Below are 110,684 nucleotides of genomic sequence, written 5' to 3'. Positions count from 1 at the left end.
AGGTGCTGTTTTTTGGAGGAGACGTTAAACTCAGGCCACGTCTGCTCTCTCAGGTGGACGTCAACAATCCTATGGCACTATTTTGAATAAGAGCAGGGGAGTTATCCCTGGTGTCCAAGCCAATGTGTTTATCCCTCAATCAACATAACAAAAAACATAGATTATCTGGTCATTATGAGACTGCTGTTTGTGGGAGCTTGCTGTGCGCTAATTGGCTGCTGTGTTTTCTACATTACAACAGTGACTACAATTCAAAAGTAGTTCATTGGCTATAAAGCACTTTGGGATGTCCGGTGGTGGTGAAAGGCGCTATATAAATGCAAGTCTTTCTTTCTTCACTGGTCTCACCAGCGACCTCTTCTGGCTGATTGACAGCTTGGCTCCGTGTCCAGCTCCGATGGATGGGTCACATCGTCCGCATACCCGACACGAGACTCCCAAAAACAAGCGCTGTACTCGGAGCTCCGGCACGGCAAGAGAGCCCCAGGTGGGCAGAGGAAACGCTTCAAGGACACCCTCAAGGCCTCCTTGAAAAAGTGCAACATCCCCACCGACACCTGGGAATCCCTGGCCCAAGACTGCACAAAGTGGAGGAGAAGCATCCGGGAAGGTGCCGAACACCTCGAGTCTCCTCGCCGGGAGCAAGCACAAACCAAGGACAAACAGCGCAAGGAGCGCACGTCAATCCAAGCACCCCACCCACCCGCCCCTTCAACCACCGTCTGCCCCACCTGTGACAGAGACTGTAGGTCCCGCATTGGACTCACATTGCTGCGGCTCAATCCACTCCGTTTGGCGTCCGCAGAGGTCCCGCCCGCCCGACTCTCAGATGTTAAGCTAATTGGCCTATAGTTTCCTGCTTTCTGTCTCCTTCCTTTCTTGAATATGGGCGTTACATATTCGGAGGTCGAACCGGTAGGAGGGGAGGCGGCCAGCGGACCGAGGGCGGGAAAAGCAGGCTCTGGAAGGTCGGACACCACGGGAGGCTCGGAGGTCAGGCCGGGTGGAAGGAGAGCCAGGGAGAAGCAGGCCCCGGAACGTCGGTACCACGGCGGCTGAAGATTGTCGGGCAGGAGTGCAGGAAGGGCGGAGCGAGGCGAGAGCGGACCCTATTGTGATGGCGCCGATGAAGATGGCTGCCGTCCTTGCGGGCTCCGTGCGTACCAGGCAGCTAAGTGTCCTTGCTGCTTGGTGCGCTCGGCTCATTAAGAAAAAAGCATTTCACTGACTGGATTTCACTTGTTGTATTTGGTTATGTGACAAATAAAATTGAAATTGAAATCAGTCACCTGAGAACTCATTGTTAGTGGCAGCGTCATCTTCGGTCCCCAGGGACTGACTGAGGAGGATTAACAGCCGAGAGTCCGCGCATGCGCACACGGAATGGTTTGGGCCGAGTCCGGCACAGCGACCCCTCCCGGTCACCAAGGGTAATAACCGCGCATGCCCAGAGGAGACCAACCCCCTCCCCACTCGGAGCTGCGCCTGCGCACTCGGATCCTGTTGGACGGAGTCGGCACGGGGCACTCCGGGGAAAGGCCTTGGTGTTGATTACAGAGTTGCGATCGGTGACTCAAAGTGAGTTTTCTCCGCTCCGATTGAGTGGAGAGTCGCGCGGGGTGGGGGGGAGGGGTGGATCGGGAGAGAATAAAGAGAAATAGAAAAACCTGAGAGTCCGCGAGGCCCCGGACCGAGCAGCGTCAGTTGGACGGTGCACGTGATCTCCTCGGGGACACGTGACCCGGGCCCACGGCCTGATTGACAGGAGCTTCCGACCAATAGGGAGCGAGCGGGGCGGGGCTGGAGGAGCGAGCCGGCGGCGGGTCCTCCAACCAATCGGGGAGCCCGAGGGGCGGGACTAGCACCGGCTGATTGTCTGAACCGCAGGGCAGCGAGTTTCTCCAGTCCCTTGTTCAGGGCCCGGGGCCAGGGGAGGCTGTGGGCCTTTATTCCCCTTATTGGACACAAGGTTCTTTGTCTCACAACATACTGGCTCAGATTTCGAGACTTTTTAAATTCATCAATAAAACAGATAAACCCCGTGCTTCTGTCGAACAATATTTAATATTTGGGAGTAAAAATACAAGTTTTTTCCCTCTTGGGAATTTATTATTAGTTTCAGGAAACAACAGCAACCACTTGTATTTATAAAGCGCCTTTACTGTAGTAAAACATCCGAAGGCCCTTCACAGGAGTGTTAGAAAAGGTCAAAGAGGTAGGTTTTAAGGAGCATCTTAAAGAAGGAGAGAGAGGTAGAGAGATGGAGAGGTTTAGGGAAGGAATTCCAGAGCTTAGGGCCCTGGCAGCTGAAGGCATGGCCGCCAATGGTGGAGCGATTAAAATCAGGGATGCTCAAGAGGGCAGAATTAGAGGAGCGCAGATATCTCGGAGGGTTGTCGGGCGAGGCCACGGAGGGATTTGAAAAGGCTGAGAATTTTAAGGATGAGACACTTAAGGAAAAGCTGGGAGTGGGGGAGGGTCAAGCCCTTATGGGACAGGGTCGTTAATTCTGTTCTGCGACAGTTACTGGGACAGACTGTAACACCCCCTCTCTTCCACACAGGGATTTGTGGTAGTTAAAGGGACAGTGATTCTCCTTCTTCTGTGAGATTGTAATTAAAGGGTCACTACTCTGAGATGGCTATGAATCTTTAATGCCGCCAGCCTTTCTAAAACATCTTCCTTTCTTTGAAGATCTGTGTGGACTTGCTGGTGACTCAGCAGGTTGGATGAACTCTGAAACCTCTTTACACAGTCAGAACATTTAAAGGGTCTCTCATCGGTTCTGGGGCAGGAGGGACCTGGTTAACAGTGATCACAATATCATTAGGTTTAAAGTAGTTATGGAAAGGGACAAAGAAAAATCAACGGTGAAAATACCCAGCTGGAAGAGAGCCAATTTCAGTGATTTGAGAAGGGATCGAGCACAGGTGGACTGGAAACAAAGATTGTCCAGGAAAACAGTGAATGACCAATGGCAGGCCTTCAAGGCTGAGATAGTTCGGGTACAAACCAAGCATATTCCCATAAGGAGGAAAGATGGAGCGTCCAAAGCTAGAGCTCCCTGGATGAGAAAGGATATCGAGGTTAGAATAAAACAGAAAAAGGAGGTTTACGACAAATGTCAGGTACAGAATACAGTCAAAAACCAGGAGATTAGAGTGTGCGGGGGAATGGAAACAGAATATAAGAAGGGCAAAGAGAGAATATGAGAAAAGATTAGCAGGTAACATAAAAGAGAACCCAAAAATCTTCTATAAACATATGAAAAGTAAAAGGATAGTTAAAGGAATGGTGGGGCTGATTAGGGACCAAATAGGAGCTCATCATACGGAGGCAGAGGGCGTGGCTGAGGTATTGAATGAGTACTTAGCATCTGTCTTCACAAAAGAAGAGGATGAAGTTAATGTCGCAGTGGAGGAGGGGGGAGTAGAGAAATTGGATAAAAATAGATCGAAAGGAGGTGCTAAATAGGTTGTCATCACTCAAAGTTAACAAGTCACCCGGTCCAGATGTGATGCATCCTAGATTGCCGAGGGAAGCTAGGGTGGAGATAGCAGAAGCTCTGACCACAATCTTTCAATCTCCCTCAGATATATGGGAGTGGTGCCAGAGGACTGGAGGATTGCAAATGTTACACCCTGTTTAAAAAAGGGGAGAGGGATAAACCTGGTAACTACAGGCCAATCAGTCAAATGTCAGTAATGGGTGAATGATTAGAGACCAGTGTCAAGGACAAAATTAATTCTCACTTGGAGAAGCATGGGTTAATAAGGGGCCGTCAGTATGGATTTGTTGAAGGTAAATCGTGTCTGCCATATGGCCGACTCCTGCTCCCATTTCTTATGTTCTTATGGACTTTCTAAAGGCATTTGATAAAGTACCACGTAAGAGACTTACTCGGGGAATAGAAGCACAGGGAATTAAAGGGCTGATGGTAATTTGGGTATATAATTGGCTAAGGGAGAGGAGACAGTGAGCAGTGCTGAGCAATGTTTTTCTGACTGGAGGGAAGTATGCAGTGGGTTCCCCCAGGGGTCGGGATTAGGACCATTGCTTTTCTTGTTATATATAACTGACCTGGACTTGGGTATAGGTGGACAAGTTTGAAGTTTACGGATGATACAAAACTTGGCAACGTAGTAAATAGTGAGCATAGTAGTAGCAGACTTCAGAAGGACAGAGAAAGACTGTGAAATGAGCAGACACAAGGCAGATGAAATTAAATGAGGATAAGTGTGAAGTGATGCACTTTGGGAGAAACAACAGGGAGAGGCCGTATAATCTAAATGGGACTATTTTGAGGGGGTGCAAGAGCAGAGGGACCTGGGGGGTCCATATTCACAAATCTTTGAAGTGCCACGGCAAGTTGGTGAGGCGGTTCAGAAAGCGCATGGGATACTTGGCTTTGTAAATAGGGCCATTGAATACAAAAACAAGGAAGTTACACTAAACCTTTACAAATCACTGCAGGAAACTTTCGATTTACCGACACCTAAATAACCGGAAATCTCGGTTAAACGGCAAAATTCAGGAGTAGGTTTTACTTCATATTGTATTTGCCTTCTTCCATCTATGCTATGCAAGGGTGTGGCTGCAGCTGTTGCTAAGCTACAGAGACGCTTGAAACTTGTGGCCATTGTTCTGCAGTTGTTGCTAAGCAACAGGGTTTGTTGCTTTATACGGAGCTGTCAGCTCTCCCTATCTTTTACTATAGCCTTCGGTTATCCGGAATTTTTGATGAACCGGCACCACGTCGGTCCCGTCCGTGCCGGATAAAAAACAGTTTCCTGTAGTTAGGAACATAGGACACGAGGAGGCCATTCAGCCCCTCGAGCCTGTTCCGCCATTCAATGAGATCATGGCTGATCTGTGACCGAACTCCATACACCCGCCTTTGGCCCATATCTCTTAATACCTTTGGTTAACAAAAACCTATCAATCTCAGATTTAAAATTAACAATTGATCTCGCATCAATGACCGTTTGCGGAAGAGAGTTCCAAACTTCTACCACCCTTTGTGTGTAGAGGTGTTTCCTAATTTCACTCCTGAAAGGTCTGGCTATAATTCTTAGACTATGCCCCAGTCCTAGAATCCCCATCCAGCGGAAATAGTTTCTCTCCATCTACCCACGGAGGGGGAGGGTGAACAGCCAGAGGTCGTGGTCCACATTGGTACCAACGACATAGGTAAAAAGAGGGATGAGGTCCTGCAGCAAGAATTTAGGGAGCTAGGTGAAGGATTAAAGAGCAGGACCTCAAGGGTTGTAATCTCTGGATTACTCCCGGTGCCACGTGCTAGTGAGTATAGGAATAGGAAGATAGAACAGATGAATGCGTGGCTAAAGGGATGGTGCAGGGGGGAGGGCTTTAGTTTCCTGGATCACTGGGTCTGCTTCTGGGAAAGGTGGGACTTGTACAAGTCGGACAGTTTACACCTGAACCAGAGGGGAACCAATATCCTTGCGGGGAGGTTTGCTAGCACTGCTGGGGGGGGTTTAAACTAACTTGGCAGGGGGATGGGGTACAGAGTGGAGCTATAGTAGGGGGTGATTTACAGCCAAATACAGAGGAAAAAACAAGTCAGCTGGGAAGGCAGAGCAAATATGTGAAGGCAAAAGGGAATATGGCAGGGCTGGAGGGCATTTATTTTAATGCAAGGTGTCTTGCAAATAAGGTGGATGAACTGAAGTTGTTGTTGAACACATGGAAGTACGATATTGTTGCTATCACGGAGACATGGTTGAGGGAGGGTCAGGACTGGCAGCTCAATATTCCGGGGTATAGAATCTTCAGGCGAGACAGAGGGGGGTGTAAAAGGGGAGGGGGTGTTGCAATATTAATTAAGGAGTCAATTACTGCTGTAAGGAGGGATGATATATTAGCGGGTTCCTCTAATGAGGCCATATGGGTAGAACTTAAAAACAAAAAGGGGGCAAGCACTTTGCTGGGAGTGTACTATAGGCCCCCAAACAGTCAGGGGGAGATAGAGGAACAGATATGTAGGCAAATCTCAGAAAAGTGCGAAAATAATAGGGTAATAATAGTGGGGGATTTCAACTTCCCCAATATAAATTGGGATAGTCAGAGTGTGAAAGGCTTAGAGGGTGCAGAATTCTTAAAGTGCATCCAGGAGAGCTTTTTGAGCCAACATGTAGAAAGTCCTACAAGAGAGGGGGCGGTACTGGACCTAATTCTGGGGAATGTAGCCGGGCAAGTGGTGGAAGTGTCAGTAGGAGAGCATTTTGGCGACAGTGACCATAATTCGGTGAGATTTAAGGTGGTCATGGAAAAAGACAAAGACGGCCCGGAAATAAGGGTTCTAAATTGGGGGAAGGCCGATTTTAATATGATAAGGCAGGATCCGGCCAAAGTGGACTGGGAGCAGCTACTTATAGGAAAATCCACATCAAGACAGTGGGAGACTTTCAGAAGGGAAATAGAGAGAGTACAACGCCAACATGTTCCTGTAAAGGTCAAGGGTGGGACCAACAAGCAAAGGGAACCTTGGATGACAAGGGATATACAAAAATGCATTAGAAATAAAAGGGGGGCTTTTGGCAGTTACAAAAGACTAAAGACGGAAGAAGCCCTAGAGGAGTATAAAAAGTGCAGGGACATACTTAAAAAAGAAATTAGGAGGGCGAGGAGGGGCCATGAAATAACACTGGCGAGCAAAATAAAGGAAAATCCTAAGATGTTTTATAAGTATACTAGCTGGGGAGCCCTGCGTTGCGAGGGCAATTTTGGGGCGCGAGGGCAATTTTGGGGCGTTTGGTCTCCCTGCCCCTGTGTGTCCCCCCTCTCCCTGTCATGTCCTCTCCCTGTCCTATCCCTCCCTCCCCTCTCTCCCTCCCCTCTCTCCCTCCCCTCCCCTGTCTCCCTCTCCCCCCCCCCCACGTCTCCCTCTCCCCCACACCCCTCTGTCCCTCTCTCCGGCCCCTCCCCCTGCCTAGCGCCTGAGGTCCGGTGCCGTTGCTGAGGTCCCCCGCGTATCGCGTGGCTGATGGACGGCCGCTGCGGGCGGGCGGGCAGCGCATGCGCGGTGAGTGTGGGCGGCGCATGCGCGGTGAGTGCGGGCGGCGCATGCGCGGTCAGTGCGAGCGGCCCGCGGGAGCCGGCAAGGCCGTTAGCGAGCGGGAAACTTCGGGCGGCGCGCCCGCGCTCCGTCCACGACACCTGAGAGGGGGAAGTAGAGAGAGACAGAGAGGGAAGAGGAGAAGGAGAGAGAGGGAAGAGGAGAGAGGGAAGAGGAGAAGGAGAGAGATGGAAGAGGAGAAGGAGAGAGAGAGAGGGAAGAAAGAGAGAGAGAGAGAGAGAAATGTTTTCAGCTTCAGGCCCCGAGTACCCCCTGCGCGAGGGTGAGGAGGAGGGGGGGGGGGTTGCTAAACACAATATAAAACTCAAATAAATTGTTAATTAATTGCCTAACACATAATTGAAATATTTACCTTAGTTCCCTAACACACAGAAAGTGTGGGGGAACAAATCGTGGAAAATCAAGATGGCGGCCACTCACCTCGGTTCAGAAGGATAAGGCCCGCCCACACACGCACCGATTGGTCGACCGGTCAGGTCACCGAAGCGTAGGATTGGTCAATCGTCGAGTCACTCGACACTCAACTGTAGGAAGACCTCGACGTCACACGGTCGCTAATGAGATGCAAATGAGCGGAACGAACGTTTTTGGGATACCGCGGGCGGGATTTTTGTCCGGCTGAAACGTAAATACGCCTATGACTGGTCCGGAATCGCAAGCTTTCTTTTGAGGCGACGCGCGCGTCGGTACGCTCTGTAACTTCCAAACGTATAGAGACCAGACAGACAGACAAAAGAGCCGCTTTATATATATAGATTAAGGGCAAGAGGATAACCAGGGAAAGGGTAGGGCCCATTAGGGACCAAAGTGGCAATCTGTGTGTAGAGCCAGATGATGTAGGCGGGGTTTTAAATGAATTTTTTGCATCTGTGTTCACTATGGAGAAAGACGATGCAGACATAGAAATCGGGCAAGAGGACTGTGACATACTTGAACATATTAGCATCGAGAGGGAGGAGGTGCTAGCGGTTTTAGCAGGCCAAAGTGGATAAATCCCCAGGCCCGGACAAGATGTATCCCAGGCTGCTGTGGGAGGCAAAGGAGGAGATTGCAGGGGCTCTGACACAAATTTTCAGAACCTCTCGGGCCACAGGGGATGTACCAGAGGACTGGAGAACAGCTAATGTAGTACCATTATACAAGAAGGGTAGCAGGGACAAACCAGGGAATTACAGGCCAGTGAGCCTAACATCTGTGGTAGGGAAATTGGAAAAAATTCTGAGGGACAAAATTAGTCTCCACTTGGAGAGGCAAGGATTAATCGGGGATAGTCAGCATGGCTTTGTCAAGGGTAAATCATGTCTGACAAATCTGATTGAATTTTTCGAGGGGGTGACTAGGGGGGTGGATGAGGGAAATGCTGTGGATGTGGTTTACATGGACTTCAGTAAAGCTTTTGACAAAGTCCCGCATAGGAGACTGGTCAAGAAGGTAAGAGCCCATGGGATCCAGGGTGCCTTGGCGCGTTGGATCCTAAACTGGCTGAGTGGCAGGAGGCAGAGGGTGATGGTCGAAGGTTGCTTTTGTGACTGGAAGCCTGTGTCCAGTGGGGTACCTCAGGGATCGGTGCTGGGTCCCTTGTTGTTTGTGATCTACATAAATGATTTGGATGAGAATGTTAAAGGTATGATCAGTAAGTTCGCAGATGACACGAAAATTGGTGGGGTGGTAAATTGCGAGGAGGAAAGCCTCAGGCTACAGGACGATATAAACGGGTTGGTCAGATGGGCGGAAAAGTGGCAAATGGAATTTAACCCTGAAAAGTGCGAGGTGATGCATTTTGGACGGACAAATAAGGCAAGGGAATACACAATGAGTGGTAGGACCCTAGGAAGTACAGAGGGTCAGAGGGACCTTGGTGTACATGTACATAGATCCCTGAAGGCAGCGGAACAGGTCGATAAGGTGGTTAAAAAGGCATATGGGATACTTGCCTTCATTAGCCGAGGCATAGAATATAAGAGCAGGGAGGTTATGATGGAGCTGTACAAAACGCTGGTGAGGCCACAGCTGGAGTACTGTGTGCAGTTCTGGGCGCCTCACTATAGGAAGGATGTGATTGCTTTGGAGAGGGTGCAGAGAAGATTCACCAGGATGTTACCTGGGATGGAGCGCCTCAGCTATGAAGAAAGACTAAACAGGCTGGGGTTGTTTTCCTTGGAGCAAAGAAGGCTGAGGGGGGACCTGATTGAGGTGTACAAAATGATGAGGGGCATAGATAGGGTAGATAAAGAGGAACTTTTCCCCTTAGTAGGGGGGTCAATAACAAGGGGGCATAGATTCAGGGTAAGGGGCAGGAGATTTAGAGGGGATTTGAGGAGGAACTTTTTCACCCAGAGGGTGGTTGGAATGTGGAACTCAATGCCTAAAAGGGTGGTAGAGGCAGGAACCCTCACAACATTCAAGAAGCATTTGGATGAGCACTTGAAATGCCATTGCATACAAGGCTATGGACCAAATGCTGGAAAATGGGATTAGACTGGACAGGGATGGATGGGCGGCGCAGACACGATGGGCCGAAGGGCCTCTTTCTGTGCTGTAAACCTCTATGACTCTATGACTCTAATCTGTTCCCCTTAATTTCCTGAAAAATTCGATCAGATCACACCTTAACCGTCTAAATTCTAGGGAATACAACCATAATTTGTGTAATCTCTCCCCGTAACTTAACCCTTGAAGTCCGGGTATCATTCTGGTAAACCTACGCTGCACTCCCTCCAAGGCCAATATATCCTTCCTAAGGTGTGGTGCCCAGAACTGCTCACAGTACTCCAGGTGTGGTCTAACCAGGGTTTTGTACAGCTGCAGGGTTTTGGCCTCAGCTGGAGTCTTGTGTACAGTTCTGGGCACCACACTTTAGGAAGGATGTCAAGGCCTTGGAGAGGGTACAGAGGAGGTTGACCAGGATGGTACCAAGGATGAGGGACTTCAGTTATGTGAAGAGATTGGAGAAGCTGGGATTGTTCCCCTTAGAGCAGAGAAGGTTAAGAGGAGACCTAATAGAGGTGTTCAAAATGATGAGGGGTTTTGATCAAGCAAGTAGGGAGAAACTGTTCACTCTGGCAAGTGGGTCGGTAACCAAAGGTCACAAATTTAAAATAGTTCCTAAAAGAACTAGAGGGAAATGAGGAGAATTGTTTTCACACAGAGGGTTGTTAAGATCTGGAATGCACCATCTGAAAGGATGCTGGAATCAGGTTCCACAGGAACTTTCAAACGGTAATTGGACATGTACTTGAAGAGGACTAGTGTGCAGAGTTCTGGGGATAAAGCTGGAGTTTGGGACTAAATTGAACAGCTCTTTCAAAGAGCCGGCACAGACACGATGGGCCGAATCACCTCCTTCTGTGCTGTTAGATTCCATGATCAGTGTGAACACGCTGATGTCTCTTAAGGATCTTAAGCTTTTAAAGCTCTTCCCACAGTCAGAACATTTAAAGGGTCTCTCGTCAGTGTGAACAAGCTGGTGTGACAGGAGGGTGGATGACAGAGTGAATCCCTTCCCACACTTGGAACAGGTGAACGACCTCTCCCCAGTGTGAACTTGCTGGTGTTGCTTGAGCTCCCGGGGGATTTTAAAACTCTTCCCACAGTCAGAACATTTAAAGGGTCTCTCGTTAATGTGAACTCGCTGGTGTCCCTTCAGTTCCCCGGGGCTTTTAAAGCTCTTCCCACAGTCAGAGCGTTGAAATGGTCTCTCGTCGGTGTGAACTCGCTGGTGTGTTTGCAGGTGGGATGAACAAACAAATCCCTTTCCAGACACGGAGCAGGTGAACGGACTGTCCCTGGTACGACTGCGCCATTGAACTTCTATTGCAGACAGGGAACTGAAGCCCTTCCCACCATCCCCACCTTTACCCGGTTTCTCCCCGGTGTGATGGTGCACGTGTCTCACCAGGTCAGGCAATCGGCTGAATCCGCGTCCACACAACGAACACGTGTGCGGTTTGTCATCGCTGCGATCGCTGCTTTCTCCTTCCGTGTGCAAAGGCCGATGATATTGAGGTCCAGATGAATCGAGCGACTCTGTCAGATCTTGACGTGATTTTGGTCTGAGCTTCCCGCCTGCAACTGCTCCACTTCTAGAAACCCTGTAAATTGAGATCAGAAAAGGATCAGAGGCAAACTGTTGTTTAATTTTCCCCTTTCCGACCCTAGGGGCAGTGAAGCTGATTTTCAGGCCCCAGCTGCTGCACAGGTTGGTTGAAAGGATCAGCAGTAATGGCGGCTGTAATACCCACAAGCCCCGGTGCTCCAGAAAGCACTCGGCTGCCTCCGAGTCCGGCGCATGTGCTCACGGCCCCCGCGCTCTCCCTCCTGCTACACAATCGCCCGTCCCGATCGGTCCGCAACGCACATGCTCAGCACACAAACCCCCGCGGTTGGAACACCGGACGCGCATGCGGAGCCGCAACATCTGGTACGCTTGCGCGGCTCAAGTGGGGGCGAGTCGGTGTTTCGCCTCAGCCGCCAGGGAGGTGCACATGCGCAGGACGACCCAACATTCTTCCCGTCAGCAATCACTCCCTCGTTTCTTTAATAGAAACAGAAAATGCTGGAAATACTCAGCAGGTCAGGCAGCATCTGTGGAGACAGAAACAGAGTTAACGTTTCAGGTCGATGACCTTTCGTCAGAATTGCTTGTTCTTTCGTGTCAGCCAGTGGCTCAGTTGGTAGCACTCTCGCCTCTGAGTCAGAAAGTTGTGGGTTCAAGTCCCAGCCCAGAGGCTTGAGCACAAAAATCTAGGCTGACACTCCAGTGCAGTGCTGAGGGAGTGCGGCACTGTCAGAGGTGCCGATTTTTGGAGTAGACATTAAACCGAGGCCCCGTCTCCTCTCTCAGGTGGACATCAAAGATCCTATGGCATATTTCAAAGAGGAAAAGCAAAGAGAGGGCATGAAAAAGTATTGGCAACGAAAACAAGTGGAGCCTATTAGGGACTATAAAGGTAACCTGTGTGTGGAAGCGGAAGACATGAATATGGTTCTTAATGAATACTTTGCGCCTGTTTTCACAAAAGAGAGGGACAATGCAGACATCGCAATCAGGGAGGAGGTGTGTTGCAGTGGGGAAAGAGTTAAACTGGCATCGCTGACAGTTTCACTGAATGGTGTAATAAAGACCATACTTTGCAGTAATAAGGGTTTTCTAAGTTGCTGAATTGGCATTTGAGATAACATAGCCGGACATGGAACCATAAGAGGCCGAGAGGATGTAAGTTCTGTTCTGGCAGGAAAGTAAAACAATGAGTTGGAAGTGAAAGAGGCCGAGAGAGGCAGGAAAGGAGGACAATGAGTACCCCATCTGGCATTAACACAGGTCAGAGGTTTTACACACTGCTTGACATATACTTTCCGATAATAAAGGCAGTACTTTAATGTAACGCGGCATAGGCAACCAATCAGTGAGGATGCATGTGGGCCAAGGTCCAATCGGGTGGCAGGAATGAATTGTGCATGAGATGGCCATGTGTATTGTAATGTATAAAAATGTAGTGTTTGCTGTACCAATTTGTAAAGGTCTGGCTAAGACAGAGCAGATTGTTTCCCCACCGGTGTAATAAAGACAACTTGACTATCGATCTAAAACCTTGTGTCGAGTGTTAGTTTAAAATACTCCACAACAATTGGCGTCACAAACAGGATTTGAACCTGTGTGGGGATAGACAGTATACATGGACCAGGGTGCCGCAGGGGTTCCACAATAGTCCAAATATATTCCACCGTGTACTGAGTCAAGCCTTAGACGGGTTAGACCTATCAAAGTACCAGAGCGCCCTACTCCAATATGTCGATGACATAATGATTGCATCAGAGGATGCCAAAGGACACATGGGAGCATTACCAGCCACCCTCCAGACACTTAAAGCTGGCTTTAAATTGAAACCCAAAAAGGCACAGGTTGGACTGTCCAAAGTAAAGTATCTAGGGCACGAAATGAGCCAGGGGTATAAGGCACTCCCGCAGGAACAAAAGGCAGCCATAAAAGACATGCCAAGGCCAGTGACCGTCCGGGGAGTGAGGAAAGTGTTGGGACTGTTTAACTACTGCAGGAATTTCATATCAGACTTTGCAGGGAAAGCAGAGCCGATTCAACGGTTAGTTAAAGGGGGGGGAGACCCACCACTGATAAGATAGAATGGGAATCGGAGCAGGACGAGGCTTATGCAAAATTAAAAGCAGCCCTGACGTCTGCACCCGCACTAGGATTGCTAAATATAGTCAAACCATTCCATATATACTATAGAGTATAGACAGGAACTTCTATAATGCTGTAGTCACCCAAGAGTACGGGGGAGATATGAGGCCAATTGCCTATTACTCCACCCAACAAACCCCCATGGCTAAAGGAATGGCGAGATGTGTGGCGGCCCTCGACTGCGCCGCATGGGCGGTGCGGATATGCGAGCCCGTCACTATGTCAGGACAGCTGATATTACACACGTAACACACAGTGTGGACCTGCTAAACACAGGCAAAATGAAGGCTGTATCAGACAGAAGGAGGGCAGCTTGGGAAGCAGTATTGATACCCAAGGACAGATCAGTCCAGATTATAAGGGAACATAGAGTCAACCCCGCAGAGGGAATGGCACACGAGTGTCAGTTAGTATTCGAAGAAGAGGTCAGAGGAACCGTATCAGAATCGCCACTTGAAAATCCCAAAAACACCTTATATGTAGACAGATCTCGCCGATATATAAATGGGGAGCCGCACACGGTTGGGCAGTAGTATCCGAGAACAGAGAAACAGTCGCAAAGGGAGGGCTTGAAGGAGGAACCTCAGCTCAAGTAGCAGAACTCGTGGCTCTCACGGAAGCATTGAAATTGACAAATGGAAAACGAGTAAATATATACACAGACAGTAGATATGCGTTTGGGGTAGTACATTATATGATAGCGTGGAATAGGAGAGGAAACATAGAAACATAGAAGATAGGAGCAGGAGTAGGCCATTCGGCCCCTCGAGCCTGCTCCGCCATTCAATGAGATCATGGCTGATCATCCAAATTCAGTATCCTGTCCCTGCTCTCTCCCCATATCCCTTGATCCCTTTAGCCTTAAGAAATATATCCAACTCCCTCTTGAATATATTTAATGAATTAGCCTCCACTGCCTTCTGTGGTAGAGAATTCCACAGGTTCACCACTCTCTGGGTGAAGAAATTCCTCCTCATCTCTGTCCTAAATGGCTTACCCCTTATCCTTAGACTGTGACCCCTGGTTCAGGACTCCCCGGCCATCGGGAACATCCTTCCTGCATCCAGTCTGTCCAGTCCTGTTAGAATTTTATAAGTTTCAATGAGATCCCCTCTCATTCTTCTAAACTCCAGCAAGTATAAGCTCAATTGACCCAATCTCTCCTCATACGTCATTCCTGCCATCCCACGTATCAGTCTGGTGAATCTTCGCTACACACCCTCCATGGCAAGAACATCCTTCCTCAGGTAAGGTGACCAAAACTACACACAATACTCAAGGTGTAGTCTCACCAAGGCCCTGTACAACTGCAGCAAGACATCCTTGTTCTTGTACTCGAACCCACTCGCTATGAAGGCCAACATACCATTTGCCTTCTTTACCGCCTGCTGCACCTGCATGCACAAGGACACCCAGGTCTCATTGCACTTCCCCTTCTCCCAATCTATTGCCGTTCAGATAATAATCTGCCTTCCTGTTTTTGCCACCAAAGTGGATAACCTTGCATTTATCCACATTATACTGCATCTGCCATGCTTCTGCCCAATCACCCAACCTGTCCAAATCATACTGGAGTTTCTCGGCATCCTCTTCACAGTACACACGCCCACCCAGCTTTGTGTCATCTGCAAACTTGGAGATATTACATCTAGTTCCCTCGTCTACATCATTTATATATATTGTGAATAGCTGGGGTCCTAGGACCGATCCCTGCGGTACCTCACTAGTCACTGCCTGCCACTCGGAAAAAGAGCCGTTTATTCCAACTCTTTGCTTCCTGTCTGCCAATCAGTTCTTTATCCAAGTTGGTACCTCGCCCCCAATCCCATGTGCCTTAACTTTACATGCTAATCTCTTATATGGGACCTTATCGAAAGCCTTCTGAAAATCCAAATACACCACATCCACTGGTTCTCCCTTATCTATTCTACCAGTTACATCCTCAAAAAATTCCAGTAGATTAGTCAAGCACGATTTACCTTTTGTAAATCCATGTTGACTTTGTGGATATGTAACCTCTGGAGGAGGACAAATACAGCATGAGGAGGTAGTGAGAGACCTAGTAGAAGCGGTAAAAGGAGCAGAAGAGGTAGCAGTGATTAAAATAAAGGCACACCGCAAGATAGTGAGCGAGCAACAAAAAGGAAATATGCTAGCTGATCAGGCAGCAAGAGCAGCAGGTAGAATAACAGCAGAGGAAGTGAACATTAAAAGAATCCAAGAGGAGACCGAAATGGAGGAGCAGGAGCAGTGGACAAAGAGAGGCGCAGCCAAAGGTAGAGATGGAATATGGAAAAAGGATCACGGGGTGACCGGACTGACACCATATGAACTCAGGCCTGGACGAGCAGTGTGTCTGCCGGAAGGAGTAGCATCTGGTAGCGAGGGACGAGGACCCTTAAAAGATAAAATTAGGAAATACGTACAAACATTGGATAATCAATTGAAGGAGCTCAAACAAGAAGTTAAAGAACAACAAGACATAAGAGGTAAAAATACACAAAAGCAGGGGGCCTCGGAGCCCCTGCCCAAGGTGGGCGAGCAGGTATTTGTTAAAATATTGCCAGAGAGATCAGGATTCTCACCTGGATGGACCGGACCATTTGAGGTTATGACCAGCGATACGTGCGCATGTATAGATATGAGGGGAAAGGGTAGATGGAAACATTGGACCCAATTAAAACGGTACAACAATAACCCATCTGATCTTAAATCCCACAGGAACAATGGAATAAACACCGGAGATAAACTAACCTCTGGTGACGACCAGGCTTCTGCTGAATTTACAGGGAAACTTCACCATGAAGGTGGGATTACTGCTGGGACATGAAATAAGCCATGGGACATCCCACATTACACAAGTACATGATGAAGAAGCACCATGTTTTAATGGAACAGTCACATTCGGAATCTCATCCACGGCTCCCAATACACAGAAAGAAGAGACAAGCAAACCGAGGATGCTACAATGTCCAGATATGAAACCTGGACCCATGAATGGACTAGTATTATTTACTGAGGGAGAACAATTGTATGATAACGTGAGACACGAAATTGTACCGGTGCTAATATTACAATGGCCAGGATATTGTGAAAGGTTTACTAAAACTAGAGAATTGTATGCATATATGATAAAGAATGTAATTAACCAAGCTGATGATCCGACAGGGGCTACTAATTTTAGGGGGCATGCTGCATTCCACCAAAGGATTAAGAGGAGCTTAGGATTTGGACAGGTTGGGTGATTGGGCAGAAACATGGCAAATGCACTATAATGTGGATAAATGTGAGGTTATCCACTTTGGTGGCAAAAAACAGGAAGGCAGATTATTATTTGAATGGTAATAGATTGGGAGAAGGGGAAGTGCAAAGAGACCTGGGTGTCCTTGTGCACCAGTCGCTGAAGATAAGCATGCAGGTGCAGCAGGCAGTTAAGAAGGCAAATGGTATGTTGGCCTTCGTAGTGAAAGGGTTCGAGTACAAGAACAAGGATGTCTTGCTACAGTTGTACAGGGCCTTGGTGAGACCACACCTTGAGTATTGTGTGCAGTTTTGGTCACCTTACCTGAGGAAGGACGTTCTTGCCATGGAGGGAGTGCAGCGAAGATTCACCAGGCTGATACCTGGGATGGCAGGAATGACGTACGAGGAGAGATTGTGTCGATTGGGCTTATACTCACTGGAGTTTAGAAGATTGAGAGGGGATCTCATCGAAACCTATAAAATTGTGTCAGGTCTGGACAGACTAGATGCAGAAAGGATGTTTCTGATGGCCAGGGAGTCCAGAACCAGGGGTCATAGTCTAAGGATAAGGGGTAAGCCATTTAGGACTGAAATGAGGAGGAATTTCTTCACCCAGGGAGTGGTGAACCTGTGGAATTCTCTGCCACAGAGGGAGGTGGAGGCCAGTTCATTAAATATATTCAAGAAAGAGTTGGATATATTTCTTGAGGCTAAAGGGATCAAGGGATATGGGGAGAAGGCAGGGACAGGATACTGAATTTGGATGATCAGCCATTATCTCATTGAATGGCGGAGCAGGCTCAAAGGGCCGAATGGCCTACTCCTGCTCCTATCTTCTATGTTTCTATGATATACTCACGGGAATAAACACGGGGACATCATTCATTAATGCCCTAGATATACAAGGAGTCCAAAGTAGTGTGGTGCAACTACAAAGGGTAATACAGCAGATTTTAGAGAAGGAAACTGGTTTGGTTCGACAAGGATCAGAGTTAGGAGGACATACGATAAGGAAATTACTCAAGGGAATCAAGGTTATAGAGGACCATGCTAGCATTATCAACAAACTAAACCAGAGATGAGGAACAGGCAAAAGACGGGGTAGGGAGAGGCTTGTGTCATGCCTATGGCCAATGGATCACCGGACAGTTAAAACACAATCTGGCACAGATACAGCGAGGCAAGGTACCAGACTGGATTAACAGCACACAGCTCTATGGCCTGAGCCATAATCCAGGCCTTCTGAGTGCTGGTACCCTCAAAGGGATGACCAGAGTATATCCAGTGATACAAAAATGTAAAGCAGAAGTGACAGCAATGATAGGCATGGTACTCCTGATACCAGTGGTGGGACTAGACATGACTCCATACCCACAGTACCAGGTAACAAACATAGACATAGTGAGGGGTGAGACATACCTCCAATACTATCCAATTGATACCTATGCCATCAGGAAGAATGGTACTATGAGAGGAGTCTCCCTAAACGGATGCCATGGGAAAGGCACGCTTACGATATGCCCACATCCGGAAGGAGAAGGCCCTAAGGATGAGTGCGGCTATAATAAGACTGAGGTGTGTGTGTTGGAATTATCACATGTTGATCACCATCACACCCGCTCGGGATATAGAGGCGAAGGGGAGTATTGTATAGCCACCACAGAGACTGAGTACCAATATAGTAACCTTGTATGTGCAATCACAATGCCTAACTTTTGCTTTACACCAAAGATCCCTGTGACAATTGGACACACCAGATTGGTGTATGTACATTCAAGGGAGGAGATAAAACTAAATGTGCCAGATAGTCTAAAGGACGAGTTGATTAATTATGAAGATCCCGTAGGGGCCCCAATACCCCGCCTGCAAAAGGATCTGCAAGAAATGAAAGAGGATTTAAGTAAGATGGTGAAACAATACATAGTGTTGCAAAGGAATCTTGGGGAATTAGAAAGGGACATAGAGGTAGAGCTGCAGGAAGTCCCGTGGTATGAGAAGCTGTGGGATTGGGGAGTGAATGTCAACATACACCCATGGATCTGCATAATTTCTCATATATTAGTGATAGTACAGTTAGTCATAGCTAGAGGATGGGGAACAGCAGCATGCACCACTTGTAAAATGATACGGACCAAACAAAGAGCTAAAGCGAGTCGGAAAACACAAGTTTGCTCTAAACATGATGGGTTTGCAGGGCCTCCCGAACCAGCGCCTGATCACCGCATGGGGCAGGAGGCACAGCGATGCTTATACATGTGGTTTAACTTGGGCAAGGGTCAAGTTCCAAAAGGGGGGATTGCAGTGGGGAAAGAGTTAAATTGACATCGCTGGCAGTTTCACTGAATGGTGTATTAAAGACAATAATTGTGGTGTATGTGCCTTGAAGAGCCCCCTGTGTACTGTAATGCCGGTAATGGCCACTCGGGCTATATAAGCCTGTGTGGTGTCTTGTATCTGTTAGTTCACCTCCAGACTTTGTTCAGTAAACACCTGTGAAACCAACTCCTGCATTCCGTGTCTCCATTAACACACGGATACAACAGTGGCGACGAATTGGAAACGGACTTACCTGCAATTCGGCAGCACCTCAAGGAGATCGATTCCTCAGACGAAAGTCGAAGAAAAACAAGAAAGGAAAAAAAAGCCAAAAAAACTGTGGTTTCACCAGCTAGCCGAGCTGGTGGCAGGTACTGCAATAATCCTTCCTGGGCGGCGGGCTGGGGCTCCATCGGCTGGCTCTGCAGCGGGGCCGAGCAGCGAAAGCGGAGGCAAACAGAGACAGGGGGAGAGCACTCGGGAGACGGCCGGCGCTGCAAAGCAGGTCGGCGTTCGGACCAAGCAGAGGGAGGGAAAAGTCCCAGAGTCCGGCGGGAACGAGTCTCCGCCTATTGAAAATACCTATGTAAATAAAAACCGCGGAGAACAGCGTTGTCAGCGGCGGGAAAGCGCGGGAAGCGCCATTTTTTTTCTGTGGGGAAGAAGGGAAAGCGCGGGAGGCGCCATTTTTTTTTCAGGATGCCTAAGGCTGGCAATATTAATGCTTTCGATAGCGATATAGAGGATTGGACCACATATGTGGAAAGAGTGGAGGTATATTGCACAGCAAATGAAATAGAGGATGTTAAAAGGCATCAGTACTTCTAAATCTAATGGGCGCAAGGACATACGGGCTGTTAGGAAACTTAATCACTCCAGCCAAACCGAAGGACAAGAATTTTAAGGAGATTGTTGATACCCTACAGGAGCACTTAAACCCAACACCGCTGCTGATAGCGGAATGATTCAAATTCTTCAAGAGGAATCAGCACAAGAATGAAAGTAACGCTGATTACCTCACCGAATTAAGGAAGCTGTCAAAGCACTGCCAATTTGGGGCAGGACTGGCAGATTCTCTTCGAGACAAATTCGTCTGCGGTCTCCTAAGTGAAGGAACACAGAAAAGGCTACTTTCTGAGAAAGATTTGACACTGGACAAGGCTTTCAGTGTGGCTGTATCATACAAAGCAGCCGCAAGAGGAGCTGCAGAGATACAGCAAAAGCCACAGGACTTCGGCACCCATGAAATGACACAGGGTTTCGAGAGATGTTATCGCTGCGGCAGATCCACCCATGACCAGAGGGACTGCTGGTTCAAGGACAAAGCATGCAGGCAATGCGGAAAGATTGGACACATTGCACGTGTATGCCGATCTGGAAACAAAAAATCCACAGACAGGAAAAAAATCAATAAGGAAAAGTACAGAAAGGTACAAATGATGACGGACAGTAACTCCGAAGACCAGAAGAGCGATAGCGACTCCGGAAACAAGAGACTAAGCTGTCTCAAATTACATAATGTAATTGCCAAAGAAGATTACCAGACCATTTGGGTTACCCTCACGATAGCAGGGTCCCCAGTTAAAATGGAGCTAGATACAGGATCAGCTCTGACCGTCATAAGTCGACGGGATTACGAGCGGCTATTTCCGCATATACCTTTGAAAGACACATCCATTATCTTGAAAACATATACGGGGCAGAAAGTATACCCCAAAGGGAAAATAAGGGTGCCTGTTGTGTACAACGGCAAGGAAATACAGAAGTTGTATTTATACGTTCTGCAAGATGGTGATCCACCGCTGTTGGGACGTGAATGGATCAGGAGGATACGTTTAGACTGGCACTCCATTCAGGCACTGACGGTGACCAGTCAGAAAAAAAACGATGATGACGTCATACCTGAACGATTAAAAGACATCTTGGCCAACGCCAAGGAAGTGTTTCAACAGGAACTAGGAACCCTGAAAGGCGTCACCGCCTCAATAAAAGTGGAAGATGCGGCAATTCCCAAGTTTTTTAAGGCAAGGCCGGTGCCATACGCAATTTGTCCAGCAGTCGAGGCAGAGCTGGAGAATTTGGAAAAGGCAGGCGTGTTATCCAAGATAGATTGGAGCGAGTGGGCAACACCCATCATCCCGGTCATGAAGAAAACGTTGAATAATGATAAATCTGAAGAACAGAGAAAAATTCACATCTGTGGGGACTTCAAGGTGACTGTAAACCCGGTCCTTCACACGGTACAGTATCCTCTTCCGAGGATAGAAGATATTTTCGCCTCACTATCCGGAGGGAAACGTTTCACCAAAATTGACTTGGCACAGGCATATCTACAGATGGAGGTTGAAGAGGCCTCTAAAAAGTATCTCACGATAAATACACACAAAGGCCTGTACCAGTACAATCGACTGGTTTTCGGAGTAGCATCAGCTCCAGCTATCTGGCAAAGAGCTATGGAGCAAGTCCTCCAAGGGATTCCGGGGACTCAATGCTACCTAGACGACATCCTTGTAACAGGAGAAAACGACAACGAGCACCTTGCCAATTTGGAGCAGGTGCTCACTAGGCTGAGAGAACGGGGCCTACGAGCAAATCGCCCGAAGTGCAAATTTTTCCAGAAAAAAATATCATATTGTGGCCACATAATTAACGAGGAAGGGTTGCATAAGTCACCTGAAAAAATTGAAGCGGTCATAAAAGCCCCAGCACCTGAAAATGTCTCACAATTAAGGTCGTTCCTAGGATTGATAAATTACTATCATAAATTTTTACCGAACTTGTCAACTCTTCTGCACCCTCTTAACGAACTGCTACAAACGGGAGTAATTTGGAAATGGAGCAAAGACTGTAAGCGTGCCTTCCATAAATGCAAAGGTTTGATCACGTCCAAGGAAGTTTTGGCTCATTGCAACCCATCACTGCCAATCAGACTGGCGTGCGATGCATCCCCTTACGGCGTAGGAGCGGTATTATCGCATAGATTTCCTGATGGCTCGGAGCGGCCGATAGCTTTTGCATCACGCTCATTGAACTCAGCTGAGCGTAACTATGCCCAGATCGACAGGGGAGCACTCAGCCTGGTATGGGGAGTGAAGAAATTCAACCATTACCTACACGGACAAAAATTTACCTTGTTGACTGACCATCAACCCCTCGTCTCCATATTCAACCCTAAAAAGGGTGTTCCCATTATGACAGCGCAAAGGCTACAGAGGTGGTCCCTTTTCCTAGGGGCACACCAATATGACATAGAATACAAAGGATCAAAACAGCATGGGAATGCTGACGGTTTATCGCGCCTGCTGTTGCCAACGGTAGAAGAGGCACCTACAGTGGACCCAGTGGAGATGTTCCACTCAATCATAGTGTATTGTCTACCAGTAACAAATTCTGCCATTGAAAAGGAAACGAGAAATGACCCGACTTTCTCATGAGTCTACGATTTAACGGTGAAGGGATGGCCAGCACATGGCGAACCACTGTTGCCAGCATTCTCGCAAAGAAGAGAACAGCTGTCAGTGTGCCGAGGAACCTTGATGTGTGCATCCAGAGTGGTGATTCCACTCAAACTCCAGGATAAAGTGCTAAAGGAGCTTCACGAGGGGCATCTGGGTGGAGTGAAAATGAAGAACCTAGCCAGAGCATTTGTGTGGTGGCCAGGTATCAATGGAGACATCGAAGAAATGACCAAGAGCTGCCTAGGATGCCAGAAAGTCCAAAACGCCCCACCACAAGCCCCTCTACATCCATGGGAGTGGCCCTCATCTCCATGGCAAAGGGTACACATCGACTTTGCTGGTCCATTTATGGACTCAATGTTCTTAATCGCAGTTGATGCACACTCCAAGTGGCCGGAGGTAATAAAGATGTCCTCCACCACCACGGGGAAAAACCATCACAGTATTAAGGACCATATTTGCAAGGAATGGGCTGCCTGAACAGATCTGTTCTGATAATGGACCGCAATTTGTGTCCGAAGAATTCAGGAAGTTCTTAAAAAACAATGGGGTTAAGCACTACACGTCCACCCCATACCATCCCGCCACCAATGGATTGGCTGAAAGGTTTGTCCAGACCTTCAAGAAGGCCATAAAGGCCATGGGTAATGAAGACATAAATCTACAGCATAAGGTAGATAACTTCTTGTTTGCGTACAGGAATGCAACACATGTGGTTACAAACCAAACTCCCGCCATGATGTTCTTCAATAGAAGCCTAAGATGCCGGCTGGATTTGATCAAGCCAAACATCAGAAGGGACGTGGAGAACCGGCAATTTCAAGGCATCAATGAAAGGCCAACTAGAACCTTCCAGATAGGTCAACAAGTTTTGGCCCGGGACTACCGTACCGAGAAATTGCAGCCTGGAACTATTTGCACACGACTAGGACCGCTGATGTATACCGTGGGCATTGGAGAAAGCATAATAAGGCGCCATGCTGACCAGATCATAGAGTCATCCGAAAAGGGACAACTTACACCACAACTCTATACGCCTAATGATGAAGCAGAGATACCCATAATATCTACCTCCGATCCGGTGATACTGGAACCAGATGAACCCGACACTGGCATTCAAGCTGAATCGACCTTGCCAAAAGAACCTACTACACCACCGAAAACTACTACACCACTGAGGCGTTATCCGGACCGAGTCAGGAAGCCCCCAGAGAGACTGACTTATAATTGATTAACTGCAGCAAATGTGTAGATTGTTGTTCTTGTAACGTGTTAATTAATGATTACTTAAAATGTTATGTACTGGTTGTCTAAAAGGGGAGGAATTGTGGTGTATGTGCCTTTAAGAGCCCCCTGTGTACTGTAATGCCGGTAATGGCCACTCGGGCTATATAAGCCTGTATAGTGTCTTGTATCTGTTAGTTCACCTCCAGACTTTGTTCAGTAAACACCTGTGAAACCAACTCCTGCATTCCGTTTCTCCATTAACACACGGATACAACAATAATCTAATGGGACTTTTGCAGTAGTAAGCTTTTTCTAAGTTGATAACATAGTCGGATGTGGAAACCATAAGAGACCTAAGAGGATGTACGTTCTGTTCTGGCAGGAAAGTAAAACAATGAAAGAGGCCTAGAGAGGCAGGAAAGGAGGACAATGAGTCAGAAGTACAATGTTGATGAGACCCATTTGGCATAAACAAAGGTCAAAGGTGCAACAACAGCTTGTGGGATAACGGCCGATAATAAAGGTCATGGTGTGGAGATGCCAGAGTTGGACTGGGGTGGACAAATGTAAGAAGTCACACAACACCAGGTTATAGTCCAACAGTTTTATTTGAAATCACAAGCTTTCGGAGTGCTGCTCCTTCGTCAGGTGACTTCAAATAAAGCTTGTGATTTCAAATAAAGCTGTTGCGATAATAAAGGCGGTACTTTAATGTAACGCAGCATAGGCAACCAATCAGTGAAGATGCATATGGGATCCAATCGGGTGGCAGGAATGAATTTTGATGTGTATTGTAATGTATAAAAATGTAGTGTTTGCTGTACCAATTTGGAAAGGTCTGGCTAAGACAGAGCAGACTGTTTCCCCACCGGTGCAATAAAGACAACTTGACTATCGATCTAAAACCTTGTGTCGAGTGTTGGTTTAAAATACTCCACAACAGTGTAGTCACGGACAAATTATTCTAAATAGCTTTTAAAAGCTACAAGATACAGGACTGAAGACGTTCCTCAAACGGAGGGGGAACAAATCCCAGGGACATGATGGTTTCCATCCGAGGATTCTGAGGGAAGCCAGGGGAAGGAATGACGGAGGGTCACCAAGTATAAATCGGCTGGCGCCTTTCCCTACATTACAACAGCGACAGCAATTCAAAATCAATGAATTGGCCGTGAAGCGCTTTGGGCATCCTGGGGTCGTGAAGGGCGGCGAATGAATGCACCCTCGCCTCTGAGTCAGAGGTTGTGGGTGTAGTGTATGTTCCTTTAAGAGGAACTATGTTTTTGAAGCCCCTGTATACTGTAGTACCAGTAGTGACCACTCGGGTATATAAGCCTGTGTAGCGTCTTGTGTTGTTAGTTCACCTCCAGACTTTGTTCAGTAAACACTTGTTAAATCAACTCCTGCATTCCGTGTCTCCATTAACACACGGATCTAACAGTGGCGACGAGTTAGCAACGAACTTACCTGCAATTCGGCAGCACCTCAAGGGGATCGATTCCTCAGACGATGGCCGAAGCCAGAAAAAAAAAATAACTCGAAGAAACTCGAAAACAAGGGCCAGGCTTAGTCTCCAGTCTGTGGCTTCCCCAGCTAAACGGGCTGGTGGCAGGTAGTGCACTGATCCTTCCTGGGCTGCGGTGGGCTACAGCTCGATCGGGTGGCTCTGCAACGGGGCCGGGCAGCGAGTCGGGAAGCAGAAGCAAGAGAGAGGGTGGAGCACTCAGGGCGCGGCCGGCGTTGGGACCGAGCAGAGGGAGGGGAAAGTCCCAGAGGGTCCGCTCCACGACGGGAACGGTTCTTCAATTACGGAGAGAATATTGAAGCGATATATTAAAAAAAAAAAAAATAGAAGTACCACGAAAAACTGCAGGTCGCAACGGGAACCGCGGAGAACAGCGTTGGCAGCAGCGGCAGCGGCGGGAAAGCGCGGGAGGCGCCATCTTAACTCGGCGGGGAAGAAAGAAAAGCACGGAAGCACCATTTTAGATTTTCAAGATGCCGAAGACTGGCAATATTATTGCTTTCGATAGTGATATAGAAGATTGGACCACATATGTGGAAAGAGTGGAGGTATATTGCAAGGTGAATGAGGTAGCGGATGATAAAAAGGCATCGGTACTTCTAAATCTGATGGGCGCAAGGACATACGGGCTGTTACGAAACTTGATCACTCCAGCCAAACCGATGGACAAGAATTTTAATGAGATTGTTGATACCTTACAGGAGCACTTAAACCCAACACCGCTGCTGATAGCGGAACGATTCAAATTCTTCAAGAGGAATCAGCACAAGAATGAAAGTAACGCTGATTACCTCACCGAATTAAGAAAGCTGTCAAAGCACTGCCAATTCAGGGCAGGACTGGCAGATTCTCTACGAGACAAATTCGTCTGCGGTCTCCTAAGCGAAGCAACACAGAAAAGACTACTTTCTGAGAAAGATTTGACACTGGACAAGGCTTTCAGTGTGGCTCTATCATACAAAGCAGCAGCAAGAGGAGCTGCAGAGGTACAGCAAAAGCCACAGGACTTCGGCACCCATGAAATGACACGGGGCTTCGAGAGATGTTATCGCTGCGGCAGATCCACCCATGACCAGAAGGACTGCTGGTTCAAGGACAAAGCATGCAGGCAATGCGGAAAGATGGGCCACATTGCACGTGCATGCATAGAAACATAGAAACATAGAGATAGGAACAGGAGTAGGCCATTCGGCCCTTCGAGCCTGCTCCGCCATTCAATGAGATCATGGCTGATCTTCGTCTGAGATCATAGCTGATCTTACCAGTTCAGTACCCCGTCCCCGCCTTTTCTCCGTAACCCTTAATCCCCTTAGCCTTCAGAAATATATCCAATTCTCTCTTGAAAATATTTATTGAATTAGCCTTCACAACCCTCTGTGGCAGGGAATTCCACAGGCTCACCACTCTTTGAGTGAAGAAATTCTTCCTCATCTCTGTTTTAAATGATTTGCCCGCTATTTTTAGACTGTGGCCCCTGGTTCTGTGCTCCCCTGCCATTGGAAACATTCTCTCTGAATTCAGCCTGTCCAGGCCTGCCATAATTTTATATGTTTCGATGAGATCCCCTCTCAATCTTCTAAACTCCAGTGAGTACAAGCCCAAACTATTCAATCTCTCCTCGTAGGTCATTCCCGCCATTCCAGGTATCAGCCTGGTGAATCGCCGCTGCACTCTTTCCATGGCAAGAACATCCTTCCGCAGATGGGGCGACCAAAACTGTACACAATACTCCAGATGCGGTCTCACCAGCACCTTGTACAGCTGTAGTAAGGTATCCCTATTCCTATACTCGAACCCCCTTGATATGAAGGCCAACATACCATTTGCCTTCTTAATCGCCTGTTGCACCTGCATGCTCTCCTTCAGTGACTGGTGCACAAGAACACCCAGGTCCCTCTGCACTTCCCCATCTCCCAATCTATTGCCATTTAGATAATAATCCACCCTCCTGTTTTTACCCCCAAAGTGGATAACCTCGCATTTATCCACATTATAGTGCATCTGCCACGTATCCGCCCATTCCCCCAACCTGTCCAAATCGCACTGTAGCCTCCTGACATCCTCATCAGAGCCCACCCCTCCTCCTAGTTTAGTGTCGTCAGCGAATTTGGAAATATTGCATCCAATTCCCTGATCCAGATCATTTATATATATTGTGAACAGCTGGGGTCCCAGGACAGATCCTTGCGGCACCCCGCTGGTCACTGCCTGCCACTCCGAAAACGAGCCGTTTATTCCAACTCTCTGTTTTCTATCCGCCAGCCAGTTCTCTATCCACGTTAATACTTTGCCCCCAATCCCATGAGCCTTAATTTTGCATGATAATCTTTTGTGTGGAACCTTATCGAAGGCTTTCTGGAAGTCAAGGTACACCACATCCACTGGCTCTCCCCCATCTATTTTACCAGTTACTTCCTGACAGTAAAAAGGTCAATAAGGAAAAGTACAGAAAGGTACAAATGATGATGGACAGTAGCTCCGAAGACCAGAAGAGCGACAGCAACTCCGGAAACAAGAGACTAAGCTGTCTCAAATTACATAATGTAATTGCCAAAGAAGATTACCAGACCATTTGGGTTACCCTCACGATAGCGGGGTCCCCAGTCAAAATGGAGCTAGATACAGGATCAGCTCTGACCGTCATGAGTCGACGGGATTACGAGCGGCTATTTCCGCATATACCTTTGAAAGACACATCCATTATCTTAAAGACATATACGGGGCAGAAAGTATACCCCAGAGGGAAAATAAGGGTGCCTGTTGTATACAACGGCAAGGAAATATAGAAGTTGTATTTATACGTTCTGCAAGATGGTGGTCCACCGTTGTTGGGACGTGAATGGATCAGAAAGATAAGTTTAGACTGGCACTCCATTCAGGCACTGACGGTGACCAGTAAGAAAAAAAACGATGATGACGTCATAACTGGACGATTAAAAGAAATCTTGGCTAACGCCAAAGAAGTGTTTCAACAGGAACTAGGAACCCTGAAAGGCGCCACCGCCTGAATAAAAGTGGAAGATGCGGCAATTCCCAAGTTTTTTTAAGGCAAGGTCGGTGCCATACGCAATTCGTCCAGCAGTCGAGGCAGAGCTGGAGAATTTGGAAAAAGCAGGCATGTTATCCAAGGTAGATTGGAGCGAGTGGGCAACACCCATCGTCCCGGTCATGAAGAAAACGTTGAATAATGATAAATATGAAGAACAGAGAAAAGTTCGCATCTGTGGGGACTTCAAGGTGACTGTAAACCCGGTTCTTCACATGGTACAGTATCCTCTTCCGAGGATAGAAGATATTTTCGCCTCACTATCCGGAGGGAAACGTTTCACCAAAATTGACTTAGCACAGGCATATCTACAGATGGAGGTTGAGGAGGCCTCTAAAAAGTATCTCACGATAAACACACACCAAGGTCTGTACCAGTACAATCGACTGGTTTTCGGAGTGGCATCAGCTCCGGCTATCTGGCAAAGAGCTATGGAGCAAGTCCTCCAAGGGATTCCGGGGACTCAATGCTACCTAGACGACATCCTTGTAACAGGATAAAACGACAGCGAGCACCTTGCCAACTTGGAGCAGGTGCTCATGAGGCTGAGAGAACGGGGCCGACGAGCAAATCGCCCCAAGTGCGAATTTTTCCAGAAACAAATATCATATTGTGGCCATGTCATTAACGAAGAAGGGTTGCATAAGTCACCTGAAAAAATTGAAGCGGTCGTAAAGGACCCAGCGACTGAAAATGTCTCACAATTAAGGTCGTTCCTGGGATTAGTAAATTACTATCAGAAATTTTTACCAAACTTGTCGACGGTTCTGCACCCGCTTAACGCACTGCTACAAACGGAAGTAGTTTGGAAATGGAGCGAAGACTGTAAACGTGCCTTCCATAAATGCAAAGGCTTGATCACGTCCAGGGAAGTGTTGGCTCATTACAACCCATCACTGCCAATCAGACTGGCGTGCGATGCATCCCCTTACGGCGTGGGAGCGGTATTATCGCATAGATTCGCTGATGGCTCGGAGCGACCGATAGCTTTTGCGTCACGCTCATTAAACTCAGCTGAGCGTAACCATGCCCAGATCGACAGGGAGGCACTCAGCCTGGTGTGGGGGGTGAAGAAATTCAACCATTACCTACACGGACAAAAATTTACCTTGTTGACTGACCATCAACCCCTCATCTCCATATTCAACCCTAAAAAGGGTGTTCCCATTATGACAGCGCAAAGGCTACAGAGGTGGTCCCTTTTTCTAGGGGCACACCAATACAACATAGAATACAAAGGATCAAAACAGCATGGGAATGCTGACGGTTTATCGCGCCTACTGTTGCCAACTGTAGAAGAGGCACCTACAGTGGACCCAGTGGAGATATTCCACTCGACCATAGTGGAATGTCTACCGGTGACAAATTCTACCATTGAAAAGGAAACGCGAAATGACCCGACTTTCTCACGAGTCTACGATTTAACGGTGAAGGGATGGCCAGCACATGGCGAACCACTGTTGCTAGCATTCTCGCAAAGAAGAGAACAGCTGTCAGTGTGCCGAGGAACCTTGATGTGTGGATCCAGAGTGGTGATTCCACCCAAACTCCAGGATAAAGTGCTAAAGGAGCTTCACGAGGGGCATCTGGGTGGAGTGAAAATGAAGAACTTAGCCAGAGCGTTTGTGTGGTGGCCAGGTATCGATGGAGACATCGAAGAAATGACCAAGAGCTGTCTAGGATGCCAGAAGGTCCAAAACGCCCCACCACAAGCCCCTCTACATCCATGGGAGTGGCCATCATCTCCATGGCAAAGGGTACATATCGACTTTGCTGGTCCATTTATGGACTCAATGTTCTTAATCGCGGTGGATGCACACTCCAAGTGGCCGGAGGTAATAAAGATGTCCTCCACCACCACGGAAAAAACCATCACAGTATTAAGGGCCATATTTGCCAGGAATGGGCTGCCTGAACAGATCTGTTCTGATAATGGACCGCAATTTGTATCCGAAGAATTCAGGAAGTTCTTAAAAAACAATGGGGTTAAGCACTACACGTCCACCCCATACCATCCCGCCACCAATGGATTGGCTGAAAGGTTTGTCCAGACCTTCAAGAAGGCCATAAAGGCCATGGGTAATGAAGACATAAATCTACAACATAAGGTAGATAACTTCTTGTTTGCGTACAGGAATGCAACACATGTGGTTACAAACCAAACCCCCGCCATGATGTTTTTCAATAGAAGACTAAGATGCCGGCTGGATTTGGTCAAGCCAAACGTCAGAAGGGACGTAGAGAACCGGCAATTTCAAAGCATGAATGAAAGGCCAACTAGAACCTTCCAGATAGGTCAACCAGTTTTGGCCCGGGACTGCCGTACTGAGAAATGGCAGCCTGGAACTATTTGCACACGACTAGGACCGCTGATGTATACCTTGGACATTGGAGAAAGCATAATAAGGCGCCATGCTGACCAGATCATAGAGTCATCTGAAAAAGGACAACCTACACCACAACTCTATATGCCTAGTGATGAAGCAGAGATACCCATAGTATCTACCTCCGATCCGGTGATACTGGAACCAGATGAACCCGACACTGGCATTGAAGCCGAATCGGCCTTGCCAAAAGAACCTACTACACCACCGAGGCGTTATCCGGACCGAGTCAGGAAGCCTCCAGAGAGACTGAATTTGTAATTGATTAACTTCAGCAAATGTGTATATTATTGTTCTTGTAAAAATGTTATTTAATGATTACTTAAAATGTTATGTACTATTTATCTAAAAGGGGAGGAATTGTATGTACCTTTAAGAGGAACTATGTTTTTGAAGCCCCTGTATATTGTAGTACCAGTAGTGACCACTCGGGTATATAAGCCTGTGTAGCGTCTTGTGTTGTTAGTTCACCTCCAGACTTTGTTCAGTAAACACTTGTTAAATCAACTCCTGCATTCCGTGTCTCCATTAACACACGGATCTAACAGTGGGTTCAAGTCCCACTCCAGAGACTTGAGCCCAAAAATCCAGGCTGACACTCCAGTGCAGTGCTGAGGGAGTGCTGCACTGTCGGAGGTGCCGTCTTTCAGATGAGACGTTAAACCGAGAACTTGTCTGCTCTCTCGGGTGGATGTAAATAATCCCAGGGCACTATTTCGAAGAAGATTAGGGGAATTATCCCCCGTGTCCTGGCCAATATCTATCCCTCAATCAACATCACTAAAAAAAAAGATTATCTAGTCATCATCACAATGCATAGAAACATAGAAAAATAGGAGCAGGAGTAGGCCATTCGGCCCTTCGAGCCTGCTCCGTTATTCAATATGATCATGGCTGATCCTCTATCTCAATACTATATTCCCGCTCTCTCCCCGTACCCCTTGATGCCTTTTGTGTCTAGACATAGATATAGAAGATAGGAGCAGGAGTAGGCCATTCGGCCCTTCGAGCCTGCTCCGCCATTCAATGAGATCATGGCTAATCATCCAAATTCAGTACCCTGTCCCTGCCTTCTCCGCATATCCCTTTAGCCTCAAGAAATATATCCAACTCTTTTTTGAATATATTTAATGAACTGGCCTCCACCGCCCTCTGTGGCAGAGAATTCCACAGGTTCACCACTCTCTGGGTGAAGAAATTCCTCCTCATTTCAGTCCTAAATGGCTTACCCCTTATCCTTAGACTATGACCCCTGGTTCTGGACTCCCCAGCCATCATAAACATCCTTCCTGCATCTAGTCTGTCCAGGCCTGACAGAATTTTATAGGTTTCAATGAGATCCCCTCTCAATCTTCTAAACTCCAGTGAGTATAATCCCCAATCGACACAATCTCTCCTCATACGTCATTCCTGCCATCACAGGTATCAGCCTGGTGAATCTTCGCTGCACTCCTTCCATGGCAAGAACGTCCTTCCTCAGGTAAGGCGACCAAAACTGCACACAATACTGAAGGTGCGGTCTCACCAAGGTCCTGTACAACTGTAGCAAGACATCCTTGTTCCTGTACTCGAACCCTCTTGTTCGAAGGCCAACATACCATTTGCCTTCTTAACCGCCTGCTGCACCTGCATGCTTACCTTCAGCGACTGGTGCACAAGAACACCCAGGTCTCTTTGCACTTCACCTTCTCCCAATCTATTGCCATTCAAATAATAATCTGCCTTCTAGTTTTTGCCACCAAAGTGGATAACCTCACATCTATCCAAATTATAGTGCATTTGCCATGTTTCTGCCCAATCACCCAATCTGTCCAAATCGTACTGGAGTTTCACGACATCCTCCTCACAGCTTACCCACCCACCCAGCTTTGTGTCGTCTGCAAATTTGGAGATATTACATCCAATTCCCTTGTCCAGATCATTAATATATATTGTGAACAGCTGGGGTCCTAGGACTGATCCTTGCGATTCCCCACTAGTCACTGCCTGCCACTCGGAAAACGACCCGTTTATTCCAACTCTTTGCTTTCTGTCCACCAACCAGTTCTCTATCCAAGTCAATACCTTGCCCCCAATCCCATGTGCCTTAATTTAGCACGCTAATCTCTTATGTGGGACCTTATCGAAAGCCTTCTGAATGTCCAAATACACCACATCCACTGGTTCTCCCTTATCTATTATACCAGTTACATCCTCAAAAAATTCCAGTAGATTAGTCAAGCATGATTTACCTTTTGTAAATCCATGTCGACTTTGTCCGATCCTGTCACTGCTTACCAAGTTCTCTGCTATTACATCATTTATAATAGATTCTAGCATTTTCCCCACTACCGATGTCAAGCTTACCGGTCTATAATTCCCCGCTTTTTCTCTACCACCTCTTTTGAATAGTGAGGAAACATTAGCTACCCTCCAATCCATGGGTACTGTTCCAGAGTCTATCGAGTTCTGGAAGATGACCAGCAATGCATCTACTATCTCTAGGGCCACTTCCTTAAGTACCCTGGGATGTAGATTATCAGGCCCTGGGGATTTATCGGCCTTTAGTCCCATCAATTTTCCTAACACCATTTCCCTACAAATACTGATTTCTTGCAGTTCCACCCTTTCGTCAGGCCCTATGTTCCCTGGCATCTCTGGGAGGTTATTTGTGTCCTCCTTTGTGAAGACAGAACCAAAGTATGAATTTAGTTGGTCTGCCATTTCTTTGTTTCCCATTAAAAGTTCCCCTGATTCTGACTGTAAGGGACCTACGCTTGACTTCACCAATCTTTTTCTCTTCACATATCTATAAAAGCTTTTACAGTCAGTTTTTATGTTCCCTGCAAGCTTACTCTCATATTCTATTTTCCCTTTCTTAATTAATCCCTTTGTCCTCCTTTGTTGAATCCTAAACTGCTCCCAATCCTCAGGATTATTGCTTTTTCTGGCCAATTTATATGTCGTCTCCTTGGATCTTATGCTATCCCTAATTTCCCTTGTTAGCCACGGTTGAGTCACCTTTTTTGTTTTATTTTTATGCCAAACTGGGATGAACAAATTCTGTAGCTCATCCATTCGGTCTTTGAATGTTTGCCATTGCCTATCCACCGTCAACCCTTTGAGTGCCATTCCCCAATCAATCATACCCAACTCGCTCCTCAGACCATCGTCGTTTCCTTTATTTAAATTGAGGACCCTAGTCTCTGAGTCAACCACTTCATTCTCCATCTTAATGAAGAATTCGATCATATTATGATCGCTCAGACCCAAGGGGCCTCGTACAACAAGATTGCTAATTAATCCTTTCTCGTTACATAATACCCAGTCTAAGATGGCCTGATCTCCAGTTGGTTCCTTGACATATTGGTCCAGGAAACCATCCCGTACACACTCCAGGAATTCCTCCTCCACAGTATTGTTACTAATTTGGTTGGCCCAATCTATATGTAGATTAAAGTCACCCATGATGACTGCTGTGCTCTTATTGCACGCTTCTTTAATTTCCCTTTTAATGCCATCCCCAACCTCCGCCTTACTGTTGGGAGGTCTATATACCACTCCCACGAATGTTTTTTTCCCCCTTAGTATTTCTCAATTCTACCCATACAGATTCCACATCATCAGAGCTAATATCCTTCATTACAATTGTATTAATCCCTTCTTTAACCAGTAATGCTACCCCACCTCCCTTTCCTTTTTGCCTATCTTTCCTGAATATCGGATGTTGAGTTCCCAGTCTTGGCCATCCTTGAGCCACGTTTCCGTAATCCCAACCAAATCATATTCGTTTACCACTATTTGCGCAGCCAATTCGTCCACCTTATTACAAATGCTCCTCGCATTAAGACACAAAGCCTTCAGGCTTGTTTTTTTAACGCTCTTAGACCTATTAGAATTATTATTTACTGTGGCCATGTTTGATTTAAACCGTTGATTTCTCTGACTGCCACTTTTGTTTTTCTCCTTCCTATCTTTTGCTTTTATCCCTGTTTCCCTTTCCTCTGTCTCCCTGCTCAGGTTCCCAACCCCCTGCCATTTTTGTTTAAACCCCCCCGAACAGTGCGAGCAAACCTCCCCGCAAGGATATTTGTCCCGCTCTGGTTCAGGTGCAACCCGTCCGACTTGTACAAGTCCCACCTTCCCCAGAAGCAGGCCCAGTGATCCAGGAAACTAAAGCCCTCCCTCCTGCACCAACTCTTTAGCCACGCATTCATCTGCTCTATCCTCCTATTCCTATATACTCACTAGCACGTGGCACCGGGAGTAATCCAGAGATTACAACCTTTGAGGTCCTGCTCTTTAATCTGCTATCTAGCTCCCTAAATTCTTGCTGCAGGACCTCATCCCTCTTCCTACCCATGTCATTGGTCCCAATGTGAACCACGACCTCTGACTGTTCACCCTCCCCCTTCAGAATGCCCTGCAGCCATTCAGTGACATCCTTGACCCTGGCACCAGGGAGGCAACAAACCATCCTGGAGTCACGTCTACGGCCACAGAAACGCCTATCTGTTTCCCTTACAATAGAATCCCCTACCACTATTGCTCTCCCACTCTTTTTCCTCCCTTCCTGAGCAGCAGAAGCACCCCTGTTGCTGGGAAGTTGGCTGCTGCTGCCTTCCTCTGGTAAGTCATCCCCCTCAACAGTATCCAAATCGGTATACCTGGAAGAAATTACAGGGATAGGGAGTGGCGAGGCCACGGAGGGATTTGAAAACAAGAATGAGAATTTTAAGAATGAGACACTTGAGGAAAAGCAGGGAGTGGGGAGGGTCAAGCCTCCCCACTCCCTGTAACGACAAAGGATTAATTAGCAATCTTGTTGTACGAGGCCCCTTGGGTCTGAGCGATCATAATATGATCGAATTCTTCATTAAGATGGAGAATGAAGTATTTGACTCAAAGACTACGGTCCTCAATTTAAATAAAGGAAACTACGATGGTCTGAGGAGCAAGTTGGGTAGGATTGATTGGGGAATGGCACTCAAAGGGTTGACGGTGGATAGGCAATGGCAAACATTCAAAGACCGAATGGATGAGCAACAGAATTTGTTCATCCCAGTTTGGCATAAAAATAAAACAAAAAAGGTGACTCAACCGTGGCTAACAAGGGAAATTAGGGATAGCATAAGATCCAAGGAGACGACATATAAATTGGCCAGAAAAAGCAATAATCCTGAGGATTGGGAGCAGTTTAGGATTCAACAAAGGAGGACAAAGGGATTAATTAAGAAAAGGAAAATAGAATATGAGAGTAAGCTTGCAGGGAACATAAAAACTGACTGTAAAAGCTTTTATAGATATGTGAAGAGAAAAAGATTGGTGAAGTCAAGCGTAGGTCCCTTACAGTCAGAATCAGGGGAATTTATAATGGGAAACAAAGAAATGGCAGACCAACTAAATTCATACTTTGGTTCTGTCTTCACAAAGGAGGACACAAATAACCTCCCAGAGATGCCAGGGAACATAGGGCCTGATGAAAGGGTGGAACTGAAAGAAATCAGTATTTGTAGGGAAATGGTGTTAGGAAAATTGATGGGACTAAAGGTCGATAAATCCCCAGGGCCTGATAATCTACATCCCAGGGTACTTAAGGAAGTGGCCCTGGAAATAGTAGATGCATTGCTGGTCATCTTCCAGAACTTGATAGACTCTGGAACAGTACCCATGGATTGGAGGGTAGCTAATGTTACCCCACTATTCAAAAAAGGTGGTCGAGAAAAAGCGGGGAATTATAGACCGGTAAGCCTGACATCGGTAGTGGGGAAAATGCTAGAATCTATTATAAAAGATGTAATAGCAGAGCACTTGGTAAGCAGTGACAGGATCGGACAAAGTCAACATGGATTTACAAAAGGTAAATCATGCTTGACTAATCTACTGGAATTTTTTGAGGATGTAACTGGTATAATAGATAAGGGAGAACCAGTGGATGTGGTGTATTTGGACTTTCAGAAGGCTTTCGATAAGGTCCCACATAAGAGATTAGCGTGCAAAATTAAGGCACATGGGATTGGGGGCAAGGTATTGACTTGGATAGAGAACTGGTTGGCGGACAGAAAGCAAAGAGTTGGAATAAACGAGTCGTTTTCCGAGTGGCAGGCAGTGACTAGTGGGGTACCGCAAGGATCGGTCCTAGGACCCCAGCTGTTCACAATATATATTAATGATCTGGACGAGGGAATTGGATGTAATATCTTCAAATTTGCAGACGACACAAAGCTGGGTGGGAGGGTAAGCTGTGAGGAGGATGTTGTGAAACTCCAGTACGATTTGGACAGATTGGGTGATTGGGCAGAAACATGGCAAATGCACTATAATGTGGATAAATGTGAGGTTATCCACTTTGGTGGCAAAAACAGGAAGGCAGATTATTATTTGAATGGCAATAGATTGGGAGAAGGTGAAGTGCAAAGCGACCTGGGTGTTCTTGTGCACCAGTCGCTGAAGGTAAGCATGCAGGTGCAGCAGGCGGTTAAGAAGGCAAATGGTATGTTGGCCTTCGTAGCAAGAGGGTTCGAGTACAGGAACAAGGATGTCTTGCTACAGTTGTACAGGGCCTTGGTGAGACCGCACCTTGAGTACTGTGTGCAGTTTTGGTCGCCTTAACTGAGGAAGGACGTTCTTGTCATGGAAGGAGTGCAGCGAAGATTCACTAGGCTGATACCTGGGATGGCAGGAATGACGTATGAGGAGAGATTGTGTCGATTGGGCTTATACTCACTGGAGTTTAGAAGATTGAGAGGGGATCTCATCGAAACTTATAAAAATTCTGTCAGGCCTGGACAGACTAGATGCAGGAAGGATGTTTATGATGGCCGGGGAGTCCAGAACCAGGGGTCATAGTCTAAGGATAAGGGGTAAGCCATTTAGGACTGAAATGAGGAGGAATTTCTTCACCCAGAGAGTGGTGAACCTGTGGAATTCTCTGCCACAGAGGGCGGTGGAGGCCAGTTCATTAAATATATTCAAAAAAGAGTTGGATATATTTCTTGAGGCTAAAGGGATCAAGGGATATGGGGAGAAGGCAGGGACAGGGTACTGAATTTGGATGATCAGCCATGATCTCATTGAATGGCGGAGCAGGCTCGAAGGGCCGAATGTCCTACTCCTGCTCCTATCTTCTATGTTTCCATGTTTTTAATTCTGTTCTGCGACAGTTACTGGGACAGACTGTATCTCCCCCTCTCCTCCACACTGGGATTTGTGGTAGTTAAAGGGACAGTGATTCTCCTTCTTCTGCGAGATTGTAATTAAAGGGTCACTACTCTGAGATGGCTGCGAACTTTTAGTGCCGCCAGCCTTTCTAAAACATCTTCCTTTCTTTGAAGATCTGTGTGAACTCGCTGGTGTCTCAGCAGGTTGGATGAACTCTGAAACCTCTTTACACAGTCAGAACATTTAAAGGGTCTCTCATCGGTTCTAGGGCAGGAGGGATCTGGTTAACAGTGGTCACAATATCATTGGGTTTAAAGTGGTTATGGAAAGCGACAAAGAAAAATCAACTGTGACAAGACCCAGCAGGAAGAGAGCCAATTTCAGTGATTTGAGAAGGGATCGAGCACAGGTGGACTGGAAACAAAGATTGTCCAGGAAAACAGTGAATGACCAATGGCAGGCCTTCAAGGCTGAGATAGTTCGGGTACAAACCAAGCATATTCCCAAAAGGAGGAAAGATGGAGCATCCAAAGCTAGGGCTCCCTGGATGAGAAAGGATATCGAGGTTAGAATAAAACAGAGAAAGGAGGTTTACAAATGTCAGGTACAGAATACAGTCAAAAACCAGGAGAATACAGAGAGTGCGGGGGAAAATGAAACAGGATATAAGGGCAAAGAGACAATTTTAGAAAAGATTAGCAGGTAACATAAAAGAGAACCCAAAAATCTTCTATAAATATATGAAAAATAAAAGGATAGTTAAAGGAATGGTGGGGCTGATTAGGGACCAAATAGGAGCTCATCATACAGAGGCAGAGGGTGTGGCTGAGGTACTGAATGAGTACTTGGCATCTGTCTTCACAAAAGAAGAGGATGAAGTTAATGTCGCAGTAGAGGAGGGGGGGTAGAGAAATTGGATAAAAATGGATAGAAAGGAGATGCTCAATAGGTTGTCATCACTCAAAGTTAACAAGTCACCCGGTCCAGATGCGATGCATCCTAGATTGCCGAGGGAAGCTAGGGTGGAGACAGCAGAAGCTCTGACCACAATCTTTCAATCTCCCTCAGATATATGGGAGTGGTGCCAGAAGACTGGAGAATTGCAAATGTTACACCCTGTTTAAAAAAGGGGAGAGGGATAAACCTGGTAACTACAGGCCAATCAGTCTAATGTCAGTGATGGGTGAATGACTAGAGACCATTGTCAAGGACAAAATTAATTCTCACTTGGAGAAACATGGGTTAATAAGGGGCAGCCAGTATGGATTTGTTGAAGGTAAATCGTGTCTGACTAAACTGATTGAGTTCTTTGATGAAGTAACAGAGGGTTGATGAAGGTAGTGCAGCAGATGTTGTATACATGGACTTTTAAAAGGCATTTGACAAAAAACCACATAAGAGACTTTCTCGGAAAATAGAAGTACAAGGAATTAAAGAGCTGATGGTAATTTGGGTATATAATTGGCTAAGGGAGAGGAGGCAGTGAGCAGTGCTGAGGGATGTTTTTCTGACTGGAGGGAAGTATGCAGTGGGTTCCCCCAGGGGTCGGGATTAGGACCACTGCTTTTCTTGTTATATATAACTGACCTGGACTTGGGTATAGGTGTACAATTTCAAAGTTTACGGATGATACAAAACTTGGCAATGTAGTAAATAGTGAGCATAGTAGTAGCAGACTTCAGAAGGACAGAGACAGACTGTGAAATGAGCAGACACAAGGCAGATGAAATTAAATGAGGATAAGTGTGAAGTGATGCACTTTGGGAGAAACAACAGGGAGAGGCCGTATAATCTAAATGGGACTATTTTGAGGGGGTGCAAGAGCAGAGGGACCTGGGGGTCCATATTCACAAATCTTTGAAAGTGCCACGGCAAGTTGGTGAGGCGGTTCAGAAAGCGTATGGGATACTTGGCTTTGTAAATAGGGCCATTGAATATAAAAACAAGGAAGTTACACTAAACCTTTACAAATCACTAGTGAGGAACATAGGACAGGAGGAGGCCATTCAGCCCCTCGAGCCTGTTCCGCCATTCAATGAGATCATGGCTGATCTGCGATCTAACTCCATACACCCGCCTTTGGCCCATATCCCTTAATACGTTTGGGTAACAAAAACCTATCAATCTCAGATTTAAAATTAACAATTGATCTCGCATCAATTGCCGTTTGCGGAAGAGAGTTCCAAACTTCTACCACCCTTTGTGTGTAGAAGTGTTTCCTAATTTCACTCCTGAAAGGTCTGGCTCTAATTTTTAGACTGTGTCCCCAGTGCTAGAATCCCCAACCAGCGGAAATAGTTTCTCTCTATCTACCCTATCTGTTCCCCTTAATATCCTGAAAACTTCGATCAGATCACACCTTAACCTTTTAAATTCCAGGGAATACAACCCTAATTTGCGTAATCTCTCCTCGTAACTTAACCCTTGAAGTCTGGGTATCATTCTGGTAAACCTACGCTGCACTCCCTCCAAGGCCAATGTATCCTTCCTAAGGTGTGATGCCCAGAACTGCTCACAGTACTCCAGGTGTGGTCTAACCAGGGTTTTGTACAGCTGCAGGGTTTTGGCCTCAGCTGGAGTCTTGTGTACAGTTCTGGGCACCACACTTTAGGAAGGATGTCAAGGCCTTGGAGAGGGTGCAGAGGAGGTTGACCAGGATGGTACCAGGGATGAGGGTCATCAGTTATGTGGAGAGATTGGAGAAGCTGGGATTGTTCCCCTTAGAGCAGAGAAGGTTAAGAGGAGACCTAATAGAGGTGTTCAAAATGATGAGGGGTTTTGATCGAGCAAGTAGGGAGAAACTGTTCACTCTGCCAAGTGGGTCGGTAACCAAAGGTCACAGATTTAAAATAGTTGCTAAATGAAATAGAGGGAAATGAAGAGAATTGTTTTCACACAGAGGGTTGTTAAGATCTGGAACGCACCATCTGAAAGGATGCTGGAATCAGGTTCCACAGGAACTTTCAAACAGTAATTGGACATGTACTTGAAGAGGACTAGTTTGCAGAGTTCTGGGGATAAAGCTGGGGTTTGGGACTAAATTGGACAGCTCTTTCAAAGAGCCGGCACAGACACGATGGGCCAAATCACCTCCTTCTGTGCTGTTAGATTCGATGATCAGTGTGAAGTCGCTGGTGTCTCTTAAGGTTCTTAGAGCTTTTAAAGCTCTTCCCACAGTCAGAACATTTAAAGAGTCTCTCGTCAGTGTGAACAAGCTGGTGTGACAGGAGGTGGGATGACTGAGTGAATCCCTTCCCACACACGGAGCAGGTGAACGGTTTCTCACCAGTGTGGAGGAGCCGGTGTCTCTTCAGCTCCCCGGAGCTTTTAAAGCTCTTCCCACAGTCAGAACATTGAAAGGGTCTCTCATCAGTGTGAGCTCGCTGGTGTTCCTTCAGTTCCCTGGGGCTTTTAAAGCTCTTCCCACAGTAAGGACACTGAAATGGTCTCTCTTCAGTGTGAACAAGCTGGTGTCGCTTTAGATCCCTGGAGCTTTTAAAGATCTTTTCACAGTCAGAACAGTTAAACGGTCTCTCAACAGTGTGAACAAGCTGATGTCCCTTCAGATCGCCGGCGCTTTTAAAGCTCTTCCCACAGTCAGAACATTTAAAGGAATTCTCTCCAGTGTGAACAAGCTGGTGTGCCAGCAGGTGGGATGACTCATTGAATCCCATCCCACACACAAAGCAGGTGAACGTCCTCTCATCAGTGTGAACTCGCTGGTGTCTCTTCAGCTCCCCGGAGCTTTTAAAGCTCTTCCCACAGTCAGAACAGTTAAAGGGTCTCTCGTCAGTGTGAACAAGCTGGTGTGACAGTAGGGTGGATGACTGAGTGAATCGCTTCCCACACACGGAGCAGGTGAACGGCCTCTCCCCAGTGTGTAGGTGCTGGTGTCTCTTCAGCTCCCCGGAGCTTTTAAAGCTCTTCCCACAGTCAGAACATTTAAAGGGTCTCTCTTCAGTGTGAACAAGCTGGTGTTTCTGCAGGTTGGATGGCCGAGCGAATCCCTTCCCACACACGGAGCAGGTGAATGGCCTCTCCCCAGTGTGAACTCGCTGGTGTTGCTTGAGCTCCCAGGGGCTTTTAAAGCTCTTCGCACACTCAGAACATTTAAAGGGTCTCTCGTTAGTGTGAACTCGCTGGTGTTGCTTCAGATCCCCAGAGCTTTTAAAGCTCATCCCACAGTCAGAACATTTAAGCGGTCTCTCATCAGTGTGAGCTCGCTGATGTTGCTTCAGATCCCCGGGGCTTTTAAAGCTCTTCCCACAGTCAGAACACTGAAATGGTCTCTCATCAGTGTGAACAAGCTGGTGTCCCTTCAGATCCCCGGCGCTTTTAAAGCTCTTCCCACACTCAGAACATTGAAATGGTCTCTCATCAGTGTGAACAAGCTGGTGTTTCTTCAGTTCCCCGGGGCTTTTAAAGCTCTTCCCACAGTCAGAACACTGAAATGGTCTCTCGTCAGCGTGAACTCGCTGGTGTGTTTGCAGGTGGGATGAACAAACAAATCCCTTTCCACACACGGAGCAGGTGAACGGACTGTCCCTGATGCGACTGCGCCATTGAACTTCCAATGCAGATGGGGAACTGAATCCCTTCCCGCCGTCCCCACCTTTACTCGGTTTCTCCCCGGTGTGACGGTGCATGTGTCTCACCAGGTCAGGCAATCGTCTGAATCCACGTCCACACACTGAACACGTGTGCCCTTTGTCATCGCTGCGATCACTGCTTTCTCCTTCCATGTGCAAAGGCCGATGATATTCAGGTCCTGATTAATCGAGCGACTCTGTCAGATCTTGGCGTGATGTTTGGTCTGAGCTTCCCGCCTGTAACTGTCCACTTCTATAACCCTGCAAATTGAGATCAGAAAAGGATCAGAGGCAAACTGTTGTTTAATTTTCCCCTTTCCGACCCTAGGGGCAGTGAAGCTGATTTTCAGGCCCCAGCTGCTGCACAGGTTGTTTGGAAGGATCAGCAGTAATGGCGGCTGTAATACCCACAAGCCCCCGCGCTCCAGAGAGCGCTCTGTTGACGCTGAGTCCCGCGCATGTGCTCATGGCCCCTGCGCTCTCCCTCCTGCTCCACAATCGCCCCTCCCGATTGGTCCACAACACGCATGCTCAGCACACAAAACCGCGTGGTTGGAACATCGGGCGCGCATGCGGAGCCGCAACATCTGGTACGCGTGCGCGGCTCAGGTGGGGGCGAGTCGGTGTTTCGCCTGAGCCACCAGGGAGGTGCACATGTACAGAACGACCCAACATTCTTCCTGTCAGCAATCACTCCCTCGTTTCTGTAATAAAAACAGAAAATGCTGGAAATACTCAGCAGGTCAGGCAGCATTTGTGGAGACAGAAATAGAGTTAACGTTTCAGGTTGATGACTCTTCGTCAGAACTGCTTGTTCTTTAGTGTCAGCTGTGACTCAGTGGGTAGCACTCTCGCCTCTGAGTCAGAAAGTTGTGGGTTCAAGTCCCACTCCAGAGACTTGAGTACAAAAATCTAGGCTGACACTCCAGTGCAGTGCTGAGGGAGTACGGCACTGTCGGAGGAGCCGTCTTTCGGATGAGACGTTAAACTGAGGCCCCGTCTGCTCTCTCAGGTGGATGTTGTTAGAATAAAATTTTGCTGGACAAGATTTTGCTGGAAAAGACACAAACAACAAATTCGCTGACTGGGACTAATTTAATCACTGCACAGTGAGACATGCCACGCTTACGCATGGCTGGAACAAAGTTCATCTCGTGTCCTGACTGGGACTAATTGGATCACTGAGGACTAACAAGGTTCACTGGTATCCTATCATCGAACGAATCACTTGTATCCTATTATCGAACTAATCACATTCCACCGGGGAACAAGACGGAACGAAGACCTGAAGAGGCAGAATTGGCAACACAAGTGTGTAAACTCCTGACTGGAGGAAAATAACGATATGCGCTAATAAACAAATTGATTGGATGAATGTAAATGATCTAAAACCAACTTCTTGGAATTGTATATAAGCTCGGCACGTACTACAATCGGGGAGAAGGTGCTCTCGCAGACCGCGTGGTTGCAGACGCTTCTCCCAGAGCTCTGTCATTTAATAAAGTTGTCTCTCTTACTCAAAGTCTAGTTTCCGAGGAATCATTTTTCCTACAACAAATTGGCGCTGCGAGCAGGGTGCCACGGAGCTGAACAGTCGTTCGAATCAGTGACCAGGGTGAGTAGTCAGATTTTTGACCGCCCATAAATCAGAGACACTCGACAAGGCGACTGAATGATGAAGCGGCACCAAAACGAATCTGGGACACAGACTGAGTGGGTAAGAGACACTACTTGATTTGTATGTGTGTATTTGTATTTGTGTAATAGTAACTAAGTAACTAAGAAAAACCTCGGACCAGGAGGACACTTGTCTCAGACACCTAGCCTCAGGCCGGTTGTTAAGAGGGCAAATGCCCCACGCGAAGGCCAGGACCATGAAGTAGGTGCCGAGACTCCAAGGTGTTCTAAAGTCGTGATACTAGTCGAGTACGGTTAACATTTTTCTGCATTATATCATGTTGCTAAGTGAACTAGGAGATTATTAGTGTCGGTGTTGTAGGACCCTGATCAGGTAAACAGACACTGGGGAGGGGTAGAAACCCCGTCCAACAAGCAAGCATTACACGTCCGGGCAGTTTTGAGAGAAAGACAAACCCGGACCTCTGAGAACGCTGGTATAGAGTGCGACAAGAAGCTCGGGTATTCTCGGAAGGAAAGAATAGGGGGGCTCTCTAAGGAACAGATCTCCAGACACGAAGGAACGATCGGTGAAGCAGCGGCGATGTCAGGTGAGGAAGTTAAGAGGGGACCTTCGGGCTCCCTCACATATTCTTATATGACAAACCGACAGTCGTTAATTAAGAAGATGCAGAAAGACGGGTGGGATGTGTCACAGACTTTAGAACTCCAGAGAAGCTGGTTGACTAAAAACAGACAAAGGATAAAACCAAGAAGGCAGGATTGTTATTAGTACACCAACTAGCAGGACTCATTGAACAAGTAAACGTAATAAAGAAAGTTGCACAAGACAAAGTACAGATGGTTACGGAACTAGAGACAAAGGCGAAATGTCAAGCAAAGATTATAAAGGAATTAGAGTGTAAGGTTGATGCGCTATCAACAACACCAAAGACTGTGAGATGGACTTATATGAAGTAGGCTTTTATTGACTAAGAACTGGAGCATGCCTCTGCTAGTGAATCCATCCTAAGAGCTCCCGGGGGAAGGGTGGTGAGTCACCTTTATACCCGGGCTTAGGGGTGGAGCCAGGGGTGGAGACATGCCCGGACTTGTACAGAGTTAACAGTGGTTTACCACACAGACATGTACAGGGTTAACAGTGGTTTACCACAAAGGTATACGAGGGGGGGCCAATGGGGACCTGTCCAGACACCACCTCCCTTCCCCCATATTACAGTGCAGAACCAACAGCCCCTGCAGGCGAGGGGGACGTTGAAATAGTCGAGATGGCTCCTGTGAGTCGGGGCGGGACATTGGCTAATCCCACCGCCAGTACCCAATAAAGGCGGAGGCCAGGAAGGCAGTCGTGGACATAGTGAAGGGGCTAGTAGAAAGGGGTATCCTGAGGGAAACCACGAGCACTACTAATTCCCCCACATGGCCAGTAGAGAAACCTGATGGGAGCTATAGGTTGACTATAGACTATACGGCCCTCAACAGGGTCACTCCTAAATTACACCCCATCGTTGCCAGCCCCTCAACAATTTTGAATGGGCTATCCCCTGAACAGAAGATATTCACCGTTTTAGACATAGCTAACGGATTCTGGGCACTCCCATTAGATCCGGAATCACAAGAGAAATTTGCATTCACAGTAGGGGATAAACAATATACGTGGACCCGATTGCCACAGGGATTCCATAATAGCCCAGCTATTTTTCACCGCGTCATGAGTGATATCCTAAAACAGATAGAAGTACCTAAAGGAAGCACTATTTTGCAGTACGTCGACGACATACTAATAGCCTCGGAAACAAAGGCAGACCATCTGGCAACCCTATATTTAGTACTAAGGGCCCTAGAGACGGCTGGCCTCAAGGTAAGCCCTAAAAAAGCACAGATAGGAAAAACTCAGGTCCTATACCTGGGACATCTAATCTCCCAAGGACTTAAAGAAATGTCACAGGACAGGAAACACGCTGTCCAGGGCATGCCGAGACCCGTAACAGTACGCGGAGTCAGGAAGGTACTGGGGCTCTTTAATTACAGTCGAAATGTTATCCCGGGGTTCGCTAAATTAGCAGAACCTATACAAAGATTAGTGAAAGGGGGTAAACCCGCGTTGGAACCGATAGATTGGGGACCGGAACAAGAGGAAGCTTATACTCAACTAAAGTCTGAGCTAGTATCAGCCCCAGGGCTAGGACTGCCAGATATGAGTAAGGACTGCCACATACATTGCAACAATGAAGAAGGGTTTTACACAGCAGTAGTTACACAGGATCATGGGGATAAAAGATGGCCCGTCGCCTACTATTCCACAGCGGTAGTCACAGGGCTCTCCCGGTGCATAGCTGCATTGGATTGTGCGGCTTGGGCAGTAAAGGTTAGTGAGTCGATAGTAATGACAGGAAACATTATATTGCACACTAAACACACTCTGGTAGAGATGCTGAATACCGGGAAATTAAGATCCGTCTCGAACATGAGACGTGCCAAGTGGGAGGCCGTCCTCCTCCCTCCGAGTAAAGCAGTAACCATTGTTAGAGACACAGGGGAGAACCCGGCAGAAGGAATACTGGGAACTGGGGAGCCCCACAACTGTGGGGACGTAGATATGAACCTGGAAGAAGATAGGATAAAAGACACCCCTTTAGCGACAGCGGAAGAGACGTTGTACGTAGATGGTTCACGCAAGTATATAGATGGGCTGCCCCGAACGGGGTGGGCGGTGGTTAATGGCGAATTAAAAACCGTAGAGTCAGGACGGATTGATGGAGGCCTATCGGCCCAAGTGGCAGAGCTAGTGGCTCTCACCAGGGCACTAGAGTTGTCAGAGAATAAAATCGTGAACATTTACACAGATAGTAGGTATGCCTTTGGGGTGGTCCACGATTATATGACTGCATGGGGTAGGAGGGGATTCATTACTACGGGAGGCAATCCCATAAAACACCAGCTGAGGATAGAAGCCCTCCTAGAAGCTAGCGACAAACCCCAACAGGTAGCAGTAATTAAGATTAAGGCACATCAGAGGGAACCGGACCGGACTAGCCCGGACTGGTTAAATCACCAGGGGAACCAGGCTGCGGACCAAGCAGCACAAAGGGCGCTAGAGCAAGAAAGGATCGAAGAAGTACCAATAGCCGCTGTGAGCAGCTCCGAGGACGAGATAAGTATTGACGAACTCCATGAGGACACCCCCGACGTCGAAAAAGGTACGTGGGAAGAACAAGGCGCAAAGCGGGGAAGCGATAATGTCTGGCGAAAGGATAACAGGGTAATGGCCCCCAAGTGCATTCAAAATACGCTATTAGAACTCCACCATGGGCTTGTACACTCAGGGAGAGAAGCGATGATGGGAAGCCTCAGCAAAGAATGGTGGTGGAAGGGGATGGGAAGAGATATCGCGAGATACTGCCATCGATGTATCACCTGTGCGCAGTATAACCCCGGGCGACCCATAAAGGTCAAAATGGGACATCAACCAAGGCCACGAGGGCCCTGGGAGCATATACAAATAGACTTCACAGGTCCCCTTCCACCATCACATGGCAAAACATACTGCCTCGTGGTCATAGACCAATTCACCCGCTGGGTAGAGGCTTTCCCCATGCGAAATTGCACCGCTTTGACGGTTGCCAGAGTCTTAGCTGAAGAAGTAATCCCCAGGTGGGGAATACCAATTCAAATGGACTCTGATCAAGGTACCCACTTTACCGGGAGTGTCATTAAAACGGTATGCCAATTAATGGGAATTAAACAAAAATTCCACATCCCATACCACCCTCAAAGTTCGGGTATGGTGGAACGAATGAACCGAACCCTTAAAAATGCATTGGCAAAGGCAATGCAGACGTCGGGGAAAACCTGGACTGAAGTATTGCCCATTATCCTAATGAAGCTGCGAGCCACTGAAAACCGAACGACAGGCTTGACCCCTTATGAATTGATGACAGGAAGGGCGATGCAATTGCCAGAAGGCATCATAACAGGTGGGGCCGATGTAGGCCCTTTAAAAGATAGACGAAAATGATACGTTCTGGAACTTAGCACTCAATTAAAGGAGATGCGAAAGAATGTCCGCGATAATCAGGAGGACAAGGATCGGGCACAAGAGCTCACAATGACGGCTTATGTTCCCTCAGCGGGTAGTAAAGTCATGGTGAAAACTCTGCCCAGCAAACCAGGGTTCGCCCCAAAATGGAGTGGGCCATATGAAATCATAATCAGTGGGGATACCTGTGCCTGTCTAGACATAAGGGGTAAAGGAGTATGGAAGCATTGGACACAATTGAAAGTATATAAAGACAACTGACTGGCTACTTTCTGAATCTGTTTTACAGGTGATCTGCATACCCTTTGTCATAAAATTCCTGTAAAGACTGGACTGTAGTGATATATTAATCATGTTTAGAGTATTATGGGTAATGGCGTTATTTCATGTTGTCACGGGAAGCGCGGTACCCCATTTACGTAAAGAGAGAGGATTGCATGTAAATACCTTTCTGTATATGTCATATGTCTATGCGAAAAAAATGGGCCAAAGCTCCTGCTGGGTGTGCGCCCATGTGCCCACCCATACAGGGGGAGGAATCCCATTAAGGCCTATCCCCTTTAAAGTAGAGGAGATGGTGGGGTGGTTATTATACTCTAATACCGCCTGGAATAAGGAGGATACCATACAAACCCAAAATAGCTTGAATCCAGATCAGCTGGAACATGAATGGAAACAGGCAGGGTATAACCCCACGAACTTTAAAGGATGATTTCATCCCCAGTACGATAATCGAAGGTATCCAGAAGAGCTATTAGTCAGCACAGGGGGAAAACTAAACAATGCAGAGGGGGAAGTCTGCTTGGTAAACTATGACGAGACAGGGTTAGTGGTTGGATGGAGTAAGTGCAAGTATAATTACACTTTAACCAAAACCAGTCCAGGTAGACTATCCTTTATCCGAAAACCTCGGGACCAGCCGTGTTTCGGTTTTCGGAGAATTTCAGATTTCGGAAGGTGGGTCGGCGGGGGGGTCGGCGCGCACGACTTACGCTGACGCGCAGCGTAAGTCGTGCGCACGACCCCCCGCCGACCCCCACCGGCCCCGACGCCCCTGCGGACCCCCGCCGGCCCCGACCCCCGCCGACCCCCCCCCCCGCGGACCCCCGCCGGCCCCGACCCCCGCCGACTTACGGTCGGGGTCGGCTGGGGGGTCGGGGCCGGCGGGGGTCCGCGGGGGGGTCGTGCGCACGACTTACGCTGACGCTCAGCGTAAGTCGGCGGGGGTCGGGGTCGGCGGGGGGGTCGGCGGGGGGGGGGGGTCGGCGGGGGTCCGCGCCGGCGGGGGGGTCGGCGGGGGGTCATGCGCACGACTTACGCTGACGCTCAGCGTAAGTCGGCGGGGGTCGGGGCCGGCGGGGGTCCGCGGGGGGGTTGGGGCCGGCGGGGGTCCGCGGGGGGTCGTGCGCACGACTTACGCTGGACTTATGCTGAACGAAAAAACCTTCGGTTTTTAGAGGGTTTCGGTTTTCGGAAGTTCGGATAAAGGGTAGTCTACCTGTACTAAACCACCAGGTGCCCTAGAATGGCCCTACGTGGAAACATTTAATTTATCCGAAGTGCTAAACCGGACTAGCAATCTACCCTGGAGGGGAATACCTGGGATCATGTACCAACTTTGGAACAAATTTGAGGCCTATAATAATACCTATTTCATTTGCGGATATAAGGCGTATCCATGGCTTCCACGAACCTTGACTGGGTCGTGCTATATAGGATACGTAGTACCATACATCCATTATTTATCCTCCCTAACCCACCACTACGGGTACCAGTCGTTATGGCAACCAGCCAAGCGTGTTAAGAGAGCTATTACGGAAACCGAAAGATTCTGGGCTATAGCATTCCCCTGGTACGGAACAGGAAAAATAGCAAGGGAATCCATAAACATGGCAGCAGTGCTCGAACAAATAGCCAACGATACGGCTGAGTCCCTGAGAGAAATGAGTGCCGAAATGGTGGCGATCCGGACCACCGCCTTACAGAATAGGATAGCCCTAGATTATCTGTTGGCGGCGCAAGGAGGCACCTGTGCCCTGATCGGGACAGACTGCTGTACACATGTCCCAGATAGCTCCAAGAATATCACGAGCCTAGCAAATCATATCCAAGAAGAAATAAAGAAGCTCCATCAACCCACAAGCACAGGGTGGCTTGATTGGTTGCTAGGGAAAACCGGGTGGGGAGCATGGATGATGCAAGGGATAATAATAATAGTTGTAATTTGTATGTTGATGTGTTGTGCGCTGAGCCTTATAAAGTAGTGTTGCCAAACTGCTATGAAAACCGTGATGTCGATCGCCTCTATCGAGGAGGAACACACCAACCTGCTACCAAGGGACGAAGAACACCAATACGACACTGTCGAAGGAACAACCGAACCCCCGGACATAAGCCAGTGGCTGTAAGCACCGACGAAAGGGGGACCGAGGATGGTCATCTGGGAGCAAATGAATCGTGCTCCAGGACCAAGAGGAGGGATTGTTAGAATAAAATTTTGCTGGACAAGATTTTGCTGGAAAAGACACAAACAACAAATTCGCTGACTGGGACTAATTGAATCACTGCACAGTGAGACATGCCACGCTTACGCATGGCTGGAACAAAGTTTGTCTCGTGTCCTGACTGGGACTAATTGGATCACTGAGGACTAACAAGGTTCACTGGTATCCTATCATCGAACTAATCACTTGTATCCTATTATCGAACTAATCACATTCCGCCGGGGAACAAGACGGAACGAAGACCTGAAGAGGCAGAATTGGCAACACAAGTGTGTAATCTCCTGACTGGAGGAAAATAACGATATGCGCTAATAAACGAATTGATTGGATGAATGTAAATGATCTAAAACCAACTTCTTGGAATTGTATATAAGCTCGGCACGTACTACAATCGGGGAGAAGGTGCTCTCGCAGACCGCGTGGTTGCAGACTCTTCTCCCAGAGCTCTGTCATTTAATAAAGTTGTCTCTCTTACTCAAAGTCTAGTTTCCGAGGAATCATTTTTCCTACAATGTAAAAGATCCCATGGCATTATTTCAAGAAAGATTTGCATTTATATAGTGCTTTCATGACCACCAGATGTCTTGAAGTGCTTTACAGCCAATGAAGTACTACAATGAAGTAGTCACTGTTGTAATGTGGGAAAGACCAGGGCAGTTATCCCCAGTCTCCTAGCCAATGTTTATCTCTGTCAACATAAAAAAGATACATTATCTGGTCATTATCACATTGCTGTTTGTGGGAGCTTGCTATGCGCTAATTGACTGCTGCATTTCCTACATTACAACAGTGACTACACTTCAAAAGTACTTCATTGGCTGTAAAACACTTTGGGATGTCCGGTAGTGGTGAAAGGCACTATATAAATGCAAGTCTTTCTTTCTTAACTGGTCTCACCAGCGATCTCTTCTAGCTGATGGTTGATTGACATTACAAGAGGATTTGAGTACAGGAGTAAAGAAGTCTTACTCCAATTATATCGGGCCTTGGTGAGACCACACCTGGAGTACTGTGTACAATTTTGGTCTCCTTACCTAAGGAAGGATATACTTGCCATAGAGGGAGTGCAACAAAGGTTCAACGAGATCAATTCCTGGGATGGCGGGACTGTCGTATAAGAAGAGATTGAGTAAACTAGGCCTGTATTCTCCTGAATTCAGAAGAATGAGAGGGGATCTCATTGAAGCATACAAAATGATTACAGGGCTTGATAGGGTGGATGCTGGGAGAATGTTTCCCTTGGCTGGGGAGTCTAGAACCAGGGCCCACAGCCTCAGGATAAAGGGTCGGCCATTCAGGACTGAGATGAGAAGAAATTTCTTCACACAGAGGGTGGTGAATCTTTGGAATTCTCTACCCCAGAGGGCTGTGGAGGCTCAGTCATTGGGTATATTCAAAACAGAAGTTGATAAATTTCTGACCAGTAAGAACATCAAGGGATATGGCGATAGGGCCGGTGAATGGAGTTGAGGCAGAAGATCAGCCATGAATCTCATTGAATGGTGGAGCAGTCTCGAGGGGCCGAATGGCCACCCCTGCTACAACTGGGGACAGCGAGAGTCCGCGCACACGGGCCGAGTCCGGCACAGGGACCCCTCCCGGTCACCAAGGGTAACAACCGCGCATGCCCAGAGGACACCAACCCCCTCCCCCATTTGGAGCTGCGCCTGCGCACTCGGATCTTGTCGGACGGAGTCGGCGCGGGGCATTCCGGGGAAAGGCCTTGGTGTTGGTTACAGAGTCGCGATCGGTGGCGCAGTGAGTTTTCTCCGTTGCGATTGGGTGGTGAATTGCGTGGGGTGGATCGGGAGAGAATAAACAGAAATAGAAAAACCTGAGAGTCCGCGAGGCCCCGGACCGAGCGGCGTCAGTTGGACGGCGCACGTGATCTCCTCGGGGACACGTGACCCGGACCCGCGGACTGATTGACGGGGGCTTCCGACCAATAGGGAGCGAGCGGGGCGGGGCTGGAGGTGTGAGCCGGCGGCGGGTCCTCCAACCAATTGGGCAGCCCGAGGGGCGGGACTAGCGCCGGCTGATTGTCTGATCCGCAGGGCAGCGAGTTTCTCCAGTCCCTTGTTCAGGGCCCGGGGCCAGGGGAGGCTTCGGGCCTTTATTCCCCTTATTAGACACAAGGCATCAATAAAAGCAGATAAACCTCGTGCTTCTGTGGAACAAACTTTCTAATATTTTATAGAATCATAGAATGGTTACAGCACAGAAGGAGGCCATTCGGCCCGTCGAGCCCGTGCTGGCTCTCTGCAAAGACCACTTCAGCGAGTCCCACTCCCCGCCCTTTCCCTGTAACCCTGCAAATTTCTTTACTTCAGGTACTTATCCAATTCCCTTTTGAAAGCCGTGATTGAATCTGCCTCCACCACCCTTTCAGGCAGTGCATTCCAGATCCTAACCACTCGCTGCATAAAAAAGTTTTTCCTCATGTCGCCTTTGGTTCTTCTGCCAATCCCCTTAAATCTGTGTCTTCTGGTTCTCGACCCTTCCGCCAATGGGAACAGTTTCTCTCTATCTACTCTGTCTAGACCCCTCCTGATTTTGAACACCTCCATCAACTCTCCTCCCAACCTTCTCTGCTCTAAGGAGAACAACCCCAGCTTCTCCAGTCTATCCACGTAACTGAAGTCCCTCATCCCTTATCACTGGAACCATTCTTGTAATTCTTTTCTGCACCCTCTCTAAGGCCTTGACATCCTTCATAAAGTGCGGTGCCCAGAATTGGACACAATACTCCAGTTGAGGCCGAACCAGTGTTTTATAAAGGTTCATCATAACTTCCTTGCTTTTGGACTCTGTGCCTCTATTTATAAAGCCCAGGATCCGGTATGCTTTTTTAACCGCTTTCTCAACCTGCCCTGCCACCTTCAACGATTTGTGCACACATACCCCCAGGTCTCTCTGTTCATGCACACACTTTAGAATTGTACCCTTTAGTTTATATTACCTCTCCTTGTTCTTCCGACCAAAATGTACCACTTCGCACTTTTCTGCGTTAAATTTTATCTGCCACGTGTCCGCCCATTCCACCAGCCTGTCTATGTCCTCTTGAAGTCTATCACTATCCTCCTCACTGTTCACTATACTTCCAAGTTTTGTGTCATCTGCAAATTTTGAAACTGTGCCCTGTACACCCGCGTCTAAGTCATTAATATATATCAAGTAAAGCAGTGGTCCTAGTACCGACCCCTGGGGAACACCACTGTGTACCTTCCTCCAGTCTGAAAAACAACCGTTCACCACTATTCTCTGTTTTCTGTCACTTAGCCAATTTCGTATCCATGCTGCCACTGTCCCTTTTATTCCATGGGCTTCAACTTTGCTGGCAAGCCTATTATGTGGCACTTTGTCAAACGCCTTTTGGAAATCCATGTACACCACGTTAACCGCATTGCCCTCATCAACCCTCTCTGTTACCTCATCAAAAACTCAATCAGAATCAGAGCGGCCGGGCCCGGCGGACATGCGGCCAGGGCCCCAGCACCAGGAAACCCAGGGTGCAGCGCCTCCCCGAGACAGGAGAAACCACAACTGGATCAACACAGCAGAGCCGCCAATCCAGAGCCGGCTTGTATCAGGGCAGGCGCTGGATGTGGAAGTCGGTCCCTGGCCGCATGTGTAGGTCTTTTTGTTGCTTCAGTTTGAGCTGGAGTGGAGATGGAGGAGAAGCTGCTGGGTTTAACCCCCAGTACTTCTGAGCCCAGGAGGACCCAACAATTTCCAATGTGAGACTGTCAAGGGAGGTGGATTCTAGGGGAGGTTAGGTTGTTAAACAGACACTGTCCCTACAATGTAAAAGAGTGTTGTTTTAGGAACAAGTATTTCTGCACAGGCTTTTAATCCAGTTTACATATACAGATTTGTTTTAATTCATTCTTGGGATGTGGGCGTCGCTAGCAAGAGCAGCAAATATGACCAATCCCCAGTTGCCCGTTGAGAAGGGGGTGGTGAGTCACCTTCTTGAAGCACTGCAGTCCGTCTGGTGAAGGTACTCCCACAATGTTGGTCGGTAAGGAGTTCCAGGATTTTGACCCAGTAACGATGAATATATTTGAGTCAGGATGGTGTGTGACTTGGAGGGGAACTTGGAGATGATGGTGTTCCCATGCAACAGCTGCCCTTGTCCTTCTAGGTGGTGGAGGTCGCGGGTTTTGGAGGTTCTGTCAAAGTTCTGGTCGAGTTGCAGATGTATAAAGTTCCTTTCCTTCGCCCACTCCCCTCCCTCGCTCCTCCCATAGAGGCCAGAGTCCGGGTGGCGAATTCCCTTCCCTGAAGGACATTAGTGAACCAGTTGGGGTTTTACTACAATCCAGCAGCTTTCATGGTCACTTTTTCCGAGTGCCAGCCCCACAAGTGACCAGAGTCATTCAGCTCAATTTCACAACCTGCCTCTTTAGTGGGCTCTCTCTGATGCTCCCTGTTTTATATATTAATTTTACAGGGTATTAGAAGGGAAGGATTTGCAGACGGTAATCTCAGACCAAACATCACGTCAAGATCTGACAGAGTCACTCGATTCATCAGATCTGAATATCACCGGCCTCTGAACATGGAAGCAAAGAGCACCATTCACAGTGGGGAGAAACCGTACACGTGTTCTGTGTGTGGACGAGGCTTCAGCCAACCATCTGGCCTATCGAGACACAAGCGCAGTCACACCGGGGAGAGGCCGTTCACCTGCTCTGAGTGTGGCAAGGGATTCACTCAGTCATCCATCCTGCTGAGACACCAGCAAGTTCACACTGGGGAAGAGGCCATTCACCTGCTCTGTGTGTGGGAAGGGATTCACTGAGTCATCCAACCTGCTGAATCATCAGCGCGCTCACTGATGAGAGACCTTTTAACTGCTCGGACTGTGGGAAGTGCTTTAAAAGTTCCAGGGAACTGACATGTCATCAACATGTTCACACTGACGAGAGACCATTCAAGTGCTCTCACTGTGGGACTGGGTTCAGACAGTCACCTGACCTCACTGTACACCAGCGCACTCACACTGGGGAGAGGCCGTTCACCTGCTCTGTGTGTGGGAAGGGATTCACTCAGTCATCCAACCTGCTGAGACACCAGAGAGTTCAAAAGTGACTGCAGGGTTTGGATTCTGCTGTTATTGCTGCTGTTAATCACATCCAGAACTGAACCATGTTCATTCTGACAGTTGGGGTTTGTTTCTGCTGATGTTAATAACCCCTAACTGGGCTGGAATTTAATATTCTGGATAGATGTCAAATAAACCAGCTTTATGTTAAATACATTGTTGCAGGTATTCTTCCTTCCCACCTGAGTGTTCAGCATCACCTGGCTGGAGCTCAGAAAGGACAATCTGGGGGAGGATCGTACGGCGGGAACAGAACTTCAGCCTGGACACAGTCCTTCAGGGCCACACTGAGAGGGGCAAACAGCACTTTGGTCTTTCTCGTCTCTCTTCACTGACAGCAAAGGCTCCATGTGGGTTAATCTTGAGGCCTGTGAGAAACGTGTCCCAGCCGCTCTCTGCCATGGTTCAGAGCTCCTAGGCACGGAACAGAAGGCTCCTTTAGGAATGTACCCAGTGCTTTTCTTTTAATGGCCTTATTAACCTGTGTCGTTACTTTTAGTGATTTGTGTATCTGTATCCCGGGATCCCTCTGCTCCTCCAGCCCATTTAGACTCTTAGGGGGACATTTGGTGGCGCCCCCTTTGGGTCGCTAACGTTCTCGGGGCTAATTTTAGCCCCCCGAAAAAGTTAGCGCCCCTGTGCATTAAATTCAGTGGTAGTGCCCCAAGCAGGAGGTGGGGTGCTACTGGAAGCGCTCCCCTCCCTCTTGAGGCGCTACCAGTGAATTTCGCTTCGTGTAACAGCGCCACACCCATCGGCGCATAGCACCGCGTCATAGCAGACCTCCCTCCCCGATTAAAGGGGAGGGGCCTAGCACTGCGCACACCGGGGCCCTGCTGGACCACCGGGGAGCGGGGTGTCAGATCAAGAGGAGCGCCGGGCTGAGCGATCGCGGCCGGCACCCCGAAGAATAAAGGGGAAGGGGGCAGGTGCTGGCAGTCGGCCAAAATAAAAAGTTACCACCCGACACCTGCCCTTTAAGTGGCGTTGCCGCGGCTGCAGTAATGACCCCTGACCCTGTCGGACATATCGTCCGGCGATAGGTCAGGGGTCGCAACCCAAGGTTGCAGCCAGGCTGCTGCGCACGGCGATGACGTCATTGCCGGCGGTGCAGTGCCGCGGGGAGCTACCGGCTACCGCCGCCGCTAACCTCCCGCTGAATATCGCGGGAGGCGCAAAGCAACCCAATTTCACCCCCTTGTTGTCCAAGTAGTGTGTGGCCTCCTTATTCTTCCCACCAAAACACACCACCTCACACTGATCTATAGTGACGTTCATTTGCCAATTACACGCCCATTCTGAAATTTATTAATATCTTCTTGCATTTTGTCTTCTCAGAATTAACTCTACCTCCCAATTTGGTGTCATCAACAAACTTTGAATTTGTACTTCTGATTCCCGAGTCCAAATCGTTTCTGTAAATGGTGAACAACAGTGGTCCCAGCACCGATCCCTGTGGAACACCACTTCCCACCTTTTGCCAGTCTGAGTAGCTACTCCTAACCCCTACTCTCTGTTTCCTGTTTTGTAACCAGCTTGCTATCCATAAACAGTATGTAAGATCTACAAGATGACCAAGGTCAGGCCGTGTGGAGTGAAGGGCCAGGCAGCAGAATGGATGGAAAGATGGCTACAAAACAGAAATCAGAGGGTTGGAGTTAAGGGAAGTTTGTTGCGATCTTTCCATCCATTCTGCTGCGTGGCCCTTGACTCCACATGGCCTGACCATGGTTATCTTATAGACCGTACATACTGCAGACACAGTGCACCAGTGGTGGAGGGGGTGGATATTGAGTCCTGTGGCAGGGGCGCCCCTGACATGGTTACAGACCCTTCAGCCAATGGAAAGACATGGAGATCTGAGTTCGGCAGCATTAGTCCTGTTTTGTCTCCTTTGGAGACCAGGTGTACGAGCAGGGTGAGTGCAGCCTTCTCAGCAACCGTAATAAAATTGTTACAGTTGTGAAGGAACTTTGTGCACTGGACCACAAACAAAGTATGTGTGTCGATTATTGTCTGACTGCAATAATAAGAACATAAGAAATAGGAGCAGGAGTAGGCCAATCGGCCCCTCGAGCCTGCTCCGCCATTCAATAAGATCATGGCTGATCTGATCCTAACCGCCAATCCACTATCACAGAACCATCTCCTGAATCTAACAGAATTAGACACATGAAATAGGAGCAGGATCAGGCTACACGGCACCTGGGCCCGCTCCGCTACCCACAGGGCCATGACCGATCCGAACCTAGACTCATGTCCAAATTCCTGCCCGCTCCCCATAACCCTTTATTCCCTTTACTTCTAGGAAACTGTCTATTTCTGTTTTAAATTTATGTAATGATGTAGCTTCTACAGCTTTTTGGGGCAGCATATTCCATGGACCTACCACCCTCTGAGTGAAGTAGTTCCTCCTCATCTCAGTTTTGAAAGAGCAGCCCCTTATTCTAAGACTAGTTCTAGTTTCACCCATCATCGGGAACATCCTCCCCGCATCCACCCAATCCAACCCCTTCACAATCTTATATGTTTCAATAAAATCGCCTCTCATTCTTCTGAACTCCAATGAGTAGAGTCCCAATCTACTCAACCTCTCCTCATATGTCCATCCCCTCATCCCCGGGATTAACCGAGTGAACCTTCTTTGTACTGACTCGAGAGCAAGTATGTCTTTTCTTAAGTGTGGACACCAAAACTGTATGCAGTATTCCAGGTGCGGTCTCACCAATACCTTGTACAACTAAAGCAATACCTCCCTATTTTTATATTCCATCCCCCTAGCAATGAAAGCCAACATTCCATTGGCCTTCTTAATCACTTGCTGCACCTGCATACTAACCTTTTGAGTTTCGTGCACCAGGACCTCCAGATCCCTTTGTACTTCAGTACTTTCCAGTTTCTTGCCATTAAGATAATAACTTGCTCGACGATTTTTCCTGCCAAAGTGCATAACCTCACACTTTCCAGTATTGTATTCCATCTGCCAAATCTCGACCCACTTACTTAGCCTGTCTATGTCCTCTTGCAGGTTTTTTATGTCCTCCTCACTTACTACTTTCCCTCCCATCTTAGTATCATCTGCAAACTTTGATATGTTACACTCGGTCCCCTCCTCCAAATCGTTAATATAGATTGTAAAGAGTTGGGGACCCAGCACTGACCCCTGTGGAACACCACTAGTTACTGATTGCCAGTCCGAGAATGAACCATTTATCCCAACTCTCTCCCTTCTGTTAGTTGGCCAATCCTCTATCCATGCCAGAATATTACCCCCAATCCTGTGATTTTTTATCTTAAGCAATAATCTTTTGTGTGGCACCTTGTCAAATGCCTTTTGGAAGTCTAAATACACTACGTCCACTGGTTCCCCTTTATCCACCCTATATGTTACTTCCTCAAAGAACTCCAACAAATTTGTCAAACATGACTTCCCCTTCATAAAACCATGCTGACTTTGTCCTATTAAATTATGATTATCCAAATGTCCTGTTTGTCTCCTTAATAATGGACTCCAATATTTTACCTACCACAGATGTTAGGCTAACCGGTCTATAGTTTCCAGCCTTCTGTCTACTGCCCTTTTTAAATAAGGGCGTTACATTAGCAGTTTTCCAGTCTGCCGGGACCTTTGCTGAGTCCAGGGAGTTTCGGAAAATTATTACCAATGCATCCACAATCCCTACCGCCACTTCCCTCAAGACCTTAGGATGTAAGCCATCAGGTCCAGGTGATTTATCCGCCTTGAGTCCCATTATTTTACCGAGTACCACTTCCTTAGTGATTTTGATCGTGTTTAGCTCCTCCCCCGCTATAGCCCCCTGTTTGTCCAGTGTTGGGATATTCTTAGTGTCTTCTACTGTAAAGACTGATACAAAATATTCATTCAGTGTTTCTGCCATCTCCATATTTCCCACCATTAATTTCCCGGTCTCATCCTCTAAGGGACCAACATTTACTTTAGCCACCCTTTTTCTTTTTATATAACTATAAAAACTCTTACTATCTGTTTTTATATTTTTTGCTAATTTACTTTCATAATCTATCTTCCCTTTCTTAATCAATCTTCTTGTTGTTTTTTGCTGTCTTTTAAAGTTTTCCCAATCCTCTATCCTCCCACTAGATTTGGCTACCTTATGTGCCCTTGTTTTTAGTCGAATACTATCCTTAATTTCTTTACTTAGCCACGGATGGCTGTCTTTTCTTTTACACCCTTTTCTTCTCAGTGGAATATATATTTTTTGGAAGTTGTAAAATAACTCCTTAAATGTACACCACCGATCATGTATCGTCTTACCCTTTAATCTATTTTCCCAATCCACTCTACTCAATTCCGCTCTCATACCTTCATAGTCTCCTTTATTCAAGCTTAGCACGCTTGTTTGAGATCCAACCTTCTCACCCTCTAATTGAATATAGAATTCAACCATGTTATGGTCACTCATTCCAAGGGGATCCTTTACTAGGACATTTTTAATTAATCCTGCCTCGTTACACCGTACCAGATCTAAGGTTGCTTGCCCCCTGGTCAGTTCAGTTACATACTGCTCAAGAAACCCATCCCTAATACACTCAATGAACTCATCCTCAAGGCAGCCCTGCCCAATTTGATTTGTCCAATTAATATGATAGTTAAAATCCCCCATAATTATAGATGTTCCCTTATTACAAGCCTCAACTATTTCCTGATTGATGCTCCGTCCAACAGAGTTGCAACTGTTCGGAGGCCTATAGACTACGCCCACTCGTGTTTTTTTCCCCTTATTATTCCTTACCTCCACCCAAACTGTTTAATTATCCTGATCTTTTGACCCAATATCATTTCTCTGTATTACAGTGATTCCTTCCTTTATTAACATAGCCACCCCACCTCCCCTTCGTTCCTGCCTGTCCCTCCTGATCGTTAAATAACCTGGTATGTTTAATTCCCAGGCATTGTCACCCTGCAGCCATGTTTCTGTAATGGCCACAAGATCATACCCGTATGTAGTTATTTGTGCCATTAACTCGTCTATTTTGTTACGAATGCTACATGCATTCAGATAGAGAACTTTCAAATATATTTTGTGACACTTAGTTCCTGCTTTTGCCCTTTTTATTACTTTACCTTTTACTCCATACCTTCTGCCCCTTCCTGACATGCTCTGGTTTTTAATTTCCCCACTGCTACCTAAGTCTATGACCTTCTCTGTTGTCATTTTTATTATTTGCTCTCTGGGAACCTCCCCCCCACTAGTTAGTTTGAAGCCCTCTCTACAGCCCTAGTTATATGATCCGCCAGGACTCTAGTCCCAGCACTGGCCAAGTGAAGCCTGTCCCAATGGAACAGCTCCCTCCTGCCCCAGTACTGGTGCCAGTGTCCCAGGAAGCAAAACCCATTTCTCCCACACCAGTCTTTGAGCCACGCATTTAACTCTCTAATTTTATTTGCCCTAGCCAAATTCGCTCGTGGCTCAGGTAATAATCCAGAGATTATTACCCTTGAGGTTCTGTTATTTAATTTGACCCCTAGCTGCTCATACTCCTTTAACAGAACCGGCTTCCTAGTCCTATCTACGTCGTTTGTACCAACATGGACCACGACAACTGGATCCACCCCCTCCCACTGCAAGTTTCTTTCCAGCCCAGAGGAGATGTCCTTAACCCTGGCACCGGGTAGGCAACACAGCCTTCGGGACTCTCGCTCTCGGCTGCAGAGAACTCTATCTATCCCGCTAATAATACTATCCCCTACCACTACAACATTTCTATTTACTCCCCCCTCTTGAATGGCCCCCCATTCCATGGTGCTGTGGCCAGGTTGCTCATCCTCCCTGCAGTCCCTGCTCCTGTCCCCACAGGGAGTAAGAACCTGTTACATTTTAAAAGTGCTATATAAAGGTAAGTTGTTGTTGTTGGTCTGAGTTTGCAGTGTGTAAATGCTGCCCTTCTCACAGCCTGTAAAAGGAGTTTACAAAAGCCATCACTGTCAGTCCAGGATAGAAATTGACAAGATTCTCTCCTCCTGGTTCCTGGCCAAGGGGGCCGCGCATGCGTCCTGCTGCCCCGTGAGCCTCTCAAGATGGCGGCTGTTACCCCGGGCCTGTCACCGGGAGAAAGCCCCACAGCTGCCGCCCCACTCGGGGCAATCGCCCAGCCCAGAGGCTCTTGTTCGGGGCCTGAGGTCCACACCGGGTGTTTGTGAAGCAGATAATGTTGAGTGTTTTAATAATGGGGCCTGGGGCCGCACTCGGGGTGTGAGCAGCCCGCGTCCCCCCCGGGGTTCATGAACCCGCTCCCTGAGCTCGGGGTGTGAGCGGCCCGCGTCCCCCCGGGGTTCATGAACCCGCTCCCTGAGCTCGGGGTGTGTGAAGCCCGCGTCCCCCCGTGGTTCATTTTTTTTTATTAAACATATTTATTTAAATATGGTAGTACTTGTTACAACTCATCAATTACATAATAAATCCATTACATTCATTAGCCGCAATAAAACAAAGCCTCAAAAAGCAGCTTTATGGTCAACAATATAAATACAATAATAAATTTTTACAAGTAAATCAATAATGTTTACAGTACAAACTGCCACTATTTAATAAACCAAGAAAAGAAAGAACCCGTATATGCCAGTCCTACTGGCATCGCTCAATCATTCGGTCACTCATTCCTCCGTTCGTTCGTTCAAGCGTAAATTCCATTGTTCATGTCTTCGTGCGTGCGTGTCATTTGTCTACCTGCGTGCATACGTGCGTTCGTTCATCCGTCCAGACAGGCCTCACGCTCACCCAATAGGATGCCCACTTTCATCCTGGGGAGCAAGGGCCCTTCATTCGGTCGAACATAAGTTCCATTGTGTATGCGTGCGTGTGTGCGTATTATTTGTGTCCGCATGCGTGCATTCACTTGAGCGTTCGTTCGTTTGTCCGTACATTGAGGAAGGCTTTAACATTAAATAACTGTTGTATCTGTGTGTTAATGGAGACACGGAATGCAGGAGTTGGTTTAACAGGTGTTTACTGAACAAAGTCTGGAGGTGAACTAAAAGATACAAGACACTATACAGGCTTATATAGCCCGAGTGGTTACTACCGGTATTACAGTACACAGGGGCTCTTAAAGGTACATACACTACAATTCCTCCCCTTTTAGATAATTAGTACATAATATTTTAAGTAATCATTAATTAACATGTTTACAAGAACAATAATCTACACATTTGCTGCAGTTAATCTATCTATCTATCTATCTTCTATCTATATATATATAAACGAGTCGATCTGTCTGTCTGTCCTCACGTGTGCGTCTGTCCGGCTATGCGCTCGAAAGTTATATGGCGTACCTACGCGCGCGTTACCTCCGAAGAAAGCTTACGCTTCCGAGACGCTGGAAAGCGTATTTACTTTTCGGTCGGACGAAAATTGTTCGCGCCTTATGCAAAAAACCTTCAAAATTAAACTCATTATCGGCTAGCATTGATTGACTGACGTCAAGGTTCGACCAATCCTGTGCCGTCACGATTGACCAATCCTACAGTACAGTCCCCTGATGGTTGGCCAATCGGTGTGTGTGTGTGTGGGCGGGACTAATCGTTTTCATCTCGGGGATCTGGCAGCCATTGTTTCAGTGCCATGACTTCAGCTTCCAGCTAAAACTACTTTGAAAGTTAGTATCTCTTTTAAAAATAACATAAGATTTACCAAAAACGTTTTATAAGTACTTTCACTTTCATCTTTCAAGGTATTAAAAGGTAGAAATGTTGCCCGCCAGCACATTCACAAAGGGACACAGACAGGGCCCTAAAGCCTGGGACTCGATTTAAAATGTTGCCCGGCACCAGATTCACAAAGGGACACAGACAGGGCCCCAAAGCCTGGCACTCGATTTAAACCGCCCGCCCCAAAACAGCCCTGGCAACGCCGGGCTCCCCCCAGCTAGTCAATTATGAGTCAGTCTCTCTGGAGGCTTCCTGACTCGGTCCGGAAAACGCCTCGGTGGTGTAGTAGTTTTCGGTGGTGTAGTAGGTTCTTTTGGCAAGGTCAATTCGGCTTGAATGCCAGTGTCGGGTTCATCTGGTTCCAGTATCACCGGATCGGAGGTAGATAAGAACATAAGAAATAGGAGCAGGAGTAGGCCAATCGGTCCCTCGAGCCTGCTCCGCCATTCAATAAGATCATGGCTGATCTGATCCTAACCGCCAATCCACTATCACAGAACCATCTCCTGAATCTAACAGAATTAGACAGACGAAATAGGAGCAGGAGCAGGATCAGGCTACATGGCCCCTGGGCCCGCTCCGCTACCCACAGGGCCATGACCGATCCGAACCTAGACTCATGTCCAAATTCCTGCCCGCTCCCCGTAACCTTTAATTCCCTTTACTTCTAGGAAACTGTCTATTTCTGTTTTAAATTTATGTAATGATGTAGCTTCTACAGCTTTTTAGGGCAGCATATTCCATGGACCTACCACCCTCTGAGTGAAGTAGTTCCTCCTCATCTCAGTTTTGAAAGAGCAGCCCCTTATGCTAAGACTATGCCCCCTAGTTCTAGTTTCACCCATCATCGGGAACATCTTCCCCGCTTCCACCCGATCCAACCCCTTCACAATCTTATATATGTTTCAATAAGATCGCCTCTCATTCTTCTGAACTCCAATGAGTAGAGTCCCAATCTACTCAACCTCTCCTCATATGTCCATCCCCTCATCCCCGGGATTAACCGAGTGAACCTTCTTTGTACTGACTCGAGAGCAAGTATGTCCTTTCATAGGTATGGACACCAAAACTGTACGCAGTATTCCAGGTGCGGTCTCACCAATACCTTGTACAACTGAAGCAATACCTCCCTATTTTTATATTCTATCCCCCTAGAAATGAAAGCCAACATTCCATTGGCCTTCTTAATCACTTGCTGCACCTGCATACTAACCTTTTGAGTTTCGTGCACCAGGACCCCCAGATCCCTTTGTACTTCAGTACTTTCCAGTTTCTTGCCATTAAGATAATAACTTGCTCTACGATTTTTCCTGCCAAAGTGCATAACCTCACACTTTCCAGTATTGTATTCCATCTGCCAAATCTCTGCCCACTTACTTAGCCTGTCTATGTCCCCTTGCAGGTTTTTTATGTCCTCCTCACTCACTACTTTCCCTCCCATCTTAGTATCATCTGCAAACTTTGATATGTTACACTCGGTCCCCTCCTCCAAATCGTTAATATAGATTGTAAAGAGTTGGGGACCCAGCACTGACCCCTGCGGAACACCACTAGTTACTGATTGTCAGTCTGAGAATGAACCATTTATCCCAACTCTCTGCCTTCTGTTAGATAGCCAATCCTCTATCCATGCCAGAATATTACCCCCATCCCGTGATTTTTTATCTTAAGCAATAATCTTCTGTGTGGCACCTTGTCAAATGCCTTTTGGAAGTCTAAATACACTACGTCCACTGGTTCCCCTTTATCCACCCTATATGTTACTTCCTCAAAGAACTCCAGCAAATTTGTCAAACATGACTTCCCCTTCATAAAACCATGCTGACTTTGTCCTATTAAATTATGATTATCCAAATGTCCTGTTACTGTCTCCTTAATAATGGACTCCAAAATTTTACCTACCACAGATGTTAGGCTAACCGGTCTATTGTTTCCAGCCTTCTGTCTACTGCCCTTTTTAAATAAGGGTGTTACATTAGCAGTTTTCCAGTCTGCCGGGACCTTTGCCGAGTCCAGGGAGTTTTGGAAAATTATTACCAATGCATCCACAATCCCTACCGCCACTTCCCTCAAGACCCTAGGATGTAAGCCATCAGGTCCAGGTGATTTAGCCGCCTTGAGTCCCATTATTTTACCGACCATTTTGAACACCTCTATTAGGTCTCCTCTTATCCTTCTCTGCTCTAAGGGGAACAATCCCAGCTTCTCCTATCTCTCCACATAACTGAAGTCCCTCATCCCTGGTACCATCCTGGTCAACCTCCTCTGTACCCTCTCCAAGGCCTTGACATCCTTCCCAAAGTGTGGTGCCCAGAACTGTACACAAGACTCCAGCTGAGGCCAAAACCCTGCAGCTGTACAAAACCCTGGTTAGACCACACCTGGAGTGCTGTGAGCAGTTCTGGGCACCACACCTTAGGAAGGGTATATTGGCCTTGGAGGGAGTGCAGCGTAGGTTTACCAGAATGATACCCGGACTTCAAGGGTTAAGTTACGGGGAGAGATTACACAAATTAGGGTTGTATTCCCTGGAATTTAGAAGGTTAAGGTGTGATCTGATCGAAGTTTTCAAGATATTAAGGGGAACAGATAGGGTAGATAGAGAGAAACTATTTCCGCTGGTTGGGGATTCTAGGACTGGGGGCATAGTCTAAAAATTATAGCCAGACCTTTCAGGAGTGAAATTAGGAAACACTTCTACACACAAAGGGTGGTAGAAGTTTGGAACTCTCTTCCGCAAACGGCAATTGATGCGAGATCAATTGTTAATTTTAAATCTGAGATTGATAGGTATTTGTTACCCAAAGGTATTAAGGGACATGGGCCAAAGGCGGGTGTATGGAGTTAGGTCGCAGATCAGCCATGATCTCATTGAATGGCGGAACAGGCTCGAGGGGCTGAATGGCCTCCTCCTGTCCTATGTTCCTAACTAGTGATTTGTAAAGGTTTAGTGTAACTTCCTTGTTTTTGTATTCAATGGCCCTATTTACAAAGCCAAGAATCCCATACGCTTTCTGAACCGCCTCACCAACTTGCCGTGGCACTTTCAAAGATTTGTGAATATGCACCCCCAGGTCCCTCTGCTCTTGCACCCCCTCAAAATAGTCCCATTTCGATTATACGGCCTCTCCCTGTTGTTTCTCCCAAAGTGCATCACTTCACACTTATCCTCGTTTAATTTCATCTGCCTTGTGTCTGCTCATTTCACAGTCTGTCTCTGTCCTTCTGAAGTCTGCTACTACTATGCTCACTATTTACTACGTTGCCAAGTTTTGTATCATCCGTAAACTTCAAACTTGTACACCTATACCCAAGTCCAGGTCAGTTATATATAACAAGAAAAGCAATGGTCCTAATCCCGACCCCTGGGGGAACCCACTGCATACTTCCCTCCAGTCAGAAAAACATTCCTCAGCACTGCTCACTGTCTCCTCTCCCTTAGCCAATTATATACCCAAATTACCATCAGCCCTTTAATTCCCTGTGCTTTTATTTTCCGAGTAAGTCTCTTATGTGGTACTTTATCAAATACCTTTAGAAAGTGATGCGCCATCAATTACTCAAAAGACTGAGGTTAAGCGAGTAACAACCAGGCTTTTATTAACTAAAGAATGAAGGTCTAGTCTCGAGTGGTCGACCCGTCCAGAATACTAAGGGACTGGGAGGTAGTCACTTATATACCTGGAATAGTGGGAGGAGTCAGCCGAGGCATGTCCAGACCTGTACCTAGTGGAATACACATACACACACAGACAGGTATAACAGTGGTTTACCACATTCACCCCTTGTTTAAAAATGAGTCCGGCGGGGTGAAGTGTATTTAAAAGTTCGTGTATTGGAGTCTCTCCGGAGGTCTTGGCTGCCGCTGTGATCGACGTGGCGACGGGAGGGGTGGTGCAGCTTCCGGCGTCGCGTCCCGTGTAGGCTGGGGCACTGGAGTGTAGTCCTCATGGGTGACGGTCCAAGGCGAGCCGGCTGCTGGGGTTGGATATCGGGTCGTGGGGTGGGGGGGGGGGGGGGGCGGCGGTGGTAATGGGTCGTGGGTTACAGCGGTCCCCGAGGGTGTCGTGGGGGGGGTGGTGGTAATGGGTAGTGGGTTACAGCGGTCCCCGAGGGTGTGAGGTCTCGTATGGAGACTGTGTCCTCCCGCCCGTCCGGGTACACAATGTAAGCGTACTGGGGGTTGGCGTGGAGGAGGTCGACCCTCTCGACCAGGGGGTCCATTTTATTGGTCCTCACGTGTCTTCTCAGTAGTACCGGCCCTGGGGACGTCAGCCATGGCGGTAACGCTGTCCCCGATGTGGACTTCCTTGGGAAGACAAACATTTTCTCGTGAGGGGTGGCATTGGTGGCAGTGCAGAGCAGTGACCGAATCGAGTGGAGCGCATCGGGGAGCACCTCCTGCCAGCGGGAGGTCGGAAGGCCCCTAGACTTTAAAGCTAGTAGGGCGGCCTTCCAAACTGTTGCATTCTCTCTTTCCACCTGTCCGTTCCCCCGGGGGTTGTAACTGGTGGTCCTGCTTGTGGCTATACCCCTAGCGAGCAGGTACTGGCGGAGTTCGTCGCTCATAAACGATGAGCCCCGGTCGCTATGGATATAGCTGGGGAAACCGAACAGGGTGAAGAGGCTGTTCAGACATTTAATGACCGTGGCACTGGTCATGTCCGGGCAGGGGATAGCGAATGGGAAACGGGAGTACTCGTCAATGATGTTGAGGAAGTACACATTGCGGTCGGAGGAGGGGAGAGGCCCTTTAAAATCGATGCTCAGGCGTTCGAAAGGGCGAGTGGCTTTTATCAGGTGGGCTCTGTCTGGTCTATAAAAGTGCGGTTTGCACTCAGCGCAGACTTGGCAGTTCTTGGTCATGGTCCTGACCTCCTCAATGGAGTAAGGCAGGTTGCGGGCCTTGATGAAGTGGAAGAACCTGGTGACCCCCGGGTGGCAGAGGTCATTGTGGAGGGCCCTCAGCCTATCGATCTGCGCGCTGGCGCAGGTGCCACGCGATAGGGCATCTGGGGGTTCATTGAGCTTCCCAGGCCGGTACAAGATCTCGTAATTGTAGGTGGAAAGTTCGATTCTCCACCTCAAGATCTTGTCATTTTTGATTTTGCCCCTCTGCTTGTTGTTGAACATAAAAGCAACTGAACGCTGGTCAGTGAGCAGGGTAAATCGTTTTCCGGCCAGGTAGTGCCTCCAATGACGCACAGCCTCCACAATAGCCTGGGCCTCCTTCTCGACCGTGGAGTGTCTGGTCTCCGGGCCCTGGAGGGTTCGTGAGAAGAATGCCACAGGTCTCCCCGCCTGATTAAGGGTGGCGGCCAGAGCGAAGTCGGACGCATCGCTTTCCACCTGGAAGGGGATGGATTCGTCCACTGCGTGCATGGTGGCTTTGGCAATGTCCTCCTTGATACGGTGGAAGGCCGAGCGGGCCTCTGCCATCAGGGGAAAAGAGGTGGATTTGATCAGCGGACGGGCTTTGTCTGCATAGTAGGGGACCCACTGGGCGTAGTAGGAAAAAAACCCTAGGCACCTCTTCAGAGCTTTTAGGCAGTGGGAGTTCCATAAGGGGACGCATCCGGTCCGGGTCGGGACCGATGACCCCGTGTTCCACAACACAGCCAAGGATGGCGAGGCAGTCTGTGCGGAATATGCACTTCTCCTTGTTATATGTCAGGTTCAGGAGTTGGGCGGTGCGGAGGAATTTCTCGAGGTTTGCGTCATGGTCCTGCAAGTCATGGCCGCAGATGGTCGCATTGTCTAGGTAAGGGAAAGTGGCCTGCAGCGCGTTTTGATCGACCATCCGGTCCATCTCCCTTTGGAAGACGGAGACCCCGTTGGTAACGCCAAAGGGAACCCTAAGGAAGTGGTAGAGGCGGCCGTTTGCCTCAAAAGCAGTATACTGGCGGTCTTCGGGGCGGATGGGGAGCTGGTGGTACGCTGATTTCAGGTCAATGGTCGAAGCTACTACGCGATCTGGTTGACCATGTCAGCTATGCGGGGGAGTGGGTAGGCGTCCAGCAGGGTGTAGCGGTTTATTGTTTGGCTGTAGTCGATGACCAGGCGTTGTTTCTCGCCGGTCTTAACGACCACAACCTGGGCTCGCCAGGGGCTGGAGCTGCCCTCAATAATCTCCTCCTTCAGGAGCCGTTCCACTTCGGTTTTGATGAAAACCCTGTCCCCGGCACTGTATCGCCTGCTCTTTGTGGCGATGGGCTTACAGTCGGGGGTGAGGTTAGCAAACAGTGGGGGGGGGTGGGACTCTGAGTGTGGAGAGGTTGCATCTGGTGCGCGGCGGGCAATTTGGAGGCTGCTGGCTGCGGACTGTGAGTGGGGGGAGGGGGCCACCGTACGCCATCGTAATGCTTTTGAGGTGGCACTGGAAATCCAACCCCAGTAGAACGGCAGCGCAAAGTTGGGGCAGGACCAGGAGTTTAAAATTATTGAACACAGTCCCGTCCACTACTAGTGTCACCACGCAGTAGCCGCCAATGTCCGCTGACTGGGACTCGGCGGCCATAGAAATCCGCTGGTGCGCAGGCAGGGCTGGGAGAGAGCAACGCCGCACCGTGTCGGGGTGGATGAAGCTCTCTGTGCTCCCGGAGTCAAAAAGGCAGTTTATTGCATGGCCGTTTACCTTAACATCCATTTTGGACCGAGCTAGTTGGTGCGGTCTCGTTTGGTCCAGCGTAACAGAGGCCAGCGTAGGGGTCGGTGTGTCGCTGCGGGTGCCAGATGGGGGGGGGGGGTTGGCGGCCTGCTGCGTCCCGGCTGGTGTCCAAGATGGCAGCATCCATGATTCCCATGTGGCTGGAGTCGTCCAAGATGACTGCTGCTGCGGTGGTTCGCACATGGCTGGGGAGGCCCAAGATGGCGGCCCGCACGGCCCACACGCGGCGCTGTTGGGGGCCCAAGATGGCGGCTCGCACGGCCCACACGCGGCGCTGCTGGCGTTCGGGGTGGCTTTGGCCTTGCAGACGCGAGCGTAGTGTCCCTTTTTCCCGCAGCCCAAGCAGGTCGCATTCATCGCCGGGCAGCGCGCTCTGGGGTGTTTGGCCTGGCCACAGAAGTAGCATTTCTGGCCTTGGGATACTGCTGTCTGGCTTTGGGACACTGCTGCGGTGGTTGGGCCGTTGTTGGGCTGTGGCTGGGGTGGCACGGTGCTATGGGGCTGTCCTACCGTGTCCCAGGTTGTCGTTCCCCGCGGCGTCCACGGTGCAGAGGAGTAGGCATCCATGCCCCGGTAGGCTGCGTCCAGCGTTAGTGCGATTTCGGAGGCTTTGTCGAGGGTGAGGTCACTCTGCTCCAGCAGTCGCTGTCGGGTGTAGTTGGACCTGTGGCCCGCTACGAAGGCATCCCGGATCAGTTCCTCCGTGTACTTAGTGGGCGTTACCGCCTTACACCCACAGGCCCGGCCAAGCACGGGCAGTGCTTGGAGGTATTCCTCAGTCGATTCCCCAGGTTGTTGCTTGCGACTCCCCAGGAGGTGCCTGGCGTAAACTTCGTTCACAGGGCGCGTGTACTGGGTCTTGAGGAGCTGGAGGGCGGCTGTGTACGAGGTCGCGTCCCGGATGACTGAGTACACTCGGTGGTTCACCTTGGAGATCAGGACAGACAGTTTGTTCGCATCCGTTACGATGCAGTGGAGGCAGTCAGGAATACCTCGAAGCACATGAGCCAGTGAGCAAACTTGGTGGAAGCGTCTGCTTCCCGACTGTCCAGGTCCAGGCATGCTGGTGTGAGGATCTTCTCCATTATAAAAAATTTAGTTAATAAAATTGATGCGCCATCAATTACTCAAAAGACTGAGGTTAAGCGAGTAACAACCAGGCTTTTATTAACTAAAGAATGAAGGTCTAGTCTCGAGTGGTCGACCCGTCCAGAATACTAAGGGACTGGGAGGTAGTCACTTATATAACTGGAATAGTGGGAGGAGTTAGCCGAGGCATGTCCAGACCTGTACCTAGTGGAATACACATACACATACAGACAGGTATAACAGTGGTTTACCACAGAAAGTCCATGTATACAACATCTACTGCACTACCTTCATCAACCTTCTGTTACTTCCTCAAAGAACTCAATCAGGTTAGTCAGACACGATTTACCATTAACAAATCCATACTGGCTGTCCCTTAATAACACATGCTTCTCCATGTGAGAATTAATTTTGTCCTTGACAATGGTCTCTAGTCATACACCCATCACTGACATTAGACTGATTGGCCTGTAGTTACCAGGTTTATCCCTCTCCCCTTTTTAAAACAGGGGTGTAACATTTGCAATCCTCCAGTCTTCTGGCACCACTCCCATATATCTGAGGGAGATTGAAAGATTGTGGTCAGAGCTTCTGCTATCTCCACCCTAGCTTCCCGCGGCAATCTAGGATGCATCCACCTGGACCGGGTGACTTGTTAACTTTGAGTGATGACAACCTATTTAGCACCTCCTTTCTATCCATTTTTATCCACTTTCTCTACTCCCCCCTCCTCTACTGCGACATTAACTTCATCCTCTTCTTTTGTGAAGACAGATGCTAAGTACTCATTCAGTACCTCAGCCACGCCCTCTGCCTCCGAATGATGAGCTCCTATTTGGTCCCTAATCGGCCCCACCATTCCTTTAACTATCCTTTTACTTTTCATATGTTTATAAAAGATTTTTGGGTTCCCTTTTACGTTACCCACTAATCTTTTCTTGTACTCTATCCCTTGTGTCAGCTGTGGCTCAGTGGGTAGCACACTCGCCTCTGAGTCAGAAGGTTGTGGGTTCTAGTCCCACTCCAGGGACTTGAGCACATAAAGCTAGGCTGACACGCCAGTGCAGTGCTGAGGGAGTGCTGCACTGTCGGAGGTGCTGTCTTTCTGATGACACTTTAAACTGAGGTCCCGTCTGCTCTCAGGTGGATGTAAATGATCCCATGGCACTATTTTGAAGAAGATTGGGGGAGTTATCCCCAGTATCCTGGCCAATATTTATCCCTCAACCAACAGAACAAAAACAGATTATCTGGTTATTATCACATTGCTGTTGGTGGGAGCTTGCTGAGCACAAATTGGCTGCCGTGTTTCCCACATTACAACAGTGACTCCACTTCAAAAGTACTTCATTGGCTGTAAAGAGCTTTGAGATGTCTGGTGGTCGTGAAAGGCGCTATATAAATGCAAGTCTTTCTTTCATATATCCTTTTTCAATTTCCCCTGCAGTCTCTGTATTCTCCTGGTTTTTGACCGTATTCTGTACCTGACATTTGTCGTAAACCTCCTTTTTCTGTTTTATTGTAACCTCTACATCCTTTGTCATCCAGGGAGCTCGAGCTTTGGATGGCCCATCTTTCCTCCTTATGGGAATATGCTTGGTTTGTACCCGGTGTCAAATTTTGTTTTATAACGTTCCCGTGAAGCGCGTTGGGACATTTTACATTAAAGATGTTATATAAATACAAATCGTTGTTATTGTCTGAAACTAACAAATTCCACACAAGAAAAATAACAGTATTTTTACTCCCAAATATTAAATATTTTGTTCCACGGGGTTTAACTGTTTTCATTCATGAATTTAAAAAGTCTCTATTAAAACCTGAGCCAGTGTGTTGTGTGACAAAGAGCCTTGTGTCCAATAAGGGGAATAAAGGCCCACAACCGCCCCGGGCCCCAAACAAGGGACTGGAGAAACTCGCTGCCCTGCGGATCAGACAATCAGCCGGCACTAGTCCCGCCCCTCGGGCTCTCCGATTGGTTGGAGGACCCGCCGCCGGCTCGCTCCCTATTGGTCGGAAGTTCTCGTCAATCAGGCCGCGGGCTCGGGTCACGTGTCCCCGAGGAGATCACGTGGAGCGTCCAACTGACGCCGCTCAGTCCGGGGCCTCCCGGACTCTCAGGTTTTTCTGTTTCACTTTATTCTCTCCCGATCCACCCCTCCCCCCCCGCCACCCCGCGCGATTCTCCACCCAATCGGAGCGGAGAAAACTCACAATAACAACAGAAAATGCTGGAAAAACTCAGCAGGCCAGGCAATATCCGTGGAGAGAAATTAGAGTTGAAATTAGAGTTCCGGAGAAAACTCACTTTGCATCACCGCTCGCGACTCTGGAACCAACACCAAGGCCTTTCCCCGGAATGCCCCGCGCCGACTCCGTCCGACAGCATCCGAGTACGCAGGCGCAGCTCCAACTGGGGGAGGGGTTTTGGTCTCCTCTGGGCATGCGCGGTTATTACCCTTGGTGACCAGCAGGGGTCGCTGTGCCGGATTGGTCGGAGGACCCGCCGCCCGCTCGGTCCTCCAGCCCCGCCCCGCTCTTCCTATTGGTCCGAGCTCCCGTCAATCACCCGGGCAGTGTGAGTTGGGCATGTGCGGATCTTGGCAGCAGCCGCTGACACATCAGGTGAGAAAGCTCAGGGAGCGGGTTCATGAACCCCGGGGGGGGAGGCGGGCCGCTTACATCCCGAGCTCAGGGAGCGGGTTCATGAACCCCGGGGGGGGAGGCGGGCCGCTTACATCCCGAGCTCAGGGAGCGGGTTCATGAACCCCGGGGGGGGAGGCGGGCCGCTTACATCCCGAGCTCAGGGAGCGGGTTCATGAACCCCGGGGGGACGCGGGCCGCTCACACCCCGAGCGGGTTCATGAACCCCGGGGGGACGCGGGCCGCTCACACCCCGAGCGGGTTCATGAACCCCGGGGGGACGCGGGCCGCTCACACCCCGAGCGGGTTCATGAACCCCGGGGGGACGCGGGCCGCTGCGGCCCCAGGCCCCATTATTAAAACACTCAACATTATCCGGCCGCCGCTTCCCGGTTTCTCCCGATTTGCTCAGCAAAAGGGGTCCCGCGCCAAACTCCGGGACAGACAGGAAGTCAGCGAGTGTCTGTAAATGGAGGAGAAATGGAGACTGGTTAGGGAGCGTCTGTAAATGGAGGAGAAATGGAGACTGGTCAGGGTGTGTCTGTAAATGATGAAGTTACCATTTTTAATTAACAAATATATATGACTGATTTTAATTAGACTCTTTTTCCATGTCCCAACTCCTGTAAATACTGGCTGTAAAGGGGCCAGACTCAGGAGGCTCCACACCACTGCCTGCTTGTGTGAATGTGATTGTGCATCAGATTGATGTGCTTCTACTGTGTGTTTAACAATGTGCCTGAAGCTGTTTACGAAATGTGGGGAATCAGTGAGTGTAGAACTGAACCCAGCCAGAGACAGCACCTTCAGGATAGGAGAGAGAGGGGAACCAGTGAGTGTGGAACTGAAATAACAACAGAAAATGCTGGAAAAACTCAGCAGGTCAGGCAACATCCGTGGAGAGAAATTTGAGTTGACATTTCGGGTCGAACCCTTCTTCAAAACTGGAAAGAAAAGAAGATAGATTGGAGGCAGGGCTCCGATCGGACAAAAGAATAAAAGAAACAAAAGAAGTAAAAGAGACAATAAAAGGTATTAGAAGCTAGATGAGATGGTAATAGGCTGAGATTAGGTGTAAAGTGTACTGGCAGGGCAAGAGATAGCTGCCAGGTGTGAGAGAGAAACAAAAGGAAAGGGGGGGGGGGAAAGGAGTGGAAAAATTACAAGAAAAAATGAAATAGGGGCCGAGGTTATGATCTGCAATTGTTGAACTCGATATTCAGTCCGGAAGTCTGCAGTGTGCCTAATCGGAAGATGAGGTGCTGTTCCTCGAGTTTACGTTGAGCTTCCGTGGAACAATACAAGAGGCCAAGGACGGTGAGGTCCGAGTGGGAATGGAGCGGTGAATTAAAATGACAGGCGACCGGAAGCTCGGGGTCACCCTTACGGACTGAACGGAGGTGTTGCGCAAAGCGGTCACCCAATCTGCGTTTGGTCTCCCCAATGTAGAGGAGACCGCATCGTGACCCAGCCAGAGTCAGCACCTTAAGAGGAGAAGAGGGGAACCAGTGAATGTAGAACTGAACCCAGCCAGAGTCAGTACCTTCAGGGGAGGAGAGGGAGAGGAACCAGTGAGTGTAGAACTCAACCCAGCCAAAGTCAGCAACTTCAGGGGAGGAGAGCGAGGGGAACCAGTGTGTGTAGAACTGAACCCAGCCAGAATCAGCACCTTCAGGGGAGGAGAGGGTGGGGAACCAGTGAGTGGTTGGGTTCAGTTCTACACTCACTGGTTCCCCACCCTCTCCTCCCCTGAAGGTGCTGACTCTGGCTGGGTTCAGTTCTAGACTCACTGGTTCCCCTCCCTCTCCTCCCCTGAAGGTGCTGACTCTGGTTGGGTTCAGTTCTACAGAGTCAGCACCTTCAGGGGAGGAGAGGGAGGGGAACCAGTGAGTGTAGAACTGAACCCAGCCAGAGTCAGCACCTTCAGGGGAGGAGAGGGAGGGGAACCAGTGAGTGTAGAACTGAACCCAGCCAGAGTCAGCACCTTCAGGGGAGGAGAGGGTGGGGAACCAGTGAGTGGTTGGGTTCAGTTCTACACTCACTGGTTCCCCACCCTCTCCTCCCCTGAAGGTGCTGACTCTGGCTGGGTTCAGTTCTAGACTCACTGGTTCCCCTCCCACTCCTCCCCTGAAGGTGCTGACTCTGGTTGGGTTCAGTTCTACAGAGTCAGCACCTTCAGGGGAGGAGAGGGAGGGGAACCAGTGAGTGTAGAACTGAACCCAGCAAGAGTCAGCACCTTCAGGGGAGGGGAACCAGTGAGTGTAGAACTGAACCCAGCCAGAGTCAGCACTTTCAGGGGTGGAGAGAGAGAGAACCAGTGAGTGTAAAACTGAACCCAGCCAGCGTCAGCACCTTCAGGGCTGGAGAGGGAGGGGAACCAGTGAGTGTAGAACTGAACCCAGCCAGAGTCAGCACCTTCAGGGGAGGAGTGGGAGGGGAACCAGTGAGTGTAGAACTGAACCCTGCCAGAGTCAGCACCTTCAGGGGAGGAGAGGGAGGGGAACCAGTGAGTAGAACTGAACCCAGCCAGAGACAGCACATTAAGGGAGGAGAGGGAGCGGAGCCAGTGAATGTAGAACTGAACCCAGCCAGAGTCAGCACCTTCAGGGGAAGAGAGGGAGTGGAACCAGTGAGTGTAGAACTGAAGCCAGCCAGAGTCAGCACCTTCAGGGGAGGAGAGGTACCCTGTAGATCGAGCTTTACTCTGTATCTAACCCGTGCTGTACCTGCCCTGGGAGTGTTTGATGGGACAGTGTAGAGGGAGCTTTACTCTGTATCTAACCCGTGCTGCGCTGTGAGTGTTTTGATTTTCTGAAGCTGTGTATAATTGTAATGGTGGGCCTGCGCTGTGAGTATATCCGAGTCTTGCTCCTGAGGATCCCAGCGTGCGCGGCTCCAGCTGTCTGGGGCCTGGAATCACAGGGTTGAAGTTTCGTTGACTTTAGTGATCGAATGACATGGAATATACAGCCCAGATACAGGCCATTCGGCCCCACTAGTCTCTGGTGCTGCTGTTTATCCTCCACACGAGTCTCCTCCCATTCTGTCTGCCTCATCTCAGCCTTGCAGCATATCTTTCTATTCTCTTCTCTCCTGGACTCGTCTCGTTTCCTTTTGAAATCATCTGAGCTATTTACCACTTCCTGCGGCAGCAAGTTCTACATTCTAACCACTCTGAGTAAAGACATTTCACCTTCTTTCCCTGTTGGATTTATTAGTAACTCTCTTGTATTTATGGCCCTAATTTTAGATTCTCCCACAAGTGGAAATATTCTTTCCACATCTCCCCTGTCCAACCCATTCATCATTTTAAAGACTTCTATCAGGTCACCTCTAAGTCTTCTGCTTTCTCAGGAAGTCCCAACGTGTTTAATCTTTCCCGATAGCTGTAATCTCTCAGTTCTGGCACCATCCTTGTAAATCTTTTTTGCACTTATCCCATCCCTCGATCTCTTTATTATAGTATGGAGACCAGAACTGTGCACAGTACGCCTGTGGGAAGTGTGGCCTGACTAGGTCCTATACAAGTTTAACATAACTTCACTACTTTTGAATTCTATACACCTAGAAATAAATCCCACTGCTTTGTTAACATTGTTAATTGCTTTTCTGACCTGCGATGCTGCTTTTAAATGATTTGTTCACCTGTATCTCTCGATCCCTTTGCTCTTTTATCCCATTCAGTTTGTTATTTTCTAATGTGTCGGTGATCTTTCTGTTTTTCCAACCAAAGTGCATCACCTCACATTTATCTATGTTAAAGTTCATTTGCCACTTAACTGCCCAGTCTGCAAGTTTTTTAATATCTTCTTGTAATATGTTGCATTCTTCCTCAGTGTTAGCTATACCCCCTAGCTTGGTATCATCTGCAAATTGAGTTTGTTAATCCTAAGTCCAAATCATCAATGCAAGGGAAAATGCTAGAATCTATTATTCGGGATGTGGTAACTTCTCTTATCTGGAAGGAGGAGAGCATGCCAGGGGATCTCAGAGACACCGTAATTGTGACCATCTTCAAGAAAGGTGACAAGTCCGATCGCGGTAATTACAGAGGAGTTTCCCTGCTGTCTGCCACAGGGAAAAACATCGCACGAATCCTCCTCAATCGCCTTCTCCCAGTGGCCAATGAGCTCCTCCCAGAGTCACAATGTGGATTCCGCCCACTAAGGGGCACAATGGACGTGATCTTCACCACACGTCAATTACAAGAGAAATGCAGGGAACAGCACCAACCGCTGTACATGGCCTCCTTTGACCTCACAAAGGCCTTCGACACTGTCAACCGTGAGGGATTATGGAGTGTCCTCCTCAAATTCGGCTGCCCTCAAAAGTTTGTCACCATCCTCCACCTGCTTCACGACAATATGCAAGCCGTGATCCTGACCAATGGTTCCACCACAGACCCAATTCACGTAGGAACTGGGGTCAAGCAAGGCTGTGTCATCGCACCAACGCTCTTCTCAATCTTCCTTGCTGCAATGCTCCATCTCACCCTCAGTAAGCTCCCCACTGGAGTGGAGCTAATTTACAGAACAAACGGGAAACTGTTCAACCTCCGTCGCCTCCAGTCCAGATCCAAGGTCGTCCCATCCTCTGTTGTCGAATTACAGTATGCAGACGACGCTTGCGTCTGTGCACACTGAGGTCGAACTCCAAACCATCGTCAATGCTTTCACCGAAGAGTACGAGAGCATGGGCCTTACACTAAACATTCCATAAGACAAAGGTCCTCTACCAACCTGCCCCTGCCACACAGTACTGCCCCCCCCCCCCCCCCCCCCCCCCCGATTATCAAAATCCACGACAAGGCCTTGGACAAGGTGGACCACTTTCCATACCTCGGGAGCCTACTGTCAACAAGGGCAGACATCGATGACAAAGTCCAACACCACTTTCAGTGTTCCAGTGCAGGCTTTGGTCGCCTGAGGAAGAGAGTGTTTGAAGACCAGGACCTCAAACCCAGCACTAAGCTCATGGTCTACAGAACAGCAGTGATACCCGCCCTGCTGTATGCCTCAGAGACATGGACCATGTACAGCAGGCACCTCAAAGCACTGGAGAGGTACCACCAATGCTGCCTCCACAAGATCCTGCAAATCCATTGGCAGGATAGGCGCACCAACGTCAGTGTTCTCGCTCAGGCCAACATCCCCAGCATCGAAGCTTTGACCACGGTCGATCAGCTCCGATGGACGGGTCACATCGTCCACATGCCCAATACGAGACTCCCAAAAACAAGCGCTCTACTCGGAGCTCCGGCACGGCAAGAGAGCCCCAGGTGGGCAGAGGAAATGCTTCAAGGACACCCTCAAAGCCTCCTTGAAAAAGTGCAACATCCCCACCGACACCTGGGAATCCCTGGCCCAAGACCGCACAAAGTGGAGGAGAAGCATCCGGGAAGGCGCCGAACACCTCCAGTCTCTTCGCCGGGAGCAAGCGGAAGCCAAGCGCAAGGAGTGCACGCCAACCCAAGCACCCCACCCACCCGCCCCTTCAACCACTGTCTGCCCCACCTGTGACAGAGACTGTAGGTCCCACATTGGACTCATCAGTCACCTGAGAACTCATTGTTAGTGGCAGCTCATCTTATTGTTGAGATAGCAAGGACTCGACACACTGCGTGTGTGTGTGAAACAAAGCTCATTTATTTGACACTGATACAGATTAAACTCCAGCCCAGTTATAGGGGTTACTAACATCAGCTGAAGCAAACCCCAACTGTCAGAATGAACAAGGTTCAGTCCTGGATGTGATTAACAGCAGCAATAACAGCAGAATCCAAATCCTACATGTGCACGCGTTGGTGTGTTCACAGGTTGGATGAACGAGTGAATCGCTTTCCACACATGGAGCAGGGGAACGGCCTCCAGTGAGAACCCATTAGTGTGTCAGCAGATCTTTTGTGCTTTTAAAGCTCTTCTCACAGTCAGAACATTTAAAAGGTCTCTTATCAGTGTGAACAAGCTGGTGTCTCAACAGGTTGGATGAATGAGAAAGACCTTTCCCACACTCAGAGCAGGTGAACGGCCTCTCCCCAGTGTGAGTGCGTTGGTGTGTCAGCAGGTTGGATGAATCAATGAATCCCTTACCACACACGAAGCAGGTGAACGGTCTCTCCCCGGAGTGAAGGCGTCGATAAGTTTCCAGCTTGGATGGGTAATTGAATCCCTTCCCACAGTCCCCACATTCCCATGGTTTCTCCGTGGTGCGGGTGTCCTTGTGTCTCTCCAGGTTGGATGATCAGTTGAAGCCTCGTCCACACACAGAACACGTGTACGGTTTCTCCCCGCTGTGAATGGTGCGATGTTTTTTCAGGCTGTGTAACTGGTTAAAGCTCTTTCCACAGTCAGTGCACTGGAACACACTCACTCGGGTGTGTGTGTCTTGGTGCTTTTCCAGTCACACTGATGTTTGAAATCTTTTCCCACAGACAGAACACACAAACATTCCTCCTTCCACACTCAAAGGCTGATGATATTCAGGTCCTGATGAATCGAGTGACTCTCAGATCTTGACGTGATGTTTGGTTTGAGTTTCCCGTCTGTAAATCCTCCCCTTCCAATACCCTGTAAAAGGAGTTTACAAAAGTCATCACTGTAAGTACAGGCTAGAAATTCAGATCAGACAATTCTAGTTTCTATGGAACATTCTTTCCTCTCTTGTTCCCCCAAAGCTGTAAATTCCCGTCCCACATACTCTCCCTCCTCCCTGTGCTGAAATTCAAACCCATCGCACCATCTCCAACATTTTTCCTTTCGGTCGACTTTTCTCCCTCCCCTGAAGGTGCTGACTCTGGCTGGGTTCAGTTCCACACTCACTGGTTCCTCTCCCTCTCCTCCCCTGAAAGTGCTGACTCTGGCTGGGTTCAGTTCCACACTCACTGGTTCCCCTCTCTCTTCTCCCCTGAAGGTGCTGACTCTGGCTGGGTTCAGTTCTACACTCACTGGTTCCCCTCCCTCTCCTCCCCTGAAGGTGCTGACTCTGGCTGGGTTCAGTTCTACATTCACTGTTTCCCCTCCCTCTCACTCCTCCCCTGAAGGTGCTGACTCTGGCTGGGTTCAGTTCTTACTGGTTCCCCTCCTTCTCCTCCCCTGAAGGTGCTGACTCTGGCTGGGTTCAGTTCTACACTCACTGGTTCCCCTCCCTTTCCTCCCCTGAAGGTGCTGACACTGGCTGGGTTCAGTTCTACACTCACTGGTTCCCCTCCCTCTCCTCCCCTGAAGGTGCTGACTCTGGCTGGGTTCAGTTCTACATTCACTGGTTCCCCTCCTTCTCCTCCCCTGAAGGTGCTGACTCTGGCTGGGTTCAGTTCTACACTCACTGGTTCTCCTCCCTCTCCTCCCCTGAAGGTGCTGACTCTGGCTGGGTTCGGTTCGACACTCACTGGTTCTCCTCCCTCTCCTCCCCTGAAGGTGCTGACTCAGGCTGGGTTCAGTTCTACACTCACTGGTTCCTCTCTCGTCCCCTGAAGGTGCTGACTCTGGCTGGGTTCAGTTCTACACTCACTGGTTCCCCTCCCTTTCCTCCCCTGAAGGTGCTGACTCTGGCTGGGTTCGGTTCTACACTCACTGGTTCCCCTCCCTTTCCTCCCCTGAAGGTGCTGACTCTGGCTGGGTTCAGTTCTACACTCTCTGGTTCCCCTCCCTTTCCTCCCCTGAAGGTGCTGACTCTGGCTGGGTTCAGTTCTACATTCACTGGTTCCCCTCCTTCTCCTCCCCAGAAGGTGCTGACTCTGGCTGGGTTCAGTTCTACACTCACTGGTTCTCTTTCCCTGAAGTTGCTGACTCTGGCTCTAACCTTCTTTCCAATGCTCTGTCTGTCATTATAAGCTTTTCTTCTGTAATATCTCACAATTTTGGTGAGGGGCACTCCTTGACCTGTCACAATTTCTCCTCCATTTACAGACGCTCCCTAACCAATCTCCCTTTCCCCTTCATTTACAAACGCTCCCTGACTAGTCCCCATTTCTCCTCCATTTGCAGACGCTCCCTGGCCAGTCACCATTTCTCCTCCATTTACAGACGCTCCCTGACCAGTCGTCATTTCTCCTCCATTTACAGACGCTCCCTGGCCAGTCACCATTTCTCCTCCATTTACAGACGCTCCCTGACCCATTTCCATTTCTCCTTTATTTACAGACGCTCCCTGAATAGTCCCCATTTCTCAGTCATACAGCACAGAAAAAGGCCATCGTGTCCGCGCCGGCCATCATGCCCTGTCTATTCCAATCCCATTTTCCACCACTTGGTCCGTGGCTTTGTATGTTATGGCATTTCAAGTGCTCATCTAAATGCTTCTTAAATGTTGTGAGAGTTCCTGCCTGTACCACCCTTTCAGGCAGTGAGTAGCACATTCCAACCACCTTCTGGGTGAAAAAGTTTTTCCTCAAATCCCCTCTAAACCTCCTGCCCCTTACCTTGAATCGATGCTCCCTGGTTATTGACCCCTCTACTAAGGGGAAAAGTTCCTTTCCATCTACCCTATCTATGCCCCTCATAATTTTGTACACCTCAATCAGGTCCCCCCTCAGCCTTCTCTGCTCTAAGGAAAACAACCCCAGCCTGTCCAGTCTCTCTTCATAGCTGAAGCGCTCCAGCCCAGGTAACATCCTGGTGAATCTCCTCTGCACCCTCTCCAATGCAATCACATCCTTCCTATAGTGTGGCGACCAGAACTGCACACAGTATTCCAGCTGTGGCCTAACTAGCGTTTTGTACAGCTCCATCATAACTCCCTGCTCTTATATTCTATGCCTCGGCTAATGAAGGCAAGTATCCCATATGCCTTTTTAACCACCTTATCAACCTGTCCTGCTGCCTTCAGGGATCTATGTAATTGCGCACCAAGGTCCCTCTGATCCTCTGTCCTTCCTAGGGTCCTACCATTCACTGTGTATTCCCTTGCCTTGTTAGTCCTCCCAAAATGCATCACTTTACACTTTTCAGGTTTAAATTCCATTTGCCACTGTTCTGCCCATCTAACCAACCTGTATATCGTCCTGTAGCCTGAGGCTTCCCTCCTTGCTATTTACCACTCCACCAATTTTTGTGTCATCTGCGAACTTACCGATCATACCTCCTACATTCATATCTAAATCATTAATGTACACTACAAACAGCAAAGGACCCAGCACCGATCCCTGCGGTACACCACTGGACACAGGCTTCCAGCCACAAAAACAACCGTCGACCATCACCCTCTGCCTCCTGCCACTAAGCCAATTTTGGATCCAATGTGCCAAATTGCCCTGGATCCCATGGGCTCTTACCTTCTTGACCAGTCTCCCTTACTGAAGTCCATGTAGACTACATCAACTGCACTACCCTCATCCACACACCTAGTCACCCCCTCAAAAAATTCAATCAAAATGGTTAGACATGATCTCCCCCTGACAAAGCCATGCTGACTATCCTTGATTAATCCTTGCCTCTCCAAGTGGAGACTAATTCTGTCCCTCAGAATTTTTTGCAATAATTCCCCTACCACTGATGTTAGGCTCACTGGCCTGTAATTCCCTGGTTAACCCTACTACCCTTCTTGAATAATGATACTACGTTAGCTATCCTCCAGTCCTCTGGCACCTCCCCTGTGGCCAGAGAGGTTCTGAAAATTTGTGTCAGAGCCCCTGCAATCTCCTCCCTTGCCTCACACAGCAGCCTGGGATACATCTCGTCTGGGCCTGAGGATTTATCTACTTTTAAGCCCGCTAAAACCGCTAGTACCTCCTCCCTCTCAATACTAATTTGTTCAAGTATATCACAATCCCCCTGCCTGATTTCTATGCCTACATCGTCCTTCTCCATAGAGAACACAGATGCAAAATATTCATTTAAAACCTCACCTACATCTTCCGGCTCTACACACAGCTTGCCACTTTGGTCCCTAATGGGCCCTACTCTTTCCCTGGTTATCCTCTTGCCCTTAATATACTTATAAAACACCGTGGGATTTTATTTTATTTTGCTCGCCAGTGTATTTTCATGCCCCCTCTTCGCTCTCCTAATTAATTTTTTTAAGTACCCCCCCTGCACTTTCTATACTCCTCTAGGGCTTCCACTGTTTTTAGTCCTTTGTATCTGCCAAAAGCCTCCCTTTTTTTTCAAATCCATTCTTGTATATCCCTTGCCATTCAGTGTTCCCTGGGATTGTTGGTCCCACCCTTGACCTTTACGGGAACATGTTGGCGTTGTACTCTCCCTATTTCCTTTCTGAAAGACTCCCGCTGCTCTGATGAGGATTTTCCTACAAGTGGGGAAAATGCTAGAGTCCATTATAAAAGATGTAATAGCTGAGCACTTGGAAAACAGTGACAGGATCGGACAAAGTCAACATGGATATACAAAAGGTAAATCGTGCTTGACTAATCTACTGGAATTTTTGGGGGATGTAACTGGTAGAATAGATAAGGTAGAACCAGTGGATGTGGTGTATTTGGACTTTCAGAAGGCTTTCGATAAGGTCCCGCATAAGAGATTAGTGTGTAAAGTTAAGGCACATGGGACTGGGGGCAAGGTATTGACTTGGATACAGAACTGGTTGGCAGACAGGAAGCAAAGAGTTGGACTAAACGGCTCTTTTTCCGAGTGGCAGGCAGTGACTAGTGGGATACCGCAGGGATCGGTCCTAAGACCCCAGCTATTCACAATATATATTAATGATCTAGACGAGGGAACTAGATGTAATATCTCCAAGTTTGCAGACGACACAAAGCTGGGTGGGTGTGTGTGCTGTGAGGAGAATGCCGAGAAACTCCAGCATGATTTTGACAGGTTGGGTGATTGGGCAGAAGCATGGCAGATGCAGTATCATGTGGATAAATGCGAGGTTATCCACTTTGGTGGCAAAAACAGGAAGGCAGATTATTATCTGAACGGCAATGGATTGGGAGAAGGGGAAGTGCAACGAGACCTGGGTGTCCTTGTGCACCAGTCGCTGAAGGTAAGCATGCAGGTGCAGCAGGCAGTTAAGGCGGCAAATGGCATGTTGGCCTTTGTAGCGAGAGGGTTCGAGTACAGGAACAAGGATGTCTTGCTGCAGTTGTACAGGGCCTTGGTGAGACCGCACCTTGAGTATTGTGTGTAGTTTTGGTCGCCTTATCTGAGGAAGGATGTTCTTGCCATGGAGGAAGTGCAGCGAAGATTTATCAGACTGATACCTGGGATGGCAGGAGTGACGTATGAGGAGAAATTGGGTCGACTGGGCTTATACTAGCTGGAGTTTAGAAGAATGAGAGGGGATCTCATTGAAACTTATAAAATTCTAACAGGACCAGACAGATTAGATGCAGGAAGGATGTTCCCGATGGCCGGCGAGTTCAGAACCAGGGGTCACAGTCTAAGGGTAAGGGGAAGCCATTTAGGACAGAGATGAGGAGGAATTTCTTCACCCAGAGAGTGGTGAGTCTGTGGAATTCTCTACCACAGAAGGCAGTGGAGGCCAATTCATTAAATATATTCAAGAAGGAGTTAGATATATTTCTTCAGGCTAAAGGGATCAAGGGATATGGGGAGAAGGCAGGGACAGGGTACTGAATTTGGATGATCAGCCATGATCTCATTGAATGGCGGAGCAGGCTCGAGGGCCCGAATGGCCTACTCCTGCTCCTATCTTCTATGTTTCTAAGTAGCTGATCCCAGTCCACTTTGGCCAGATCCTGCCTTATCATATTAAAATCGGCCTTCCCCCAATTTAGAACCTTTATTTCTGGTCCATCTTCCTTTTCCATGACTGCCTTAAATCTCACTGAATTATGGTCACTGCCACCAAAATGCTCTCCTACGGACACTTCTACCACTTGCCCAGCTACATTCCCTAGAATTAGGTCCAGTACCGCCCCCTCTCTTGTAGGACTTTCTACATGCTGGCTCAAAAAGCTCTGCTGGATGCACTTTAAGAATTCCGCACCCTCTAAGCCTTTCACACTCTGACTATCCCAGTTAATATTGTGGAAATTGAAATCTCCCACTATTATTACGCTATTATTTCTACACTTCTCTGAGATTTGCCTACATATCTGTTCCTCTATCTCCCCCTGACTGTTTGGGGGCCTATAGTACACTCCCAGCAAAGTGCTTGCCCCCTTTTTGTTGTTAAGTTCTACCCATATGACCTCATTAGAGGAACCTGCTAAGATATCATCCCTCCTTACTGCAGTAATTGACTCCTTGATTAATATTGCGACATCCCCTCTTTTACACCCGCCTCTGTCTCGCCTGAAGATTCCATACCCCTGAATATTGAGCTGCCAGGCCTCTATTTACAGACGCTCCGTGACCAGTCCCCATTTCTCCTCCATTTCCAGACGCTCCCTGACCAGTCACCATTTCTCCTCCATTTCCAGACGCTCCCTGACCAGTCACCATTTCTCCTCCATTTACAGACACTCCCTGACTCGCTGGGGATTTCCCAGCACTTCCTGGTAGTCCCGGAGTTTGTGTCTTAAACTGGCGGGTAGTTGTGGGGAGGCGGATAATGTTGAGTGTTTTAATAATGGGGCCTGGGGCTGCACTCGGGGTGTGAGCAACCCGCGTCCCCCCCGGGGTTTATTTATTTTTTACATAGTTAGATGAATTTTTAATTATAAATAAGGCCACTGATTACAGCTTCTATGCAAATCTGCACATGCTCATAGAATTTGAGCCCTGTAATATTAACACTCCTATAATAGTGTATAATAAAATCACCATTTAACATTTTTCAATCACAGTAATCATTGACCCCCACACCAGATTGTATTCACCCTGAGCAACGCCATGAGACATACACTAGTTACCTGAAGATTACCCTCGATTGCATTGGGAAAATAAAAATAATAATCAACTTTATTGTCATTGTTAGTGCACAAGTGCAGTACAACGAAATGTAAGCTTGCGGCTCCCGAGAGTGTACATTTTGAATAAGACATTTAACATTCAATTGACTTGTAACATAAACATAAAGTGCATTGGCAGATGTGCAGGCTTTAGAGTTTATTTGCAGAGTTCAGTAGGATGACAGCCCTGGGAAAGAAGCTGTTCCTAAATCTGGTCGTTCGGATGCGAATGCATCTGTAGCATCTCCCAGATGGCAGGGGGGGCGAACAGACTGTGGCTGGGGTGGGTAGGGTCTTTGATGATGGTCAGTGACCTCCGTAAACAGCGTTTCTGGTAGATGTTCTCAATGGTCGGTAGCCGGGTGCCGGTAATGCGTTGGGCAGTTTTGACTACCTGCTGCAGGGTATTATTATTTTCCCAATGCAATCGAGGGTAATCTTCAGGTAACTAGTGTATGTCTCATAGTGTTGCTCAGGGTGAATACAATCTGGTGTGGGGATCAATAATTTGACTTGCGAGAAGATTAAGATCCCTGTATAAACCTTCATATAAACTCAAGATATATTTCACATATCCTGGACTATAGTAGTTGAAATACACGAGCATTCAGTCACCTGTTTGCCAATACAATAGTTTCAGTTGAATTTGCTGTCCGTCTGTGAGAAGGTCATTGGCGGAAGCTCGGTAAAAGGAGCCCGAGGGCAGTTTCTGATTAGACCTTTCATTGGGTCCGATATGAATGTTGTGATCGTTTCTATAGCAACGAAGCCTGTGTGTGGATCTTGTGGGCAGACTGTATTTCACTCAATGTAACTTCAGGTGCTGCTTCTGTCAGGAGATTTCTGTTTCTCTCTGCCCTGCTTGAGCAGACTGAGGGAAGGGCCGATCAAGTAGAAGATCGGAATAGCAAAGATTTCACTATTTTACCCATGAGCACTGGGCAGAGCCTGTCCACAGTGCGCTCCGACACTCACACTGCTTTCTCGGTGTAATAATTTAACCCGCTCCCTGAGCTCGGGGTGTGAGCGGCCCGCGTCCCCCCGGGGTTCATGAACCCGCTCCCTGAGCTCGGGGTGTGAGCGTCCCGCGTCCCCCTGGGGTTCATGAACCCGCTCCCCGAGCTCGGGGTGTGAGCGTCCCGCGTCCCCCCGGGGTTCATGAACCCGCTCCCTGAGCTCGGGGTGTGAGCGGCCCGCGTCCCCCCGGGGTTCATGAACCCGCTCCCTGAACTCTCTCACCTGATGTGTCAGCGGCTGCTGCCAAGGGCCACGCATGCTCAGTTCATACAGCCCAGGTGATTGACGGGAGCTCGGGACCAATAGGAAGAGCGGGGCGGGTCCTCCAACCATTCGGAGTGTGTGAGGGGCGGGGCTTCACCTTTAAACCTGAACAACAGAGGTGAGCTGAGCATGCTCATTAAAACACTCAACATTATCCGCTTCACACACACCCGGGGTGGGCCTCAGGCCCCGAACAAGAGCCTCCGGGCCGGGCGTTTGCCCCGAGTTGGGCGGCAGCTGTGGGGCTTTCTCCCGGTGACAGGCCTGGTGTAATGGCCGCCATCTTGAGAGGCTCAGGGGGCAGCAGGGCGCATGCGCGGCCCCCTTGGCCAGGAACCAGGAGGAGAGAATCTTGTCAATTTCATTCACTTTGCCTCCAATTTCCACCCTTCCCTCACCTTCACATGGTCCATCTCTGACTCTTCCCTTCCCTTCCTCGACTTCTCTGTCTCCATCTCTGGGGATAGGTTATTGACTAACATTCACTACAAGCCCACTGACTCCCACAGCTACCTGGACTACACTTCCTCCCACCCCGCCTCCTGTAAGGACTCTATTCCATTCTCCCAGTTTCTCCGTCTCTGCCGCATCTGCTCCGACGATGCCACCTTCCACACCAGTGCTTCCGACGTCTCTTCCTTTTTCCCCAACTGAGGATTCCCATCTACCGTGGTTGACACGGCCCTTGACCATGTCCGTTCTATCTCCCGCACTTCTGCCCTCACCCCTGCCCCTCCCTCCCGGAACCACGATAAGGTTCCCCTTGTCCTCACCTTTCACCCCACCAGCCTTCACATTCAACGGATCATCCTCCGCCATTTCCGCCACCTCCAACGTGATCCCACCACTAAACGTATCTTCCCCTCCCCTTTCAGCATTCCATAGGGACCGCACCCTCCGAGACACCCTAGTCCACTCCTCTGTCACCCCCAACAACCCTTCGTCCGGCACCTTTCCGTGCAAGCGCAGGAGATGCAACACCTGCCCTTATACCTCCTCCCTTCCCACTGTCCAGGGCCCCAAACACCCCTTCCAGGTGAAACAGCAATTTACTTGTACTTCTTGCAATCTAGTGTACTGTATTCGCTGCTCACGATGTGGTCTCCTCTACATTGGGGAGACCAAATGCAGATTGAGTGACCGTTTTGCGGAACACCTCCGTTCAGTCCGTAAGGATGACCCCGAGCTTCCGGTCGCCTGTCATTTTAATTCACCGCCCCATTCCCATTCAGACCTCACCGTACTCGGGCTCTTGCATTGTTCCACGGATGCTCAATGTAAACTCGAGGAACAGCACCTCATCTTCCGATTAGGCACTTTACAGCCTTCCGGACTCAATATCGAGTTCAACAATTTCAGATCATAACCTCGGCCCCCATTACATTTTTACTTATATTTTTTATCCACACCTTTGTTTTGGCCTTTTCCCTCCCCCCACCCCACCCCACCCCCTTCTCTCTCTCCCACATGGCAACTGTCTCCCATTCTGCCAGAACATTTCACACCTAACCTAGAGCCGTCTTTTGTCTCCACCAGTCCTATCACCATCTCGTCTCTTAATGTCTCTTCACTTCTCTTTTGTTCTCTCCCAGCCCCCAAACTGACCTTTTAACCTGTTTCATTTCCTGAGCTTTTTCAGTCTTGACAAAGGGTTTCGACCTGAAACGTTGACTCTATTTTCTCTCCATGGATGTTGCCTGGCCTGCTGAGTTTTTCCAGCATTTTCTGTTGTTGTCAATTTCTATCCTGGACTCACGGTGATGTCTTTTGTAAACTCCTTTTACAGGCTGTGAGAAGGGCAGCATTTACAGACCGCAAACTCGAACCAAACATCACGTCAAGATCTGACAGAGTCACTCCATTCATCAGGACCCGAATATCATCGGCCTTTGAATGTGGAAGGAGGAATTTTTGGTCTGTCTGTGGGAAAAGATTTCAATCATCAGTGTGACTGGAAAAACACCGAGACACACATACCCGAGTGAGAGTGTTACAGTGCACTGACTGTGGAAAGAGCCTTAACCAGTTACACAGCCTGAAAAACATCACACCGTTCACAGCGGGGAGAAACCGTACACGTGTTCTGTGTGTGGACGAGGCTTCAACTGATCGTCCAACCTAGAGAGACACAAAGACACCCACACCACGGAGAAACCGTGGAAATGTGGGCACTGTGGGAAGGGATTCAATTACCCATCTGAGCTGGAAACTCATCGGTCCTTCTTTATCTGGAGATCAAATGTCTGTTGTATAATTGTACCAGCAGGTAACAGGCTCCTGTGAACTCCTCCCTCTGCTATTTTAATGCAGACTTTAACCAATTTATTTTAAATGGGTTTATGTTAAATGAGTTAATGTCTGCCTTAAAATGGTAGACTTAGGACTGCCACACAAGCATGTTAAAGCTTCGTAGAATAATTACCAGTCATTTTTAGGCTTAAAACTTAAACCTCTTTCACTTTCAATAAGGAACAGATTGCGGTTTTACACCAATCTCTGATTCAACAGCATATTTCCAGCATTCACCAGTGTTCTTCGTGAACCTGCGACAGTACCTCCCAAACCCGCGACCTCCACCATCTAGGACAAGGGCTGCAGCCGCACGGGAACACCACCACTCCAAGTTCCCCTCCAAGTCACACACCATCCTGAATTAGAAATATATCGCCGATCCTCCATCGTCGCTGGGTCAAAATCCTGGAACTCCCTCCCTAACAACACTGAGGGAGCACCTTCACCACACGGACTGCAGCCATTCAAGAAGGTGGCTCACCACCCACTTCTCAAGGGCAATTATGGATGGGCAATAAATGCTGGATTTGCCAGCGACGCCCACATCCCAGGAACAAATTAAAAAAAAACCTAAACACAGTTGTAAAGGAGCCTTCTGTTCCATGCCTTGGAGCCCTGAACCATGGCAGAGAGCGGCTGGGACACATTTCTTACATGCCTCAAGATTAACCTGGACAGAGTCTTTGCTGTCGGTGAAGAGAGACGAGAAAAACCAAAGTGCCGTTTGCCCCTCTCAGTGTGGCCCTGAAGGACTGTGTCCAGGCTGAAGTTCTGTTTCCGCCGTACGATCCTCCCCCAGATTGTCCTTTCTGAGCTCCAGCCAGGTGATGCTAAACACTCAGGTGGGAAAGACAATAACCTACAACAATGTGTTTAAAACAAAGCTGATTTATTTGACATATATCGAGGATATTAATCACCAGCCCAGTTGTAGGGGTTATTAACATCAGCAGAAACAAACCCTAACTGTCAGAATGAACATGGTTCAGTCTTGGATGTGATTAACAGCAGCAACAACAACAGAATCCAACCCCTGCAGTCATTTGTGAACTCGGTGGTGTGTCAGCAGGTGGGATGAATTAGTGAATCCCTTCCCACACACGGAGCAGGCGAACGGCCTCTCCCCAGTGTGAACTCGCTGGTGTCTCAGCAGTTCCTTTTTGCTTTTAAAGGTCTTCTCACAGTCAGAGCATTTAAAAGGTCTCTTATCAGTGTGAACAGGTTGGTGTGCAGTGAGGTTGGAGGAACAAGTGAATCCCTTCCCACACACTGAGCAGGTGAACGGCCTCTCCCCAGTGTGAACTCGCTGGTGTTTCAGCAGGGTGGATGAACGAGTGAATCCCTTCCCACACACGGAGCAGGTGAACGGTCTCTCCCTGGTGTGAGTGCGTCGATGAGTTTCCAGCTCAGATGGGTAATTGAATTCCTTCCCACAGTCCCCACATTTACACCGTTTCTCCCCGGTGTGACTGCGCTTGTGTCTCGATAGGCCAGATGATTGGCTGAAGCCTCGTCCACACACACAACACGTGTACGGTTACTCCCCGCTGTGAATGGTGCTTTTTGTTTCCGTGTTCAAAGGCCGATGATATTCAGGTTCTGATGAATCGAGTGACTCTGTCAGATCTTGGTACGATGTTTGGTTTGATCATCCTGTCTGCAAATCCGCCCCTTCTAATAACCTGTAAAATGAATTTAAAACAGGAAAAAGGGAGCGTGAGAGAGAACCCACAATAAAACAAAGATAGGCTGTGAAATTGAGTTTAATGAATCTGGTCATTTGTGGGGCCGGCAGCAGAAACAAGTGACCATGAAAGCTGCTGGATTGTCGTAGAACCCAACTGGTTCACTAATGTCCTTCAGGGAAGGGATTCCACCACCTGGCCTGGGCCTACACATGACTCTGGCCTCTATGGGAGGAGAGAGAGCGGTGGGAGGGGCGATGGAGAGGGACTTTAAACATCTGCAACTTGATAAGGCTTCTTTGACAGAAGCTGCCAAACCCACGACCTCCTCCTCCTAGAAGGACCAGGGAAGCACGTGCATGGTGTAAGATCCCAGAGGGACCCCGGTTCCTAATGATTCGAGGTTGACCCGTATTGGGGACAGTGATTTAACTTTATTCAGCACAAGCAAGACTTAATACATTACAGTGTTCGAGCAGCAGTTTACAGAGAATAATTGAGACTTATATTACCACTTGTACTCTGGGTAGAAGCGCAGCTGTGAGCAGGCTGCACCCTGTGTCTCTCTCTCTCTCGCCATCTCCCGGGTGTAAGAATCCTGAGAAATCTCCATTTCAGATTCCCACTAGCTAACATGGATGAAATGAAATAAGCATTATTGTAGGTTTAAGTGTGTATTATGGAACTGTTAGTCAATGCACGCCGATTCTTGAATAATCATGCTTTTAAACTAGTGTAATGTGCCTTGGGTATCCATCTTGTGGATAATTTTTACGAAGTATGATCTCTCTCTTCCCCTCAATTGTCCCAATCTAAATTCTATGTCACTCTCCGCTTCAACTTCAGTTTCAATCCCTCTGACAGGTACCAGTGTCTTTAACTCTACCCTGATTGTTTCATGAATTAGATAGTTTCTCGATGGAGTATGTGTCAGTGCTTTAAAAGTTGTCTCACTCTCCTGAGCCACATTAACCATTTCATGTCGTGCTGTTGTCAATGGCCCAGATGGGGTACTCAGCGTGTGCCCGGAGGAATTGCCGGTTTTCAGCATACACAGCGCATGCACTGAAAACCGGCATTTCCTGTCCTCTGACCCAAGGGGTTAAGAGGCAGAACGCGTGCGACTGCACAGGCAGCGCGTGCGCAGTGAAATTCCTTTTTTTTCCAGAGTTGCGCGCGTGTAAAGGCCTCCGGTCTTTACGCGTGGAAAAGCAAGACGTAAGTATTTAGTTTTTCAGGTAAGTGGGCTTTTAGTACAATGTAGAAATGTTTTTTCCACAAGTTTGTTATTTTTAAATAATTTACAGGATGGTAAGTTTAGTTTTAGACCCTATTTTTTAAACATTTATTTTTTTCAAAAAATTGATTAATTGTTTAAAACATTTTTAAAAACTTATTTATAGTTAATACAATCAGTGGGATGTTTTTTAAAATTTTATTTAAAGTTAAAGTAGTGTTTTGGCAGCCCATACTTTTCATGAGTTTGACAGCTCTTACTGTCAAACTCATGAATGAGTTTCCCCTCCCCTGATTGGCTGCACAGTGCTCACCTGATCCCAGCCGGCACATCGCACTAACTACGCCGCTGGATCAGGTAAGCACATCGCGCCGACAGCTGAACCGGGCCTGTGACAAGAAATGCAAGCAGGCCCGGGCTTCAGATGTCGGCGCGCAGGGTGAGTGCAGATCGGGGGCTTGCACGCGCGGCAAGCCCCCGATCCTAATTTCAGGGCCATTAACTGAATATACCTGAGGCCCGTTCTTTAGTGCAAATTCACCACGCACTTCCGCATGCTAATTGCTTCCTATGTAACATCACATCTGTCCACACACAATATCCTGCCACATGTGCAATCCAATACGAACCATTCATGGGCTTTCAGGTGATCTCATCAAAAGATGGTGAGGTGTCTGGAGATCTTTGCTCATCTCCCACTGTATGGTCCCGATGTCTCGGGTAGTGGCCAGCCTATCAAATGAAGTTTTCTTACAAAGTTCACAGGCAAGGACACAAACCTCTCCAAGGACACAAACCTCTCCAAGGACACAAACCTCTCCAAGGACACAAACCTCTCCAAGAGAAAACTATCAATTGACTATTTTCAACTGCACTTTCCTGCCTTTGCCGAGACTGTTCATTAATCCCAGATTGAGACCTTTCGGTGAATCGTACACAGGTGATTTATTCCAATTCAACTGAGGAAATGATTCCCATTTGGTGGTGAATGAAACATTTCCTGTTTCTATCTGACATCCTCAATCACTTCCTCTCATTCCATTTTACACATCCCATTAATTACCATTCTATCTCATTCATGAGCCCTGGAGGAACTTTCCTGTCCAATACACTATTAAAGATAGGAAACAGATCCAACCTTCCCACTTGGTCCCAGTTATTAACACATTTTGGGTTTTTTAATTTATTTTAGAGGATCTTTTTATTTCCCAAAATAATCCGATGTATTGCGCCTGAGTCCATTTTATCATTGCAGTATTGTTGGACTGACAGATTTTGTCAATGTTCAATTTTATTTCCCAAAAACTTTCTTCCCTGATACACAGCAATTGGCAGGACCACCTTAGACTGCTTTCCACCAGTTTCTTTTCATGAAAATTTGACTATCCCCTTAAACTTCAGGTAAATTTTTCCTTTTTGAGTGCTTGAAACAGCAACGTATATCAATTTTATTTTTATCAGTTCATCTCTTCAATTCCCATTTCAGAAACAAGTGATGCCCAGGCTTGCTGGTTTACATGCTGGTTTCATATTAGAGACACAAGTGCTTGGAATTAGTTTGGAGGTAACTTCCATATCTCCCCTTCTCGAGCACTCTGTCTCGGGAAATAACACCTGACCCTGAATGGGTTAAGTCCGAGTCTTTGACAGACAAAGCCTTTCGTCCAAATCGTCACCATGCTGGGATTTATTTTAAATGTCTGCAGATAGGTTCTTACATTCTTAAAGCTGCTGGATCTCTTGTTAAGGAATCAATATTCATGCGGGCTGGAAAACCCTGGTCACCTGTTTAAAAGACACAAAAACAGAGAATCCATTGTGGCTCCACTTAAGTGCCCAAAGGGCTCATTTGTGAAATCAGAATTTACCTTCCGCACCGTGGGGTTAGTAATGTCCAATATCTTTAAATTTCATTCAGCAATACAAAAGTTGTAGCTCGGTGAATTAAAAAAGGCAGCTGTCCGCTGACAGGGTTAACTCCTTTGCAGGTTTATATATTCAGTGTGAGAGGTTGCAGCCCCTGTATAGTTACCTGAAGGGGCTGCTCCTCAACTCTTGGTTACACTTTAGCCCCACACTCCTAATCTTTGGCCGCCCGGTGCGGAGGGGGGTGGGTAAGTCGGAGGATCTTCTCCTGGACCTGCTCTTGGGCCTGGCAAAAACAGAAATTTGTAGGCCCAGGATGGGCGGGGGGTCACTCTGGCTGCCTGCCTCTCTCCCGTGATCTTGTCCCTGCCAGGGTGGCCCTGGAGAGGGAGCAGGCGGTGTCCACCGGTTCACTTGATACCTTCCTCGACCAGTGGGTACCTCAGGGTACAGAGTGTCTCTCAGACACTGGGAACAACATTCTGCTTTAGTTGGGAAGGTTCCCTTTGCTATTGTTGGGACTTTGTTGCTTATTTTAGATTCTTCCAGTTTGATTGGATCACATGATTTGGGGAACAAGAGAGGAAAGACTGTTGCAAGGAAACTAGAATTGTCTGTTCTGAATTTCTATCCTGTACTTACATTGATGACTTTTGTAAACTCCTTTTACAGGGTATTAGAAGGGGAGGATTTACAGACGGGAAACTCAAACCAAACATCACATCAAAATCTGACAGAGTCACTCCATTCATCAGGACCTGAATATCATCGGCCTTTGAATGTGGAAGGAGAAATGTTTGTCTGTTCTATCTGTAGGAAAAGATTTCAAACATCAGCGTGACTGGAAAAGCACCGAGACACACACCCGAGTGAGAGTGTTCCAGTGCACTGACTGGAAAGAGCTTTAACCAGTTACACAGCCTGAAAAAACATCGCACCGTTCACAGCGGGGAGAAACCGTACACGTGTTCTGTGTGTGGCTGAGGCTTCAACTGATCGTCCAACCTAGAGAGACACAAGGACACCCACACCACAGAGAAACCGTGGAAATGTGGGGACTGTGGGAAGGGATTCAATTACCCGTACCAGCTGGAAATTCATGGGTGCAGTCACACTGGGGAGAGGCCATTCACCTGCTCCACGTGTGGGAAGGGATTCATTGATTCATCCACCCTGCTGAGACACCAGCAAGTTCACACTGGGGAGGTGACGTTCACTTGCTCCACATGTGGGAAGGGATTCAGTCGATTAACCAGCCTCACTATACACCAACTTGTTCACACTGAAAAGAGACCGTTCAAATGTTCTGAGTGTGAGAAGAGCTTTAAAAGCTCAAGATATCTGCAGAAACACCAACAAACTCACATTGGGGAGAGGTCGTTCACCTGCTCAGTGTGTGGGAAGGGATTCCCTCAGTCATCCCAGCTGCTGACGCACCAGCGAGTTCACACAAGGGAGAGGCCGTTCACCTGCTCCACGTGTGGGAAGGGATTCATTGATTCATCCACCCTGATGAGACACCAGCGAGTTCACACTGGGGAGAGGCTGTTCACCTATTCAGTGTGTGGGAAGGGATTCATTGATTCATCCACCCTGATGAGACACCAGCGAGTTCACACTGGGGAGAGGCTGTTCACCTATTCAGTGTGTGGGAAGGGATTCATTGATTCATCCAGCCTGCTGAGACACCAGCGAGTTCACACTGGGGAGAGGTCGTTCACCTGCTCTGTGTGTGGGAAGGGATTCACTCGGTCATCCGTCGTGCTGAGACACCAGCAAGTTCATAAGCGAGGCAGCAGTTGGATTATGCTGTTATTGCTGCTGTTAATCGTATCTAGGACTGAACCGTGTTCATTCTGACAGTTGGGGTATGTTTCTGCTGATGTTAAACTCCAGCCCAGTTATAGGGGTTATTAATATTCTGGATATATGGCTGATTGACTTGTTGGGACTGCAGTGCCCCTTTAAGAACCGCTGTCTGATTTTGCCCCTTAATTCAGGGACTCTCATCAGAAATTTGTTTGCAATAAAATTATGACCTTTTACTTTAATGCTAAATTCATCTTTGGTACAATTCTTACTGACTTGCACGTTACACACAGTGGCACCTCCAGTATCCACCAGAAAGAAGGGGAATGGGAACTGGTGGAGAATCGAGAGTCCCCAAATGTTGCCCCTCCAGACTGGTACAGCAATCCCCTCGACACGGGAATGGAGCCAAGTCCAATCAGCAGCGAAGATTCACCAGGCTGATACCTGGGATGGCAGGAATGACGTATGAGGAGAGATTGGGACGATTAGAGTCATAGAGTTTTACAGCACAGAAAGAGGCCCTTCGGCCCATCGTGTCTGCACCGCCCATCCATCCCTGTCCAGTCTAATCCCATTTTCCAGCATTTGGTCCATAGCCTTGTGTGCAATGGCATTTCAAGTGCTCATCCAAATGCTTCTTGAATGTTGTGAGGGTTCCTGCCTCTACCACCCTTTCAGGCATTGAGTTCCACATTCCAACCACCCTCTGGGTGAAGAAGTTCCTCCTCAAATCCCCTCTAAATCTCCTGCCCCTTACCCTGAATCTATGCCCCCTTGTTATTGACCCCCCTACTAAGGGCAAAAGTTCCTCTTTATCTACCCTATCTATGCCCCTCATCATTTTGTACACCTCAATCAGATTGGGCTTATACTCGCTGGAGTTTAGAAGAGTGAGAGGAATTCTCATTGAAACTTATAAAATTCCAACAGGACTAGACAGACTAGATGCAAGAAGGATGTTGCCGATGGCCGGGAAGTCCTGAACCAGGGGTCACAGTCTAAGGATAAGGGGTAAGCCATTTAGGACAGAGATGAGGAGGAATTTCTTCACCCAGAGAGTGGTGAACCTGTGGAATTCTCTACCACAGAAGGCAGTTGAGGCCAATTCATGAAATACATTGAGGAAGGAGTTGGATATATGTCTTAAGGCTAAAGGGCTCAATGGATATGGGGAGAAAGCAGGGACAGGGTGCGGATTTGGATAATCAGCCATGATCTCATTAAATGGCGGAACAGGCTCGAGGGGCTAAAAGGCCTACTCCTGCTCCTATCTTCTAGAGTCTGGGGAGTAGGGGTGAAAGGAGTTGGGGTGAGGAGGGTTGGAGAGTAGGGGTGAAAGAGGAGTTGGGGTGAGGGGAGTTGGAGATTAGTGGTGAAAGAGGAGTTGGTGTAAGGGGGCTGGAGAGTAGGGGTGAAAGAGGAGTTGGGGTGAGGGGGTTGGAGAGTAGGAGTGAAAGAGGAGTTGGGGTGAGGGGGGTTGGACAGTAGGGGTGAAAGAGGAGTTGGGGTGAGGGGGTTGGAGAGTAGGGGTGAAAGAGGAGCTGGGGTGAGGGGGTTGGAGAGTAGGAGTGAAAGAGGAGTTGGGGTGAGGGGGGTTGGAGAGTAGGGGTGAAAGAGGAGTTGGGGTGAGGGGGTTGGAGAGTTGGGGTGAGGGGGTTGGAGAGTAGGGGTGAAAGGAGTTGGGGAGAGGGGGTTGGAGAGCAGGGGTGAAAGAGGATTTGGGGTGAGGGGGGTTGGAGAGTAGGGGTGAAAGAGGAGTTGGGGTGAGGGGTTGAAGAGTAGGGATGAAAGAGTTGGGGTGAGGGGGTTGGAGAGTAGGGATGAAAGAGGAGTTGGGGTGAGGGGGGTTGGAGAGTAGGGGTGAAAGAGGAGTTGGGGTGAGGGGGGTTGGAGAGTGGGGGTGAAAGGAGTTGGGGTGAGGGGGTTGGAGAGTAGGGGTGAAAGAGGAGTTGCGGTGAGGGGTTTGGAGAGTAGGGGTGAAAGAGGAGTTGGGGTGGGGGGGTTGGAGAGTAAGGGTGAAAGAGGAGTTGGGGTGAGGGGGGTTGGAGAGTAGGGGTAAAAGAGGAGTTGGGGTGAAAGAGGAGTTGGCATGAGGGGGGTTGGAGAGTAGGGGTGAAAGAGGAGTTGGGGTGAGGGGGGTTGGAGAGTAGGGGTGGAAGGAGTTGGGGTGAGGGGTTGGAGAGTAGGGGTGAAAGAGGAGTTGGGTGAGGGGGTTGGAGAGTAGGGGTGAAAGAGGAGTTGGGGTGAGGGGGTTGGAGAGTAGGGGTGAAAGAGGAGTTGGGGTGAGGGGTTGGAGAGTAGGGGTGAAAGAGGAGTTGGGTGAGGGGGGTTGGAGAGTAGGGGTGAAAGAGGAGTTGGGTGAGGGGGTTGGAGAGTAGGGGTGAAAGAGGAGTTGGGGTGAGGGGGGTTGGAGAGTAGGGGTGAAAGAGGAGTTGGGGTGAGGGGGGTTGGAGAGTAGGGGTGAAAGAGGAGTTGGGGTGAGGGGTTGGAGAGTGGGGGTGAAAGGAGTTGGGGTGAGGGGGTTGGAGAGTAGGGGTGAAAGAGGAGTTGCGGTGAGGGGTTTGGAGAGTAGGGGTAAAAGAGGAGTTGGGGTGAAAGAGGAGTTGGCATGAGGGGGGTTGGAGAGTAGGGGTGAAAGAGGAGTTGGGGTGAGGGGGGTTGGAGAGTAGGGGTGGAAGGAGTTGGGGTGAGGGGTTGGAGAGTAGGGGTGAAAGAGGAGTTGGGTGAGGGGGTTGGAGAGTAGGGGTGAAAGAGGAGTTGGGGTGAGGGGGTTGGAGAGTAGGGGTGAAAGAGGAGTTGGGGTGAGGGGTTGGAGAGTAGGGGTGAAAGAGGAGTTGGGTGAGGGGGGTTGGAGAGTAGGGGTGAAAGAGGAGTTGGGTGAGGGGGTTGGAGAGTAGGGGTGAAAGAGGAGTTGGGGTGAGGGGGGTTGGAGAGTAGGGGTGAAAGAGGAGTTGGGGTGAGGGGGGTTGGAGAGTAGGGGTGAAAGAGGAGTTGGGGTGAGGGGGGTTGGAGAGTAGGGGTGAAAGAGGAGTTGGGGTGAGGGGGGTTGGAGAGTAGGGGTGAAAGAGGAGTTGGGGTGAGGGGGATTGGAGAGTAGGAGTGAAAGAGGAGTTGGGGTGAGGGGATTGGAGAGTAGGGGTGAAAGAGGAGGTGAGGGGGGTTGGAGAGTAGGAGTGAAAGAGGAGTTGGGGTGAGGGGATTGGAGAGTAGGGGTGAAAGAGGAGTTGGGGTGAGGGGTTGGAGAGTAGGGGTGAAAGAGGAGTTGGTGTGAGGGGGTTGGAGAGTAGGGGTGAAAGAGGAGTTGGGGTGAGGGGGTTTGGAGAGTAGGAGTGAAAGAGGAGTTGGGGTGAGGGGGTTGGAGAGTAGGGGTGAAAGAGGAGTTGGGGTGAGGGGGTTGGTGAGTAGGGGTGGAAGAGGAGTTGTGGTGAGGGGGGTTGGAGAGTAGGGGTGAAAAAGGAGTTGGGGTGAGGGGGATTGGAGAGTAGGGGTGAAAGAGGAGTTGGGGTGAGGGGGGTTGGAGAGTAGGGGTGAAAGAGGAGTTGGGGTGAAAGAGGAGTTGTGGTGAGGGGGTGGAGAGTAGGGGTGAAAAAGGAGTTGGGGTGAGGGGGGTTGGAGAGCAGGGGTGGAAGAGGAGTTGGGGTGAGGGGTGTTGGAGAGTAGGGGTGAAAGAGGTGTTGGGGTGAGGGGGATTGGAGAGTAGGGGTGGAAGAGGAGTTGGGGTGAGGGGGTTGGAGAGTAGGGGTGAAAGGAGTTGGGGAGAGGGGGTTGGAGAGTAGGGGTGAAAGAGGAGTTGGGGTGAGGGGGTTGTAGAGTAGGGGTGAAAGAGGATTTGGGGTGAGGGGTTGGAGAGTAGGGATGAAAGAGTTGGGGTGAGGGGGTTGGAGAGTAGGGGTGAAAGGATTTGGGGTGAGGGGGTTGGAGAGTAGGGGTGAAAGAGGAGTTGGGGTGAGGGGGGTTGGAGAGTGGGGGTGAAAGAGGAGTTGGGGTGAGGGGGTTTGGAGAGTGGGGGTGAAAGAGGAGTTGGGGTGAGGGGGTTTGGAGAGTAGGGGTGAAAGAGGAGTTGGGGAGAGGGGGGTTGGAGAGTAGGGGTGAAAGAGGAGTTGGGGTGAGGGGGTTTGGAGTTTAGGGGTGAAAGAGGAGTTGGGGTGAGGGGGGTTGGAAAGTAGGGGTGAAAGAGGAGTTGGGGTGAGGGGGGTTGGAGAGTGGGGGTGAAAGGAGTTGGGGTGAGGGGGTTGGAGAGTAGGGGTGAAAGGATTTGGGGTGAGGGGGTTGGAGAGTAGGGGTGAAAGAGGAGTTGGGGTGAGGGGGGTTGGAGAGTGGGGGTGAAAGAGGAGTTGGGGTGAGGGGGTTTGGAGAGTGGGGGTGAAAGAGGAGTTGGGGTGAGGGGGTTTGGAGAGTAGGGGTGAAAGAGGAGTTGGGGAGAGGGGGGTTGGAGAGTAGGGGTGAAAGAGGAGTTGGGGTGAGGGGGTTTGGAGTTTAGGGGTGAAAGAGGAGTTGCGGTGAGGGGGGTTGGAGAGTAGGGGTGAAAGAGGAGTTGGGGTGAGGGGGGTTGGAGAGTGGGGGTGAAAGAGGAGTTGGGGTGAGGGGGTTTGGAGAGTAGGGGTGAAAGAGGAGTTGGGGGGAGGGGGGTTGGAGAGTAGGGGTGAAAGAGGAGTTGGGGTGAGGGGGTTTGGAGAGTAGGGGTGAAAGAGGAGTTGCGGTGAGGGGGGTTGGAGAGTAGGGGTGAAAGAGGAGTTGGGGTGGGGGGGTTGGAGAATAGGGGTAAAAGAGGAGTTGGGGTGGGTGGGTTGGAGAGTAGGGGCGAAAGAGGAGTTGGGGTGAGGGGGGTTGGAGAGTAGGGGTAAAAGAGGAGTTGGGGTGAGGGGGGTTGGAGAGTAGGGGTGAAAGAGGAGTTGGCATGAGGGGGATTGGAGAGTAGGGGTAAAAGAGGAGTTGGGGTGAGGGGGGTTGGAGAGTAGGGGTCAAAGAGGAGTTGGGTGAGGGGGTTGGAGAGTAGGGGTGAAAGAGGAGTTGGGGTGAGGGGTGTTGGAGAGTAGGGGTGAAATACGAGTTGGGGTGAGGGGGGTTGGAGAGTAGGGGTGAAATACGAGTTGGGGTGAGGGGGGTTGGAGAGTAGGGGTGAAAGAGGAGTTGGGGTGAGGGGGTTGGAGAGTAGGGGTGAAAGAGGAGTTGGGGTGAGGGGGGTTGCAGAGTAGGGGTGAAATACGAGTTGGGGTGAGGGGGGTTGGAGAGTAGGGATGAAAGAGGAGTTGGGGTGAGGGGGTTGGAGAGTAGGGGTGAAAGAGGAGTTGGGTGAGGGGGGTTGGAGAGTAGGGGTGAAAGTGGAGTTGGGTGAGGGGGCTGGAGAGTAGGGGTGAAAGAGGAGTTGGGGTGAAAGAGGAGTTGGGTGAGGGGGTTGCAGAGTAGGGGTGAAAGAGGAGTTGGGGTGAGGGGGGTTGGAGAGTAGGGGTGAAAGAGGAGTTGGGGTGAGGGGGGTTGGAGAGTAGGGGTGAAAGAGGAGTTGGGGTGAGGGGGGTTGGAGAGTAGGGGTGAAAGAGCAGTTGGGGTGAGGGGGGTTGGAGAGTAGGGGTGAAAGAGGAGTTGGAGTGAGGGGGTTGGAAAGTAGGGGTGAAAGAGGAGTTGGGGTGAGGGGGGTTGGAGAGTAGGGGTGAAATACGAGTTGGGGTGAGGGGGGTTGGAGAGTAGGGGTGAAAGAGGAGTTGAGGTGAGGGGCGTTGGAGAGTAGGAGTGAAAGAGGAGTTGGGGTGAGAGGATTGGAGAGTAGGGGTGAAAGAGGAGTTGGGGTGAGGGGGGTTGGAGAGTAGGGGTGAAAGAGGAGTTGGGGTGAGGGGGTTGGAGAGTAAGGGTGGAAGAGGAGTTGGGGTGAAAGAGGAGTTGGGGTGAGGGGGGTTGGAGAGTAGGGGTGAAAGAGGAGTTGGGGTGAGGGGTTGGAGAGTAGGGGTGAAAGAGGAGTTGGGGTGAGGGGGGTTGGAGAGTCGGGGTGAAAGGAGTTGGGGTGAGGGGGGTTGGAGAGTAGGAGTGAAAGAGGAGTTCGGGTGAAGGGGTTGGAGAGTAGGGGTGAAAGGAGTTGGGGTGAGGGGGTTGGAGAGTAGGGGTGAAAGAGGATTTGGGGTAAGGGGTTGGAGAGTAGGGATGAAAGAGGAGTTGGGGTGAGGGGGTTGGAGAGTAGGGGTGAAAGAGGAGTTGGTGTGAGGGGATTGGAGAGTAGAGGTGAAAGAGGAGTTGGGTGAGGGGGGTTGGAGAGTAGGGGTGAAAGTGGAGTTGGGTGAGGGGGTTGGAGAGTAGGGGTGAAAGAGGAGTTGGGGTGAGGGGAGTTGGAGAGTAGGGGTGAAAGAGGAGTTGGGGTGAGGGGGTTGGAGAGTAGGGATGAAAGAGGAGTTGGGGTGAGGGGGTTGGAGAGTAGGGGTGAAAGAGGAGTTGGGTGAGGGGGGTTGGAGAGTAGGGGTGAAAGTGGAGTTGGTTGAGGGGGTTGGAGAGTAGGGGTGAAAGAGGAGTTGGGGTGAGGGGGGTTGGAGAGTTGGGGTGAAAGAGGAGTTGGGGTGAGGGGGTTGGAGAGTAGGAGTGAAAGAGGAGTTCGGGTGAGGGGGTTGGAGAGCAGGGGTGAAAGAGGATTTGGGGTGAGGGGTTGGAGAGTAGGGGTGAAAGAGGAGTTGGGGTGAGGGGGTTGGAGAGTAGGGGTGAAAGAGCAGTTGGGGTGAGGGGGGTTGGAGAGTAGGGGTGAAAGAGGAGTTGGGGTGAGGGGGTTGGAGAGTAGGGGTGAAAGAGGAGTTGGGGTGAGGGGGGTTGGAGAGTAGGGGTGAAAGGAGTTGGGGTGAGGGGGTTGGAGAGTAAGGGTGAAAGAGGATTTGGGGTAAGGGGTTGGAGAGTAGGGATGAAAGAGGAGTTGGGGTGAGGGGGTTGGAGAGTAGGGGTGAAAGAGGAGTTGGGGTGAGGGGATTGGAGAGTAGAGGTGAAAGAGGAGTTGGGGTGAGGGGGGTTGGAGAGTTGGGGTGAAAGAGGAGTTGGGGTGAGGGGGGTTGGAGAGTAGGGGTGAAAGAGGAGTTGGGGTGAGGGGGGTTGGAGAGTAGGGGTGAAAGAGTAGTTGGGGTGAGGGGGGTTGGAGAGTTGGGGTTAAAGAGGAGTTGGGGTGAGGGGGGTTGGAGAGTAGGGGTGAAAGAGGAGTTGGGGTGAGGGGGGTTGGGGAGTAGGGGTGAAAGAGGAGTTGGGGTGAGGGGGGTTGGGGAGTAGGGGTGAAAGAGGAGTTGGGGTGAGGGGGGTTGGAGAGTAGGTGAAAGAGGAGTTGGGGTGAGGGGGGTTGGAGAGTAGGGGTGAAAGAGGAGTTGGGGTGAGGGGGGTTGGAGAGTAGGGGTGAAAGAGGAGTTGGGGTGAGGGGGGTTGGAGAGTAGGGGTGAAAGAGGAGTTGGGGTGAGGGGGTTAGAGTGTTGGGGTGAAAGAGGAGTTGTGGTGAGGGGGGTTGGAGAGTAGGGGTGAAAGAGGAGTTGGAGTGAGGGGGTTGGAGAGTAGGGGTGAAAGAGGAGTTGGAGTGAGGGGGTTGGAGAGTAGGGGTGAAAGAGGAGTTGGGGTGAGGGTGGTTGGAGAGTAGGGGTGAAAGAGGAGTTGGGGTGAGGGGGGGTTGGAGAGTAGGGGTGAAAGAGGAGTTGGGGTGAGGGGGTTTGGAGAGTAGGGGTGAAAGAGGAGTTGGGGTGAGGGGGGTTGGAGAGTAGGGGTGAAAGAGGAGTTGGGGTGAGGTTTTTTTTTTAGAATGACAACAACAATTTGCATTTAGATAGCGCCTTTAACTTAGTAAAACATCCCAAGGTGCTTCACTGTCGCGTTGGCAAACCAAATTTTGACTCTGAGCCACATGAGAAGATATTAGGACAGATGACCAAAAACTTGTTTAAAGAGGTAGGTTTTAAGGAATGTCTTAAAGGAGGAACGAGGGGTAGAGAGGCGGAGAGGATTAGGGAGGGAATTCCAGAGCTTGGGGCCTCGACAGCTGAAGGCACGGCCGCCAATGGTGGAGCGATTAAAATCGGGGATGTGCAAGAGGCCAGAATTGGAGGAGGGCAGAGATCTCAGAGGTTGTAGGGCTGGAGGAGTTTACAGAGATAAGGAGAGGGGAGGCCATGGAGGATTCCTCTGGTGCTGGAATCAAGAACAAGAGGCCAGAATCTTAAAATTAGAGCTCGGCCATTCAGGGGTGAAATCAGGCTGCACCTTTTCACACACAGGGTATTAGAAATGTGGAACTCTCTCCCCCAAAAGGCTGTGGATGCTGGGGGTCGATTGGAGCTTTCAAGACTGAGTTGATTGATTTTTGTGAGGTAATTGTTCCAAGGGATATGGAATAAAGGCGGGTAAATGGAGTTAAGATACGGATCAGCCTGATCTAATTGAATGGTGGAGCAGGCTCGAGGGGCTGAATGGCCTCCTCCTGTTCCTAATGTTCCTGTGACAGACTCAGAAATGCGCCGGAGCGCTGAAATCCCACTGGGCCCCAGCACATGCTCAATGGAAAGCCCAGGTCAAGGGCACAGCCAGCGTGCCCTCTCTGAACCCAGTTTGCTGCTCCCTCTGTGCCCAGCACTGCCTGCACCCCCGGCGCACGGCAGTGGAATTTCAAAAGAAGGAAGGTGTCAGCGTGTGAAAGACTTTTAGAAAGAATTCAAGGTGTTTTCAGAGAGCTGGGATCTTTCTCTGTTCTCGGGAATTAGTTATCAGCCTTTCTCCTGTGAATATAGAGCTGCCTTATAGGGCCGTGATCATCTTTGAAAGAGCTGCCAATTAGTCTCACTCCGTGGGCCTGTCCCCATAGCTCCACAAACTTTTCCTTTAAGTAGATCCAATTCCCTTTTGAAAGTTACTATTGAATGTGCGTCCACCCCCTTTCAGACAGTGCATTCCAGATCACAACAACTCACTGAGCGAAAAATGGCTCATCTCCTCTCTGGCTTTTTGTCCATTATTTGATGTGATGTGTTTACTTGTGAAATCTATTTTCTGAGTGGAATTCAATTTAAACCAGGTTTTGATTCCCTATTCACACATCGAAGGTGAGAGAGATGCTGTGGGTCACACGCTAAGTCCAGTGGCTGAAAGTGATTAACAGACTGGGTTTGTGTTCAGTGATCCCGGGCGTGTTACCGAGACTTTCCCTGGATACCAAGGCTAGGAGAGGCACTCTGGAATGTATGGGGAGCTGGGACTTGTCCATGAGAGTAACCGAAGGTATGAGAACTGAAATAAAAGGTAAATTGTGCTTGACTAATCTACTGGAAATTTTTGAGGATGTAACTGGTAGAATAGATAAGGGAGAACCAGTGGATGTGGTGTATTTGGACTTTCAGAAGGCTTTTGATAAGGACCCGCATAAGAGATTAGCGTGCAAAGTTAAAGCACATGGGATTGGTGGTAAGGTACTGTCTTGGATAGAGAACTGGTTGGCAGACAGGAAGCAAAGAGTTGGAATAAACGGGTCTTTTTCTGAGTGGCAGGCAGTGACTAGTGGGGTACCGCAGGGATCGGTGCTAGGACCCCAGCTACTCACAATATATATAAATGATCTAGACGAGGGAACTAGATGTAATATCTCCAAGTTTGCAGATGACACAAAGCTGGGTGGGCGTGCATGCTGTGAGGAGGATGCAGAGAAACTCCAGTATGATTTGGACAGGTTGGGTGATTGGGCATATGCATGGCAAATGCAGTATAATGTGGATAAATGCGAGGTTATCCACGTCAGTGGCAAAAACAGGAAGACAGATTATTATCTGAATCGCAATAGATTAGGAGAAGGGGGAAGTGCAACGAGAACTGGGTGTCCTTGTGCACCAGCCGCTGAAGGTAAGAATGCAGGTGCAGCAGGCGGTTAAGAAGGCAAATGGTATGTTGGCCTTCATAGCGAGAGGATTTGAGTACAGGAACAAGGATGTCTTGCTGCAGTTGTACAGGGCCTTGGTGAGACCACATCTTGAGTATTGTGTGCAGTGTTGGTCGCCTTATCTGAGGAAGGATGTTCTTGCCATGGGGGGAGTGCAGCGAAGATTCACCAGACTGATACCTGGGATGGCAGGAATGACGTATGAGGAGAGATTGGGTCGATTAGGTTTATGTTTGCGAGAGTTTAGAAGAATGATAGGGGATCTCATTCATATTTATAAAATTCTAACAGGACTTGACAGACTAGATGCAGGAAGGATGTTCCCGATGGCCGGGGAGTCAAGAACCAGGGGTCACAGTCTAAGGATAAGGGGTAAGCCATTTAGGACTGAGATGAGGAGGAATTTCTTCACCCAGAGAGTGGTGAACCTGTGGAATTCTCTACCACAGAAGGCAGTGGAGGCCAATTCATTAAATATCTTCAGAAAGGAGTTAGATATATTTCTTAAGGCTAAAGAGATCAAGGGATATGGGGAGAAAACAGGGACAGGGTACTGAGTTTGGATGATCAGCCATGATCTCATTAAATGGCGGAAAAGGCTCGAAGAGCCGAATGGCCTACTCCTGCTCCTATCTTCTATGTTTCTATGTTAATCTTGGGTTAGAAAGGAGAAAAGGCCCAAAAATGGAGCAGTCGGTAACAGGACATCAGTTAGTCTCCTCTTATCTTGGAGAAATCAAGGACTCGACACACTGTGTGTTTGAAACAAAGCTGATTTATTTGACATTTCAAAATGTTAAACTCCAGCCCAGTTATAGGGTTATTGACATCAGCAGAAACAAACCCCAACTGTTAGAATGAACATGGTTCAGTCCTGTAGGTGATTAACAGCAGTAATAACAGCAGAATCCAACCCCTGCAGTCACATGTGAACCTGTCTCTCCAGGTTGGACAATCGGTTGAAGCCTTGTCCACACACAGAACACGTGTACGGTTTCTCCCCGCTGTGAATGGTGCGATGTTTTTTCAGGCTGTGTAACTGGTTAAAGCTCTTTTCACAGTCAGTGCACTGGAACACTCTCACTCAGGTGTGTGTGTCTCGGTGCTTTTCCAGTCACACTGATGTTTGAAATCTTTTCCCACAGACAAACATTTCTCCTTCCACATTCACAGGCCGATGATATTCAGGTCCTGATGAATCGAGTGACTGTCAGATCTTGATGTGATGTTTGGTTTGAGTTTCATAAGAACATAAGAAATAGGAGTAGGAGTGGGCCATTTGACGCCTCGAGCCTGCTCCGCCATTCAATAAGATCCTGGCTGATCTTCTACCTCATCTCCACTTTCCTGCACTATCCCCACATCCCTTGATGCCCTTAATATTCAACAATCTATTGATCTCTGTTTTGAATAGACTCAATGACTGAGCCTCCACAGCCTTCTGGGGTAGAGAATTCCAAAGATTCATCGCCCTCTGAGAGAAGAAATTTCTCCTCAACTCAGTCCTAAATGGCTGAGCCCTTATTCTGAGACTGTGACCCCTGGTTCTAGATTCCCCAACCAGGGGAAACATCCTCCCTGCATCTACTCTGTCAAGCCCTGTGAGAGTTTTGTGTGTATCAATGAGATCACTTCGCATTCTTCTAAACTCTAGAGAATATAGACCTAGTCTACTCAATCTCTCCTCATAGGACAATATCCCCATCCCAGGAACCAGTCCTGGTGAACCTTCATTGCACTCCCTCTATGGCAAGTATATCCTTCCTTAGGTAAGGAGACCAAAACAGTACACAATTCTCCAGGTGTGGTCTCACCAGGGCCCTATATAATGCAGTAAGACGTCTTTACTCTTATACTCAAATCCTCCTGTAATAAAGGCCAATGTTTCCCGTTTGCATATTTTCCCTTCTAATAACCTGTAAAAGGAGTTTACAAAAGTCAGCCCTGTAAGTACAGGATAGAAATTCAGAACATTCTTCCCTGTCCTGTTCCCCAAAACTGTAAATTCTCATCTCACTCGCTCTACGTCCCTCTGCGCTGAAATCCAAACTCATCGCACCATCTCCAATGTTCTTTTCCTTCTTGCTCGGCTTTCTCCCTCCCCTGAAGGTACTGACTCTGACTGGGTTCAGTTCTACACTCACTGGTTCCCCTCCCTCTCCTCCCCTGAAGGTGCTGACTCTGGCTGGGTTCAGTTCTACACTCACTGGTTCTCCTCCCACTCCTCCCCTGAAGGTGCTGACTCTGGCTGGGTTCAGTTCTATACTCACTGGTTCCCCTCCCTCTCCTCCCCTGAAGGTGCTGACTCTGGCTGGGTTCAGTTCTACACTCACTGGTTCTCCTCCCACTCCTCCCCTGAAGGTGCTGACTCTGGCTGGGTTCAGTTCTACACTCACTGGTTCTCCTCCCTCTCCTCCCCTGAAGGTGCTGACTCTGGCTGGGTTCAGTTCTACACTCACTGGTTGCCCTCCCTCTCCTCCCTTGAAGGTGCTGACTCTGGCTGGGTTCAGTTCTACACTCACTGGTTCTCCTCCCTCTCCTCCCCTGAAGGTGCTGACTCTGGCTGGGTTCAGTTCCACACTCACTGGTTCCCCTCTCTCTCCTCCCCTGAAGGTGCTGACTCTGGCGGGGTTCAGTTCTGCACTCACCGGTTCCCCTCTCCCTCCTCCCCTGAAGGTGCTGACTCTGGCTGGGTTCAGTTGTACACTCACTGGTTCTCCTCCCCAGAAGGTGCTGACTCTGGCTCTAACCTTCTTTCCAATACTCTGTCCTTCCTTATAAGCTTTTCTTCTGTAATATCTCACAATTTTGGTGAGGGGCACGCCCTGACCTGTCACAATTTCTCCTCCATTTACAGACACTCCCTGACCAATCTCCCTTTCCCCTTCATTTACAGATGCTTCCTGACCAGTCCCTGTAGTGTATGTGCCTTTAAGAGCCCCAGGTATGCTGTGGTGCCGGTGATTGCCACTCGGGCTATATAAGCCTGTGTATTGTGTATATCCGTTAGAACCCCCCCCCCAGACATTGCTTAGTAAATACCTATGAACCAACTCCTGTCTTCAGTGTCTTTATCAACACACGGACACTACAGTGGCGACGAAGTGGAAACGGACTTACCTGCAATTCGGCAGCACCTCAAGTACATCGATTCCTCGGGCGTCCTGAAGACTCAAGGAAGTAAGAGAAGCTGTGGTTTCAACAGCTGGCCAAGCTGGTGGCAGGTACTGTGCTAATCCTTCCTGGGCATCAGGCTGGGGCTCCAGCGGCTGGCTCTACAGCTGAGACAGGCAGCGAAATCGGAGGCAAGCAATAATGGACTGGGAGGGAGCACTCGGGAGATGGCCGGCGCGGCAAGCAGGTCAGCGTTCAGACCTGGAGAGAAACTCCGGCGGGAACGAGTCTCCAACAGTAAATTAATAAATAAATAAATAAATAAAACAAACGGAAACTGCAGTAAACAGCGCTGTCATCGGCAGCAGCGGTGGGAAAGCACGGGAAGCACCATATCTTTTCGACAGAAAAGAAAGAAAAGCGCGGGAAGTGCCATATCTTTTCTAAGATGCCTAATTTTGGCAATATTGATGTTTTTGATAATGAGATAGAGGATTGGACCACATATGTGGAAAGAGTGGAGGTATATTGCACCGCAAATGGAATAGAAGATGAAAAAAAAGCTTCAGTGCTTCTGGATCTAATGGGCGCAAGGACATACAAGCTGTTACGAAACTTAATCACTCCAGCCGAACCGATGGACAAGAATTTTGAGGAGATTGTTGATACCCTACACTGCCAATTCGAGGCAGGACTGGCAGATTTTCTGCGAGACAAATTCATCTGCGATCCCCTAAGTGTAGAAACACAAAAAAAGGTATCTTCTGAGAAAAATTTAACACTGGACAAGGCTTTCAGTGCAATAGGAGCTGCAAAGATACAGCAAAGGCCACAGGACTTCGGCACCCATGAAATGACACGGGGTTTCAAGAGATGTTATCGCTGCGGCAGATCCACCCATGACCAGAGGGACTGCTGGTTCAAGGAAAAAGCATGCAGGCGATGCGGAAAGATGGGACACATTCCACGTGTGTGCCGATCTGAAAACAAAAAATCCACCAACGGGAAAAGAATCAATAAGGAAAAGCACAGAAAGGTACAAATGATGACGGACAGTAGCTCCGAAGACCAGAAGAGTGATAGCGACTCCGGGAACAAGAGACTAAGCTCTCTCAAATTACATA

The 110,684-nt window shown here is 48.8% G+C and overlaps 2 protein-coding genes and 1 pseudogene across 2 annotated transcripts; 1 reads left to right on the top strand and 2 right to left on the bottom strand.

The window, feature by feature from the left end:
* Positions 1-10,265: 10,265 nt before the first annotated feature.
* On the bottom strand, positions 10,266-73,402 carry LOC147118515 (uncharacterized). The gene is made up of 2 exons (XM_085983931.1): positions 73,266-73,402; positions 10,266-11,190 (listed from the first exon to the last, which is right to left on the bottom strand). The coding sequence occupies exons 1-2, from the start codon at positions 73,400-73,402 to the stop codon at positions 10,293-10,295; spliced, it is 1,035 nt and encodes a 344-aa protein (XP_085840057.1). The 3' UTR covers positions 10,266-10,292.
* Positions 73,403-79,240: 5,838 nt separating this feature from the next.
* Positions 79,241-94,481, bottom strand: LOC147118514 (uncharacterized; annotated as a pseudogene).
* A 1,287-nt stretch (positions 94,482-95,768) lies between these two features.
* Positions 95,769-96,823, top strand: LOC147118513 (uncharacterized; the record flags this gene model as incomplete). Its single annotated transcript, XM_085983929.1, has 1 exon — positions 95,769-96,823. A coding segment is annotated over one exon (864 nt), but the record flags the coding sequence as incomplete, so codon positions are not given.
* Positions 96,824-110,684: the final 13,861 nt, after the last annotated feature.

This window comes from Somniosus microcephalus, chromosome 4 (assembly GCF_052327205.1).
Source record: "Somniosus microcephalus isolate GS21.2 chromosome 4, FLI_Smic_1.0, whole genome shotgun sequence".
Lineage (NCBI taxonomy): Eukaryota > Metazoa > Chordata > Chondrichthyes > Squaliformes > Somniosidae > Somniosus > Somniosus microcephalus.
Note: the sequence above shows the minus strand (reverse complement) of the source record. Positions and strands in the feature narration are given on the sequence as shown.

What these genes read in the sequence shown, in the direction of transcription:
- LOC147118515 (XM_085983931.1), bottom strand. Translation starts at nt 73,402, where the DNA reads ATGCCCAGAGGAGACCAAAACCCCTCCCCCAGTTGGAGCTGCGCCTGC. An exon ending in GTCGCGAGCGGTGATGCAAA is followed by an intron (nt 11,191 to 73,265) that starts GTGAGTTTTCTC and finishes CTCAATTTACAG; the next exon opens with GGTTTCTAGAAGTGGAGCAG.